Below are 119,137 nucleotides of genomic sequence, written 5' to 3'. Positions count from 1 at the left end.
CCTAGGAACAATTGGTTGCTCACCGCTCACTTAACAGCTTAGTAACAACTTTTAAAATTTAAAGATAGTAGTTGAGCGAGCGGGTAAACTACCAACTGTTGCTAGTAGCTTTTTAACATGATAATTACCTCATAGATGTTCCACCCCAACCCTTTAGGCTGGAACCCAGGCCAAAAAATGTACCGGCATCCCCTTTTTTTGCTTCACCCTAGCCTAATAGGCTGGCACCTAGCCCAAGCCAGACCACAGGCCTGCCCAGAATCGATAGAGTAAAGGGACGGCCCATCTGACGTGACGTTGACCACCTTTTGTTTTTTGTTTTTTTTTTTTTTTGCACTAGAGAGGGAGTTGTTGTGGAGGCTAAGGAGCGGAGCTAGTCGAAGCGGGAGAGGGTGTCGGGAGGGAAGGAGCCACGGAGGGAGAAGGACGGGAGGACGAAGCGGATGATGAAGAGGTGTGGAGATGCAGAAATTAAACATATTTGAAGGACAGGAGGTGTGTAGATGCAGTAGTCGAAGCGCTCGTTGAGGGTGTAAAGAAGCTTGTTGTTGAGGTCAACTTGGGATTTGAAGGACAGGAAGGCGACAACGTCGGAGGATGGGAGAAGGAGGTTTGGAGGCGGCGGTGGGAATGGAAGGGAAGTTCAGGGGTGGACAGCGGTGGCGACGAGGAAGAGGTGTGGAGATGCATTTTGACTATTACTGTTCACTGAGTTGATTAAATGGGGTAGATGCTAGCGCATTCTTTTAAGGGGTGGACTTACTCTCATATTGTCATGTGCCATCGAATTAGGGAAGTGATTTTCACACATTTTTAATTTCTTGCACATCTCATATTTAATTTTGATCATTAATTTTGTTTAATTTATTAAATTTGATGATCATAAATAAAAATTGACGTGTGAAACTTTTTGTTCCACTCAATCACTCGTATTTTACGTAAGTCATTTTCTTTCTTATAGGAGTTGCACATGCATCCACTTTTGATGATTCTAGTACAAAGAATTCGATTTGAAAAAATACAATAGCATATATGAATGACCTCATGCTCTCATAATTAGGTGAGAAATGTCGGTCGGCTCTCATATGCCTTTTCAAATTTGAGAAAATTGGATTGAAACTCGACAATTTTCTCTTTTTATATAAAAAGGAAAAATATTTTGTCCCAACTTTCAACTTTTTGTTTAAATAGATGCATAAAATTAATAACCACAAGACATAAACTAAATCAGAACATCACCACACCTAGACATTTAAGTAGACTAAATTTGAAGACAAAGTTTTAAAAACTAAAGGACATGGAAGTTGAAGATTAATTTATTACTTAAAAGTTGATAAACGTGTTTATTCCTATTGGTAACACTTCATTTAGTTTGTAAATTTAATCTTCCTAGTATTACTCAACCATATTTTCACCCAATTCTATCGAGATCACGACCTTCATCTACCTTTTTAATAAAGGATGGACCTACTTGTATTTGTAAACCCTACTTTAGAAAAGTAATTGATAAAAAATTGGACTACCCAGCAGTCCTCCTAGACCCCTTTTTTCTAAGAAAGAAAACGATGTTAAGCAACATGTTTCTTTTGTCCGGCCAGATTTTACGACCTATTTTTTATTGCGCACGAAAATATAAGATAAATGGCAAATACGTGTACTCACTCGCACATATCACATGTTGCATATCTATACTACCTATTATATATACCTCTATCACAGGTTCTTTTTTGTATATGAGTTTTAAAAATATTTCTTATAAGATTTATTGTAGATAAACGCATTTAAAGATTCAAAATTCCAAAATCCAAATTTAAGGAATTTAAATATATTTATATTTTTAAAAGGCAGAATGGACATACAAAAAATCAAATGTAATTCGACCTAATCCGAAAGCAGCTCAATTTTTTGGACCTGGATCAAAATACCCCTTAAAAATATTAAGAAACAAAAAAAACATATTGAAATCTATCTAAGCAATGCAACATAAACGCACTTGCGAACCTAACTAAAAGGTACAAAAACAAAAACATAATCAAGACAATAACTTGTGATATGGTTAAAAAAAATGTAGCTTATCTGTAATATAGGTTGATTATTCAAAAAATGTCATATAGGTAGTAAGTGATACATGTTGATTTAAAAAAAAACACAAATATATGATAAACGTAGCTTACATGTGATTATCTACCTATATGATAGGTTAAGAATAAAACATACAATTTGATGGAAAAATCAAATCAAGCTCCATTCTTGGTTTACAACAAAACACCAACAAAATGAGAAAAGAAATAGAAATAAGGAGACTGAGGCAAATCTGAGTTGGTAACGGGGTTTACACATGCCTTCCCACAATTATGAAGAAGAATTTAGGCACAACCCTTCCATAGTTACAGAAGAGAATGCTACTTGCCGACGTTGCTGTCATATCCGATCCGAAAATATATTTATTTATTTTATAGTTTTAGGAAAATGATTTCAAGGGCGCTTGGTCATTTTAAATTTTTCTTTGGCGCTTGGTCATTTTAAATTTTTCTTTGGCATTTGAAAGTGAGTTTAGAATAGATGGATAGAGCTCGATCCCGCGAGCGTTTAAACCAAAACCGTTCATGAATCAGAGTTGAAACGAACATCTTTCGACCACCGTAGGCGACAAATCGATACTATGAAGTTTTGTGCACCTAGCAAAATTTACCATCTTCCATCCACTTTTGGACTTCGTCGCAGGTACAAAAGTTATTCCTATTGTTGAGCTCTACACGCATATAAAATTGAAGGGAAATAATGAGATTTATGTGGGATTTCTAGTGACTAGCATTCATATACAATTCAAAATTCATATACATACGCAACGGAAGCATGGTATCACATAATATCAAAGCTATAGTCATGCAAATCCCCTTCAAGAAGCATAGGTTTATTTAAGATGCATCAAAACATTTTATTGAAGAACAAAGTGTAGGAGTACATTTATACCTCTTGATCTAGACTTGAGACCAAGGATAGACCACCTCCAAGCCCTTTGTTGTTGGAACTCCTTGAGCCTAGCCTCCCTCCTTGCTTCCTCCACTTTGCTAGAATGAGTGCTCCTTGGTTCTCCTTTAGTCTCCAAGATTGAAGACCTCTAAAGATCCACACCCACTAGTGTAGTGAGATGGATGGAGGAATAACCAAAGGGAGATAAGATGATTAGCTAAGTCTCCCCTTTGGTGGCCGGCCTATTGTGTTTGAGAGAGAGAGATATGTTTTCTCCTTTTGTTAAATCAACACACACAAAACCCTAATAAAACTTTTCACTATAAAGTTCCTTTTATAACATAAAGAAACAAGTCAACAACTTGACTTTCTCTCTCCCTCTCTTTGGCCGGCCCTTTGTGTTTTGTTTTGGGTTTTGGGCTTTTATCATTTCAAGTCATCCTATGCTTGAATAAAAGCCCAATGGGTTTAGGCTCAATGGGCCCAAATAAACCCGAACTTTTCTTTAAGCCCAAAATGATCTTTTATCGCTTTTATGATTTCTTTAGACTTTCTAATTAATCACAACACTTAATTATTCCAATTAATTATTTCCATCATCCATTAGTTGTCTCACTACAAGAGTGTATATGTGTACAATCATTTTAGGTTCTAATTAGCAAGGCAGTGAGGTGATTGGCACCAATCCAATTGATTATATTTAATCCAATCACTTAGTGAATTAAAACTTACTTTTAATTCTCCTTCTTCTTTGACGACTACTTATTTAATCATCTAGAAGAACTCACAAGTTATGAGTGACATCTAACCAAATATCATGGCTACCCAAGCTAATGTAGAATTTGTTCGGAGAACCTATTCAGTTGGAATTACAATGTAATTCGATCCTTCTCTAAAACAATACTCTCAATCACACTATTAGGGTATGGATATATTATGTCAAACCCTTAATGTGATTATTCCATGTTATATGATTCAATTGAGTCGTATAGGAACGCTTTCCTTTATTACGCTTGATACCGAAGATTCTCGAATCATATCTTAGAGTATTCAACCTCTCATAACGAGGATTAGAGATCCCTTGTTGCACATTCACTTGCCTCCATGGCTAAATGGCTTAACCCCAACTATGCCGTGGACACCCGCGGATGGAGGGACTTTGACATAATCAAAGATCAAGGACCTAACCATAAGACAACTATGATGCCTCAGGTCAAAGGACTACTTACATTATTCCAACCATTAGAGTTACTTGCTTGATATGTGAGTGGACCTCCATGCAAGTACTCTCGTTCGATTGTGTTCAGTGAATTCATTCCCTTAATGAGCACCTACATACCTGTCTTAGTGTCACTACACGAATGGGATGAGACTTTCCATCCTTCCAATTGAAGGGGACATAGCATGTACTGGTCTTTGCATTGTCAGTATCCCTCTGACAATCATATGATCAGGAACCTTTTTGGACATAATGGTTATGTGAAGAAGGTCTTTGTAGTCTAACATCATTAGATTACTTCTTCCATCGATCCATTGTCCATGGATTCACTATTTAGGACATATATCGTTTATTGATATAGTCCTAATTAGTATCTTTGCCTTTTGATGTATAAGAGTCATATATACACACATTCATTGTCCTGAAAGGTTTCTTCCAAAGATTGACTTTCAGGGCATATTTCTAACAAAAATTTGGTGTCATTTGGAGGTATTGATAAAATTGAGTTTCCGTTTGCTGACAACCACCACACACGGTGGTGTGTGGGGAAAATATGAATTTTAGATAGCGAGACGTTCTTGATATCCTGAGCCCATATTCAAGGTCCATTTTTTGAAATTCGATACAGTGGTTTGATTATTCGAATTTTGGGATAATTATACCACTGTACAAATTTCATAATTGAGGAATCTGCCTTCGGATTGTTGTGCACTTGGAAATAGAATGTTGTTGAGGATTGATGGAGCTTAGTAAGCTAATCACGATGATGTCACATTCTTGGTTGACTTGCATCTCGATTTATGTGCAAGTAACATTGTGACTCGTTTTGCATATCAATCTTGATAAGTTTTCTAAGTGGAGTGTTGTGTGCGAAATTAGGTTCTATCAAAGCATTGTTAGTTTATCAAGGACATGTGACGTCAAAGTGCCGTGCACATCATTTTGTGTGACGATTTTGTTGCGGTTATTCTGGAAGTGCATTGGACTTTAGGTGAGTTGACTTTAATATTATGTGAAAAGTATTTTGCATATGAAATTTGCTTGTTATATACTTTGTGTGTATAACTTGGATTTACAAATGGCTATTACCCAATCAGTATCGGCTTTGTGAAATGGTATATATATAAGTTTCTAAAACTCTACACCCTGTTAGATTCTGTTTGTATCATACTTAACCAATCTCGAAACTACCGAGCACCGGTCAACGTTATACTGTCAAGGACCCAGAAGAGTTTCCCTCCAACCAGGAGGCCAATCACAGCGCGACACGTGCCGACATCAGAAGCCAATCATAGCGCGACACGTGTCAACATCAGAAGCCAATCACAAGACGACACATGTCAATGTTAGAATGAAACTAGAAACTCTCTTCTATAAATAGAGATCATTCTCTCACAATATTTCCTAATGTCATTTGTACTAAACCATTCACTAGTACTCACTAAAGAAGAGCTTGAACCTATGTACTTATGTAAACCCTTCACAATTAATGAGAACTCCTCTAGTCCGTGGACGTAGCCAATCTGGGTGAACCACGTACATCTTGTATTTGCTTCCCTGTCTCTATCCATTTACATACTTATCCACACTAGTGACCGAAGCAATCTAGCGAAGGTCACAAACTTAACACTTTCTGTTGTACCAAAGTCCTCACTGATTTTGTGCATCAACATTTGGCGCCGTCTATGGGAACGACACTTATTCCCACTCTTTTCAGCTTTGTTAAGCTGGTTTCCACCATTCATACACTCTCTTTTGACCAGGCGTCCCTTTTCAACATGGGGAGCGAAGGAAGCCACAGCTCATAGAATGACACCCCTCTTGCACCTGGTGCGAAGCAACGAAAGAATGAACAAAAAAAGTTTGCTCTTTAGACTAAAGTTGATGAGCTGGAGGCTCAGAACAACAAGATAGCGATGAAGAATTAGATCCTCCTAGAGTAGTATGAGAAGGTCTTCGAGATCCTCCACGAGGCTAGATATATTAAAACACACGAGCTCATCACCCTTGTGGAAGTCAACCATCAACTGGGTGCCTCCCAACACGGAGGGTCGTTTGCCCTCGACATGGGTATTCTTGTTGAGGAGTGAGCTACTCATCGAAATGGCGACCAACATGAGACTTCTCTCAACCCAGCTGCTTCGACCCGAAACAGGAGGAGTGGAGGAAGGTACCTCCTTATAGAAGGAGTGGAAGGATCGAAAACGTCTTTCGCGACAGTCGAGACTTCCTAAAGCAACGTCGAGACAATCCCATATAGGTAAGCTTGAAGATCAATGACCCAAGGGTCTCTAAAAGACTCGGTCCCTTCCCATGTCCTAAGCCGGCTACCAATTTGGGGAAGGTCCAACAAGTCCTAGAGAAACACGAAGGTATAAGGGACTCAGAGATGTTCCGACAGATATACCTTGGAAGTTAGTACGGCGAGTCCAAGGAAAAATCACATGCTCTTGATCAAACCTTCCTACTTCCAAAAGAAGATGGTGATTTATGAAATAAAGCTCCAGTGGTACACGACTCCACTCAGGACCCTCTTGTCCTACAACTCTTTAAGGAAGTAAACAAGTTGAAAGCCAAACGACAAGCTAAGATACTTGATTGGAACCAACCTAGGCTTGGCCCTCTTACAAGGAGGATCCTCGACACCCCCATCCAAACAAAGACAAAGCAGAAGCTTAGCTTGCAACTCTATACTGGAAATGAGGACCCAATTAAACACCTTAACCTCTTTGAGTCCACCATGGCATACCGAATGCACACCGACGAATAGCGATGTCTTCTCTTCCCCTCCACCCTCTCTGGCGAAGCTTTAAACTGGTATTGTCGTCTTCCACCTGAGACGGTAGACTTATTTGAGGAATTGAGGAAACTGTTTGTTTCTCAACACATTTTCCAGACCGATCACTTGAACTATATGGATGACTTGTACACTATTCGCCAGAAGCCAGACGAGTCATTAAGTATGTATGATGGCTGCTTCAACCATGAGTATTCTTGTTGTGCCGAGGCAGACGACAAGACTGCCCTCAAAGCCTTCACGGCAGGCCTACGTGACTGTTTCTTTAAGTACATGATCAATGCCAACACTTGGAAGACTTACTCTAAAGTGATGGCGCAGGCTTATAACCATGCCTCTCCCGAGGTAAGGACATACCAAGAGAAACCCCCAACAACCATCCCCTATCAGCAAGTAAGAAGCAGAAGCCAGACCTACCCAAATGAGAAGACCCCAACCTTCCAAATGGCAGCGATGTCTCCCCTTGCCTTACTTAATACTTTGCCAAGTCAATCTCAGGGCAAAAGGAAAGATTTTCATCCTCATCAGTCTCATTTTAGTAAAAGGAATAAGGGACACTATCACGATAACCAAGGGTATCGCAACGATAATGCTCGTCCCCAGGCAGTCATCACAGTGGGTCAAGCACGTGACAGGACAGACCCTACCCTGAGGTATGAGACATACACACCTTTGAACGCCACATACGTGGCCATTTACCCTAGCATAGCACACCTAATACGGAAGCCAATACCGAGGCAGTCAAGTTACAAGCCCACGAAGAACACGGGCACGTTTTGCTGCTATCACGAACATAACGGGCATGACGGTGAAAAATGTATCACCCTTTGTGATCATATTGAAGCTTTGGCGCGTGAAGGAAAAATTGATCAATTCTTCCTTCACCCTTCAAAGGATAACCGTAACCAACGCCAAGTGAATGTGATATATTCCATAAGCGGCGACACACCCATATCTGAATCTTCCAACAGAGCCATGAAAAACAGCAAATGAGCTTGAAGGCATGGTCACCAAGTGTTTCACGTGGAAGACATCAAGGGAGGCAAATGTCAAAAGCCTAACTAGGATCCAATATGTTTCTACCCTGAGGAAGAAAGAGGTATCATCTACCCTCACAATGACCCACTGATCGTGGAAGCTTACATAGCCAACTTTGAAGTACGACGAATCCTGGTAGACACGGGGGCTTTGATCAATATCATGCTTGTTGAAGCTTTCAGGGCACTTAATGTAGCTGAACACTTGCTCGATCGCTTGATTTCTCCGCCGATAAGCTTTTCCGGTGATATTGTGCAACCTTTAAGGAGTATACACTTACCTTTCACCATTGGTACATGCCTTTACACATCTACCATTACCACTAACTTCCTGGTGGTTGATTGCCCAACGGCATACAATGTCATCTTTGGACGCTGATAGGAGCATATTTATGCGACTTAGTTGGCTTGTTCTTGTGCATTTATGTCGTGTTTCCTTAGTTATTTTAATGTTTAAAGTCATTTTCGTGTGTTTTCAGACTCTAAGTACAAAGTATGCAAGAAGATGCATTTTGGAGGCCTTTGGAGCATGTTTCGGGCTTGGAATGGATAGCAAATGCATGGGCCAAGTGGATGGACGAATTTGAGAACTAAAGAGGCCAAGAATATGAAGAATTATGGTCCCAAAAATGAAGAAAACAGCCCAAAAATCTGTCACCCCAACTTGCATTCCTTGCCATGCAAACCACATAGAATTCCCTTTGGATTCCATGCCATGCTTGATCACTCTTGTCCCCTACATAATTTCTAATTTCATGCTTCAATTCATTTAATTATTACACTCAATTGCTTGATACCTCTTGTTCCCTTCACTCATTAGATTTTAGACAACATTTACATCCATTACATGCACCAATTGATGCTCCATCATTCACATTTGGAATCCTATGCCTTGTGTACCACATGTTGCTGCACCTTTGACCCATTTATTGACACATTTTCACCTCCCTTTCCATCTCTATGCAATGTACACAATCATTCATGCTCCCTAGCTTCAAGACCACTCCATTTTACCCTTCACACTTTGCATCATCACTTCATTTTCACCCTTGGACCATTGCACACCACACACACAAATTACCATGCATTTCATCCTTAACCTAACCTGATTTTCTAAGGTTTTTTGGGCCTATAAATACATGTTTACACCCCTTGGCCAAAGGGAATCCCCCATATTCATCATTTTATCACAGAAATTCGTCCATACACACCCTAGGAAGCAAAACACCCCAAAAACACCATTCTAGTGCCTAGAAAACATAACAGCCACTCCACCTTCTTCCACCCTCTTTGCCTAGTTCTCCACCACCTTCCAACCATCAAACACTCTTCCACACTCACCCTAAACCCCTCCATATCATTCCCCATCCATTCTACACCATAAATCCACCCAAAAATCTGTCCACAAGCTTCATGCCGCAACAAGGAGGAAGGGAGATCCATTGATGCACTTGCTTTCCAAGTTGGAGCATTTTAGGTGTTTTCTTTCCTTTGATTTTAATGTCTAATTTTATGTATCTTTGTATTGCAAGAATGAGGAACTAAACCCCCTTAGTTGGGGGGTGATTCGAAACCATGTACATGCTTGCAATATGATTTGATTACATTCAGTTGTTATTTCATAAGTTGCGGATTCAATTCGTTCATCTACTTGATTGATAACTTATTTGTGTATGTTGATTGAGAGTGCACGCTTAGTTTTCATGCATGAATATGATGCTAGATTATGAGGGAGTTTCACCTAATAGTTACAATCTTATAATCACAAGTAGTGAAGGTCGCTTGAAAACGATCGCGTTGAATGAATTCTTGGCACTAGTTTCATGCTCATCATAGTAACGAATGCCTCGTCAACACTTATAGTTCTCATTGTGCTTCATGATTCTTGATTGTATCTTTATTGTGCTCATCACGTAAGGAACCTTTGAGGAATGCTTTGAATTGTTGTATGCGCTTTTCCATCCAATTCATTAACTTAAGGAGAACTTGAAGGTTAATTTAAGCGTATCTAATTAACTTGGGGTGTTGAGTTTCATAATTTATTGAAAGAACAACTGAAAATCATTTTGTTTGCAAGTGTTTCATGTGTGGAGAAGAACCTCCTAACTAGCCTTTTATCCATCCTTTTCATCCAAAAACGTTTTACAATCTGTTTTGTTTTAAAGTTTCTGTTTTGTTTTCAATTTTCGTCCAAAACAAATCCCCCTTTATTTTGAAGTCTTAGATTAGTTAGAAAGTGTTTTGATTTGTGTTTCTAAGTGTTTTGATTCAAGTTTTCATCCAACTTCGTCCAAGTTCTTGTTAGGTTCTCAAAACTGCCCAGAAAGTGGTTTTTAGGCAGTTTTGAGTCATTAGGTTGCTGTTTTGAGTTTTATGTTTGTTTAAGTATTTTAAAGTATAGTTTTGCATTCTTTGAGTCTAGTTTAGTGTTTTAAATTTTGTTTTTATGTATTTAAGTCAGTTTTCAAGTGTTTAGCAATCCCTCCTAATCCCCGGCCTAGAACGATCCCTACTTACATACTTTACTACATTTGATAAAAAGAGGGTTTAATTTTGTGTGTTAACTTATTTTACGCATCAGACGCACAGACATCAATGATCTCAAGGCCATGGTATCCATACATATGTTGTTGATGAAATTTCCAACCCCTTATGGCAATGGTTACATCATAGGAGATTAACTGATAGGAGTATATTTATGCGACTTAGTTAGCTTGTTCTTGTGCATTTACATTGTATTTCCTTAGTTATTTTAGTGTTCAAAGTTATTTTTGTGTGTTTTCAGACTCTAAGTACAAAGTATGCAAGAAGATGCATTTTGGAGGCCTTTGGAGCATGTTTCGGGCTTGGAATGGATAGCAAATGCATGGGCCAAGTGGATGGACGAATTTGAGAACTAAAGAGGCCAAGAATATGAAGAATTATGGTCCCAAAGATGAAGAAAACAGCCCAAAAATCTGTCACCCCAACTTGCATTCCTTGCCATGCAAACCACATAGAATTCCCTTTGGATTCCATGCCATGCTTGATCACTCTTGTCCCCTACATAATTTCTAATTTCATGCTTCAATTCATTTAATTATTACACTCAATTGCTTGATACCTCTTGTTCCCTTCACTCATTAGATTTTAGACAACATTTACATCCATTACATGCACCAATTGATGCTCCATCATTCACATTTGGAATCCAATGCCATGTGCAACACATGTTGTTGCACCTTTGACCCATTTGTTGACACATTTCACCTCTATTTCCATCTCTATGCAATGTACACAATCATTCATGCTCCCTAGCTACAACACCACTCCATTTTACCCTTCACACTTTGCATCATTACTTCATTTTCACCCTTGGACCATTGCACACCACACACACAAATTGCCATGCATTTCATCCTTAACCTAACCTGATTTTCTAAGGTTTTTGGGGCCTATAAATACATGTTTACACCCCTTGGCCAAAGGACAATCCCCCATATTCATCATTTTATCACAAAAATTCGTCCATACACACCCTAGGAAGCAAAACACCCCAAAAACACCATTCTAGTGCCTAGAAAACATAACAGCCACTCCACCTTCTTCCACCCTCTTAACCTAGTTCTCCACCACCCTCCAACCATTAAACACTCCTCCACACTCACCCTAAACCCTTCCATACCATTCCCCATCCATTCTACATCATAAAACTACCCAAAATCTGTGCATAACCCAATCTGCCGCAAGCAAGGGAAAGGAGGAATCTTGGATGCACTTGCTACCAAGTTGGAGCATTTTAGGTGTTTTCTTTCCTTTGATTTTAATGTCTAATTTTATGTATCTTTGCTTTGTGAGTATGAGGAACTAAACCCCTCTTAGTTAGGGGGTGATTCGAAACTATGTTCATACTTGCAATATGATTTGATTACACCCAGTTGTGATTCATAAGTTGTGAATTCAATTTACTTATCCGTTCATATAAAAACTAATTTGTGTATGTTGGTTAAGAGTGCACGCTTAATTTTCATGCATGAATTTGACGCTAGAATATAAGGGAGTTTCACCTAATCGTTATAAACTTATATTCACAAGTAGTGAAGGTTGCTAGTCACAATCACGTTAAGTAAACTCTTGGCATAAGTTTCATGCAAATCATAGTAACGAGTGCCTCGTCAATGCTTATGTTTTTCATAGAACTTAATGATTCTTGCTTGTATCTCTATTATGCAATTCATGTAGGGAACTTGTAGGGAATGTTTTGGGTTGTCGTATGCAATCATCCAACCTAATAACTTGTGGAAAAAACTGAGGGTTAATTAGTGCAATTCACGGTTAATTTGGGGCGTTGAGTATTCATAGCTTATCGAAAAGCAACTGGAAATCGTTTTGTATGCAAGTGTGACATATGTGGAGAAGAACCTCCTAGCTAATCTTCCATCCATAAGTTTCATTCAAATTCACTTACAATCTGTTTTGTTTTACAAAGTTTGTTTTGTTTTCAAATTCATTAAAACCAAAATCCCCCTTTTACTTTATTGTTTCAAAGTGTTTAATTTCTGTTTTGGTTGTGTGTTAGAGTGTTTTGATTCACCCAAATTTGTCTAAGAATTTGTTTACTTTGTTCTTGTCTTAATTTAATTATTTTCGTCGAAAATCAACCCCATCTTATTTCTTTGAGTCATATTAATTAGAACTTGTCTTAGATTATGTTTTTAAGTGTTTTAGTTCATTAGAAAACCAAAATTTGTCCAAGTTTGTGTGAGAGTCCCAAAATTGCCCAGATTGTGTTTTTAAGGTAGTTTTGAGTGTTTAGGGGCTGTTTTGAGTCTTTTGGTTTGTTTTAGTGTTTTAAGGTATAGTTTTGCATTCTTTGAGTCTAGTTAGTGTTTTAAACTTTGTTTTCACGTTTTCAAGTCAGTTTCCAAGTGATTTAGCAATCCCTCCTAATCCCCGGCCTAGAACGATCCCTACTTACATACTTTACTACAATTGATAAAAAGAGGGTTTAATTTGTGTGCTTAGTTATTTTACGCATCATTAACTTAATGCACGGTCATGTTACAACACTTCGGTCAAGCAACAGCACCTGCCTGTGCCCAAGGAAACCCTTTCTATACATGACAAAGTCATAAAGACCAGCGCAGACGAAGCCAACTTGGATCTTCACAGTGGCAACAGTCAACCTGACGATCCTCGAAATGACTCTTTCACCCAGCAAGCACAACCTGCTGAAGAGTTGGAGAAGGTTTCTATCTCAAAAGATTATCTAGATCGCATGGTGGAAATTGGCACCACCTTGTCACCACCCATTCGGTTGGCATTAATCTCTTTTTTGCAAGAGAACACTGAGGTTTTCGCCTGGTCATACGAGGACATGCCAAACATCTCTCCCGATATCATATGTCATCGCTTGAGTATTGACCCCAAGATCAAGCTTGTGAGACAGAAACGAAAATCTTATGACGCTGAACGATACAAAGCAATGAAGGCAGAAGTTGAAAAAATCAAAGGCATAGGCTTCATTCGCGAAGTCAATTACCTAACATGGGTAGCAAATGTGGTCATTGTTAAGAAAAATCTAACCAAAGAAAGTCTCATGCTCCAAAAGGTCTTGTGGAAAATGTGTGTCGACCTAAATAAAAGATGCCCAAATGATAGCTTTCCTCTTCCCCTCATTGACTTATAGACTCTACGGTAGGGTGTGAACTCCTGAGCTTCATGGATGCTTACTCAGGATACAACTAAATCCTCATGAACTCTCCGGACCAAGAACACACAGCCTTCACTACTAACTGATAGGAGCATATTTATGCGACTTAGTATGTTTGTTTTCGTGCATTTATGTTCTTAGTTCTTAGTTATGTTAGTAGTTTAAGCCATTTTTGTGTGTTTGTAGGTTCTGTGGGCCAAGGATGCAAGAAGATGCATTTTGGAGCATTTTGGAGCATTTTTGGGCTAAGATTGGATGGTGCAAACATGGAGACATGAGGATGGACGTTTTGGGCTTTTGTGTGTGCAAGTGTGTGTGTGTAATTGCAAGGATAAACACATGCAAAGAAGCCCACATGCAAACTCAAGGCAAGAGAGGGAGAAAACACATGCAAAGAAGCCCACATGCAAAGTGAAAGGGACATACACGGCAAAGGGGAAGGAAATGGTGTGTTTTGTGGTTGAAATGATGAAGCAAGTGTGTGCAAATGCAAAGGGGATCTAAACATGGACAGCACATGTCATGTGCAAAGGAGAAACAAAGATGACAACACACACATGCAAAGAAGAAAACAGCAAGAAAGGCATGTGCAAAAGAGAAACATGGACAACCAACAAATTCGTCAAAACTGCCTGTGCAGATTAGCTGACTTTGGAAGCATGTTACGAACAGCTTCGAATGAATGAGAGTATGAGCCTTATATGCTTGGAAAGCTACGGATGTCTATTTTCTGGAGCAAGTTACAGATTGTTAATATCATTTTTCTAGAAGAAGTTATGGGCATTTTAACACTGAAAGGTTTAGAAACGGGCTAAGCAGATTTGGCTAATAAAAGGCACTTGTTTTGTGTTTTGCTTTGTCATCAACACTCAGCAGCAAATGGGGTTATGATTACACTCATTTGTCTTTGGAGCAAGTGGAAATGTACAGCTAGAAGAGAAGGCACAACACATGCAAAGGAAAGGAGAAACATGGGCTGAAAATGTGGGTGTTTGGTGCTTGAAATGATGAAGCATGTGTGTGTAAATGTAAAGAGGAAACATGCCAACACACACCCACACAAGCTCACATGCAAAGGAAATGGAGTGGTCCTCTCCCTAGCCTATAAATACATCCACCCTTCACCATAACAAGGGGGAAGAAAACCAAAGAGAACACAATCCACCCATCCACCCTTCACCATAACCCACCTATATCCATCCACCACCATAATTTACCACTCATCCATCAAACCACACCTTGTGCCGCTACAAAGAGAAGAAGAAGGATCTTGGACGTGCTTGCCATTCAAATTGGATTGTTGGAGCGTTTTTAGGTGTTTTCTTTCTTTTGTTTTCAATGTTTAAATTTGTTTATCTTTGCTTTGTAAGTATGAGTGGCTAAACCCCTATTTAGTTAGGGGGAAGTTTGAAGCCATGAACATGCTTGAGATTTAAATTGATTTCTTCCAATTGTGATTTGATAAGTTGTGATTGCAATTCAATTATCTATTTTATTCATAACTAATTCTTGTATGTTTATTAAGGATGCATACTTAGTTTTCATGCATGAATTAGATGCTAGAATATAAATGAGTTTCACCTAATCGTTACAAGTTTATATTCATTGGTAGTGAAGGTTGCTAGTCACAATCGCGTTAATTGAATTCTTGGCAAACGTATCATGCATTCATAGTTACGAATGCCTCGTTAACACTTATGATTTTCATAGAACGTAATGATCTTTGATTGTATCTCTATTATGCATTCATGTAGAGGACTTTTGGAGAATAATTTGGATTGTCGTATGCATTCATCCAATTCAATAAATCAAGGAAAATCTGAGGATTAATTAGTGCATCACGGTTAATCTGGGGTGTTGAGTTTCATAGTTTATTGAAAAGCAATTGGAAATCAATTCATATACAAGTGTGTCATGTGTGAAGAACGGACCTCTAACTAATCCATCCATCATCTTATTTCTTAAATTTGTTTTACAATCTTCCTAGTTTTATAACTTGTTTGTTTGTTTCAAATTCATCAAAACTAAAATCCCCCTTTTACTTTCTTGTTTCAAAGTGTTTAAAATTTGTTTGTTTGTGTTTTAGAGTGTTTTGAGTCAAGTCAAAACCCAAATTTCGTCCAAAGTTGTGCTAGAGTCAGAAACTGCCTAGTTTGTGTTTTTAGGCAGTTTTGAGTGTCTTTAAGTTATTTTGAGTCTTGTGAACCTGTTTTGAGTTCTTTAAGTCTATTCAAACGTTTTTAACTTTGTTTTTATGTTTTTGAGTTAGTTTAGAGGTTTTAGCAAGCCCTCCTAATCCCCGGTTTAGAACGATCCCTACTTACATACTTTACTACAATTGTCAAAAAGAGGGTTTAATTTGTGTGCTTATATATTTCGCATCAAATTTTTGGCGCCGTTGCCGGGGATTAGCAACTTTGCTAATCCCTTTATTTTTGTTTTTGTTTATGTTTATATTGGTGTTTGTGTATTTTACTTTTGATATTTGATTTATTTTTCTTTCTTTGATTTTAGGTACAAATGGAGCGAGACATGGCACTTGAAACCATTCAAGCTCAATTGGCACAGCTCACTGCTCAATTGACTCATAATGCCGAACAGACCACAATGCCAAGTGTCCCTACATTTGATGTGCCCTATGGGCAAGGTTATCAAAGTCCTCAATTTTCTGCAAATGAAGATGTTTTGGGATATCAAGGCTATAACCAATCAAGGGGCAACATATGTTCCAACGCTTACAATTCAGATTGGAGAGGTAATTCAGATTATATGTGGGATGAACCTCAACAATTTCAACAAGGTGGATATTGGCAGCAAGACGAGTTCTATTCAAGACCTATGCAGCCACCACAGCATCCCCCACAACAATTCCAATCAAATCAAAGTATGCCCATGAATTATAATGAAATTCTTGAAGGACTAATTTCTGTAGCGCAGGGTTTACGAAAAGAAGAACAATTGCCGCCATCGGAAGAGTTCTATCAGTGGCCATATGAACCGTCACAGCCACCACAACAATCAACCCAATTCAATTCAGGTACGTCCTTGGATAATGATACACTTAATAAGTTACTCACCTCTTTGAATCAGGGAGTAGAAAATCGAAACCAGGAGATGCAAGACCGAGTCAAAAGAGTGGACGAATTGGAGATGCAAGTTGGGCAGATTGTGGAATTCATGGCACAGATTCGAGATCAAAGTGAACTTTCCAACTCAAACATTGCAAATTCAAAGGCAGAAAGTGAAATCGATGAAGCCATCACTTTGGAAGGTGACATGAAGGATGAAGCTGTCCCAGAACCATCCAAACACAACCCGAACATGGATGAATTGCTGCTGCAAGCAGAAGAGAAAGAGGACGACCTGGGCAGTTTAGAAGAATTCTTGCTGCAAGCTCCTCAAATCCCTATGTCATCCAACTCAGGTGAGGAAGTTCTAAATTCACTTCATTCTAACATTATTCCACCGAATGTCCTTTGTCCTTGCAGGTTTTTGATTCCAAATATCAAAGAGAGTGAAAAAGACATTGTGGAAGCTCTTCCAAAGGTGCAAAGTGATATCCCAATTCTTGGTGCACCAAAACAAGTTCCCGATGGTATTGAAATGTTCAAAGAACCTTGCACACCAAGAAAAGGGATTCAAGAAAATGAAGTGGTTGAAGCATATCAAGAATACATCCAAGAGGCTGTGCATGAGACAATCAAGCCCAAAGCAGTTGAGTTTGATGACACGGGACAAGCCACAACCATCATAGTAAACCTGGCCAAGTTCAAAGTCCCGGAAATGTTCAAAGATGTGGTGTTTGTCATTGAGTTTGTGTCGGAAAAAGAAAGTAAGCCATCTTCTCCAATTTTAATTTTAATTTATACTAACATGTTTCTGATTTTGATGATTCAGGCACCCACTCTTGAATTTAAACCATTGCCGAATCATTTCAAGTATCACCTCCCATTAAAAGATAAATTCCATGCTTTGGAGCCGAGGGGAGTTTAAAGGAAAGATTCCTCCGGCTAAGGACGTTAAATCAAGCGCTTCTTGGGAGGCAACCCAAGCATTCAACGAAGGAAGACTTTGGAATCGCTAACCCAATCAGATTTGCATTCTTATACCCTTATCTTTACTGCTTTCATTTTGTTTTGTTTAGTTAGTTGTGTTATTTGGTTGATTTCTGTGAGTTTGTGTTATTTAGTTTAAGTGTGGGGGAAGGTTAACCAAAGTCTTTCTACATTAATTTACATATTAAAAAAAAAAAAAAAAAAAAAGTAAAAAAAAAGTACAAATATTTTACAATGATGTAAACTAATAGTATTCATTGGTCGGGTGGTGCTTCAGTAGTAGGCGGGGCTTCAGCAGTTGGCGGGGCCACAGAAGGAGGAGGCGGCAGAGGTTGATCAGTTGGAGCTTCACTACGCGGTGCCGCTCCAGAAGACGAAGGCAGATGTGGTTGGAACAAACCCACAAACCTCCGGTGATCAAGTAAAATCTGACCATCAGTTTCCTGCAGCTGGTCAATTTTCCTCTTCATGTTTGTGGCATAACTGTGTGCAAGCTTGTGCAATTGTTTATTTTCATGCTTGAGTCCTCTAATCTCCTCTTTGAGACTCTGTATTTCAGCCACCAACGATTCAACGTGACGGGTTCGAGCAAATAGGCGTTGGGCCATGTTGGACACAGAACCCGCACACTGCACGCTAAGAGCCAGAGACTCCTTAACCGCCAATTCATCGGACCGTCTAGCAAGCAGTCTGTTATCTCTGGGGGTGACAAGGTTCCGGGCTACCACCGCAGCGGTCATGTCATTTTTCATCACCGAATCCCCAACGGTGAGAGGACCAGTAGGGGATATGAAAGATGGGCGCCATATGTTGTCTGGTGAAGGCGGAGCTGCCTCTTCACCAATGTTCAAGTCAAAACGACGATCGGAAGGGCCAGACATTTTCTGAAGGTGTTGAGAAAGAAGAGATCGGACAGATTAAGATTTTGGAAATTGCAAGAAGGGAGTGTTTACAAGAGGGAACTCAAGTGTGTTGTGGAACAAAATTAACACCTCTATAAAAAGAAGAAATCAAAGAGGCGCTCCTCAGAGAAGCGTCCTCTCGCAAATCGAAGAGTCGGGGCTCCTTTCTCAAAAGCCGGATTCTTTTCTCAAAAGAGGCGTTTCATTTCTTAAAGGCTGGGCTTGCTCAGAAACCACGAGCCGAACCCCGGATTTCAAAAGATCAATTTGTCCTGACGTGTCGTCACTTGTCACACGCAAATTGCTTTGCGAAATTCTCGGGCAGTTTGTCGAATCACCAATTCAGAAATCGAAGAGGGAAATTCAACAGTCAAAGACACGCTAGCTTTCTCAAAAGCTGGGCTTCAACCCACGGGCAAATCTTCTTTTTCAGATTTATCCGCACGTGTCACATGCTACCTCTACAATCGACGATGCTCAGAGCTCGAAGCGCCGATTCCAGATATCAATGAGGAATCTGCTTTGCGGAAATTACAGGCAGCTTTGTCAGAAAGCGCGTAATTTGTACTATTCATCCATCCACCGGCTGCCGACAATGAGTGAGAGAATAGTTCCGGTTGTGAAGAAAAGTCCTATAAGTATTTACCTTCGCCTTCCACAGCAAAGGCACACCCTCTCAGCACTTCTTCATCTCCGAGAATGCATTCCCAAAGAACCCTCTCGAGCCACTCTGTATTCCTCATTCCCTGGGATACCCCTGCAAACAACCCATCCAGAGCAAAAGTATTTCATATCATAATGGTTGAAAGCAAGAGTATCTCATATCATGCATTCTCCATGTCCTTTTCCTTGTCTTTGTTCTAACCTGCAGGACATGGAGAAATTGCTCTCGAGTACTCGTCTTCCACTGCTGATGTACTTCCAAAGAAGCTGCCACATCTACCTGAAGAACAGATAAGGCAAGCGAAAATGATACCAACAGCATGTGGAGACAACGTACAGAAGAAACAAGCAGAGAAGAATGCAGCTTGCACAATCATCCCAGCGGAAGGAGTCCGAGCTGAAGAACTAGAGAAGCTGCCACATCTGCTTGGAGAACAAATAAGGAACTGCAACATCACCAAAGAGCAAAGCTTCGCCGTACAATATCATCAAATCATCACTTGCAAGTAAAAAGCTAAGTGTCACCCTGTTCAAGAGGAAAGCTGTGGAAAGTCAACAAGCACGACCAATGATCACTTATTAGTTCTATTCATTGTCTTTTATCGTGATTTTCAATTTTTCGTTTGCAATTTTTTTTTTTTTTACATTTTCTTGCGTTACTTAACTGAATTATTTCTTTTCTTTGCAGGAATTTTTGGTTATTTCCACCCTTGAAGTTGATTGCAGAATTTTAGCTTGGGGGGTCATCGCTTGGTTTTACTGCAAACTAGGGAAGTTTTCAGTCCAATTGCTTTATTTTGTTTCTTATTATTTATTTATTTTATTTTTATTTGCATTATAGTGTTTTCTGACATTGGGGTATAGATTTCATGGGTCCTTTCCCTCCATCTTTTGGTTTCACTTATATCTTGCTAGCTGTTGATTATGTTTCCAAATGGGTGGAAGCCAAAACCACCCGGACTAACGATTCAAAGGTTGTTGCTAGATTTTGTGAAAACTAATATCTTTGCTAGGTTTGGCATGCCTAGAGTTCTCATTAGTGATGGAGGCAACCCATGGAAATAAAGAAGACCTAGGAATTTCCGACTCCAAAACCAGGTGTTTGCGTTCTTTAACCCTCCTCTCTGTTGCTTTTACTTTGCCATGTTTATCATGTTTCCTCGTTGTTTGTTTGTTTGCTTTTGTGTGAGTTTATGTTTGAAACATTGAGGACAATGTTAGATTTAAGTGTGGGGGGGGGTAAACAAGTTGCTGTTGCATGATTTTCGTGGGATTTTATTCACCTATCACTTACAATGTTGTTTCTTGCTGTTTTAAGTGTTTTTAGTGTGTTTTTAAGCATGTTAGTATGTTTTGACATAAAAATCCGAAAATTTGACAAAAGTTTGAAAAAACAATTGTTTTGAAAAAGCCAAAAAGAGTTGTTTTTGTGTGTTTGTTTGTGTCTTAGGGTACCTTCCAACACAATAATGAGGATTTGGTTTGTTAATTGCATGACTGTTAAAGAAAGTTATAAACATGGATGAAAGTTTGATATGCTCTTGATTTATGCTTGGTTATAGTTATAGTTTACGAATTCACATGTAATCACAAAGAAAAAAAAAATCAGTTTTTGTAACATGCTTGAAGGAAGGAACTCAAACTAACACTACAACCTTGAGAGGCTTGAGCCTAATACGTTCTTTGGAGAGTTATTAATCTGTGCATTTTTGTTTTCTAAAGTCATTGCATGATCTCATCATTCTTTGCTTGGTTGCTACTTAGAAGGCGTTTCATCATTTAGTTCCAAATACTAGAACTTATGCCCGTTCCATTCAAAGCATGACATTGATTTGCATAACACATATTCAAGATGAAGTTGTGTAGTGAACTAGAGCCAAAAAGCTTATCCCGTGCATATTTGTTTAAGTTTAACCCCATTGAGCCTTGTTTAGCCTGTTTTCTTTGTTAAACCACATTTCCCTTACCTAGCCTAGATTAGGACTATCCATACCCTTGTTTTTAAAGCATAATGAAGCATGACTTAAAATGAATTCCTTTTGATTGTCCTTATGCAGAAAACAAGTATGGGGGAATGAGATTTTTGTGTTTTGTGTGCCAAAAGAAAGTAATAAGGCACGGGTTAGAAAAGAAAAAGAAAAAAAAAGAAAAGAAAAAGAGTTTGAAATAAGTGAGGAAAGACTCACAAGTGTTGTTTATAGTTGAAATCGGCCCTAAAAAGTTGAATGAATAACCCCATTGTGTTTAAAGTTAGTTGCTGCATTCAAAGGGAATTCTAAGCATCAATTTCATTACTTTGCTTATTATGCTTTAAAAACGTTTGTTTCCTTAACTTTCATTGTTAGCCAATCACCCCTAACCCCGTTACAACCCTTAACTTCAATCTTGAGTGTTATGCGTTTCAATATGTGGAGTTTGGGATTGGTACGAGCATATGGTGTCCCTGGTTCTCGCATCTAAGTAGTAGCATTCCAGTCATGAGATCATATCTATACATGCTTAATAACTCCAGAAATTGCTTTCTTTGCTATAAACATATGTGAGTGTTCGTTTTCATGTTTACATCACTCTTCTCACATACACCTAGTGTAGGGTGTGTAGTCAGAAAATCGGAGTGAAAATAAGAGTGTATCTTGTAAGGAATTGAGCAGATTCTCTAAGGCATGTTACTACATTCAAAACATAGTTTTAATTGGTTATATGTGAACTAGTATGTGGTGACTATGATTAAGTATGTGCTCAAGGGTAGGGAAGGCCAAAATATGTGGTTATGATGATCTTTTGCATGTCATGTTGCATTGAAAATCCCTAAGGTAAATATTGGAAGGTTTAGGTTTTGTTTTGTTCTTATGTTTTGTTTCTTTGTTTTGCTCGAGGACTAGCAAAAGCTAAGTGTGGGGGAATTTGATAGGAGCATATTTATGCGACTTAGTATGTTTGTTTTCGTGCATTTATGTTCTTAGTTCTTAGTTATGTTAGTAGTTTAAGCCATTTTTGTGTGTTTGTAGGTTCTATGGGCCAAGGATGCAAGAAGATGCATTTTGGAGCATTTTTGGGCTAAGATTGGATGGTGCAAACATGGAGACATGAGGATGGACGTTTTGGGCTTTTGTGTGTGCAAGTGTGTGTGTGTAATTGCAAGGATAAACACATGCAAAGAAGCCCACATGCAAACTCAAGGCAAGAGAGGGAGAAAACACATGCAAAGAAGCCCACATGCAAAGTGAAAGGGACATACACGGCAAAGGGGAAGGAAATGGTGTGTTTTGTGGTTGAAATGATGAAGCAAGTGTGTGCAAATGCAAAGGGGATCTAAACATGGACAGCACATGTCATGTGCAAAGGAGAAACAAAGATGACAACACACACATGCAAAGAAGAAAACAGCAAGAAAGGCATGTGCAAAAGAGAAACATGGACAACCAACAAATTCGTCAAAACTGCCTGTGCAGATTAGCTGACTTTGGAAGCATGTTACGAACAGCTTCGAATGAATGAGAGTATGAGCCTTATATGCTTGGAAAGCTACGGATGTCTATTTTCTGGAGCAAGTTACAGATTGTTAATATCATTTTTCTAGAAGAAGTTATGGGCATTTTAACACTGAAAGGTTTAGAAACGGGCTAAGCAGATTTGGCTAATAAAAGGCACTTGTTTTGTGTTTTGCTTTGTCATCAACACTCAGCAGCAAATGGGGTTATGATTACACTCATTTGTCTTTGGAGCAAGTGGAAATGTACAGCTAGAAGAGAAGGCACAACACATGCAAAGGAAAGGAGAAACATGGGCTGAAAATGTGGGTGTTTGGTGCTTGAAATGATGAAGCATGTGTGTGTAAATGTAAAGAGGAAACATGCCAACACACACCCACACAAGCTCACATGCAAAGGAAATGGAGTGGTCCTCTCCCTAGCCTATAAATACATCCACCCTTCACCATAACAAGGGGGAAGAAAACCAAAGAGAACACAATCCACCCATCCACCCTTCACCATAACCCACCTATATCCATCCACCACCATAATTTACCACTCATCCATCAAACCACACCTTGTGCCGCTACAAAGAGAAGAAGAAGGATCTTGGACGTGCTTGCCATTCAAATTGGATTGTTGGAGCGTTTTTAGGTGTTTTCTTTCTTTTGTTTTCAATGTTTAAATTTGTTTATCTTTGCTTTGTAAGTATGAGTGGCTAAACCCCTATTTAGTTAGGGGGAAGTTTGAAGCCATGAACATGCTTGAGATTTAAATTGATTTCTTCCAATTGTGATTTGATAAGTTGTGATTGCAATTCAATTATCTATTTTATTCATAACTAATTCTTGTATGTTTATTAAGGATGCATACTTAGTTTTCATGCATGAATTAGATGCTAGAATATAAATGAGTTTCACCTAATCGTTACAAGTTTATATTCATTGGTAGTGAAGGTTGCTAGTCACAATCGCGTTAATTGAATTCTTGGCAAACGTATCATGCATTCATAGTTACGAATGCCTCGTTAACACTTATGATTTTCATAGAACGTAATGATCTTTGATTGTATCTCTATTATGCATTCATGTAGAGGACTTTTGGAGAATAATTTGGATTGTCGTATGCATTCATCCAATTCAATAAATCAAGGAAAATCTGAGGATTAATTAGTGCATCACGGTTAATCTGGGGTGTTGAGTTTCATAGTTTATTGAAAAGCAATTGGAAATCAATTCATATACAAGTGTGTCATGTGTGAAGAACGGACCTCTAACTAATCCATCCATCATCTTATTTCTTAAATTTGTTTTACAATCTTCCTAGTTTTATAACTTGTTTGTTTGTTTCAAATTCATCAAAACTAAAATCCCCCTTTTACTTTCTTGTTTCAAAGTGTTTAAAATTTGTTTGTTTGTGTTTTAGAGTGTTTTGAGTCAAGTCAAAACCCAAATTTCGTCCAAAGTTGTGCTAGAGTCAGAAACTGCCTAGTTTGTGTTTTTAGGCAGTTTTGAGTGTCTTTAAGTTATTTTGAGTCTTGTGAACCTGTTTTGAGTTCTTTAAGTCTATTCAAACGTTTTTAACTTTGTTTTTATGTTTTTGAGTTAGTTTAGAGGTTTTAGCAAGCCCTCCTAATCCCCGGTTTAGAACGATCCCTACTTACATACTTTACTACAATTGTCAAAAAGAGGGTTTAATTTGTGTGCTTATATATTTTGCATCACTAACAGAGGACTATATAGCTATAAAGTCATGCCCTTCGGCCTAAAGAATGCAGGAGCAATGTATTAGAAACTAGTCAATTCAATGTTCGCCAAACAGATTGGGAAGAGCATGATGCGAAATATTATAAGCACACAAATTAAACCCTCTTTTTGACAATTGTAGTATAGATGTAAGTAGGGTATCGTTCTAAACCGGGGATTAGGAGGGCTTGCTAAAACCTTTAAACTGACTCAAAAACAAAAAGAAACAAAGTTAAAAATGTAAACCAAAGACTTTTAAAACAAGAAAGTAAAAGGGGGATTTGGGTTTGGTGAAGTTGAAAGTAAAACAAATAAACTAAAACTTAAATAGATTTTTAAGTAGGCAGATTATAAAACGAATTTGAGAAATAAGATGATGGATGGATTAGTTAGAGGTCCGTTCTTCACACATGACACACTTGTACATGAATCGATTTCCAATTGCTTTTCAATAAACTATGATGCTCAACACCCCAGATTGACCGTGATGCACAAATTAACCCTCAGATTTTCCTTTACTTATTGAATTGGATGAATGCATGCGACAATCCAAATTATTCTCTAAAAGTCCCCTATATGAATGCATAATAGAGATACAATCAGAGATCATTACGTTCAATGAAAATCATAAGTGTTGACGAGGCAATTGTAACTATGAATGCATGATACGTTTGTCAAGAATTCAATTAACGCGATTGTGACAAGCAACCTTCACTACTCATGAATATAAACTTGTAACAATTAGGTGAAACTCATTTATATTCTAGCATCTAATTCATGTATGAAAACTAAGTATGCATCCTTAATAAACAAACAAGAATCAGTTATGAAGAAAATAGATAATTGAATTGCAATCACAACTTATCAAATCACAATTGGAAGAAATCAATTCATATCACAAGCATGTTCATGGCTTCAAACTTCCCCCTAACTAAATAGGGGTTTAGTTCCTCATGTTCACAAAACAAAGATAAATAGAATTATACATTGAAAACAAAAGAAAGAAAACACCTAAACGTTCCAACGATCCATGTTGGATAACAAGCACGTACAAGAACTTTCCTCTTCTTCTTTGTTGCAACACAAGGTTGGAGTGATGTTTTGAAGGGTTGGTTATGTGGAGGAATGGATGGGAAGGAGTTTAGATATGTAGGGAGAGGCAAGGCAAGGCTTGGAGAATGGTTAATTTCTGGATCATTTGAATGAGGTTGCTGCCATGGTATTTATAGGAAAAGGATGGACTTGTTTAACACAAAATTCTGGTGGAATTGAGTAGGTGAGCACGGCAAGAGTGGGAATTGTTGGTGGGTTAGGTATTGAGTCATCCATTCACATGTCATGGTGAGTTAAGCATTGCATCATCCACTCACATGTCATGGTGATTTAAGCATTGCATCATCACTCAAATTTCTGGTGAAAGTGGATCAATGCCCACGGCATTGAAGAATTTCTTGGTTTTGAGTGAAGTTTTGGTCAATCCTTCTAGAAATTTATCCCTTCTTGCAACTTGTATTTGTTTCACCAGATTTTTAGCATGTTCATAGCCTCTTTTGTCTTCAAATTCATCCCTCCTCATGCCTCCATGCTTGCACAATCCAATCTTGGCCCAAAAATGCTCTAGAATGTTCCAAATTGTTCCTTTTTGCATACTTTGACAATAAAACCTGAAATTGCACGAAAATGACTTTAAACACTAAACTAACTAAGGAAAAATAACATAAATGCATGAGAACAAGCCAATTAAGTCGCATAAAAATGCTCCTATCAGAGCATGGAAGTTTATGTTGATGATATGCTAGTCAAGAGCAAATATGTTGACCAACACATCACCAACCTATCTGAAACTTTCACCATTCTGAAGAGGTATCGAATGAGGTTGAACCCTAACAAATGTGCCTTCGGCATGGGCTTTGGAAAATTATGAGGCTTCATGATAAACCAACAAGGCATTGGGGCTAATCCCAAAAAGATCAAAGCAATCCTTGACATGAAGGAACTGGTAACTTCAAAAGACATCCAGAGCCTTACTAGCAAGGTGGCAGCCTTAACTAGGTTTATCTCAAAGGCCACAGACAGATATGCTCCTTTCTTTAAAGCACTTAAGAGAAGTAAGAAGTACATTACATGGACTGATAAATGTGCCGAGGCATTCAAGAACCTCAAGGACTACATGAGTAAAGCCCATTTGCTCTCCAAACCTGAGGTTGGTGACACTCTCATTATCTATCTATCGGTATCAGCTTCAGCAGTAAGTTCCGTTCTTATTCGAAAAGATGGTAATGTCGAACGGCATGTCTACTACGCTAGCAAGGCCTTACAAGATGCGGAGACACGATACTCCAACATTGAGAAATTAGCTCTAGCATTGGTCATGTCTGCTTGAAAACTTCGCCTTTCCTTCCAAGCACACTCCATCATCGTGCTTACCAACCATCATCTTCGACAGATACTCCAAAGTCCTGACATTTTGGGGCGAATGATCAAATGGGCGATAGCATTGGGTGAGTTTGACATCTCATACCAACCAAAGCCAGCTGAGAAAGGCCAAGCAGTGGCAGACTTCATCGCCGACTTCACATATCATGTTGACATTGTTTCTAGGCCTAGAGAAGTGGTTTCATTACCCTCGGAAGCTCAGAAAATAGAACCAACAACCCCAGCATGGAGTCTATATGTTGATGGCTCGTCCAACCAACAGGGTTGTGGAGCAGGACTAGTCCTTACGACCCCTGACAAAGTGGCGATGGATTATGCTCTTCGTTTCAAATTCAAGGCGTCGAACAATGAGGCCGAATATGAAGCCCTCCTAGCAGGCTTACGTTTGGCCAAACATAGCAGGCTTACATTTGGCCAAACACCTTGGGGTTAAACGAATTGATATCTTCAGTGACTCCTAATTGGTGGTTAACCAAGTCACCAACAACTTTGACGCTAAGGATAGCTCCATGGCAGCATATCTAGTACAAACACAATTGTTACTTAAGCACTTCCACTACAAGATCACCCAAATTCCTCGAGCAACAAACAGTCATGATGACGCTTTGGCTCGCCTCGCCTCAACAGTGGAAGACAAAATTGGAAGAAAAATTCAAGTCAAATTGTTGGCAGCGAAAGTGTGCAACTTACAACAGGGGGATATTTAGATTACCCCGATTTATAAATTCTTTGCGCATGGCACCCTCCCAAATGATAAAGTCCAAGCTAAGCAGATTCAATGCAAGGCTACCCGTTACTTGATCATTAATGACCAACTCTACAAGCGAGGTTTTGAACTACCATACCTAAGATGCCTTACACCTGAGAAGGTAAAAATTGTCATTCGGAAAATACATGAAGGAGTTTGCGGAGATTATGCTGGATCTCGATCCCTAACACACAAGGCTTTTCGCCAAGGATATTACTGGCCAACACTCCACTAAGATGCCATCAGAATATCTCGCTTATGTGACAAGTGTCAACGCTACGCAACTATTCCTCACTCCCTCCTGAGCCGCTTACTCCTATGATCAGCCCTTGGCCCTTCGCCCAATGGGGACTTGATTTAATTGGCCCAATGTTTGCAAGGAAAGGCAAGGTCCGCTATGCAATTGTTGTAGTTGACTACTTCACAAAGTGGGTAGAAGTAGAACCATTGGCAACCATTACTGAGGCAAAAATAGAAAACTTCGTATGGAAGAACATCCTTTGCAGATTCGGCATTCCCAATGCCATAGTCACTGACAACGGGCGACAGTTCGACAACAATAAGTTCAGGATGTTTTGCTCTAAGTTTAACATCAACTTATGTTTCGCCTCCCCAGCTCATCCCCAATCTAATGGACAAGTCGAAGCCATCAACAAAATAATCGAGCGAACTTTGAAAACCAACTTAGACAAGGCTAAAGGTTGTTGGCCAGACTTTGTACCCCAAGTTCTTTGGTCATACCGCACTTTGTATCGGACATTAATAGGAGAAACCCTATTCTCACTTGCCTTTGGTACAGAGGTAATTGTCCTAGTTGAGCTTGAGCAAGCAACATTCTGAGTCTAGAACTACGTGCAAAGCGAAAATGACAAACAACTTACCCTCAACTTAGATCTAGTCGAGGAACACAGAAACCAAGCTCACTTGAGGAATGTCGCCTACAAGCAGCGTATCTCCAACTACTACGACTCAAGGGTCAAACCTCGTTCTTTCAAAGTGGGAGATTGGGTATTGAAGAAAAGATTGCTCTGCGACAGAGTCCCGAGTGAAGGAACATTTAGTCCAAACTGGGATGGACCGTTTGAAGTTGTTAGCATCAGTCGCCCTGGCTCCTACAAGCTTAGAAGCTCCGATGGTAAAACCCTTGGCCATCCATGGAACATTGATCACTTGAAGTACTATTACAAGTAAACTCACATTGTACAAGTGTTAAGCTTCAGCCGTTCGACATCCTATGTAACGAAGACTATTTGGCATGAATTCAATAAAGAGGTGATTTAGACAACTCGGTCATGATCCTCTTATATTCCTAGCAATGAAACACTCGGGTTCAAAGCTTCAACATGAATGCTTCCAACATGAAACAAAGTCTAAGTATATGTCAACAAGACTATACAAATAAACGAACAGCTTCACAGTATATTTGTTCAATCATACATTCCAACACATTTATACATAAGACAACTGTGCTTCGAAATGGTTCAACATACTTTGTGTCATTCGACACTTGCTACAATGTGTCTCGACACCTTGCCCTTATTCTCACCAACCAGGTGATGAAATGTACAACCCGTACTCTAATATCATTTGGCAACTTGCCACTCATACCACCAACCAGGTGAAGAAGGAACTCATCTTCATGCCACCAACCAGGTGATGAAATGTACAACCCATACTCTAATATCATTTGGCAACTTGCCATTCATGCTACCAACCAGGTGATGAAATGTACAACCCGTACTCTAATATCATTCGGAAACTTGCCACTCATGCCACCAACCAGGTGAAGAAGGTACTCATCTTCATGCCACCAGCCAGGTGATGAAATGTACAACCCGTACTCTCCTCCATGCCACCAACTAGGTGATGAAATATACAACCCGTACTCTAATATCATTTGGCAACTTGCCATTTATGCCACCAACCAGGTGAAGAAGGAACCCATCATTGTGTCACCAACCATGTGATGAAATATGATGAAAGGTGATGAAGGAACTCACCTTTGTACCACCAACCAAGTGATGAAAGCAACTCACCATTCATTCCACCTACCAGAAGACGAGTGGTCCACTTGTACATGTGAACTCCTAGCATTCACAAATAATCAAAAACCCTCAAGCTTGACAACTCAACTAGGGGAGCACTTATGCCCAACAAGAGTTATAGTCACCAACAAAGTCTTATTGCAAGCCAACAACAACTTTAGTGCATGGCATACAAAGATCAAGCTATTAAGCCCTCTTGCATCTGCTTCAGACATTTCTCCTCTATAACAATGCAAACACTACAACTCGTAGAAAGCTTCACACACTCTTGATCAAGACAGTGTGAAGCAAAACCAATTTATGGTGCCAACAAAAGCTTCATCAATGGAAGGCAACCACAATTCTCAAAAGCTTCACACACTCTTGATCAAGACAGTGTGAAGCAAAACCAATTTATGGTGCCAACAAGAGCTTCATCAATAGAGGGCAACCACAATTCTCAAAAGCTTCACACACTCTTGATCAAGACAGTGTGAAGCAAAACCAATTTATGGTGCCAACAAAAGCTTCATTAATGAAGGGCAACTACAACTCGTAGAAAGCTTCACACACTCTTGATCAAGACTGTTCAAAGCAAATTCAATTTATATGGTAAGTCCAAACCTTCGACTACTACAAGGTGTGGCTTGCATCACAATCTCTTGCTCAACAGTGTGGAAGCAAAATTTGTATATGTTGTCTCTCCCACATTTTCAAATTTCTAATTTTCCCCAAAATTTCCCAAAAAAAAAAAGCAATTGGGAAATTCAACAAAGCTTCATCAATGGATGACAACTACAAATTCTCAAAAGCTTCACACTATCTTGATCAAAATAGTGTGAAGCAAAATCAATTCATGGTACCCAACAAAGCTTGACCACAAAAGCTTCACCAACAAAAGCTTCATCAATGGAGGACAACTACAAATTCTCAAAAGCTTCACACTATCTTGATCAAGATAGTGTGAAGCAAAATCAATTCATAGTACCCAACAAAAGCTTCAACTCCAAAGCTTCACCTACAAAGCTTCAACTCCAAAGCTTCACCTACAAAAGCTTTAACACAAAAGCTTCACCTACAAAGCTTCAACTCCAAAGCTTCACATACAAAGCTTCAACACAAAAACTTCACCCATAATAGCTTCACCTATAAAAGCTTCACCCATAAAAGCTTCACCTACAAAAGCTTCACCCATAAAAGCTTCACCCATAAAAGCTTCACCCATAAAAACTTCACCTACAAAAGCTTCACCCATAAAAGCTTCACTCACAAAAGCTTCAACTCCAAAGCTTCACCTACAAGGCTTCAACACAAAAGCTTCACCCACAAAAGCTTCACCCACCACAAAAGCTTCACCCACAAAAGCTTCACCCATAAAAGCTTCACCCACAAAAGCTTCACCCACCACAAAAGCTTCACCCACAAAAGCTTCACCTACAAAGCTTCAACACAAAAGCTTCACCTACAAAAGCTTCACACACTCTTGATCAAGATAATGTGAAGCAAAATCAATTCATGGTACCCAACAAAGCTTCAACCTCAAATCTTCACCCACAAAACTTCAACACCAAAGCTTAAAAAAAAAAAAATATATATATATATATATTTTTTTTTTCTTTCGGAAATTCGAAATTTTGAAAATTTGAAAATTCAGAAATTCGAAGAAAAAAAATTGCCTAGGCCTCCTCTTTTTTGGGCCTAACAACTTTCATAACAAATATATATGAAAGAGGAGTTTTGGGCTACCACTTAGAAATGAAATGCCTCATTCGTTAACTCCCTCGATCGGAGACTTGGAGGACTCCTACCATATGCTATTGCACCTTGATACTCGGAAGTTTCACGACCACTCAGTGACTTGGATTTTTCAAGTCTCCAACTGAGAAGTTTTCCTCACTCGGGAAATTAAGGAGCACTACCTCAACATACATGCTTCACTCACAAAGCTTCAACATACAAGCTTCAACAAAAGAAAAATTCAAAGAACTTACTGAAGAAGGCTTTGGTGTATTTAACACAATACGTTGAAATGAAGCAAAGCTTATTTATTGATATTTTCAATAAGTTACAAATATGTACATATACATGAATCAAAATAAACAAATAAGAAAGAGTTTTCACAAAGGTTGCTCAAGAGAAGTCTTAGCAGTCGGTAGAGCTTCAGAAAGAGTAGGCACCGAAGGGTGATCATTTGGAGCCTCAGTACTGGGCAGAACCCCAGAAGGAGGAGGCACCGAAGGTTGATCATTTGGAGCTTCATTACGCGGTACAGCCCCAAAAGACGAAGGCAATAAATAACTTTGGAACAAACCCACAAACCTCTGATGATCAAGTAAAATCTGACCATCAAATTCCTGCGGCTGGTCAAACTTCCTCTTCATGTTTGTAGCATAGTCATGTGTGAGCCTGTGCAACTGTTTATTCTCATGCTTGAGCTATCTAATCTCATGTTTGAGACTTATCACTTCAGCCGCCAATGATTCAACTTCGCGGGTTCAAGCAAATAAACGTTGGGCCATATTAGACACAGAACCTGCACACTGAAAGCTAGAGAATCTTTAACAACCAACTCATCAGACCATTTGGAAAGTAGTCTGTTTTCTTTGGGAGTGACAAGATTCCTGGCCACCACCGCAGTTGTCATATCATTTTTCATCACAGAGTCCCCAACGATAAGAGGACCATTAGGGGATAAGAATGATGGGCGCCATATGTTGTCTTGAGAAGGCATGTCAGCCTCTTCACCAAAGTTCAAGTCAAAACGACGGTCAGATGGGCCAGACATTTTCAGAAATGATGAAGGAGAAATAAGGTCCAATAAATCTCTGAAATACGAAAATAAAAGGAAAATTCCTACAAGCAATAACTCTCTGAACGTACTTCTTGCACACAATTGGTGCCCTTATAAAAGAAAGAGGCACCACTATCCAGATTTCGAGAAGCAGATTTTCCTGAGTAAAATATGTCGACAATCCCCGCACGCAATATCAGCTCCTCGGGTACCACATATAACTTTGCCAAAGATCTTTGACAAAGTTTAGACACATAAATTTTGAAGGTCCAGCTATCCTACCATTACCCATAAGGGTAAAGGAACAACATCACTGCTTGATAACTGGAAAGTCCTTGTGTGTGTTAACCTCCTTACTCCGTGGCAAGGCAGACTCCTACCAGGATGGATTTCTCAAAAATCAAAGAGGCACCGCTATTCGACTCTCAAGAGCCAGACTCACAACATGATTGCTTTCTTAAAAATCGAAGAGGCATCACTCTCCGAATCTCGAAAGCTAGACTCCCAACAAGATTGCTTTCTAAAAAATTAAAGAGGCACTGCTCTCCGAATCTCGAAAGCCAGACTCCCAACAAGATTGCTTTCTTAAAAATCGAAGAGGCACCGTTCTCCGAATCTCGAGAGCTAGATCCCCGACAGGATTGCTTGTTCGAAAACTGAAAAGGCACCGCTCTCTGAACTTCGAGAGCCAGATTTCCTTGGATAAAGCTTATCTGCAATATTCACACGCAAAATCAGCTTTCCAGATACCACAGACCATTTTTTCAAAGTACTCTGACAAAGTTAAAACACGTGAATCTTACAGCTCCCACTACATTGCTATGACTGAGAAGGGTAAAGGAATAGTGTTACTACTCGTTGTTGGGACAATTCTTATATATGTCGACCTTCATCCTCTATAGTCAGGCAAACCTGCAAATAAAAAAAAATGCTCAACTTTTCTTCACATCCTAGAGGGCACTCTCAACAGAGTCTCTCGAAATACTCAGCTTATTTTCCCTCCGATAATACCTCTGCAAACAAGCCACACCAGAGCAAGAGTATCTCATATCATCAGGGTTAAAAGCAAGAGTATCACATATCATGCTTTTTCCCTGTCTTTTCCTTTGGCCTTGTTCTTACCTGCAAGACAAAGAGAAATAGAGCAATCAGTCAGCACTTGGAATCAAGCTTCTAGTCAGGAACTGACTACCTAGAACTCCTTGCCTGATTACTTACCTGCATTGCTCTCAAGTACTCATCTTCAACATCTTATGCTTCTAGAAAAGATACCACATCTGCCTGAGGCACAGATAGGGCAAGTGAGAAAGATACAAGGAAGCATGTGGAGACAAGAACAACAGAACACGTGCCGATTCATCTATTACTTTGTCAACAGCAAAAGTATCCCATATCATCAAGGTCGAATGCACTCTTGATTTGATGGACTTGTTTTGACCCTCAAATTCTTGAGTCGACCTTATACTTTGGAGGAAACCAGAAAACCCTCCAACCTAGTTTAAGAATAAGCTTGTGGAAAGTTACTTCTTCAAAAGAAAAAGTATCTCATATTATATCTTCTCCTTTTTCTTCTCTTTATCCTTCCTGCTACCTGTAAGATAGGGAGAATGAGAACAATCAGCCGGAACTCGAAATCAAACTTCTGATCTGAGACTGATTGCTTGGAACTTTGATTGCTTACCTTGTCTGTCACCTCTTTTGGCAGATCTCTTAGCTCTGCGACTTGGGGGACTCCTACTACATGGTTTGTATCGCGCTTGACCAAGCTTGAAACTACAAGTAAGCTTCAAGTGAAATTGATACATTACCTTTTGCATCTCCACCGGTTAAAGATACCACCCATGGATGGAGAAAGAGTACTTCCAGAGAAGATGCCACATCTACCTATGAGATAATAAGGCAAGTGAAGATGATACCACACTTTGGTACTTAGAAGTTTCGTGATTACTCAGCGGCTTGGATCTTGCAAGTCCCTAACCGAGGAGCTTCCCTCACTCGGGAACTTAGGGGAGCACTGTTTGTACCATACTTGACCAATCCCTAAACTACCGAGCACCGGTCAATGTTATACCGTCAAGGACCCAGAAGAGTTTCCCTCCAACTAAGAGGCCAATCACAGCGCGACACGTGTCGACATCAGAAGCCAATCATAGCGCAACACGTGTCAACATCAGAAGCGAATCACAACACGACACGTGTCAATGTCAGAATGAAACTAGAAACTCTCTTCTATAAATAGAGATCATTCTCTCACAATATTTCCTAATGTCATTTGTACTAAACCATTCACTAGTACTCACTAAAGGAGAGCTTGAACCTATGTACTTGTGTAAACCCTTCACAATTAATGAGAACTCCTCTACTCCGTAGACGTAGCCAATCTGGGTAAACCAAGTACATCTTGTATTTGCTTCCTTGCCTCTATCCATTTACATACTTATCCACACTAGTGATCGGAGCAATCTAGCGAAGGTCACAAACTTAACATTTTCTGTTGTACCAAAGTCCTCATTGATTTTGTGCATCAACATATTTCATGAGAGGTTTTGGAATTCCACTCTGGTTCTTGAGAGGTTCATGAATTATGTGCATAGTTTCTATTTGGTTTCACAAGAGGTTTATTTAGGACCTTACTTTGCGTATCCTTGTTCTCAATTCCATGAGAGGTTTTGAAAGGGATAACTTTGTGATATTTGTCGCTCTAGCCCTATGATTAAGTGCCCATCAATTATAAAAAGACAGCTGGATGCCTGTTTGGATTCAATCAAGATTTATGAGAGGATATTTTACATAGGGGTGTGCTATCCACACATCCCTTTTTACTTCTCTCACACCCCTTTGTTAATTTTTGTCCTTTGATCTTCTTCAATTCATCCAATTTGACGACCGAAAATTTAAAAGGTGTGAGAGAAGTAAAATGGAGTGTGTGGATATCACACCCCTTTACATATATAAAGGATTGCGAAATGTTTTTAAGCCACATATGTTATATTAGTATCGCTCACACGAGCTTTATAGCTTATCCGAGTTTAACTTTGCCGGTGCACCATTCTCATGGTGCAAGGTTGTTATGCAGAGTAACAGGTAGTGGTTAGAGAAGGGGTTTTCAAAGATTGTAGTGTAGCTGGTGTGTGCAATGCACTCGAGAGTAGGATTGGTTCCTTTTGCAATTTCGTTTCAGCTAAGTATCTAATGTATATTATGTATGAGTCTCATCGACTTGATGTATTATTGTACCGTTACTTTTTGCTGCTATGTATCTCAAATTGAGGTGTGACAGTTGCCGCAATGGAGTTTGATTTGACTTTTACATAAATTGGAACATGAAGAAGAAAGAAGAAGAAGGAAGGAGGAAGAAGAAATAAAATTAGGAGATGAGCCCACACTTGGATAAGTAGAGGAAGATAATTTTTGTAATTATCCTATCAGTAGAGACATAATTATATTTTAAAACCTCCAATAGTCAAAATTAATCACAAATTGAAGGAGAAAATAATCCTAAATTCAAGGGATATACGGGTAAATCAGGTAAATGAATGTGATTTATTGAACCTAATTCAATGCAATGGACTATTCATAATGGGAGAGCGCGTTAAGCTTTATAATAAGCTAGTAATAATGTGGTTTGATTTTCGTTCAAATTTGCCTTAGACAATAATCGAACGTAAAATCTTTCACTTACTAGTATAGAGAAATATATCAGTAAACCGTAATACTAAAGGCTAGTTCGGAGTTGTTGTGCTGTGAAAAAAAAAAGTAATCTTGAGAAGTAAAGGTAGAGTTGCTTATGTTTTCTGTTGTTTTTTACCCATGATTTTGAGAAAACACACTTTTGTTTTTCCATTTACCAAACACACTTTTTTTTTTCCATTTACCAAACACAATTTTAGCCCAAGTTTTTTTAAAAAACGACTTTTAAAATAATTTCAGTAATGTCAAACCGGCCCTAATTTGGTATATCTAAGTTTTTTTAATGGTAAGGAAATAACTAAAGTTGGATAATGAAATTAAATAAATAAGCACAGAAGAAGAATAGAAAAAAATGTAGAAGTGGGGCAGCTACCTGTGTCGGCGTAGAAGGCAGCAGCAGGCCCAGCGACTCCAATCGCACTCTCACACAAGTCCCACTCACTCTCTCAATCCAAAAGGAGAGAGGAGAGAGGAGAGAGAGAGAAAGCAAGAGCGCGTTTTACTTACTTAGAAAGTTAGCTACAGTTTTCTTGACACCATGATTAGCCACTAACCATATTCAGATAATACACACATTTCAACTGAACCAACTACCCCTAAAACGGCACCGCTTTTGGGTAATGAGTGGCCACCAGAGCAGCGGTTGGCGATCCATGGATTGAAATCCGAAATCCGCCATTATTAGGTTTCGAGAAATGGCGTGAGCTTTGGAGTAAATTCCACGACTCAATCAATCGGTGAATCTTTCTGCTTCAGAGCCATTGCTGTAATTAATTTGATATCTCAGTGGATCGAGGGAGCAAGCAGTGGAGTCCAGGATGGATCAGTACGAGCTCATGCAGCAGATCGGCCGCGGAGCCTTCGGCGCAGCCATCCTCGTCCACCACAAGGCGGAGAAGAAGAAGTAATTTACATTCATATGTCAGTGTGTGTGTGAGAGAGAGAGAATTGGGTAATGTGTAGATTCAGATTTGATGCTCATTTGGTTTTGATGCATTTCTCAGATATGTGTTGAAGAAGATCCGCCTTGCACGGCAGACGGAGCGGTGCCGGCGATCCGCCCATCAAGAGGTAGGTTCAATTCAATACTTGAGTTCAAATCAATATTTGAGTTCAAATCCTGATTTCCTTAGCACTACTTGCAATTTTGTTTATATTTGTATGTTTTCTGTGGAAATTTGGTTTCCTTATATATGTTTGGGAATTTGGAATTATAGATGGCTCTTATTGCTCGAATTCAACACCCGTTTATTGTCGAATTTAAGGAAGCCTGGGTCGAGAAGGTTAGACACATTTCTTTTTGAGTCAATCGGTGTTCGTGTGTGGGGATGCACATATTGAGTTTGTAGTTTATCTTTTTTCATATGTGTTTGTCCTAAATTGGAAGTGATGCATTCATAATGTAGGGTTGCTATGTTTGCATCGTCACTGGATACTGTGAAGGTGGAGACATGTGAGTTGTCACAGTTAATACGAACTTGATTTATTGGCCTTAACTTGCATAATCTCATACTCCCTTAATATTCTTTAAACCATTGTTCCCATCTATAAACTTATCAGGGCCGAGATGATGAAGAAGTCCAATGGGGTGTATTTCCCTGAGGAGGTTAGTATACTCATCTCTCCTTCCAAATCCGCAAGCGCTCGCACGCACACATTTATTTTCCTTCCTGATGGTTATGGTGAATGTTAGAATTTAATCTTATGACCGGTTTGTGTTGGTGAATGGGGAATTGCTCAGAAACTCTGCAGGTGGTTCACACAGCTACTATTGGCAGTTGAATACCTGCATTCCAATTATGTTCTACATCGTGACCTAAAAGTATGTTTGCCAATACTAGCGCTTGTCATCTGAATTTGCAGTTTTAGGGTTTTCAAGATTTATATGTTGTTCTCTTTTGGCAGTGTTCCAATATCTTTCTTACCAAGGATCAGGATGTTCGTCTTGGTGGGTCAACATGTATTTGAAAATTGTTTTAGGAAATTTTAGATCTTCATTCTGGATTTTCCGATGATAATGTGTTTGTCCTGATTTTGTTCATCCTTGTATGGTGCGGATACAGGGGATTTCGGTCTTGCTAAAACTTTGAAGGCAGACGACTTGGCTTCTTCGGTATGTGCTACACATGGGAATTCCTTTTATCCTCTGTATGTTATTTGTTTATCTTAAAAAGCTTTCATTTGCAGTTGGAATAATTCAAAGCCCAAGATTTAGTGTCAGAGTTTGAATTAGATATGATTAATGTTGTTGTTGCTTCCAAGTTTTGATTCTTTAATTGCTAGTAATACAGTGGTGCAATATGGTTCTATAGGTTGATAATGACCCTGGATATGCATACAACCATTCGATAGTAATGTTATAACGGAACTTATTAAAACATTAGACCAGTATTCCAAGGTTCTAAAAGGCGCTAGTCGAGAAGCGGGCAGGGTCCTAACATCTAGGTGGCACTTAATTTTAATTAAATTTATTATACCAACATATAAATAAATAAATGTCTACTTATACTTAAAAAACAATACATAATTTTATTGGATACATAAATTGCAAAATAGAATGACATGTAAATTATAAAGTACTAGAACATATAAAAACATAGGGAACAAGCATGTAATGACCGTTCATCCAAGTATCCAACAAGTCTCTTACAATTTATTGAAAAAATAAAGTGCAAAATGGAAGTTATCTATTTTTTGTCTAAGTGAGAGTCACGACCTAGGCGGGAGGCGCCATTTCTTATTTTTTAAACAACAACAACAACAACAACAACAAAGCCTTTTCCCACTAAGTGGGGTCGGCTATATGAATCCTAGAACGCCATTGCGCTCGGTTTTGTGTCATGTCCTCCGTTAGATCCAAGTACTCTAAGCCTTTTCTTAGAGTCTCTTCCAAAGTTTTCCTAGGTCTTCCTCTACCCCTTCGGCCCTGAACCTCTGTCCCGTAGTCACATCTTCGAACCGGAGCGTCAGTCGGCCTTCTTTGCACATGTCCAAATCACCGGAACCGATTTTCTCTCATCTTTCCTTCAATTTCGGCTACTCCTACTTTACCTCGGATATCCTCATTCTCAATCTTATCCTTTCTCGTGTGCCCACACATCCCACGAAGCATCCTCATCTCTGCTACACCCATTTTGTGTACGTGTTGATGTTTCACCGCCCAACATTCTGTGCCATACAACATCGCTGGCCTTATTGCCGTCTTATAAAATTTTCCCTTGAGCTTCAGTGGCCTACGACGGTCACACAACATGCTGGATGCACTCTTACACTTCATCCATCCAGCTCGTATTCTATGGTTGAGATCTCCATCTAATTCTCCGTTCTCTTGTAAGATAGATCCTAGGTAGCGAAAACGGTCGCTTTTTGTGATCTTCGCTAAATTGCTCCGGTCATTAGTGTGGATAAGTATATAAATGGATAGAGATAGGAAAGCAAACACAAGATGTACGTGGTTCACCCAGATTGGCTACGTCCACGGAATAGAAAAGTTCTCATTAATTGTGAAGGGTTTACACAAGTACATAGGTTCAAGCTCTCCTTTAGTGAGTACAAGTGAATGATTTAGTACAAATGACATTAGAGTACAAATGACATTAGGAAATATTGTGGGAGAATGATCTCGTAATCACGAAACTTCTAAGTATCGGAGTGTGGTATCATCTTGACTTGCCTTATCTGTCTCATAGGTAGATGTGGCAGCTTCTCTGGAAGTACTCTTCCTCCATCCAGGGGTGGTATCTTTAACTGATGGAGATGCACAAGGTAATGTATCAATTTCACTTGAAGCTTACTTGTAGTTTCAGGCTTGGTCAAGCGCGATACAAACCATGTAGTAGGAGTCCCCCAAGTCGCCGAGCTAGGGGATTTGCTGAAAGAGGTGACAGACAAGGTAAGCAATCAGAGCTCCGGCTGATTGTTCACCTTCTCCCCATCTTGCAGCAGCATGAAGGATAAAGAGAAGAAAAATGAGAAGAGATGATATGGGATACTTTTGCTTTTGAAGAAGTAACTTTCCACAGGCTTATTCTTGAACTGAGCTGGAGGGTTTTCTAGTTTCCTCCAGAGTATAAGGCCGACTGAAGAATTTGAGGGTCAAAACAAGTCCATCAAATCTAGAGTACGTTCGACCCTGCTGATATGGGATACTTTTGCTTTTGACAGAGTAATGGATGGATCGGCACGTGTGCTGTTACGCTTGTCTCCACATGCTTCCTTGTATCCTTCGCACTTGCCCTATCTGTTCCTCAAGCAGATGCGGTATCTTCCCTGGCAACATAAGATGTTGAAGATGAGTACTCGAGAGCAATGCCAGGTAAGTAATCAGGTAAGGGGTTCCAGGCTGTCAGTTCCTGGCTGGGAGCTTGATTTCAAGTGCTGACTGATTGCTCTCTTTCTCCTTGTCTTGCAGGTAAAAACAAGGCCAAAGGAAAAGACAGGGAAAAAGCATGATATGGGATACTCTTGCTTTTAACCCTGATGATATGAGATATTCTTGCTCTAGTATAGCTTGTTTGCAGAGGTATTATCGGGGGGAAAGAAAGCTGAATATTTTGAAAGGCTTCGTTGGGAGCGCCCTCTCAGATATGAGGAAGGGTTGAGCATTTTTGCAGGTCTGCCTGTCCGTTGGGGATGGAGGTCGACATATATAGGAGTCTCCCTAACAACATGTAGTAATTCTATTCCTTTACCCTGCTTGGTCATAGCACGGTAGTGGGAGCTGCCAGCTTCACATGTTTTAACTCTGTCAGAGCACTTTGAAAAAGTGGTATGTGGTATCTGGCTCTCGAGATTCGGAGAACGATGCTTCTTCGATTTTTGAGAAAGCAATCATGGTGGGGGTCTGGCTCTCGAGATTCGGAAGGCGGTGCCTCTTCGATTTTGGAGTAAGCAATCTTGTTGGGAGTGTTTTCTCGGATGTGAGTAAAGGTTGGGCATGTTTGCTAGTCTACCTTGCCACGACGCACGGAGGTTGACACACAGGGACTTTCCAATTATCCAGCAGTGTTACTGTTCCTTTACCCTTGTGGGTAATAATATGGTAGCTAGACCTTCAAAATTTATGTGTCTAAACTTTGTTAGTGCTGTTTCTTTGCTATTCTTTTACCTTTCTTGGTCAGAGCGATGTAGTGGGAGCTGCAAGCTTCACGTGCTCAACTTTGGCAGAGACTTTGACAAAGTTATCTGTGGTACCCATGAGCTATTGTTGCGTGTGGGAAGTGGGTGATTGAACAGTAAGATTCATGTGCTTTCTACTTCACCAGAAGTCTTCGACAGAATGCCCATAATTTCCGCAAAGCTGAGTGTGCGTGTGACAGGTGCTGACAAGGCTAGAAAAGAAGGTGCCTCTTCGATTTCTGAGATCGGCCCTCGTGGTCTCTAAGCAGCCCAGCTTTTGAGAAAGCGAGCGCCTCTTCGATTGATTCGGAGAACGATGCCTCTTCGATTTTTGAGAAAGCAATCATTCGGGGAGTCTGGCTCTCGAGATTCGGAGGGCGGTGCCTCTTCGATTTTGGAGCAAGCAATCTTGTTGAGAGTGTTTTCTCGAATGTGAGTAAAGGTTGGGCATGTTTGCTAGTCTACCTTGCCACGAAGCACAGAGGTTGACACACAGGGACTTTCCAATTATCCAGCAATGGTACTGTTCCTTTACCCTCTCTTCGATTTTTGAGAAAGTAGTCATGTTGGGAGTCTGGCTCTCGAGATTCGGAAGACGGTGCCTCTTCGATTTTGGAGCAAGCAATCTTATTGGGAGTGTTTTCTCGAATGTGAGTAAAGGTTGGGCATGTTTGCTAGTCTACCTTGCCACGAGGCACAGAGGTTGACACACAGGGACTTTCCAATTATCCAACAGTGGTACTGTTCCTTTACCCTTGTGGGTAATAATATGGTAGCTAGACCTTCAAAATTTATGGGTCTAAACTTTGTTAGTGCTGTTTCTTTGCTATTCTTTTACCCTTCTTGGTCAGAGCGATGTAGTGGGAGCTGCAAGCTTCACGTGCTCAACTTTGGCAGAGAACTTTGGCAAAGTTATCTGTGGTACCCATGAGCTATTGCTGCGTGTGGGAAGTGGGTGATTGGACAGTAAGATTCATGTGTTTTCTACTTCCCCAGAAGTCTTCGACAGAATACCCATAATTTCCGCAAAGCTGAGTGTGCGTGTGACAGGTGCTGACAAGGCTGGAAAAGTAGGTGCCTCTTCGATTTCTGAGATCGGCCCTCGTGGTCTCTGAGGAGCCCAGCTTTTGAGGAAGCGAGCGCCTCTTCGATTTCAGAGATCGGCTTTCGTGGTCTTTGAGCAGCCCAACTTTTGAGAAAGCAAACACCTCTTCGATTTATGAGATCAACCCTCGTGGTCTCTAAGCAGCCCAGCTTTTGAGAAAGCAAACGCCTCTTCGATTTCTGAGCAGGCGCCTCTTCGATGTCTGAAGCTCCGTCGAGTGCAGCTTTTTATAGGGGCTGGCATTAAGTTCCAAAGCACACTTGAATCTCCACCAGTAGAAGCTCCATTCTTGCACTTCTAAGATCTTGATTTGTCCGACCTCTTCTCTCTTCAATACCTTTGAAAATGTCTGGCCCCTCCGACCGTCGTTTTGACTTGAACCTTGTTGAAGAGGCAGCCCCGCCTTCTCCAGACAACATATGGCGCCCATCCTTCGTCTCCCCTACTGGTCCTCTTACCGTTGGGGATTCCGTGATGAAGAATGATATGACCGCTGCGGTGGTGGCCAGGAACCTTCTCACTCCCAAAGATAACAGACTACTTTCCAAACGGTCTGATGAGTTAGCTGTTAAGGATTCACTGGCTCTCAGTGTTCAGTGTGCAGGTTCTGTGTCTAATATGGCCCAACGCCTATTTGCTCGAACCCGCCAAGTTGAATCATTGGCGGCCGAAGTGATGAGTCTCAAACAGGAGATTAGAGGGCTCAAGCATGAGAATAAACAGTTGCACCGGCTCGGACATGACTATGCTACAAACATGAAGAGGAAGCTTGACCAGATGAAGGAAACTGATGGTCAGGTTTTACTTGATCATCAGAGATTTGTGGGTTTGTTCCAAAGGCATTTATTGCCTTCGTCTTCTGGAGCTGTACCGCGTAATGAAGCTCCAAATGATCAACCTCTGATGCCTCCTCCTTCTAGGGTTCTGTCCAGTACTGAGGCTTCGAATGATCCCCCTCCGATGCCTTCTCTTTCTGGGGCTCTACCGACTGCTGAGACTTCTCCTAAGCAACCTTTGTGAAGGCTCCATCTTGTTTGTTTATTTTGACTCATGTATATGTACATATTTGTAGCTTATCGGGGATATCAATAAATAAGTTTTCCTTCATTTCAACGTATTGTGTTAAATACACCAAAGCCTTCTTCGCTAAGTTCTTTGAATTTTCTTTTGTCGAAGCTTGTATGTTGAAGCTTTCTGAGTGGAGCATGTAGGTTGGGGTAGTGTTCCCTTAATTTTTCGAGTGAGGAAAACTTCTCGGTTGGAGACTTGGAAAATCCAAGTCACTGAGTGGGATCGGCTATATGAATCTTAGAACGCCATTGTGCTCGGTCCTGTGTCATGTCCTTCGTTAGATCCAAGTACTCTAAGTCTTTTCTTATAGTCTCTTCCAAAGTTTTCCTAGGTCTTCCTCTACCCCTTCGGCCCTGAACCTCTGTCCCATAGTCGCATCTTCTAATCGGAGCGTCAGTAGGCCTTCTTTGCACATGTCCAAACCACCGTAACCGATTTTCTCTCATCTTTCCTTCAATTTCGGCTACTCCTACTTTACCCCGGATATCCTCATTCCTAATCTTATCCTTTCTCGTGTGCCCACACATCCAACGAAGCATCCTCATCTCCGCTACACCCATTTTGTGTACGTGTTGATGCTTCACCGCCCAACATTCTGTGCCATACAGCATCGCCGGCCTTATTGCCGTCCTATAAAATTTTCCCTTGAGCTTCAGTGGCATACGGCGGTCACACAACACGCCAGATGCACTCTTCCACTTCATCCATCCAGCTTGTATTCTATGGTTGAGATCTCCATCTAATTCTCCGTTCTTTTGCAAGATAGATCCTAGGTAACGAAAACAGTCGCTCTTTGGTATTTCTTGATCTCCGATCCTCACCCCTAACTCGTTTTGGCCTCCATCTGCACTGAACTTGCACTCCATATATTCTGTCTTTGATCGGCTTAGGCGAAGACCTTTAGATTCCAACACTTCTCTCCAAAGGTTAAGCTTTGCATTTACCCCTTCCTGAGTTTCATCTATCAACACTATATCGTCTGCGAAAAGCATACACCAAGGAATATCATCCTGAATATGTCCTGTTAACTCATTCATTACCAACGCAAAAAGGTAAGGACTTAAGGATGAGCCTTGATGTAATCCTACAGTTATGGGAAAGCTTTCGGTTTGTCCTTCATGAGTTCTTACGGCAGTCTTTGCTCCTTCATACATATCCTTTATAGCTTGGATATATGCTACTCGTACTCCTTTCTTCTCTAAGATCCTCCAAAGAATGTCTCTTGGGACCCTATCATACGCTTTTTCCAAATCTATAAAGACCATGTGTAAATCCTTTTTCCCATCTCTATATCTTTCCATCAATCTTCGTAAGAGATAGATTGCCTCCATGGTTGAGCGCCCTGGCATGAACCCGAATTGGTTGTCCGAAACCCGTGTCTCTTGCCTCAATCTATGCTCAATGACTCTCTCCCAGAGCTTCATTGTATGACTCATTAACTTAATACCCCTATAGTTCATGCAATTTTGTACGTCGCCCTTATTCTTGTAGATAGGCACCAAAGTGCTCGTTCGCCACTCATTTGGCATCTTCTTCGTTTTCAAAATCCTATTGAAAAGGTCAGTGAGCCATGTTATACCTGTCTCTCCCAAAACTTTCCACACTTCGATTGGTATATCGTCTGGGCCTATTGCTTTTCTATGCTTCATCTTCTTCAAAGCTACAACCACTTCTTCCTTCCGGATTCGACGATAAAAAGAGTAGTTTCTACACTCTTCTAAGTTACTCAACTCCCCTAAAGAAGCACTCCTTTCATGTCCTTCATTGAAAAGATTATGAAAATAACCTCTCCATCTGTCTTTAACCGCGTTCTCTGTAGCAAGAACCTTTCCATCCTCATCCTTGATGCACCTCACTTGGTTTAGGTCCCTTGTCTTCTTTTCCCTTGCTCTAGCTAGTTTATAGATATCCAACTCTCCTTCTTTGGTATCTAGTCGTTTATACATATCGTCGTAAGCCGCTAACTTAGCTTCTCTGACCGCTTTCTTCGCCTCTTGCTTCGCTTTTCTATACCTTTCACCATTTTCATCGGTCCTCTCCTTGTATAAGGCTTTACAACATTCCTTCTTAGCCTTCACCTTTGTTTGTACCTCCTCATTCCACCACCAAGATTCCTTTTGGTGTGGGGCAAAGCCCTTGGACTCTCCTAATACCTCTTTTGCTACTTTTCGGATACAACTAGCCATGGAATCCCACATTTGGCTAGCTTCCCCCTCTCTATCCCACACACATTGGGTGATTACCTTCTCTTTGAAAATGGCTTGTTTTTCTTCTTTTAGATTCCACCATCTAGTCCTTGGGCACTTCCAAGTCTTGTTCTTTTGTCTCCCTCTTTTGATAAGTACATTCATCACCAACAAGCGATGTTGATTAGCCACGCTCTCTCCTGGTATAACTTTGCAATCCTTACAAGTTATACGATCCCCTTTCCTCATTAGAAGAAAATCTATTTGTGTTTTTGACGACCCACTCTTGTAGGTGATCACATGTTCTTCTCTCTTCTTAAAGAAGGTGTTGGCTAAGAAGAGATCATATGCCATTGCAAAATCCAAGATAGCTTCCCCATCCTCGTTTCTCTCCCCAAAACCATGGCCACCATGAAAACCTCCATAGTTGCCTGTCTCCCTGCCCACGTGTCCATTTAGATCTCCTCCTATAAATAACTTCTCCGTCTGAGCAATTCCTTGCACCAAGTCTCCAAGGTCTTCCCAAAATTTCTCCTTCAAACTCGTATCCAACCCTACTTGAGGTGCGTACGCACTAATCACATTGATAAGTTCTTGTCCTATTACAATCTTGATTGCCATGATTCTATCTCCTACCCTCTTGACATCTACAACATCTTGTGTCAAGGTCTTGTCCACGATGATGCCAACACCGTTTCTCGTTCTATTTGTGCCCGAATACCAAAGTTTAAACCCTGAGTTTTCTAGATCCTTTGCCTTACTACCAACCCACTTAGTTTCTTGTAGGCACATAATATTTATCCTTCTCCTCACCATAACTTCCACTACTTCCATAGATTTTCCCGTTAAGGTTCCTATATTCCACGTTCCTAAACGCATTTTGCTCTCTTGAACTCTACCCTTCTGTCCTAGCTTCTTCACCCTCCCCCGTCTAATAGGATCAAAGTACTTCTTTTGTGTGTCCCGTGTAAAGTTGATAGGAGCATATGCTCCCAAACAACTTTGAGTGGAGTCGTTCGAAAAGAAGTTTCTACGGCCCCCTTGCTCATTTAACACTGCATCCGGGTGCCGATGGAGATACAGCGACCCTTGCTCACTTATCACTGTGCTCGGGCCACACAGCGCGCCACTTACGGGTGACGCCCTAGCTTTAGCGCGATTTTGTTCTGGATTCATTTTCATAAGGATTCGACGTGATCATGGAGTGCCGGCTGTCGACTACCTGACGCCCTTCTTATTTTTTAAACGCCTGGGATTAATTGTGGTGGCGGCCAACCACCTAGCGCCTTGGCAGGGACTTTTAGAACACTGCATTATTCTAAGTTGGTGTGGTTTTATAACAAGCTATTGTTCACTTTTCCTTTACCTTCTAAAAGTCCCCTTTGCTTGCTGCCGTTCAAGAATTTAGCACGAGAACAGATGAAAATTCTATATATATATTGCATAATCTTTTGTCACAATTATTTCCATCACAATCTATTTTATTCTTTTCTTTAGTTGGATCAAATTTCTAGCTTATTGTTTTAAGTTTAAGAAAATGAATGTTTAGAAGATTGTACAGTTTCAATAGAAAATAAACAGATTTTTGGTGCTTATTCTTAAGAGTTCAGTAACTTACCCCTGATGGTGAAAGACATTAGTGATATATGTGGAACTAACTGTTTTCCTGTACTTCTGTGTAGGTTGTGGGGACCCCCAATTACATGTGTCCCGAACTTCTTGCAGACATTCCTTATGGCTTCAAATCTGATATTTGGTCCCTAGGTATGTCGCCTTATAAGTCACACATATTAGATATATATTTCTCTGATTTATATCTCTTTTTTTGCCTGTGGTTGAAAATTGATGATTGTTTTGCCAGGGTGTTGTATATATGAGATGGCTGCTCATCGACCTGCTTTTAAAGCTTTCGTAAGATTTCTTACAAAATCTTATTGATTCTTTTAAGTTCTGTAATTTTTGGTATGAATTAAATGGACGATCAGTTAACTTTTTTCTTTTATACCAAAAGAGTAAAAAGCATAGATATAACTCTCATTTATTTTGCAACAAGTAGATTAGATAAAAGCAAGAACATCCTAGTGTTGCCTTTTCTTTTTTCAAATATGAGTTTATAGGAATTCTCATCATGTCCCTGTAATGGAGTGCATCTGTGTGTACTTAACAATGATTTTCCGTATGTGTCTTTGAAGTGAAACAATTTACCATTTCTCTCGAACCTCAATTACCCCAAGTAAATTAAAACTTATCAATAGAGTAACTTATGTTATTTACAGTCCTAGAGTCTAAATTGTTGGTCCGAATGGCTTTTCTTCTTGTAATGAAGATCTTCACATTATCATATACTCTGTGCAAACCATCTAAGTGCTGTTTATGCTATGCTTTAAAACGGTTTATGCGTTTTGGAAGAGCTACCTGCTTCTGGCGTCTAACTGTTTTTTCTCTTTAAATATTAAATTCCGTTGATTGTGGGGTTCAGTTTTTTTCTTCCATTGTTAATGACTTTCTTCAACTAGTGGACTTTTTTTGGTCACAAGGGATGCAAGAAAGAGGAGGAGCCCCGCGCCGGGGGGGGGGGGGGGGGGGGGGGGGGGAGGAGGAGAGGATTTGAACTTGGGCCTTGGGTGTGAGGGTAAATGTTGTGGAATCTTATCAGATATTTAATGTTTGCATTATACACCATATTTCAGGATATGGCAGGACTGATAAGCAAGATTAATCGTTCCTCTATAGGTCCTCTTCCTTCATGCTATTCTCCATCCTTGTAAGTTACTATCTGTTATTGTTAAGTTTCATTTTCTTCAAAGTTGCACCACAGTATTGGCTATAGCTCTGCATTATGCCCTTTTATCATGAAAGAAAAAGGACTCTGTGTGTATCGACATGCCACTACATGCAGACACAAATATAAACTATCATATTTGAGTATTTTGAAGGGATGTACATAAACATGCCCTGTTAACATAAGTATTAAATGCTTTTCCTGCTGACATAGAGTGGAGAAACACAAGTTTCCACCTTTTTTTTTTTGTTTCCAATAATGGCTTTATACTGTTGAAAACTGGATGCTCTATAGTATTATAATCAATCTGTTTGTAACTATGTATGCAGGAAAACACTAATCAAGGGCATGCTGAGAAAGAACCCTGAGCATCGACCAAGTGTAAGCCTTCTCTCTACAATGCCCTCTGTCAAATCAACAATTTTGAGGACAAGAACTGCATACTAATAATTACTACCGTATTTTATCAGGCATCTGAGATTTTGAGGCACCCTTATTTGCAGCCTTATGTTGATCAGTATCGTCCATCCTTTAGCACTCGAACAGTCTTCTCCCCAGAGAAGCGTGTATCTATAGGTCGCGAATCTCGGAGAAACATGGCAGAAAGCCAAAACAGTAATGGGTCAAGCAGTGATAAAGATAGTTTGCGTTCAATTGAGAAAACTATTCCAGAAATTGACTCACACTGTGATGATAAAGCTACTGAGACAGATTTTGTTTATCTTGAGGATGAAGATGGCTCTGATCAGCTCCTGGCTACCGAAGAACATGGCCAAAATGTGTGCAGTTCAAAAGTGGAAGAACAACAGTTGATGAAACCACCTCATTCTGAATCTAATGTTGAATCAAGGCATCCAAAGACCATCAGGAATATAATGCTGGCTTTGAGAGAAGGAAAAACTAGGGAAAATAGCTCACCGATGAGAAGTAATCGGTCTAAGGTTGGTCTGCCTCAAAGAACTAACATAGAAACAGTGTCTAGAATACCCAAGCTGAGTGATTTTTCTCCTGTCATAAAGCCCAGTCCCGATACAACAACTGTTGCATCTCCAAAGGCAATCCCTGATTCTTCAAAACGGACACAGGGATCCCATCCTTTAAAGCATCAGGTAATCAGTAGTTATTATTTAATATTTATTATCTACTATGTGTCTTGAACTGATCATTGACGTAATCTGGTTTTTTTTTATTTTTTTATTTTTTTTTGGCAGTTACCCATAATTGAATCCTCACTGAAAACTAAACCCAGACATGATGGTACTCCTCCCCTTATTCCTATAAAACAAGTTGAAGATGGACTTCCTAAGCCTAGGCAAAGAACCCCGCCTACGCTGGCTAGACGTCCTTCATTTCCTGTACGGATGAAGCAAGTGGGGGTCGATGTTCCAAATGCAGTGAGCTATGGTACAAGGATAATTCCAAAAGAGATAAACCAGGAGCCTGAAAAGAATCCTCCTCAAGTGCCCAATGGTTGCGTAACAAACTCGCTAGAGCCTCAAAGATATCAAGAAACTAGTTCGAAAGGATTGCAAACGGACAGCAGCAATTCCGTCTCCTCTTCTGTGTCAGTTCAAGGATTTGAGATTTGTGATGATGCAATAACTGCTTTTATTGACATGAGAGAGCAGGTGCGTCCAAATTATGGGAGCGTCACCCACACTGAGAGTACAGAGTCTCAACCGAGCTGTTCAGCTGCTTCTCATTTTCATTCAGTGATGTCTGAAACAGCTGAAAAAGATGGGAATGTTAATAAATCTGAATGCTTAACTGAAACCTCTGAGGCTATTCTAGATCTTCAGAATACAGCTGCTGGTGACGAACAAGCGAGTTTAACTGCCACTTCCGATCTCCTTGACCCGGTTTCTGAAGAAGGATTTATTTGTAACAATCGTACCCCTGTAAGTAGGCCCAGTTGTGTGCCTGATGCAGTGGTTCAAGCAAAACATACATCTACATCTAGTGGTCACGACAAGTTCACTGTAAGGGAACATCTATCCCCAGTAGCGGACACTACCCTTTCTGTTGCCCCTCCCATTTCATCGAGCCAAAATTTATTTCAATCAGATCGAGGAACCAGTTTGCAAAATCAGTTAATGGAAAAGTCGGCTGCAGCTAATCTCCCCCCTGCTTTTGATGACATCATACATGTGATTAGGCATAGTAGTTTTCGTGTTGGAAGTGATCACCCAGTAATGGAAACTGTGGAGATGGGGGTTCAGAATGTGGATGTTGGTAAGCTGATAAATGTGGTAAGGGATGAATTGGAGATGCGAAATGTGACTGCCCCTGTGGCTCTTAAATCATCAAACTGCTCTGAGACGGTGAGCCCGAAATCAGATCACTCTCATCACTGTGATGTCAAAGAACCTGAGACAAGAAGCCTCGTACCTTCAGCGAAAACATCTGAGTCCTCTGAGCCCACAAGGTCCAGTCCTCCTACGACAGAAGAGGAAATACCAGAGAAGGAAATCATGGATGTCAAGTCTTTTAGGCAGAGGGCAGAAGCGCTAGAAGGACTACTAGAATTGTCCGCAGATTTGCTGCAGAGTAACAGGTTGGAGGAACTGTCAGTTGTTTTGAGGCCTTTTGGGAAAGATAAAGTTTCCCCAAGAGAGACGGCTATCTGGTTAGCGAAGAGTCTAAAAGGAATGAGGATTGAGGATGGCGGGCGGAGTTCATGAAGCATTCTCCACTGTAAGCGTTCTCTGTTTCTTGTCATGCCATTTGAGAAAATTCAAATCCAATTTGAATTACAAAGAAAACAACCAGGTCTCGACTCTTCGCTTTTTTTTTCCTTTTTCTGTCCTTGATTTTGTAATTCTTTGCACGTATTCGGTTGTTGTACATAGCGACCATACGAATTATAATATTGTCTACTCGCCAAATGTATGATACGGTGTAGCTTGCAGTCAATGTTATTGTTTAGGGTTACTCAAAGTATTTGCTGAACTTATTGATCAGGTTTGTTCTTCTTTGCGGAAATAAAACAAAATGATGGTATTATATGGCGAGACGAAAACAGTTGGGTACTCGTGACAAATCTTTGATTAAGATTCGATTGTTGTTTTTCAGGCTTCTACTACCCAATACTTTTTCAATCAATGTTCTTTGGGAAGCACTTCTTAATACTTTTTCAAGAAGCATTTGGATTTTTAATTAACAGTTTGATGTCTATCTTCAGTCGCGTCCATGGGCATGGGTGTTAAGCCTTTCGTTTTGTTATTTGTTTTCACTTTTTGTTCTTAATATATAAGAAAAGTGATAGGCAAAGGATGGATGAAGAATGATGATGAGAGATAGAAGAAGAGATAACAAAAATGAATGAAAAGTAGAAAACAACAACAACAACAACAACAAAGCTTTTTCCCACTAAGTTGGGTCGGCTATATAAATCCTAGAACGTCATTGCGCTCGGTTTTGTGTCATATCCTCCATTAAATCCAAGTACTCTAAGTCTTTTCTTAGGGTCTCTTTCAAAGTTTTCCTAGGTCTTCCTTTACCCCTTCGACCCTGAACCTCTATCCCGTAGTCACATCTTCGAACCAGAGCGTCAGTAGGCCTTCTTTGCACATGTCCAAACCCATTTTGTGTACGTGTTGATGCTTCACCGCCCAACATTCTGTGCCATACAGCATCGCCGGCCTTATTGACGTCCTATAAAATTTTCCCTTGAGCTTTAGTGGCATACGACGGTCACACAACACGCCGGATGAACTCTTCCACTTCATCCATCCAGCTTGTATTCTATGGTTGAGATCTCCATCTAATTCTCCGTTCTTTTGCAAGATAGATCCTAGGTAGCGAAAACGGTCGCTCTTTGGTATTTCCTGATCTCTGATCCTCACCCCTAACTCATTTTGGCCTCCATTTGCACTGAACTTGAACTCCATATATTCTGTCTTTGATCGGCTTAGGCGAAGACCTTTAGATTCCAACACTTCTCTCCAAAGGTTAAGCTTTGCATTTACCCCTCCTGAGTTTCATCTATCAACACTATATCGTTTGCGAAAAGCATACACCAAGGAATATCATCTTGAATATGTTTTGTTAACTCATCCATTACCAACGCAAAAAGGTAAGGACTTAAGGATTGTTGATGCACAAAATCAGTGAGGACTTTGGTACAACAGAAAGTATTATGTTTGTGATCTTCGCTAGATTGCTCCGGTCATTAGTGTGGATAAGTATGTAAATGGATAAAGACAGGAAAGCAAACACAAGATGTACGTGGTTCACCCAGATTGGCTACATCCACGAAGTAGAGGAGTTCTCATTAATTGTGAAGGGTTTACACAAGTACATAGGTTCAAGCTCTCCTTTAGTAAGTACAAGTGAATGATTTAGTACAAATGACATTAGGAAATATTATGGGAGAATGATCTCGTAATCATGAAACTTCTAAGTACCAAAGTGTGGTATCGTCTTCACTTGCCTTATCTGTCTCATAGGTAGATGTCGCATCTTCTCTAGAAGTACTCTTCCTCCATCCAGGGGTGGTATCTTTAACTGGTGGAGATGCACAAGGTAATGTATCAATTTCACTTGAAGCTTACTTGTAGTTTCAAGCTTGGTCAAGCGCGATACAAACCCTGTAGTAGGAGTCCCCCAAGTCGCCGAGCTAGGGGCTCTGCTGAAAGAGGTGACAGACAAGGTAAGCAATCAGAGCTCCAAGCAATCAGTCCCAGATCAGAAGTTTGATTTCGAGTTCCGGCTGATTGTTCTCATTCTCCCTATCTTGCAGGCAGCATGAAGGATAAAGAGAAGAAAAAGGAGAATGGATGATATGAGATACTTTTGCTTTTGAAGAAGTAACTTTCCACAGGCTTATTCTTGAACTGGGCTGGAGGGTTTTCTGGTTTCCTCTAGAGTATAAGGCCGACTGAAAAATTTGAGGGTCAAAACAAGTCCATCAAATCTAGAGTACGTTCGACCCTGCTGATATGGGATACTTTTGTTGTTGACAAAGTAGTGGATGTATCGGCACGTGTTCTGTTACGCTTGTCTCCACATGCTTCCTTGTTCTCACTTTCCCTATCTGTTCCTCAGGCAGATGTGGTATCTTCTCTGGAAGCATAAGATGTTGAAGATGAGTACTCGAGAGCAATGCCATGTAAGTAATCAGGTAAGGGGTTCCAGGCAGTCAGTTTCTGACTGGAAGCTTGATTCCAAGTGCTGATTGATTGCTCTCTTTCTCCTTGTTTTGCAGGTAAGAACAAGGCCAAAGGAAAAGATAGGGAAAAAGCATGATATGGGATACTCTTACTTTTAATCCCGATGATATGAGATATTCTTGCTCTGGTGTAGCTTGTTTGTAGAGGTATTATCAGGGAGGAAGAAAGCTGAGTATTTCGAGAGGCTTCGTTGGGAGTGCCCTCTCAGATATGAGGAAGGGTTGAGCATTTTTGCAGGTCTGCCTGTTTGTTGAGGATGGAGGTCGACATATATGGGAGTCTCCCTAACAACAAGTAGTAATGATATTCATTTACCTTGCTTGGTCATAGCACAGTAGTGGGAGCTGCCAGCTTCACGTGTATCAGAGTACTTTGAAAAAGTGGTATGTGGTATATGGAAAGCTGATGTTGCGTGTGAAGATTACAGACAAGCTTTATCCAAGGAGATCTGGCTCTCGAGGTTGAGAAAGCGGTGCCTCTTCGGTTTTCAAACAAGCAATCCTGTCGGGGATCTGGCTCTCGAGATTCGAAGAACAGTGCCTCTTCGATTTTTGAGAAAGCAATCCTACTGGGGGTCTGGCTCTCGAGATTCGGAGAGCGGTGTCTCTTCGATTTTTGAGAAAGTAATCATGTTGGGAGTCTGGCTCTCGAGATTCGGAAGGCGGTGCCTCTTCGATTTTGGATTTTGGAGCAAGCAATCTTGTTGGGAGTGTTTTCTCGAATGTGAGTAAAGGTTGGGCATGTTTGCTAGTCTACCTTGCCACGGAGCACAGAGGTTGACACACAGGGACTTTCCAATTATCCAGCAGTGGTGCTGTTCCTTTACCCTTGTGGGTAATAATATGGTAGCTAGACCTTCAAAATTTATGTGTTTAAACTTAGTTAGTGTTGTTTCTTTGCTATTCTTTTACCATTCTTGGTCATAGCAATGTAGTGGGAGCTGCAAGCTTCACGTGTCTAAACTTTGTCAGAGATCTTTGGCAAAGTTATCTGTGGTACCCATGAGCTGATGGTGCGTGTGGAAAGTGGATGATTGAACAGTAAGATTCACGTGCTTTCTACTTCACCAGAAATCTTCAACAGAATGCCCATAATTTCAGCAAAGCTGAGTGTGCATGTGACAAGTGCTGACAAGGCTGAAAAAGCAGGTGCCTCTTCGATTTCTGAGATCGGCCCTCGTGGTCTCTGAGCAGCCCAGCTTTTAAGAAAGCAAGCGCCTCTTCGATTTCTGAGATCGGCCTTCGTGGTCTTTGAGCAGCCCAGCTTTTGAGAAAGCAAACGCCTCTTCGATTTCTGAGATCGGCCCTCGTGGTCTCTAAGCAACCCAGCTTTTGAGAAAGCAAACGTCTCTTCGATTTCTGGGCAGGCGCCTCTTCGATTTCTGAAGCTCCGTCGAGTGCAGATTTTTATAGAGGCTGGCATAAGTTTCAAAGCACACTTGGATCTCCACCAATAGAAGCTCATTTCTTGCACTTCTAAGATCTTGATTTGTCCGACCTCTTCTCTCTTCAACACCTTTGAAAATGTCTGGCTCCTCCGACCGTCGTTTTGACTTGAACCTTGTTGAAGAGGCAGCCACGCCTTCTCCAGACAACATATGGCGCCCATCCTTCTTATCCCCTACTGGTCCTTTTACCGTTGGGGATTCCGTGATGAAGAATGATATGACCGTTACGGTGGTGGCCAGAAACCTTCTCACTCCCAAAGATAACAGACTACTTTCCAAACGGTCTGATGAGTTGGCGGTTAAGGATTCTCTGGCTCTGAGTGTTCAGTGTGCAGGTTCTGTATATAATATGGTTCAACGCCTATTTGCTCGAACTCGCCAAGTTGAGTCATTGGCGGCTGAAGTGATGAGTCTCAAACAGGAGATTAGAGGGCTCAAGCATGAGAATAAACAGTTGCACCGACTCGCACATGACTATGCTACAAACATGAAGAGGAAGCTTGACCAGATGAAGAAATCTGATGGTCAGGTTTTACTTGATCATCAGCGGTTTATGGGTTTGTTCCAAAGGCATTTATTGCCTTCGTCTTCTGGGGCTGTACCGCGTAATGAAGCTCCAAATGATCAACCTCTGATGCCTCCTCCTTCTAGAGTTCTGTCCAGTATTGAGGCTCCGAATGATCCCCCTCCGGTGCCTTCTCTTTCTGGGGCTCTACCGACTGCTGAGACTTATCCTAAGCAACCTTTGTGAAGGCTCCCTCTTGTTTGTTTATTTTGACTCATGTATATGTACATATTTGTAACTTATCGGAGATATCAATAAATAAGCTTTGCTTCATTCCAACGTATTGTGTTAAATACATCAAAACCTTCTTCACTAAGTTCTTTGATTTTTTTCTTTTGTTGAAGCTTGTATGTTGAAACTTATTGAGTGGAGCATGTAGGTTGAGGTAGTGTTCCCTTAATTTCCCGAGTGAGGAAGACTTCTCGGTTGGAGACTTGAAAAATCCAAGTCACTGAGTGGGGTCGGCTATATGAATCTTAGAACGCCATTGTGCTCGATCCTGTGTCATGTCCTCCGTTAGATCCAAGTACTCTAAGTCTTTTCTTAGAGTCTCTTCCAAAGTTTTCCTAGGTCTTCCTCTACCCCTTCGGCCTTGAACCTCTGTCCCGTAGTCGCATCTTCTAACCCGAGCATCAGTAGGCCTTCTTTGCACATGTCCAAACCACCGTAACCGATTTTCTCTCAGCTTTCCTACAATTTCGGCTACTCCTACTTTACCTCGGATATCCTCATTCCTAATCTTATCCTTTCTCGTGTGCCCACACATCCAACGAAGCATCCTCATCTCCGCTACACTTATTTTGTGTACGTGTTGATGCTTCACCGCCCAACATTCTGTGTCATACAACATCGCCGGCCTTATTGCCGTCCTATAAAATTTTCCCTTGAGCTTTAGTGGCATACGACGATCACACAACACGCCAGATGCGCTCTTCCACTTCATCCATCCAGCTTGTATTCTATGGTTGAGATCTCCATCTAATTCTCCGTTCTTTTGCAAATAGATCCTAAGTAGCGAAAACGATCGCTCTTTGGTATTTCCTGATCTCCGATCCTCACCCCTAACTCATTTTGGCCTCCATTTGCACTGAACTTGCACTCCATATATTCTGTCTTTGATCGGCTTAGGCGAAGACCTTTAGATTCCAACACTTCTCTCCAAAGGTTAAGCTTCGCATTTACCCCTTCCTGAGTTTCATCTATCAACACTATATCGTCTGCGAAAAGCATACACCAAGGAATATCCTCTTGAATATGTCCTGTTAACTCATCCATTACCAACGCAAAAAGGTAAGGACTTAAGGATGAGCCTTGATGTAATCCTACAGTTATGGGGAAGCTTTCGGTTTGTCCTTCATGAGTTCTTACGGCAGTCTTTGCTCCTTCATACATATCCTTTATAGCTTGGATATATGCTACTCGTACTCCTTTCTTCTCTAAAATCCTCCAAAGAATGTCTCTTGGGACCATATCATACGTTTTTTCCAAATCTATAAAGACCATGTGTAAATCCTTTTTCCCATCTCTATATCTTTCCATCAATCTTCATAAGAGATAGATTGCCTCCATGGTTGAGCGCCCTGGCATGAACCCGAATTGGTTGTCCGAAACCCGTGTCTCTTGCCTCAATCTATGCTCAATGACTCTCTCCCAGAGCTTCATTGTATGACTCATTAGCTTAATACCCCTATAGTTCATGCAATTTTGTACGTCGCCCTTATTCTTGTAGATAGGCACCAAAGTGCTCTTTCGCCACTCATTTGGCATCTTCTTTGTTTTCAAAATCCTATTGAAAAGGTCAGTGAGCCATGCTATACCTGTCTCTCCCAAGACTTTCCACACTTCGATCGGTATATCATCTGGGCCCACTGTTTTTCTATGCTTCATCTTCTTCAAAGCTACAACCACTTCTTCCTTCCTGATTCGACGATAAAAGGAGTAGTTTCTACACTCTTCTGAGTTACTCAACTCCCCTAAAGAAGTACTCATTTCATGTCCTTCATTGAAAAGATTATGAAAATAACCTCTCTATCTGTCTTTGACCGCGTTCTCTGTAGCAAGAACCTTTCCATCCTCATCTTTGATGCACCTCACTTGGTTTAGGTCCCTTGTCTTCTTTTCCCTTGCTCTAGCTAGTTTATAGATATCCAACTCTCCTTCTTTGGTATCTAGTCGCTTATACATATCGTCATAAGCCGCTAACTTAGCTTCTCTCACAACTTTCTTTGCCTCTTGCTTTGCTCTTCTATACCTTTCACCATTTTCATCAGTCCTATCCTTGTATAAGGCTTTACAACATTCCTTCTTAGCCTTCACCTTTATTTGTACCTCCTCATTCCACCACCAAGATTCATTTTGGTGTGGAGCAAAGCCCTTGGACTCTCCTAATACCTCTTTTGCTACTTTTCGGATACAACTAGCCATGGAATCCCACATTTGGCTAGCTTCCCCCTCTCTATCCCACACACACTGGGTGATTACTTTCTCTTTGAAAATGGCTTGTTTTTCTCCTTTTAGATTCCACCATCTAGTCCTTGGGCACTTCCAAGTCTTGTTCTTTTTTCTCACTCTTTTGATATGTACATCCATCACCAACAAGCGATGTTGATTAGCCAAGCTCTCTCCCGGTATAACTTTGCAATCCTTACAAGTTATACGATCCCCTTTCCTCATTAGAAGAAAATCTATTTGTGTTTTTGACGACCCACTCTTGTAGGTGATCACATGTTCTTCTCTCTTCTTAAAGAAGGTGTTGGCTAAGAAGAGATCATATGCCATTGCAAAATCCAAGATAGCTTCCCCATCCTCGTTTCTCTCCCCAAAACCATGGCCACCATGAAAACCTCCATAGTTGCTTGTCTCCCTGCCCACGTGTCCATTTAAATCTCCTCCTATAAATAACTTCTCGTGTATTTTTCTTAGACATTTCTCTACATTTCTGGCACCATATGAGGTTTGGCAAAATATGAGGTTGAATTTTTGTTAGGTGGGTATTGTAGATTATAGTGCGGCTCTTGTCTGTGTTCGGTTAGCCCTTAGAGCTTTCGTCTTTTGTTCATGTCTCATGGTGGTGTTGTTGCCATTTATTATGATGAACTAGTAGCTTCGTTGGTGGTTTTCATGACCGCATAGCCTTTTGTAGTTGTCATTATTTGTTTCTTTTATAGTTTCTCTTGGGAGTCGGGGCTGCTCGTTTGTAAAGATTGTTCTCTTATTAGTTTTGTTGACGATTTGTGCGTAGTCTCCCATGAAGCGGATTATGAAGTAACTGAATTTTTGGTTGCCAAAGTTGAAGTTCTTTTGGTTTTGGAGTCCTAGATGTGTTCTCATGCTATTCACAACCAAAGATCCGTTGATATGACATCCATTAGATTGACCAAGTTGATCGTGTTTTTTTTTATATATATTTATTTTTTGAGTCATTTTTGTTTGAGAACCTTCGGATTTAATCTAGGATGCCCTAATTGAAGTTTTTCCTTTTTGAAGTCCTTTTTTTTCGCTAAATTATTGAAAAATCTACGACATTCCACGATTTAGGCGTAGTTATGAAAAAATAATAGAAGATGAAGATGTTATTGACACTTAGATAAAAAGGAACATAATTTAGGGTAATTAGTATGAATGATCAGTTTTTGAGATTTGTTTGCATAAATTATTAGTTTTTAGCAACTACATATTGATCATATTGATGACTCGGACAAAAAAGAATATATTTTAGGATAATTGGTAGGAATGATCAGTTTTTGAGATTTGATTACAGAAATGATTAGTATTTAGTAATTGATCATATTGATGACTCATTGTCGTTATTGTGTGATTGTTATGTCTGTTTTTTATGACTCGTTATTAAAAATTTCAAAACCTAATTGCCCTACTAATAATGAACAAAGCTTGGATGCTGAACAGTTAGCAGGAAATTCTGCTAAATAACTAATCTGGCTTCTCAGCAGTTTGACACATGTTCATTCATTTTCAAAAAATTATGCAATATAAAAAATAAGCATGTCAAAGACTAGAATAACCTTTCTAGAAAGGCTTGCCGATCCCTATAGATTTTCCAGAGAAAAGAGAGGTAACGGGGATTTCGATGGCGGTGCAAGCCATAGCATTGTGGACGACGATGAGAGAGTAATTGCTCTGGAAAACCCCAAACACAGAGTTTGTAATTGTCCTTGGGATTAACAGACCGACAAAGACCACAGCAAAATGAAATGCTGAGCAGGGCGTGAGCCAGAGCAACCATGACCCATTCCCTTTCTCCTTTACTAGTGAAGAAGAAGAAGAAGTATTGAAATTGGAATTAGGATTTAAGAGACCACATTCAAATGGCTAGGGTTTTTGGGTAAAGAAGAAGATATCGTTGGCAGTTTCTAAAACCCTTGGGTATTCGGATTAGGTTCCCTTGGCTTTTCTTTTGTTTGGAGTCGGCATCTGTGAAGAGAAGAGAGGAAACAGAGAATAAAAGAGAAAATGACTAGACAAATTGAACGGGGTTGGCATAGCCAAGCTTTGTAAAATAGTTATTCTACTATTTTACACAATTATTTTTAATAGGGTAATGTTATGGAGACCAAATTTTTTAAATCAAATGATGTGGTTGTCGATAATTGGAATTTTAATTAAATGTCGGTTAATGTGATTATCTCTTATTGATGACACATCATTTGGTTTGCAAATTTCGTTTAAAAACCAAAGGAAAAATTCTTTGTCGTCGGCTTCTGCCTTTGGCTTTGTAGTTAGAGGCAATCTTCTTGAGATTCATTCTTAGTCTCTTCCCTCTCACTTTTTGTTTACTTTATTTGGTGTAATGTGAAACGTTATAGTCACCGATATAGTCGTCGTCCTTTGACCCACGAATACAGTTAACTCAAGGTTTTGAATCCAGTTATCACATTTGATATTAGGTTGAAGCAGGAAGCCATTGAAGATGACGAATTGCGTCGGGTCAGTACGACACTTTTGGTTTAGCCGATGTAGGTGATATGGCTTTCGGATGTCCAGAGGATGTGGAGTGGCGACATGATTTTCCTTTTATTTTGTTTCTGTTTAATAATTTCCAAGAATTATCTTGAAGTTTGGTTGATTTCTCTATAGGAAAGTTTGCTAATTTGATTGCTCTCTATAGGAGAGTGCTTGATTTTAATTTTTTTCGTTTTGATGTGCTACCTCTTTTGGATATATGTGTGAAGTATTGAGCTGTTTAATTTGCTGGATCTACTACTCATTTGGTGTTCTAGGATCGTGGTAGTGATTAGGTGATGCGATAAACTCATAGGCATCGTACTCCCTATCCCAATTTATGGTTTGAGATTTTGTTCTCACATGGTCTTTCTGCAACACTAAGGTTAACAATTTTATTGATCAGTGTAATCGTGTGGTTCCTAATGAGCTTGGACAGGTGCTTGAAGTCTACTCATTGCTTTGCGATTAGTGATGCTTTATTGTATTATTTTTTTAGATCTAATTTGCAAGGGCTTTTTTGGAGCCGAGTTCTTCAAATCATGGAATGATATATTGTACTCTTTTTCAAAAAAAAAAAAGAAGGTCTCTTTAGCATTATCGTTTTTAATATTGTTTTCTTGTTTATTGCATAATTTTTCAGAAAAGAAAAAAAAAGTGGATAGGTGTCAAACAGCTGAGCAGCCACATCGGCTATTTAGCAGAAGTGGACATGTGTCAAGCTTTGTTCTCGAATAATCTCATATTCTTTACTTAACCAAATTACTATACTTTATAAACAGGAATCCGTTCCGTTCTCTTCCCCACAAAATTGATATACAGTACAAGTGATAAACCCCCACAATCCCAAATCCCCCACAAATCTTCAAACCCTAATGACCGACCCTTCTAGGCCCGTCACCGGCTACCCAGCCACGCCCTACGCCCAGCCTAACGGCGGCCACCCCTACTCCAGCTACCCCACCTACACCCAACGTCAAGGTCCCTACTCCAACGCCTATGCCGCACGCGCCACCTTCATCCGCCGCTTCGTCGGCGCCATGATCGCCCTCTTCGTCATCGTCGGCTGCATCATGCTTGTGATTTGGCTCGTCCTCCGCCCCAAGGTCCCCGACTTCCGACTCGACTCTCTCTCACTCACCAACTTCAACGTCTCCTCCTCCTCCCAGTCCCTGAGCGGCACGTGGTCCGTCGGCTTCTCCGTCTACAACCCCAACAAGAAGCTCAGCATCCGATACGAGGAGGTCGTTTCTTCCATTTTCTACCGGAACGGCTTCATATCGGAGACTCGTGTTCAGCCGTTCGCTCAGGGGAGGAAGGATCGCAATTTCGTCAACGCCACTTTGTCGGCGGTGAATTCGTTCGTGGACGCCTCGGTGGTTCGCGCGATAGAGGTGGACAGGGGACGCGGGACCGTGAGCTTTAACGTGAAGGTTTTGGCGAGGGTCCAGTTTCGGAATGGCGGGTGGAGGCTGAGGCGGCGGCTGCTGAGGGTTTTGTGCCGTGGTGTGGCGGTTTCGGTCTCTTCCAATAGCGGGTCGGGTAAGCTGGCTGGTGGATCAAGAGGTTGCCAGGTTGGTGTTTGAAAACGGAGGACTGCGATTGGTGATAATGGTATTTCTATCTCTCACGTTTTTGAGATTAAAGTCTTTGGAATTGTCTAGAAATGTGGAGTTGTATGATTAGTAATACGAGTATATGAGTTTAGGTTGAGCCGCTGTATATGTTTTAACTTGAATTCTTTTGTTGTTTTTGCTTATCACGCGGAACTGAGCTTATCTCCCTTCAATTACTATGTCTTGCCCGACTGTTGAGAGAATGGTTGTTGTCGACTTGTCTCAAACTTTGGAAGTTGTTAGACTGCAGAGCTGGTTTGATTGCGGCACCTGGTTGATTAATGTTGTCGTAGCATTTCACAAAGTTGTTGTGGTGGGGGGCTTTACATATATGTAAGCGGGGTTAAGGGGATACCAACTACCACACCGGGGAAATCTTCCCTGAAGCATCTCCTACTACTTTATTCATCGAATGTTGTTCGTTACGCTTTGCATGCACTACAAAGCCACTGTCGTCATCTTTGTGTGATTTTCTATTCCTCATATCGTGCGTTCAATTGATGACAGAGAGTAGATTTTAACGAGTTCACTTCCAACATTTTCTCGCAACTTCAAGGAAATATCCAGCATTCTCTCGCTTCTTCTGGAGATGGCCCAAATTCAACTTAAGCTGGATTACTGGTTGACGTATAACTTTGGTCAAACAATAATTTGCAATTTCTTTTCAATAGTAGGATGAACGAATAGAACGGTAAATGAATGACTGTGAACGAAATACGCAAGGTTTTAGACGACGCTATGCGCTAGTCGGCTTAGGCGGTGAGGCGGGGTCTAGTCGGAAATTAGACGGATTTAAGTAAATTTATTATATATCGTATAAATATACGTCTATTTATTTTTAAGAAACATAAATAATTATATTGGGATACATAAATTGTAAAATAAAATCACATATAAATTTTGAAGTATAAGAACATGTTGAAAATGTGGGAAACAAGCATATAATGACTTCATCTAAGTTTTCAATAAATCACTTACATTTTATTGAAAAATTAGAATGTAAAATGAAAGTTATTGATTTTATATTTAAGTGAAAGTTGTGACCTAGGCAGGTTTAGGTGGGCTAAGCGGACTCTTAAGCAGGTCTAGACGCACTTTCTTAACTTTCAAATGCCTAAAGACCAATCGGGACTAGGGGTGGTTCGGTATGGGATCCCATACCGAAACCCTTGTTCCGATTCTCATACCGAAATTTTCGAGAATTCCAATTTCAATACCGATCCCAAACCAAATTTTCGGGAATCCCAATTTTCGGGAATCCCGAAATAGTTTCGGGATTTCGGGACATTTCGGGAATCCCGAAATAATTTCGAGCATCAGCAGGTTCAACAGAAGAAAGTAACAGGGCTGATAAGAATTACAAATAGTACACATTATTTAAGGGAAAGTAACAGAAGAAAGTGAACTGAAAGTGAATCTAGAAGAAAATTTTAATATTATATAAAACTCACTCTATCAATACTACAATGCCATCACGATCTGTGCACATGTAAACGTAAGTTTTTGATTCAACAAATACTTCTGCAGCAATTGATATGAGATTTATCATCTTAACCTAAGCACCACATTTATAATAGCTCAAAAAATGGCGCATGATTAAGTTTAAAGGAACCCAGCCAACTGGAAATACAGTGACAACCCAGCATGTTTGCGTTGATATTATCAAAGTAGACATTAAGAACGGCACAAAACAGTTAAAAAGAACAAATAAATATCTAAGAAACTAAGGTTATACGACAACCAAAAGAATCCTACTAGTAATAGGAAGTTACAAAGTTAAAGTTTCGTACTATCAATTTGCTCATCCGTCAACAATCGTAAGGATGTCTTGTTCCCAGAGTCAACATCACGAACCTCCACCTGCAACGAAAACACAGCTTAAGATATCAGCTTGGTGACAAAAAAAAAACATAAATTACAATCACAGCTTATGAGCAACATTCTAATAGCGACAACGTCAGAAACACACCTTAACAACCGCTTTTCCTCTTCCTTCATGTGAATGATCTGCCTTTAACACCTATATATAACAACAATTTATGCATCAATAAAACTCCAGAATACTAATTAACAACACTAATCACCATTAAAGAAGATGATAAACAAACTCACCTGGTAAATACGATCTGGAAAAGGTATTGCAAACCATAACCCCGACCGCAATGCAATATATTTTCAAAATTCACAAACTTGGTTAGTAAAAATTAAAACTTTGAACAAAGATTCAACTAAACCCACTGAAATTCCAAACCCACCATTCCTGACGTCTCACCTTAGGCTTAAGTTAGTGTGGCTTCCGCAGACAATCCCAAGACTAAATAGCCTTTCGCGAGGTGGGTATGGTGTGGTGGTGGGCCGATGGTTGGCCGGAATTCGACAGAGACAGATGAGATGAGGGCTCGGTGAGGGAGGCTCGGTGAGATGAGATGAGGGCTGCGCTTCGAGTTTCAATGGAACGGACAAGGGAAGTGAAATGGGAGCTGACCTAAAAACAAATGAACGGTATAGATTAAATCCAAAACAATGAACGGTTAAAATAATTCTCTTATAATTAAACAATTATATATATATATATAATATTTAATTTTGGTTCGGTATGGGAATACCGAAAATATGGACATGCAAAACCGAATCCCATACCGAAAATTTCGGTTTGGTTCGGGATGAAAGACCGAAAAGTTCGGGAATTTTGGTTTGGGATTTTTTTGGTTTGGGATTGGAATTTTTTTGGTTTGGTTTGGGATTTTTGGGATTTTTTTCCAGCCCTAATCGGGACGGTGGCTATACATGGATTTTTAGAATAGTGCATATAAGATTTAATTGTTGTGAAAATTAAACACTATATTTTCAATAGTATGTAGCATTGAGCACGTAGTATTGAATGTTACGTTTGAAAATTCACAAATAGAAAATAAACACGTCAATCAAACGCTTAAGTAATAATCTAATCATCAACAATTACGTTATATGCTTTACAAAATATGATTCAAATAAATGGTCTCCTAACATTACCTAGCCAGAAATGCAGAAAATTTTCAGAATCTTGCTTTTGATGATAAACCTGCAAGTTATATTCTTTACTTTCTTCTGATCATTTCATTTTCCACTCTTTTCCCATTTGGGAATTTCCGTCTTTGAATCTTTCCCTCGACCGAAGAAGTGGTCATCTTTTGCAAATGCTTTCCCCTACTTTGCAGTTTGTCACGTGTAATTTTATTTCTTTTCTGTAAAGAATAGAATCTATCTAAAACATGAAATTATGAGAATATCACTCAATATAACTTCTTCAAATAGAATCTGATTATCTTCTCCTCATCTAACTCTTCTATTGAATACCTCCTACTTCTATTACGATTCAATAAACACGTTATAAGAGTGTAGCAGTGTAGATTAAATGACGATTGAATTGAAGATTAAATTGAGAACCGCAAAATCCATGATTTGCGCAGATTTAGACTTTGGCATTTGTTTTGTGACAAACTTGTTGTTTCTAGAAGAATGACGTCATGTGTCTAACTCCCAACTTAGCTACGATAATAGAATTTTTGGTCCAAATTTCATCGTTTAATAGGATGGCCTTATTTTAAGTGGAAGAATTTTTTGTTTATTAAGTGATCCCTTGGACTTTATTTAGGATGCCCTATTTGATGGTTGTTATTGTTTAATTGCTTCAATAAAGCTATCGTTCAACTCAAGAAAAATAAACTAAACTTAGAGATTTATCATTCTCTAGCAGATTCCAAGCATCTTATGTGCTAAGGTTATTGTTTGATACCCTTTATCTTTCTTACGCTGCGCCAGTACGTCTTTCAATTGCAAATCCAACAGAGAAGTGTTCCAATAACCACCCAAACCCAACGGGACTTTAGGGAACACCCCCACTGGTTTTTTTATTTTTTTATTTTTTTTAGTATAACGATATAGTTTACACAAAGGAGATAGGAAGTTCGGCTAAGTCACATAATAGGTAACCTAATTTGGTATCGAATTCGCTATCTACAAGATTCGAACGTAAGACATCTCACTGTTTTAACTTACATATAAAAATTGATACAACTATATCTATTTTCTTATATTATGGCCGACCTTAATTTTGCCAAGTTAGCTAGAGCAGTGTCAACGCCCTCTACACCCACATTCGTATCCCCCTTCTTATTGTTTAGATGAATTTAGTGTAATTATATGACGTATTTTTTTTATGAAAAACAATAGCAATTTTACATACATCTTAATAGAAGATGTACAAACTTCAAAGAGGGTACTCTATGTTTATTTATTTATTTTGAACAAATGATATGATCTTAGGTAAGGAGGAGGGGATAGGCTTAGCCTCACAATGAGCTAGTAATAATGTGATTGAATTGAACCTAAGATAAGTGAAGAGGAATATCACTAGACCGTACTATGTGGCAAGAGGGTAATCTGAGGGATTCTACATCTCCAAATTTTCATCTCCTATATATGTGGGATTTAGAACAGTAATTTCCTTAATAGGTACATAGTGTACCACAATGAACTACGGTGTTGACCAAAAAAAAAAAAAGAAATATAATGATAATATGGTCAAAATTGCGTGACGTTATTCTTAATGGTAGTAAGATACTTGTTTATATATAAGAGAATCCAACTCCAAAAAGGGAAGAATTGTGAAAATAAACTCCAATTAAAACGCATCCAACTCTTTTGCAACAAAAAAAGTAAGCAAATATGGATCTTGTAGATCATATCAATAATTTATATGTCCACAATTAAATGTTTTTGTACCAAGGAAGGTATTACTTCTTATATACGGTGTTGATTTTTCTTTTATTTTTTAGGGTATCTTTTTTTTTATTTGTTTCCACGCGTTAACAATATCTAAGGCCAAATAAATTTCGTACGTAATAAAAGTTGACAAAGCAATAAATTTACCTAAGTTGTACAATTAGGTTTACTATTTAGTTTGAGAGCGTTCCTATACATCTGCGTATTCCCACAAAGCTTGATCCATCAAACCATTGCTCAACGACATGGAGATGATCTGAAATCTGGTTAGTGACCTTTATAAATTTGTTATTATCGTAAAGTGTTGTTTAATTAATTTGATGTATAACGATTGGCATGCATAATCGCACGAGAGAGAAACATATATGGCACGGAGAAAAGAAGATCAATTAGCTTTTATTTTCTTAGTAAGGAATCAATACATAGGTTGTTTTTTAAATTATTTAATTATGTTAATTCATAATTTTTTCGACTAAAACTAATACAAGTTACACATACGTACGTACTTATATTTTAAAATATTTACATCCATCCACATATATACGTTAAGTAGATATTCGTTTGGATATGCTTTTAAAATGACTTAAAGCGTTTCTAGTGAAAAGATTTTTGGAAACAATCCTTAGTAAAAATGTTAGTAAATCTTGGAAAAGCACATAACTTATACTTCTTGTAGAAAGCACTTAAAGTGCTTTTGGAATCCAAGAACATTTTCTCTAAAAGTGCTTTCAATCATTTTAAAAACACATCCAAACAAGTTCATAGTATACTTCCACTTTTATTCCACTCTTGCATTCTTCACATTTATCATCCGAATACATGGAATTATAATTTTTATTAATACAGGAATAAGATTAGTTTGGCCATCAGATATTTTTTCTTCCCTTATATAATCATTAGATTCATTACAGTGTAAATATTTAAGCGATTATACCACCATTAGTGCATGGGATTCCATCCAAACTTTTCGCGGTGATCAAATTATTTAATTATTTTCTTTTTTTTGGTAAAAATATTAATTATTTTTTAGTACTGCTCAAAATATATTTTGTCCTCACTCTAACTTTGTATTTCTATATATATTGCAAACTAGCCCCTTTATCAAACTCCCTCTTGGTAAATTATCTCACAGAAGTCCGTACGTGTGCATACGTTTAGTGCAACTTCAACTTCTTCCTTCAGCTAGAAATCATATCCGTCCCTTCACTTCCTTCACTCCCTTCACCACCCAGGAACCAACTTCCCAGCATGAGTGAAACAATCACCGCGAGCGACAGCAGTGGCAGCCGCCGCCAGCTCTACATCTACCTCGCTTGGGGAACTGGCATCTTTGTTGTCCTCTTCGCCGTTGTAGTCTTGCTTGTTTACCTCATTCTCAGGCCCTGCCGGCCAAGCTTCATTCTCCAAGACATGACTGTTTACAACTTCAACTCTTCCACCGCACCACCCTTCGCTCTCACCACCAAGATGCAGGTGAGTTATATATATAACTCTATTTTCAGTAAGTGTGTCAGTTTTACGTGTTCAAATAATATTACTCTTCTTAAATTTATAAAATAATTCTTTCTTCATCTTGTATAAGCTCAAACTTTTGGCTTCGCTCTTGTAGGTGACACTCTCCTCTACAAACCCTAATTCTAGGGTTGGCATAGCGTACCAATCCGGCATGGACATCTACGCCGTGTACCGAGACCAGCAGATCACGTTGGCATCTCTCTTGCCTGGAACGTACCAAGGGCACAAAGAGCCTGTGGTGTGGTCGCCGCTTTTGAATGGCGATAGCGTGCCGATATCTCCATTGTCCGGGGAGGCCTTTGCACAAGATCTGAATGCTGGGACGGTGATGATAAAAATCAAGCTTGACGGGAAGGTGATGTGGAAGGTGGGCACTTGGATTTCGGGCAATTATCACTTGAACGTGCTGTGCACGGGTAATATCAAGTTTGGTGATATGATCATCAAGGGTCAGCCGACGGATCCTTGCATTGTGGAAATTGGTCTATAACTCTCAATTGATTTTTCTCTTAGCAACAGTTTTTTTTCAATTTTGTTCGTGTTTTCTTTAGGGAAGATAGGATTCCCTTCCTCCTTTTTTTTTTTTTGGGTGACTTTGAAAGATATTCTTTATTCTTATATATTAAGGTACTCAAGGAACAAGAATATCCATGACATCATTACATTCACATAGATGGTTTTCTGTCTCCTGAATCTTGTGGTGTTTTTACGTGCATAGCAAGCAACATTTATTTTTACCGTTGCCTTTTGAAATTTTCTGCCTATATCGCCATTATGACAGGATTAACTGCGCTGGCCAATTTGTGCCATAGTTACGTTGTCATCTCTCACAATTCATGTAGAGTTCAGTACTTATTCAAATAGAATCTCCCTTGTGTGAGAGATGTCACTGCAAGTAAAAGCGACAACAATGAGAGTAAGCATGACTGTTTATAGGAGTAGCTATTGCTAAAGAGCGTATAACCACGGTCTGATTAATTTGGTCATGGTTCAAAATAAGGAAAAAGGTCTGATATCGTCCAAGGGGACCAAGGCACTTTCTTCTAAAATCCAGTGTAAAAGAAGTCGAAATTGTTGTATCATCATAACCTGCTTTCCCGAAGCATGTGTTTGGATCGTGTTGCAAATTGGCAGCCACATTCCTAATGGTTTTGAGTATTTTTGACATAGTTACGAGGTAAAATCCTTTCTTTTTTGTCCTCCAAGAAGTCAAAGAACGATGACCTTTGGACCCTTAAAAGGATTTTTGCTAATCTATAATCGAAATTCAAAATAGGCATTATACATTTTACAACAATCAATCAGGAAGGAAAAATAGTTCAAAAGAACTGCAGGCTCTTATCGGTTTTCCAGTAGTAAAGAAACCAGAATTCGAAAACCCTAGATTACTGTAGATGCATGCCTGCTGTCCTTCGTGATCGATTACCAAAAACATATATATACATCGATCACAACTAGATACTACCATTTGCCCGATGAAATTTTGCCCAACGAATGGGAATTGGTCGGGCAATCAGACTTTACCCAACGAAATACAAACGTTCGTCGGACAAAAATGGTTAACGTTTTGGTTTCTTCAGAGGCCTTGGCCCGATGAATGCCGTTTGATGGGCAAAGGGTCCTTCGTTGCGTGAAGTTTTCGCGCCAAGGGAAAAAATTGGCACGTGATATGGCATCCTTTGCTCGACGAACAATTCAGGGTTTGTCGCACATAAGTATTTATGATTTGTGGTTTAGGTTTTAGGGTTTACATTCCGCAGGGCAAAATATACTATTTCGTCATGCAAAGGTTACATATATTTTGGTATATTCAACTCCTTCGATGATTTTCGCAGTTTGCAAAATTAATTTTAATAATTCAATGGTCAAACTTATTTGTATATACTCTGAAACCACATACCCCAAAAATACTAAAACAAATTTTGGAGGATTAGGTAACGGGACGAAACCCTTTGATGATTAGAAACAGAAAATCAGGATTTAAAGGTTATTTAAGCTCTAATTTTGATGATTTTTTACAATTACACTTCTTGATCCTAGAAGGAAACAATGAAGGAACCCAATCATCAGTTTAAATATTTACACTAGTGACTACCATAAAATCTTACGTTCTACTTAATGGAAGTATAGAATAAACTCTAAGTGTTTGTTGAATCTATTGTTTTGACAAGATAGGCAATCTACGAAGCTAATTTCAATGATCCAACCGTCAAACTTGTTTGTATTGTCACGCCCTGAACCCGACATATGTTCAGGATCGACACGTGACGTCACCATGTACCTGTACATCTATCATGCCCCGCCTCCAAGACATGGACAAAACACCACTCAAGGTCCAATTGCATGGTAATTTTTCATATACTTTATGGCTGCATCTAATCTTCTCGTTAGACTGCCTACATACCCTCAAAATGGATTAAGCCCTTAGTAGTTCACCATTCATTAAACTCCGAGATTTCTAATAGTACTATCTAGCATAAAATCATTTAGCTCCAGAATTACTCAAAGGAATTCAACAGGCATGCTCACTCGATTCCAGACTATATAACGAACCCATATATCAACCAAGGTTTTTCATTTACATATATCAAAACATTTTCTAGCACAATTCCACAACGATAACATACAATATTTCAATGAACCAACGATGCATGATATTGACCTTTAACCATATTTATCAACAAAATATAAATCAATCATAAACCATAATTGATAAACTGATAAATAATTTAGCCAGAAATCATGAATGAGTCACCTAGACGTTCATCGGCCTTTCTAATTTAAAACACAAAGGTTCTCAAATATTTCATTAATAAACATGTAGAGAATTAGTGCTAGAGTGACTCAGAGGAACAATAAAGATTTCTGAAAATCTAGCTTCAAACTAACTCAATAGAATCTCAAATAGAATATGATTCTGGACCACTCAATGGAATCTAACTAAAATATGGTCGCCTATCGAAACGTACCAAGTATAACTAATCCTCTTAACCCTAGGTAGGCAGTGATCACCCATCGCGAATATACTAAGCATGATCACCCCTGAAATACATATGGTCCCCCATCGCGGATATACTAAGCCGGACCATATCCTAACTCTAGCTATATATGGTAACCCTCACACACAAATCCATAATTTTCCTTAAAAAATTAATATATAAATATATATATATAAAATTTTTTCGCCACTTGCCTCCATAAGACCATCTCCAACCCTTGGGGATAAAACTTAAAAATTTAAGCCCGAAAATTTTAAGCCATATCTCAGAAACTGCTTTTGACACACCCCGTCCCGAAGGAGGGCATGCTGGCCGTCACGTGAGAGTGACGTAACCATTTACACAGTTTGGAAGCTTTAAAAAAATACAATTACTGAGATGAAACACCCGAGGGTGAGTCCTACTTTTGTGAATTCTGTCATAACACCGCTGGATTCCTCGTGGCCACCAAAGCTCTGCTATTTAGACCCTGGAGGGGCGCAAAACAAAATTGAGTGGGTCAGTAAAACAAAGTTTTTCGAAAACATTTCATTTAAAACATTTCTAACCCCTCTCTGTAAAACCTGTATACTTTCCCAGAAAATAACATAATAGCATATACTTTCAAATATCTCAAATCATCAATCTTTATCAAAACCAGAAAGTATGCCAAGTCATAATATCAAAAACAGAATATGGATGTATCAATATAACAGGTGAAATAAGGAATCAATCGGAGACCCTGCAGTTGGTCCTGTACGGTTAATTCTATAGCTCAATATCCAATCCAACCAGAGTCACCACGGTGACCTGTACGGCGCTACTCTGCACATAAGTCGGAACTACCTGAAGTAGTCTGTACGACAAGAATGGTGTAATAATACGCTTTAGTGCTTCTCTCATCAATCATCTGTGCACATAATCTAAGGTCACCTACCAGTCGGAACCACCTCTAGTGGTCTGTACGACTAGCATGTTGGAACCCTCTATCGGTCTGTACGACATGCACCTACTTGGATCCAAGGTGAGCGTGCGGTGCGGTGAATAATATAAGCACTAACACCAGGGGTGCAGGTTATGAGCTCTCAACACAATTCACATCATCAATGATTCACATGAATAACATAAAACTCACCTGATACTCACCTGTGCGTCCATAGCACCAATTCACATATATATATATATATATGCATCAATTATCAATTCATATATCTCATAATATGCATGCATGGCATTTTAAAACGTACTTTCATTTAAATTCAATTTCTGGGAAAAATATCAATAGTATATAGGTATAAACAGAAATACTGCCCACTCACCTGGAGTTCGCCCAACAACTCCCTAGCACCACACATCAAGGTGTCATGACGATCGGCGCCTAGAACAATAATCAAATCCAACCTCAGAAATCATATCGATAGAATATATAACTTATATAAAGCACGTCACTACGTAGTTCGATCCGGAAGATCTGCAACTCAGATTTCAAATCCATAACTTCCAGAGGTCCACAATATACCTCTAGGACATCATCCTAAAATTTCATTACCATCCAACGGTCGAATCTCCGTCAATTTCCAAAACCAAGTGACGGTTAACATTCTATTTTATGAACTTATAACTCCAATTCCGAAAAATCTGTAAATCGGATTCCCGATCTGTAAGTTCCTATAATCCTCAAATATTACGTATTACAACGTATCAAAGTTTGGTGACGATCCAACGGTTAGATCGTCAATTCACATTTTCACCTAACCACGAATCGAAACGAACTTAGGTTCAATTACTCAATTTACATCCATCAATTATCAAAACTGAACTTAGAACCTTAAACAAATGCTAAGAATGACATTGGCGGGCCATTGGCCACGCACCGCCGCACGGGCCGCCCCAGCTCGCCGGAAAATCCAACTATTTCAAAAAATTCTCAACAAATACAGAATTGAAGATCTCAATGAGTAGAGTAAACTTTATACCTGAGGCCAAGGCCAATTCGGCCTGGAAACACTTCAATTTCACCAAAATCCGTGAAGAACCCTAGAAATGGGTGTTTTCAATTCGACCTCCAAAACCACTCCGATGCTCCAACTACTACTTGGGCTTTGTTCCAGGTCCTAAGGGAAAGCTAATGGTGTTAGTAATTGAAAGAAAACGTTTCAAGATTTGAAGAATTTGTACACTAAGCCACCGCACACACCGTACGGTTTCAACCAATTTCAAGGCAAAATTCCTTGATTTTTGGGGTGTAATAGGAAGAGGGAAGATCATAGAGGGTTTTCCAAGTGATGGTTTGAAGTAACTCACCGGAAAAGTGAAGAAATTTCGACGGAAATGGGTGGAAAACCCACCGGGTCGCGCGGGTCATGGGTTGAAAACCCATTTCTGTTCTTCTTCCTCCGCTTTTCGCCCTCTCTCCTTTCCTCCTTTCCCCTTCTCTGATTGGCCAGAAGCTTCTCTCTCTTCTCCCCATTCGCCCAGCTTCTCTCCTTTCTCTCCCGAAGCTATCTTCTTCTTCCTTCTGGTTGGGCAGTTTTTGCCCAATCCTCAATCTTATTCTTTCTTCACACGCACACACACACACAAAACCTTCCTTCACTTTTTATTTATTTATTTTTGTTTTCCTTTACATCCGAGCCATCCATTTAATTCTTCATTAAATCTGGGCCATCCAAATTTTAATAATAAAATTTATAAAATGCCCAAACTTCAAACTTTAAAATCTTTTTCGTTATAACTCCAAATAACGAACCGTCAGCGCCCACACGTCCGTAGCGACGAGTACTACGAGGATATATCAAGAAAATAAATCTTAGATGGCACGACACAACGATTAACCTCGAATAATGCGCGTGCCTCAAAGGGCATTTTTGTATAATCCTTTATTAAAACTTTAAAACTCTTAAAATCAGGGACGGGCTGTCACAGCTTTTCTCCTCAAACCCTTATAGCTTAAAATTTTAGCCCGAAATTATTAAATAATGATTTTAACAATTTTTTCTTTTCGGTAACTTTTTTGAAAATAAAATATATGTAGATTATCCTTATTTATTTTTATGAACATTTTAATCTAAAAATATTTTGTTGATGCACAAAACCAGAGGTCTTGGAACAATGTAAATCCGACTGTGAATCTGCAAGTAATGTAAATAACACAAGATGTATCGTGGTTCACCCCAAGGTTTGGGCTACGTCTACACTGATTATGTATTTATTTGAGGGAGAGAGAGCTCTAAGAGTGAGAGCTTTGAGAGGGGGTGAGAGGGCCTAGGAATTGGCCTCCGAGGGTGAGAATGAGGCTCTCCCCAATTGTGAGGGTGGGGGTTATTTTATAGAATAAGAGCTCATCACTTATTACATATTTGCCTCTTCCCTTATTACATAATTACATTTGAGTCCTCAAGTATTTATATGGGGTCTAAATACGGAGGTCCTAAGTATGGTATAAACAGTAGTCCCCCAAGTCTTCAGTCAAGAGAGCCTTTTGGCTGGAGACTTGAAATCCAGTCCATGTGTAGGCTGAAGTAACTAGATGGCGTCTGGCATTAATACTCGACATGAGGTGACGCCCAATCTGAAATGATGCTCAACTATAAGTAGCACATACTGCTCGGCTGCTCGGCTCGTGACTTATGTTGCCTTGGTTGGCTCGGCTTGTGGCGTTGAAGGTGAGGGAGTCTCTTTTATAGAATAAGGGCTCGCTCCTCAATACATGAATAATGGGTGCTCTCTAATGAAAGTGAGGAAGTCCCTTTTATAAAATAAGGGCTCGCTCCTCAGTACATGAATAATTGGTTCTCTCTAATGAAAGTGAAGGAGTCCCTTTTATAGAATAAGGGCTCGCTCCTTAATACATAAATAATGGGCTAAGTCCCCCAAGTATTCTTCATGAGGCCCAGTTAAAGCCCAATCAAGTATTTTTCATGAGGCCCAGTTGAGGCCCAATATATGGTATATAATGTAGTCCCCCAAGTCTTCGGTCAATAGAGTCTGTTGGTTGGAGACTTCAAATTGAATCCATGTATGGGCCGAAGTGGTAGTTGTTCGGAGGTGGTATTTGTATACCCTGCACTGAAGCTTTGTAGGTGAAGCTTTGCAAGTGAATCTTTAAAGCTAGAGCTCGGTAAATGAAGCTTTCGAAGCTGGAGCTTTTGTAAATGAAGCTTTTGAAGCTAGAACTCTGTAAATGAAGCTTTTGAAGCTAGAGCTCTGCAAATGAAGCTTGTGAAGCTAGAGCTTTGTAAATGAAGCTTTTGAAGCTGATTGACATGAGTGATGCTCATGAATGTTTATGTTGATTGACATGAGTGATACTCATGAATGTTAACATGAGTGATGCTCATGAATGTTGACATGAATGATGGTCATGAATGTTTATGTATGATTGTCATGAGTGATGCTCATGAATGTTTATGTATGAATGACATGAGTAATGCTCATGTATAATTTGGAGTACTGGGCATACTTTTGATCACCTGGTTGGTGGCATGAAGGAGAGTACGGGTTGTACATTTCATCGCTTGGTTGGTGGCATGAATGGCTAGTTGCCAAATGATTAGAGTACGGGTTGTACATTTCATCACCTGGTTGGTGGGGTGAATGGCTAGTTGTCAAATGATATTAGAGTACGGGTTGTACATTTCATCACCTGGTTGGTGGTAATAGCGGCAGGTTGCTGAATAATTTTGGAGTACTGGGCGTAATTTTGGTCACCTGGTTGGTGATAATAGAGGGCCTGGCTCTTTTAGGCATATGGGTCTTCGCCCTCCACATGACATTACAACCCATTATTTTGGGCTTGCCGTTTTTTTTTGTTGGTATTATTACTATCTGATGGGGTTTATACAGATGTCTCCGAAAGATAAGAAAAATAAATCACATTATACAAAAACAAGAAAAGCAAATCACATCATTCTAGTGCGGTGTTTATTCCTTGCTTTTGCTTTCTCTTTTGTTTTCTCCTTTCTTTTCTGTTTTGCTTTTGCTTTTGTTTATGTTTCCCACTGCTTTTTTGCTTTTTTGCTTTTCTTCTGATTTGCTTTTCTTTTGTCTTTTCTTTTCTACTTTCTTTTCTTTTTGTCGAATAATTCTTTGTCTACTCCCTTTATTTTCACTTTTGCAGGGTCACCCATGTGCTCTAGCAGAGGAGAGCTCATGGCTCATGATGTTATTAGTTATAGTGTCATTTCGCCCAATTGTTGCCGACGCCGGACTGAACTCGTCGCCGAGGGTGGAGCAAACCGTTTGGCAGGTCAACCCAACGAGGTAGTCTTCCTTGTCCTTCTCAATCTTGCTTGACTCGATCAGCAAACCGTCACTTTTCTGAGTCTTTGAGTTGAGCTTCATGGCCGGTGCGTTGTCGTCGTTAAGAATCTGGGTTGAGGCATCTTGAGTCGCTGCCGTCGATGGCGACGGATTCAAAGCTGACGAAGAACTAGGCTGTCATGGCAAGGCGGAGGAGTCAAGTCGGTGGGACTCATAACCTTCAGATCATCGAGTTGTCATGTGGGTTTAAAAGCCTAATGGCGCGAAAGTAGAAAAGCTTGAAGCTGCTGCTTTGAGCTTCGAGGTGCAGCTTCGCGAAAATGAAAAAGTAAAAAATGAAGTGCATACCTTCCTGACCTTGACGTAGTGGGGCCTGTAGTCAGCCCAGATAACATCCTGACCGTCCTTGTTGAACTTTGCGGCCGATCTGCTCCGATGCAGGTCCTCCATTTTCTGGTCGTGCTCCTTGAGCACCTCCTTAGCCAGCTCTGAGCTCGACACCATTACGTTCAGCGTGGACCTCTTCCACATCGATATAATAGGGCCGTATTCCTGGGCCCACTCGACGTAGCAGCGGAAACTCACGGGCTTAATGTTGCAGAGGTTGCCGACGATCGGCTATGCACATGGGCCAGGCGGGAGCTTGAATATGGGCCTTTGGTAAAGCTTGTAGGCGAAGGAAATGAGAATGATGATTCATGAGATGGGAAGTAGGAGTCCGCCAAAGAAAGCCATGTTGGACTGATTGAGCTAATTAAGGTCAGAGTTGGAAGGAGGTTGATATACATGAAAGACCCTTGGGATGAAGTTGGTGAATGGATCTGTATTGGGGAGAGAGATAGAGTTGGTTTCTGCGGGTGTCTAAATTTCTGGGAGAGCTCTGGATTTTTCTTGCAGATTTTGAAGATCCACAGCGGAGGTGAAAAATTGAGAGAGAACCGACACAACTTTTCGTATCGATTCCCACAGACGGCGCCAAATGTTGATGCACAAAACCGGAGGTCTTGGAACAACGTAAATCCGACTGTGAATCTGCAAGTAATGTAAATAACACAAGATGTATCGTGGTTCACCCCAAGGTTTAGGCTACGTCCACATTGATTATGTATTTATTTGAGGGAGAGAGAGCTCTGAAAGTGAGAGCTTTGAGAGGGGGTGAGAGGGCCTAGGAATTAGCCTCCGATGGTGAGAATGAGGCTCTCCCCAATTGTGAGGGTGAGGGGTCCTTTTGTAGAATAAGGGCTCCTCACTTATTACATATGTGCCTCTTCCCTTATTACATAATTACATTTGAGACCCCCAAGTATTTATACGATGTCTAAATACGAGGCCCTAAGTATGGTATAAACATATTTAAATTCCAATAAGTAATTAAAAATCATACAAATGCATAGGTATTTATGAATCTTTAAGTTAAATTTGATTTAAATAATTTTCTTAAATTATTTTAGACTTTAGATTTACCTTGGACCGTCAAATCTTTTTTTATCGTTATATTTGATCTCATTTGATCATAGCCGTTAGATTATAACTAACAAACAAAAAAAGGTTTGAAATATGACAGTTTGGTAGGACCAGAATAATTTAAGCCAGGCTCAAATCCTGGGGGAATTTAGCCAGAGATATATTTTCTCCCCCAGAGCTTATTTTAGCCCAATTGTTGGAGATGGTTTGGGGGGATTTTAAAGCTTATATTTTAAGTTTTATCTCATGGTTTAGAGATGGTCTAAAAAGACCAGCACGAGTAGTGATAGAGAAAGATTTTTTTTTTCGGTCCTGCCTTCAGCTTTTCCCTCACCTGCTATCAATGGTATGCTTCTGAAATATTTTCTTGTAAATTTAAATTCTTTCTAGGAATTTAACTTATGCTTTTTTTTTTCTGGGTCATTTGGGTTAAGTGGCATGAGTAAAATTTTGTACCTTTAATTGCTTTATTCCTGATCTGGGGGCTTTATTTATGATTCATACTTTTGAGCTTTAAGAGGAAGTGAGTGAGTGAGTGAGTGAGGAGAGAGATAGCTATGGTATTGGAGAAGGAAGATTACTACTGCTACTAGTTGATGATTTTGCTTGATTTGGTGATGAGAAAATGATGGGTTTTGACTTTTGACCATAGAAAAAGAGATGAAATGAAGTAGGAAAAATTGGGTGAGAAGCAAAAATAAAAGAGATCCCCCTTGGAACTTTATCAATTAATTCCAAATCAGAAAATGGCTTAATAAGCATGACAAGTAACAAAATAATTCACACTATTTTTGAACTGAACCAAAATAATCCACATTATTTCTGGAGTGAAAAATAAACACTAGTTATAAATCTATAGCAAAATTACACATTATTTGTGAAATTGAATCAAAATGCAACACACTGTTTCTGGAACTACAATAGAATAACTCACACTATTTTTGAAATTGAACTAAAATATCACACACTATTTAACCACACACTATTTCTTAAACTATAGCAAAATAACTCACAATATTTCTAAAACTTAATCAAAATAATCCACACTATTTCTGGAACTATAGCAAAATAACTCACACTATTTCTGGAACTACAACAAAATAACCACACTATTTATGAAACTTAACCAAAATAATCCACACTATTTCTGGAACTACTATAAAATAACCACACTATTTCTGAAACTTAGCTAAAATAATCCACATTATTTTTGGAACTTAACCAAAATAACCCACACTATATCTGGAACTACAGCAAAATAACCACAATATTTATAGAACTATTGTTACATCCCACATCATCCAGGGGAGTGGCTCCTGTAAGCTTTATATGTATATTCCCATCTCTACCTAACATGAGGCATTTTGGGAGCTCATTGGCTTCGAGTTCCATCGAAACTCCGAAGTTAAGCGAGTTTACGCGAGAGCAATCCCATGATGGGTGACCCACTGGGAGGTTCTCGTGTGAGTTCTCATAAACAAAACTGTGAGGGTGTGGTCGGGGACCAAAGCGGACAATATCATGCTACCGTGGAGTTGAGCCTGGAATGTAGTGGGGGCCCGGACCGGGATGTGACAATTTGGTATCAGAGCCAATCTCTGGGCGGAAGTGTGCCAACGAGGACGTCGGGCCCCTAAGGGGGGTGAATTGTTACATCCCACATCGTCCAGGGAAGTGGATCCTGGAAGCCTTATATGTATATTTTCATCTCTACCTAGCACGAGACCTTTTGGGAGCTCACTGGCTTTGGGTTCCATCAAAACTCTAAAGTTAAGCGAGTTCGGGCGAAAGCAATCCCATGATGGGTGAACCACTGGGAAGTTATCGTGTAAGTTCCCAGAAACAAAACCGTGAGGGCGTGGTCAGGGCCCAAAGTGGACAATATCATACTACGGTGGAGTCGAGCCCGGGATGTGACAACTATAGCAAAATAACCACACTTTTTTTTAAAACTTAATCAAAATAAACCACATTATTTCTAGAACTATAGCAAAATAACCACATTATTTCTAGAATTACAGCAAAATAACCACACTATTTCTGAAACTTAAGCAAAATAACCCATATTATTTATGAAACTGAACCAAAATAATTCACACTATTTTTTAAAGTACAGCAAAATAACTCACACTACTTATGACCGGTCGCTAAAATGCGTCGAGGGTCAAATCCCATCTTCCTTGTAAAATCAGGTCCAATTATCTTGAAAGTAGTCCATCCACTCAAGAAATTTTTCTAGGTGACGGGTATATGAACTGAGCTTGAGTTCCCCTCTAGTTAAATGATGTCACATATCTATACAGGAGCTAGCAGGTAGAAATATTGTTAAAATGTTTAGTATGGGTGGTTATTGTAACTTTATTAGCCAGCGTGGTAAATGACATAAGTTAAAGAAATATAGGTGTCATTTGTGCAATTTTTTAGAAAAATCTAATTAATTAAGACTCTACGCATAGAGGATTTAAAATGGCCCTTGGCCTAACAGTAATTTGAAAATAAGAAATCAACAAGGATATGAGATTCGTACCTCTATGTTACCTCTATGTTCTAGTTTTGCTTTGAGAATTTTATGAGTTTCTTCTGCAAATGGCAATTTTGCTTTGCGAAATTCTTAACTTGTTGTGCCAATGTATGGTTTGAAAATGGGAATCCAAGTTCAAATGGAATTTAATTTGAACTTTTAAGTTTTGTGAAATGGGATTTGTGTTTGTGGAATTTTATGATTGCAAGTGATCTAATATCCTAATTGATAGGATGTTGAATTCTCACGCATATGTTATGGATTCGAAAATTCAATTTCTCTATATTATTATTATAGTAACTCACACTCTTTCTTTAATAATCATAATTTAAAAAATAAAAAAAAAAGAAATAAAAAATAAAAAAATTGCACGACTTGCATGCTCTGTACCTTAATGATGAAAACGGTTGTATGACTTGAATGCTCTACCTTAATGGCAGTTAAACTTCGAAGTTAACGTTTGACGAAAGCGGTTGGTGTTCTGCCTTAATGGCAGTAAGATTTATATGGTAAATCTTAATATTTGTGAATTGGCTAAGACCATCTCTAAAGGTTTGGCTAAAAGTTAAATATTTTAACTCGAAAAATTTATCTTTTAGTTCAAAAATAATTTTTCTGCTTCAACCGTTATAGTCTAAAATTTTAACCCGGAATTATTAAAGAATGAACTTAAGCTATTTTTTTGTTAAATTAAATTAAAAATAAATAAATATGTAGACTATCGTAAATTAATTTTATGAACATTTTAATCTAAAAAAATTTAAATTCCGATAAATATTGAAAAATTTAAATTCCGATTTCTGGGTTAAATTTTGGGGTGAATCTGGCCTTGATTTAGCATTTAGCCCAAAATTTCCCCTTAGGTTGGATTGAGTTTGGAGGGAAATTTTGGAGGGTAATTTGGCTTTTAGCTCACCATTGGAGTTGGTTTAAGGGATTGGTTTAGGCTATGATAGGGGTAATTATGGAAAAACAATTTTATTGCGGATTGGGCTTCACTTCGGCCCACGTTTTTAATGTTTGTAGGGCTATTTTATGAATAATTTTGTCTTAAATCTCTAGTCATTTTGGTTAAATAAAAGTTTAAGATGATTTTTTGTTAAGAAAAAGTTGACCCAAACTATTTTTATTAAAGCTCTCTAAAATTTTTAGTATCAAATTTACAAATTTTTGTTCTATAATCAGAATATTTCATAATATAAATCATTCTATAAAATTTATTTATGAAACAAATCAATTAAACTGAAGTCGTTTAGTGAATCAACTGTAATAAATAGATAAACGGTTTATATTATTTTCATCTATCTATTTTTATACAGTTTGATGAATAGACTTTCTACAAGTATGATGACAATTCTTAGCTGTATGACGGATATCCAACGACCAGCAAAAGTTCAGCACAAATGCCTCTCTGCACTGAAGAAAAATTGCATAGAAGATGCCTCTAAGACGTTGAGGTAGCTCTAACTTTATGACTTCATTTTTTAGTGAAGTACGATATTCATTGATAGAAAATTGAAAATGTAAAAACATGATAAGAGGTATACAGGGGGCTTCAATAAAAATCTTGTTGGGAATTTTAACCTGGACAAAAGAAAAAAAAGCATTCTGCACCATAAGAGATTACATATGATTACTATCTTCAATTAAAAGGTATATTATGACGGAAAAGGATCATTGCTAGATCTTTTTTTTGGGGATCATGTGATCGTAATCATTCATCGTTTATTGTGCGGTCAGTTTTCGTTAAGTACTATTTATATTTAATTTAAAATTATAAATTTAAAATCATTTATGATCATACGATATACGATGAACTATCATAAGATTCTTGAATTCCCTGAAAAAAAAAGATCTGACGATGATCATTTTCCTATTATGACTTCATTTATTGTGGTGTTGGTCATACGGCACCTAGATCCTCGCCGGATCCATTCCTTAGGGATCATAGGGATCCTGCAATCCTGTCCGTTTATTGTATATCGTACGGTCAGTTTTCGTTAGATACTATTTACTTTTGAATTTTAAAATTTAAAATTTAAATGATTTCTGACCGTACGATATACGATGAACAGACAGAATTGTGGGATCCCTAGGATTCCTAGGAAATGGATCCGGCGAGGATCCTGGTCCGGTCATACGAAGGGACTGCACAGAAGCATCTTTTAAACAGTGTGTGCATGTAACCGCCAAAATAAAAGTTTCATTGATAATGATAACCCCATTGGGAACATATAAAGGTAAAACGGCATAATCAGAAGCTATAACGATAATTACAACTCCTCGAAAGCCTATTCAGTATTATTGTGCCGATTGGGAAATTGTGCAATCATCATGACAGTAGATGTTTTCAAAATCTTTCTTCGTTGAGTTTAATAAGCAAATTTCCAATTTCTTTTTGGCCAGATGCTTCTTTTTTTCCTGAACAAGAAGTTTATTTCTTAAATTCCAATTCAATTGTCATTTGAATTTTTTATAAAGAAAAGAATAATCTTTATCTTTAAGAATGATTTTTTTTTCACGTACATTGACTGATTAAAGTGACAAAGTTTATTTCTTAAATTCCCATTCAATTGTCATTTGATTTTTTTTTATAAAGAAAAAGAAGAATCTCTATCTTTAAGAATGATTTTTGCTTTTTCTCATGTACATTGAATGATTAAAGTGATAAGTATCTGTAGTTTTGTTTTCTTTTTTATTATTGCCGTTTCAACTACTCATTGACATAGTTCTAAAATTTTCGTTTTGTAAGAAGTATATGTTAAATCGTAAATCTAAACCAAACTGTAAATACGGGGAATTTATGAACAGGGTCAAGTACAAGGCCTTCTTAGGCTATAGCATAGAGAGATTTTTGGTTCTTCAAGCTTAAAAATAAAGGAGTTTTTACAAAACACTCATGGTACTGTTTATTTTTAATGAAAAATCACATTTATACCTTTTCCTGTTACTATTTACTATACCTTTAAAAATGATTTTTCATTTAAAGGGAAGTTTTTTTGGACTTTTCGTTAGTTTTCCTTAAAAATAATAATCTTAGGCTTAGTATTGTTGTATTTAAAAATAAAAAAAACTGTTTTTGTTGCACTGTGAGAATAAAGAGCTATAAAATAAAGTTGTTAAGTGTTTGGTAAACTTTTTTTTTGTAAAAGTGTTTTTAATAAATAAAAAAAAACAGTGTTTGAGTGTTTGGTAAACTTTTATATAAATTATTTTGAATATGTTAAATGACAAAACATGATATAGTATTTAATAATGTGGTAAAATAATTATCAAAGGCAATAATGTAGAGGCACATATTGTAATTTTGTAAAACATGTGGAGGTATACTTGTCATTTGAAAAGTTCATTAAATGAGCATTAATTAATAATTACTATGATTTGAAGAAAAAAAAAACATTTTTTTAGAAGCATGCTAGACCTTGCTTCAGCTTTTCTATGTTTTTCTACTTTCATTGATATTAAGCTTACTGAAAAATCTGGTATATTAAATGTGTTTGGTAAAACAAAACACATTAAATGTACCAGATTTTTCAATAAGCTTCTTTTTTTAAAGCACCACAATCTCAAACCAACCCTGAATCTTTTGGCAGTCTGCAAGGTAGGGTTTGTTTGGGATTATGGAGCTTTAAAAAAAAAGCAGCTTATTAAAAAAGTTGGAACATTAAGTACTGGTTTAGTACTGATATGCTTTTATTAAAAGTGGGTATAAAAAAAGCTGAGCTCAGAAAGTTGTTTTGTAAACACTTAAAAACAACCTATTTTTACAGTTTTTGGTGAAAAAAGTTGAAAACGTGAAACAACAAAAATGAGCTTATTCTCACAGCACAGCAGAAGCAATTTTTTTTTGGGAACTTTAACGAAAAGCACCCGATACTGTTCACTTTAACGAAAAACCACATTTTTATACTAAAAAGTCAATCTTGGTACTATTCACTTTACCCTTTTATTTTGTCCTTATCATTAAAACTCAAAGTTTTCAAGCCCTTTTCATTAGTTTTCCTTTTTTTTTTCAAGCACAACAATACCAAACCGGCCCTTTAAATGTGTTTGGTAAAATAAAAAAAATGTCTTTTTTTTTTCAAACAGCTGTCAATGAAAGTAGAAAAACATAGAAAATCAGATGCAATGTTTACCATGCTTTTAAAAAAATTTTATTTTTTATTTTTTGTCAAAGTATAGTAATGAATACTCATTTAATGAACTTTTCAAATGGCAAATATACCCCCACATGTTTTACAAAATTACAATCTTTGCCCATATATTATCATCTTTGACAATTATTATATCACATTAAATACTATATCGTTTATAGTTATTTAACATATTCAATGCAATTTATATAAAAATTTACCAAACACTCAGACTCTGCTTTTTTAACTAAAAGCACTTTTACCCAAAAAAAGTTTACCAAACGCTTAACAATTTTATTCTATAATTGTTTATTCTTACAACTCAACATAAACATGTTTTTTAAAAAGCATAACAATACCAAACTAACCCATAGTTGATTATCCCTAGATCTTGTGGTTGAGGGATACTCAAGTTGGTTTGAGAGGCTTTACTTCTTCACAAGCTTGCCATATCCGGCGATCTGCTAACATGGCGGCACATAGAATGGTCACATGGACCTTAATTTTAGTTCGAGGAGCCTCAAAATTTAATCTCAAGTCCCAACTGTATGTCTTCATGATATTTTTTTTATAAAATTTTTATCGTTGCACTCAAAAGATATACAACAGTAAAATTTGACAACAAACTCTCTCCAATCAAGCCCTTCAGTTTTTTACGCGGCGCTAATTCAATTGAATGCAAAGCCCTCTATAGTTGTCAAAGTTATTTAATATTTTTTTAATAAATAGGATGCAACATATAGTAAATGTTATTGTGTGTACCAAGTATTTGATTGGTTGTACATAAACTTTCCATTTTCTAGTTTTAGTAAAATACTTGGGAAATGCTAAAAAGACTTTTTCTAAAGTGTGACTCTCCATGTATTCTTCGCCACCTCATATTTTTGACACAACATGAGCTGTCGAAGAGTCCATATAGAGTCACTTTGAAAAAGTCTTCTGTCTTGGCCGTTGTAAGAAAGTCTGCTATCATGCAGTGTCCCTCATTTAATTACAAGTAATGCGAGGGAGACTAAATTTGTAGACCAAAGTTTTGTAAACTAAAGGATATAGAAGTTGATGATTTGATTATTACTTAAACGTTGATAAACATACTCATTTTTTATTAATGACACATCATTTAGTTTGTAAATTTAATTTACAAATTTAGTCCCCTAACATTATTTTTTAATTACTAACCCAATGTCACATGTACATGTCTGCGTGAACCACACTTGTGTCATTAGCTAGTATAAAGCAAGTAAAGTTCCAAAGACAAAAGAGACTGCTGAACAGTAGTATTTCATCTCTTTAGATACCAGTGCATATCTCAGATAGAGAGAGAGACAGAGATGGGGGTGCCCTCGTTTTTCAAATGGCTGGTGAACAAGTATCCCAAAGTGGTGGTCAAAGCTATCGAAGGTCAGAGAGAGGAGTCTCCAAACCCAAACCCTACTAACTTGGAGTTCGATAACTTTTATCTTGACATGAATGGGATCATCCATCCTTGCTTCCACCCAGAAGCAGCTGACGATGATGATGATGGAGTACAACCTTATTCATTCCTCTCTCTCTCTCTCTCTCTCTCTCTCTCTCTCTCTCTCTCTCTCTATATATATATATATATATATATACACATGTATATTCTTCACCAGCAATAAGATAAACATTCTATAATATACTATTTATTTTGATTATTGTCTAGATAACAATTATTGATATTTTCTTTATCTTTATGGTCCAAATTTTTTTTTATCCATATATGTGGTTACATAATATAATTTTTACATTTTTTGTTCAGCTTTTGCCACCAGCAAATTTTGAAGAGGTGTTCATCAATATTTTTGAATATATTGATATACTTTTCAATATTGTTAGGCCACGGAAGCTACTATACTTGGCCATAGGTGAGAAAGTTTGAATTTTGTTTTTGATCTCGTAGTGTTTAATAAACTCATGAGACTTTTATACGCTGTTTGCTTTTCCTAATCAACTGCAGTGCCATTGAGATTTATGTTCTTATATATGTGTTGCACTTAATGATATAAACTAGAAATATTGCATGTAATGGTATAAAGTTTAATTTTTGATGTAGATGGAGTTGCTCCAAGGGCTAAAATGAATCAACAGCGAATGAGGCGCTTTAAGTCAGCGAAGGACGCTGAGTTCGCTGTGGGTACTTTTACTATGAGATGCTTCTGAATCACAGTGTTTATTTTGCTTTACGTAACTTTGTTTGTACAAGTTTATAAATGTCCCAAATGTTGGTATCAAATGTGTAGGAAGTTGAAGAAGAGAAGCTGAGAAGACAGTTTGAATTGGAAAGCAAACAAGTCCTACCAAAGCAGCAGTCCGAAGTATCAGATTCTAATATAATAACCCCCGGAACTGAATTTATGCATAAATTGTCAAAGGCTCTTCGAAACTATATCAGTTTACGTTTGAGCAATGATCTAGGCTGGAGGGACATCGAGGTCTGGTCCATCATAACATTTATATATCAAATTACTAATACATGAACAACCATTATTTACACGAACAATCATTAGTGTGTAATTCATGATATCTGTATGTATTGTTTTCCTCTTTCTTCTTTGTTTTAATTTCATGGTTACTACATTAGATAATTCTGTCTGATGCCAATGCTCCTGGGGAAGGTGAGCACAAAATAATGTCATTCATACGCTCACAGCGCAATCTTCCTTCATATGATCCAAACACGCGCCATTGCTTATATGGACTGGTATGATGAATAGTATGCTTCGCACAACTGTTTCTTGTTTTTGTATTGTTTTAGAATTTGTTGGAAATTCGGAAGAAAAAGAATTATACAGTTGCACTTATATTTTTTGTTTAAATACTTTTTTCCTAACCTACTTCTCATTTTTTTGAATTTTTACATTCTGATGCTTCATTGGCATCATGGCATGCAGGATGCTGATCTTGTCATGTTGGCTTTGGCGACGCATGAGCTTCACTTTTCCATATTGAGAGAGGTTTAATTACAAAGCCTTAAAATTTCTCAAATTCAAAAATTAGTCACCCTGTTGATTTCAGTTTGACTAGGGTTTTCAAAGCATCAATGAAGCAATGTGACAATATCTTGAGCTTCTGACTCTATCTAATGAACTTGAATTTTTTCTTTTCATATTCTGGATATAGGATGTTCTACATAATGAACAGCGTCATACAAACTGTGAATCTATTCGAGAGAAAGGTCCATTTTCAGGAAAGTCAGATAACAAAAAAAGATCCATGCTAAAAAAGCCCTATCAGGTATCCCAAGTGGTGCTGTTATCCTTCCCTGAAACTTGATTGCTGTTTTGGTTCACCTTTTCTTTTCTTCTAATTGCAGTTTCTTCATGTTTGGATTTTGAGGGAATACTTGGAGCTTGATTTGAAAATTGACGACCCACCCGAGAACTTTAAGTTTGATCTTGAGCGTATAATTGATGACTTCATCTTCATGTACTTTTTTGCGGGAAATGATTTTCTGCCCCACATGCCAACTTTGGAAATTCATGAGGTTCTTTGTAAACTTCATTGTTTTATGGCCCTTGTTTTGTAGATGCGAATACAAACATAAGTATGTAAACCGGAACTAATTTTACACGCCAATAATTGTGTCCAGGGTGCAATTGACTTGCTGATGACTGTCTATAAGAAAGAACTAAAAAATCTTGGTGGTTATATGGTTGATATGCTCCGGGTATAACATTGAGTAGCCTCATATCACTTTCATTTTCTTCACAACAAAAAAAAAAATATCAATGTCGACAAGATCATCTTCATGCCACTTCTTATATGCACAAATCCAGGTCAATGACAAGAAATCAGGGTACATCAAGCTATCCAGAGTTGAGAAATTCATCCTTCTTGTTGGTTCTTATGAAGACAAAATTTTCAAGAAAAGATCAGAACTACGTGACCGTAAACTGAGACGTCTTTGTTATTATAATGATTCTGTGAGTGCTTGGCAGACACATTTGTGTGTAGTGTTCATCTAATAAATGTTCTGCTTATGAATTACATGCTGCATTAATTGCATATGCTTTGCCAGCTAGAGGACGAAGTTGATACTAGAAGTACAATTACTGGTTCGAGCAATAATCAGGTATTCCTCAGTGGAGAAGAATTGGAAGTTTGGTCAGATGGAACGTCTGACATTATGCATTCTCAAGTACGTTTGTTCCCTTAAGGTTTCCTATGATGTAATTTTCGGGGTATAGTGTTTTATATGCATACACTATATGCTTAATTATACACATGTGGTAAAGTATTTTGGTTCTATTTTTTTTGGCATGCTTAAAAGTTGATGGTCTCGTTTATACATGTATATATATGCGGTGTTTGTTCAGGTTGTAGGAAATACAAAGGAGTTGAAGAAAAAATTGAAAGATAACATCAGAAGGAAATCTGATCTGTTCAAGAATGGTGATTTGGGGACTGACAAGGTATGACGTTCCAATATTCTTTCTCATAATTTCTTGTGAACCATTTACATCAAACCATACTTCAAAAATTGAGTTTTACATGCTTGATCAACACTCCTACAGGTCCGATTCGCTGTGGGAGGCTATAAGGAAAGATATTACAAATACAAATTTTCTGCAGAAGGTCCAGAGGATATTGAAAGGAAAAGGAAGGAAGTAGTATGTCTAATTGCCATGGTTCTTTTTTCCCCTTTCAACAAACTGCTGCTTCCATTCCAAGGAGTTTTTGTAAAAGCTACAAAAACTTTTGATGTGATTTAGCGTTATTATACCGGGTTTACTTCCATTGAAGTTTATTTTGTCCCTGTGTATTTCAGAGACCTTTCTTCTTTTTTAAAGCTTCCCCTTACTTGAAAGTTCCAATTGCTGATATAATTATAGGTTAAATGCTACACTGAAGGACTGCTCTGGGTTTTATTGTACTATTTTTCGGAGCCCCCATCATGGACATGGTAAGACATTTACGTAATATGAACTTCACATAGCTACTAGATACTGATATGAAAACTAATGATACTAAATTATTTCTCTGGAACATCCTTTCAGGTTTTATCCTTTCCATTACGGGCCATTTGCTTCAGACCTCAAGGGCCTCGGTCAGGTGAAAGCGAAGTTTCATAAAGGTTTCCCTTTTAAGCCTATTGATACTCTCATGGCTGTGTTACCTCCAAGAAGGTAATTCTGTTATTTTCCTTATTGTTCCCTTACTTTGCAAGTTTGGTCTTCCTAAGTTCTTTAGAACATAAGAGTCTTATGATAAGACAAATGTTCTCCTTTTTGTAGCGCTCATGCACTTCCTAAAGATTATCAGAAACTAATGACTGAAGAGAGTTCCGGCATTATTGACTTTTATCCTACTGGTAAGTCCTATTCTGTAATCTCAACAATGTTATATCAAGGGGATTTCCTAGAAGTAACTACAAGCTTCTGTTTCATTCGTAGATTTTGAAATCGACATGGATGGGAAACGCTTCACATGGCAGGTTTGGTTGCCTTCTTAGCTTTTGTTTATTTTATTTTATAATTTACTCACCATTATTCAAATTACTGTTATTTATTCGGTAATCGGTTTTGATCATCATCCAAGGGTATTTGCAAGCTTCCATTTATTGAAGAGGAACGCCTTCTGTCTGAGACTAAAAAGTTAGACAAAGAACTGGTGGTACAGAAATTCTTTTATTCGTCTACACAAGTATCTGAGAGTTATTGCCTTATTCGAAATGTCTTCCAAGCTTATTTTACATTGTGTAGGGGGACGAAAGAGATCGAAATACAGAAAAACCTGGTCAATTATTTGTGCGAAGAACACACAATTTGGTGTCACAAATTATGTCACTATCTAGCAAGGAAAGTTGGTCTATCAAGATTGACACTAGTTTGAGGTAGGACAATTGTTTTGCTGTAGTATTGCTTTGTTATTTTACCCTTTTTTCTTCTGTTTGGACTGAACTATTCCTGGATTGTTTTACCCTTTTTTCATGTTTTACGCCTTTCCAGTTTTGGAGTAGGTGGCACCATACGTCGTCTTGATGCTGCCATGAGTGAAGGAGGAGATTACAAGCTTCAAGAAGACCATGTCGTGTAAGTCAAAAACGCAAATGACTTGTATCTTTCGTTCTGCTCAATACGTTACTGTCATATGTTATCGTCTCTTTAATTTAATCCTGTTGCAGTTGCATGCTATACGAGCTTCCCAATAGTGATCCACATATGCCTCGTTTACTTGATGGTGTAAAGCATCCCAGTAAGGTATTAAATCGAACTGTTTTTCTACCTCTGATCTTATGTTTTTTTTGGAACTTTTATTTATACGTTTCCAGATGCATCTTTTAGTTCAAAACTAAAGTGGCATCATTTTTCTTCATCAATATGCTATGTTATATATTATGCAACTTAATTAGCATGCGACAAGCTTAGATTGTTTCGGTAGTCGTTTGAATGAAATGACAAATTTTCTGTTCATATTCTTTTGCAGACAATCACTGAGGATGACCTTATGGAGACAAAATTATGGCATGAATATCAGGGAAGCGCACCTACCACCACCACCACTTCCAGGTCAATCGGTTTATTGCTTCCGGTCTTCTCCATTTGTTTCTCTTATTTATGTGTACTGCCTGTTCTCTTTAACTTATTCGGTAGAGAACTAAATGCAATGCAGCACCCGGCTCCAGGAGAGGTATGGAGGCTTCCAGAACAATGCTAGATGCACTTCTAGCTCTACGGATTTAATACACAAATTTGCAGGTTCTGGATGGGGTTGTGGTAGAGGGAAAGAAGTTGCTAATCCTAATTCTGGAGAACGGTTTTATGCTCCTCGAGGAATACCTGGCGAAAGAGTAATGTCATCTAGCTCATATTCAGCCATGGGTTCCACAGACTACAAAAGAGTCTCTTTTCAAGGGAGATCAGTCTCTAATGATAAGTGGAGGGCAGTTGGTTATGTTTCTGGAGATCGAACACAAGGCTTTAAGGATTTGAAGATTTCGGAGCCAAGCCAAGCTTGGAGGCCAAAGGCAAGAGGACAACCAGCGAACAACGCTTTTTGGCCATCTAGAAATAGTTTCGGACATAACACAAACCATTCTTGGCAGAGTTCACAAGTAAGTCATAGTCATGGCCGCGGCAGAGGCCAGCAGCAGGGTGGTCGTGGCCAAGGCCAACAGGAATATTGGAAACGTTACGCACCTTTTTCTGCTAACGATTCATCACAAGCCGGTGGGAGATCACAGTTTGTTCCACGTAGTTCTGTCAATCAAAGAAGCGCCTGGTCATAGCTCGTTAAACCATCGGCTTTTGTTGCATTTCCGCCAAAACAGAGAAAAAGCACTTTTGTGTACAGTTTTCATCACTCTGAACTCTGGTTGCATTTCACAATTTGAGGTTGTGGAACATTTGGCAGTTGATTGTAGATTTTCCTTAACATTTTCAGTTGTTTTCTGCTGGTTACTAAACGCCCATTATGACTCCTATGCAGAAGCAACTAATTGCAAACTCTGCGCATACGCAATTGTTAGCAACCGTGAATCCTCATTATCTGGTTCCTTTCCACCAAATACAAAGGCGACTCTTAAAGCGGAACTCTCTATGGACTTTCTGAAACTTATGTTTTTGACATAATATTTTATAATGTTGGCACGAAATTGACGTTAAACTATGAGATGACAAAAAGTGTTGGATATGTATCAACAATTAATGATAAATATATATAAATAAATTCACATATGCTAATAATTAATTAACTACAACTAAGTATATTGACAGAGTATGAAAAATGAAAATAATATCAAACAAGTAAAAATAGTGATCGAGGCTTGCGTATCGCAATATCATTGAAATAGAATTTCGTCCCTACTCAAATGTTTGTAGTTCGATGGACATCTGCTTCATCATGATACAATGACCAAACCAGAATTTTAGCACCGAAAAACTTTGTTTCTGGCGAATATCTTTATGGTTCTCTCAGCAAGAAGGTTTTAGTATTTCAGAAGGAGAATTCATTTTTTATGTGTTCTAAATGACATGCAGATGGATGTATATATAATACCCATATGCTTGTTCGCAATAGGTTTGATGTAAAAATTAATTAATTAAATCTGAAATAATTAATTATATATTAGTTTAGGCCCAATTATGTTATCCTCGATCCATTTCTCCATTCACTTTGTAAAAGTCTTGTAAAGTTGATAATTAATTGTATATTAGTTTAGGCCCAATTATGCTCTCCTCGGTCTATTTCTTCATTCACTTGGTAAGAGTCTTATAAAGTGTGAAAAACTGTCGTTGGAATCAAATTCGTGCACTGCCGTGAGTGGTGGAGGTGCACAAACCCCTTAAACTAGTCGGAATCTTCAAAATCTCAATATGCTTACAGTGTCCGTCCAGTCTTTTTTGGATGCATAACGAAAAATTTCAATCTAACTAGCACCCTACACAAACGAGTTGGATTTCCGTTAAAAAGCAAAATGACTCCAGAAGCTATGTAGGAAAGTATGTTATATCCACCATACTTTTTTCTTTTTAGCTGTTATTAGATTTCAAGAAAAGTCATTCTCTACTATGAACATGTAGAAATACACCACAAATTACACTTGGAAAGAGTGTTAGATTGATCGTTTACATATCAAATTCGTTCACATGACGACTTTCATGAGTAGGTGAATCGGAAAATAGAACCGATGGATACGAATAACAGCACTCAATCTAGATTTGGTGACTCTTGTGAGTCCAGTGACTTACAGTTCCTGTTAGGACTACCAAATCTAGGACTAGTGCAAATGGAGTTACATATCATGCTCTAGAACTTCAAAATGATGGCCATGTCAAAAAAATTTCACCAATGTCTTTCGCCTTTCCTGGTGCAAAACCATGTAGTAGGACCATCAACCCCTGCTTCCTTCGTCCGCAGTGAATTTTTCCAGAAAATCAAACATGGCTGAGAACAAAAATTCCTTGAGGTTAATAAGTGTGCCAAAGCTACAAATAAGAGAACTGAAGAAGACAACCCGAAAATAAGGCGAAAGAAGGTTATTGCTCCATCAACCAACCAAAAACTGCATAACAGTATCTTGCAACGTCAGAGTGGTTAAAAAGCCTTCTATCTTACATAAACAACTCATTGTATCTATTCGGGAATTCATACACATCTTCTACTTTTCAAGTTTTAACACCTTAAGTGTTTAGGACACTAGCTGACCAAAGTTGCACAGTAGTGTGGATTATTCCATCCTTTTTGAAGATTTTATCATACTGTGTATCTTTCAAATCTCAAGCGCACGGAGACTCAAATCTCTGTGTAGGTCTGCATGCAACTCCGCACAAATATCATGTCTCTAAATGTTGAATAATAATGTTCCTAGCAATGCATAATCATTAAATACTCTAAGAATTCTATGGCTCCATTGCTCATACCACCGACACACAATTACAGTTCATGGTGGATAAAAGGCCCTATATTACAAATAGATACAGAGTCACGCCTATGTTACAAACATAAAGAGTTAAGCCTGAGTTACAAACATAAAGAAAACTGTTGATACGACTTTGTCAAGCAACCAAATCAGTGAAATCACATACACAAACAAATCACCAGATAACAAGAACTAAAATTTCAAACTTCCAGAAGAAAACCAGTTAATTTTCTTTGATCAAATTCACAATTGAAAAACAGCAGTTTGCACTTCATTCTGATTAAGTATATATCTGATCAACTTTATTTTATTTATGGGACTCAATTAAAAAAGGATACTCGAGCTCCCAAATCAGTAACAGATTCCTACTCTCATTTAGAAGAAGGACTTAAATGGCATGGGTTCACTGTCACTGAGTCCCGGTTCAATAATACAATGCCAGAACTCCACTGTGGCAGTGAATCCGTTCTATGAACTTACCCTCTCTCCTCATTTGGACGTACAAAATACATTCAAGTAACTGATTCTCTATTAACCAAGTTGTCTCCGAAAGAAGAACCCACAATCCAAATCCACAAATTAATGCTCACTAATAAGGATTGGCAAAATGAATATTATCTCTAAGGAGGTGCTTTTCACACACCCCATTTATCTCACACGCTCCTCTTTGTTATTTGTCAGCGGATTAAATAAATCAAATAGAAACAACGGCCAGTAAATGTGTGTATATCATTCCCGTATCTCTAAAACGAAACTAATCAAATGCACAATTCGACTAACCAATAACTTAATGCGCTTCAAATTCTAATTATTCAACAAATATTATCTCAAATAATACCAAACTAATTAAACCATACAACCAAATCTGATTTGATAACCAATAACGAAATGTAACAAAAAATCACCACAACGAAAAAATTTGAAAAATGAAATACCTTAAATGTGTAGAGCTTCTACACATCTTTGTAGAGCAACTGGTATTTGGGTATTCGCTCTGGTGGAAGGGGGCAATTCACGATCATCTTCCCCTTCATCGCTCCTCTGAAAATCGCCTCGACAACATCGATAAAGTCCTGTTTCTGCTGAAACGCGCCGACCCATTTGGTGTGGTCCGCAGTTCCGGAATCCATCTTCATGTGGTGGGCATTGAAGAAGAAGATGGTAGACGGGATCAGAGCGATGTCGAAATACCTGACGTAGACTTGAATTTCCTCCGAATCGGTATCGACAAGCGCGACCGTGGCGAACTTGGAGACCTCCCGCGCCGTTTTGGCGAGAACGTCGTCGAGGAGAAGGCAAGCGGAATCGGAGGCGCGGCCGAAGCGGAGGACGAGGACTTTGTCGATGGTGGATCGGATGATGGAGTCCACCTCCTGCTTCTTCGTCAATGTCGGCAATACGTAACTCATGACTCTCTCTGTTATTCTTCCTCACCGGAATTCTGAATTCCTCTACAAGGATGTTGTGAGCGGCAGATCAAACCCAGAGAAGAAATTCCACAACAGAAAATTGAAAGTTGAGGAGAATGACCAAAATTTAGGAAACAGAGAACAGGATTTTTTTTACGGAATTTAACGAATAAGCTCCGTTTAAAAATCACATTTTTACGTTAAAAATCAATCCTGGTACTATTCACTTTACTATTTATTTTGTCCTTATCGTTAAAATCAAAGTTTTCAAACTTTTTTCATTAATTTTTTTTTTAATGGCTCGTTATAAAATTGAAAGTTGAGGAGGAAGATTAAAATTTACGGCTTTTCTTCTTTTTTTTCTTTTTTTTTTAAATTTTTTTTAAGAAAACTAATGAAAAGTTAAAAAAAACTCATGTTTTAACGAAAATTCCTTTTTTAAAAATATAATGAATAGTATCAGTTAAAGGTAAAAATATGATTTTTCGTTAAAAGTGAACAGTACTGAGAGTGTTTTGTTAAAACTCTTTTTTTTTTGTTTTGTTTAGGCCATCTTCAACAGATCAAATCAAAAGGTTATAGGGCTAAAAATAGTTCGAAATGACATGAAAACGATATTCAATCGAGGGCTAGGTCAAAGGACTTGTGGGCCCTATCGGACCAAAAAATGAAATCAGACCAGTGAGTTGGCCTCATCCAGCCAGCCAGCCCTCTCCAGGCCCAACAATTCGAATGTAACGGTAACCTCAACTAAGCTAGGTTACCGTTACATTTGATTTTTTTTTTTAATTCTAATTTTTTTCCCATAAATACCTAAGCCATTCCTACATCATTTCTCACATAATTTTCATCATTCCATACTATCTTACCTCATTTTATTTCAATTCTTCACATTCTATTCTTTTACCTCTTCCAATAATCTTTCCTTCAAAATTTTCAATAATTTTCAAATGGCCACATCTGCAATGAAAAGAAGGGATTGGATCCGAAAAGAAGATGAAGCTCTTTGCAGGGCTTATAGATGGGTCTCGGAAGATAGTGTCAAGGGAAGTTCTCAAACAAGTGAAGGTGTTTGGACTCGTATGTCTAAAAAGTACTATGAATTCTACGAAGGCACCACTCCACCGAATCCCCGAAACCATGAGAGTTGTTCTTCAAAATGGAAAAAACATCTTCAACCAAGTTTGAATAAATGACATCAAACAGTGTTAAATACCCAAATCAAACATGAAACCGGAGCCAATTACTACGACGAAATAAGTGTTTTCACAAGTTATTTAAATTTTTTAATTATATTACATTTAATTTCATAAATTAATTTCCTTTAATTTTTGTAATTATATTTTCTAGGTACGCCAAGCAGAGGAATTGTATATGGAGGACATGAAAAAACCATTTAGTCATCACGGTTGTTGAGAAATTTGTAAAGGGTGGGTGTTATTTCAAGATCCACCTCAAGAAAGATTTAGTCCTATGCCAGTGTTCGGAAATGTTTCCTCAAATGCAGTTGGGGATGAACAAAGATCTCCTATCATTCACGAAACAAGGGTAGCAAATCCGTCTTCGGGTGAATCTTCCATACCTAGGGCTACGGGACGAAACAATGCCCGAAAATTGAAGGAAAATGGTAAGGCAAAAGATGATTTAGCCTTTCGAGAGGAAATGGCGTCCTCATTGCGATTAATGGCGGAGCAAAATGCCATTGCCGCGGAAGAAAGGAAGCGTAGGCACGAAGAACGGGTAAAACAAATACAAGAAGAGATGGATGATAGGAAAATGCAAAGGAACACTTCAGAGTACACTCCAATGAGTAAGACATATTTTGATAGGAAAAAGAGGGAAATTATGGCCCGACGAGAGTTGTTTACATCCAACTATACTCCTACAATGGTGGATGAAGATGATGATGATTATAGTCTTTAAATTGAAGTTGTTGTAGTCTTTAATATTTAAGTTGTAGTTTTTAAATTTAAGTTGTAGGTTTTACATTTAAGTTGTTGTACTCTTTATATTAAACAACATTAAACAACATGAAACTTAAACAACATTAAACAACACAATCTCCACCCTAGTACTACTTGGGGGAGTTATTCAAACTTAAACAACATTAAACAAAACATTTAACAACATAAAACTTAAACGCCTACTCTATGGTTCTTTTGGCCCAAAGATGTGCAACAAGATCCTGTTGTAGGTACTTATTTATAGCATGCAAACGTATCATCCTATGGCAGCAGCCACCGAAGGATGAGGAGGAAGAGAGGAAGCAGCAGCCGCTGGGGTATCAGTTGTCCAATGGGTTCGGTTACGGGGAATAACCATTTGGGTTTTTTACGGTTTCAGGTACGAGGAAAACAAACATGTTCGGTTATGGGGATGGCACATCTGAACCCAATCCGCCCCGTTGCCATCCCTACACTGGTAGCGTTTATGTTATAGAGCAAAGCCCAAAACAACACATTTTAGGTTTGAAGGCTAATTCTTGTGAAGGTGAACATATCCAACACAACCAAAAATACGAGGAGAGATTAGGGGAATAGGGCAAAGAAACATGATATGCTAACACCTCCACATGAGTACGAAAATCAAGCACTTTGGTATTCGGTTAATCACGTAAACGACATATATGTAACTTCATCGACCCAATAAGATAACGAGTAACAAATTCAATGAGAAGTGCCCTCATCGTTGCAATAATATGTCAACTTTTTTCGTTCTGCCACCTCATTCTGTTGAGGTGTTTGAGGACAAGTGCTTTTGTGCAAGATGTCTTGCTCTTGGAAGAATTGAGGCAGCTCAACATTAATATACTCACCCTATTATCATAATGAAGCACTTTAATAGGAAGCAAAAATTGAGTATGAACCATCTAAAGAAAATTCTTAGCAATTGTAGTAATATCGCTCTTGTGTTTCATTGTACAAAGCCAAGTCATCATATTATAATCATCCAAAAATAACACAAACCATCTAATCCTTGTAAAGTTGAAATGAGGGAGGGACTCCATAAATCAAAGTGCTCTAATTTAAAAAGAACAGTTCTTCCAGTGGAACTCAATGAATAAAGGTTCAATGACTCTTTACTAGAGCACATACATAACATTTTAGTTTAGAAGTTGAAATACCAGTAAATAATACGGAACCAAATTCTGTAAATGGCCAAATGAGGCATGCCTAAGTCATTGATGCCAACCAAAATCTTCTTAACTCTATCACCATTCCTACTATGTACTTGATTCATTCTGTCAGGAGCCATATTGTAGACATAATACAACCCCTTTTATTAGTACCATGCCTAATTATAGCCCAAGTCCATATTTCTTGAAGTAAGAAAAAAAAAATATTAGTATGATATAATCCAATTGTTCCATAACTTGACTGATTGATAAAAGATGATAGATAATGCTGGAATAAGCAAGGTATTGTGTAAGGACAAAGATGGGGTGAGTGCAATAGAACCAGTCTTTGTTACTAAGATGTCATCTTCATTGACAGTGATGACAATCTCTTTTGGACGAGGAATCATGGATTGAAAGAAAGACTTGTTATACAACATGTTTTCAGTAGCCCCAAAATCAATATCCAATAGGATAAAAATTTCTAGAAGCAATTAAGACTTTTTCCAAATTTGCTGAATCATCCCTATGGGACTATGATTTTCCATGGCTAAAATATGGTAGTTTGGAAATGAATACCTCAAAAGTTCGGTCATTGACTCAACAGCTTCCGCATTGGAGCTACACTGACAAAGCAATAATTTCATCATCATCCTGTTTCGAAGCAGTGGGACTTCGCTAAGATTGGCCATGCTTGTTTCATAAGACATGGAAACTTGATCTACTAAGGAATAAGCTAGGTTTCCTATATTCTTGGAATCATACAATCTAAGGATTGACGTACAACATAAGTAATAATAATCCTAATAGGATGCAATATCTAGTCCTAGATATCCTCTGGGATTCTCTTCGTTTGATATGGATTATATACCATAAAAAGACTATCTCGACTGGTGTAAATAGACTTTTCTAGGGTTCATATCTGGTAACGTAATTCTTGCACATTTATTATCTTACATATTGCTTGAGTCTCAAATATGTCTTTACTAACTTGATTGTTGGAGAGCTTTTGGCCAACACTACCAATCCTAGGCTACTTATAGTTGTTTGTTCTTTACATGTTAAAAGGATTTATGCATCACCTCTACATACAGTAGTGCGCTAATTTGGTTTGAAGAATTCCGATCATCAGAGAGGTACTTGATCAATAAGAGACAATATTATCTTCTCGCACATAGCTGCAGCGGATTGATGCAGTAGGCTTAGGTTTAAGATTTTCAGTGTCGACTACCAAGAACAAGTCGCACAACAATGACTATGATTTTTGTGTTGCTTAAAAACACCAAGCGACACTATGTAAGTTTTGGTTTTGTGTATGATTAAAGTCCAAAACACGAGACAATCAACAAGTTCAGGGGGCTGACAACAAGGAAGCTTCACGACAAGAATAAGTTTCTTGGGTATAAGATATTTTTTTTGGGAAAAAAAAATAGGGCGAAACCTGCTCTGATACCAAGATAAAAGTGTAAAATTATATGAGAGTTTTAGAGTTTGCATTGGTGTGTTGTATTATTCTCTCAAGGAGGAAATATATGTAAAAGCACAAGGATATTTATGTACATGAAATATCTATTTAAGAAGAAAATTCCTATCAATTAGAAATCAACAATAAATAGGAGAGTCACTCACACGAACATAAATTGTATAAAGTTTCAGTTTAGTAAAAGAAAATTGTTATTTCAACAAATTCTCATTTTGCACTTCAAGTTTGGGAAATGTTATTTGCACTAAAAAAATCTCAATTTCCAACCACCAAGTGTATTTTTCTTTCTATTGTTTTTAGTGCAAATAACATTTCCCAAAAAAAAAAAATAATGTAAACCAATTATTATTATTATTTTTGAACAAAGGATATTATCTAGACTAAGACCATCTCCAAATCTTAGGTTAAAACCTAAAATTTTTAATCCAGAAAATTTAGGTTTTAACCCAGAAATAGTTTTTCTCCTCCAACAATTTTGGGTTAATTTTTTAGCCCGATATTATTAAAAAATTAATTTAGAATTAATTTTTTCTCAAAGTAATTTAAAAAAAAGAATTATGTAGACTATCATAATTTAATTTTATGAACATTTTAACCTAAAAATCTTTAGATTATGATAAATATTGAAAAATCATTAAACTGACATTATGAAACTCGTGGAACACTATGAAAGAATATGAAACACATAACATTTTTTAATTACTTTAGCTGTTGGTTTAAATTTAGCCTTGGATTCAATGAATTTATAAATATAAAACTAAATAAAATACACATATATGGTGGGCCAGCCCTACTAACTAAGGGTGAATTCTGGCCTAAATTGCCCTAGAAATGAGTTTTGGGTTAAAACTTATATTTGCCCCAAGGGTTGAGCAAATTGGGATAGGTTTACAACCTAAAATTTGAGTTTTACTCCAAGGGTTGGAGTAGATCTAAGGGAGAGGGGGTGTGCTTAGCCTCATAACGAGCTAGCAATAATGTGGTTCCGTTTTTAGCGATAATCAAATTTAAGATATTTCACTTATAAGTGAAGAGGAACAGCAGTACTAAGTGGCAATATTAAACCAATTATTAAACTCTAAACTAAGAAATGTAATAGATTTAGTTCTGGCAATTTCTTACACGGCCCGTTAACACGACACGTAAACGACACGAAAATAACGGATTTCGGGGTCAACACGATAACTAATCGGGTCGTTATCCGGTCATACGATAAGAACCCGTTAATAACGGGTTCTTAATAGGTTTACACAAAAGTGACATGTGGGTAACCTATTTCAACACGTTAAGGAAACAAGTGATTTTGATGATTTTAATTTTTTAACCTACTAAAAAAACTTACTATAAATACAATAGTGTATATGTATCTATGTATATATGTATATATTGTATATTAAATATGTATTATTATTATATTATTTTTCCATATAAATTAATTAATTTTTTTTTAATTTTTATAGGATGCTATAGACAAAGAGTGATATTAAAAAATTATAAAACACATGAAAATAAAGGTATTGTTGCAATCATATTTAGAAGAGGCATGTGGTTGTATAAATCCTAGTGTTTCTAAGGACATCTTGGAATATTCCCTTTAATAGTTAATATCCTATTAGAGTTGTAATCCTAAAAGAGTAATGATTTAATCTATCCTACTACTATAAATAAAGGCACAATGGGGTGATACAACACACACCTCAAAATTTAATCTCTTTCTTCTCTATCTTGCTGTCGGCATCTCTCATTCTCTAGTCCCAAATACAGTTCAGTCAAATAGGCCTACAACAAGTTATCAGCATGCTCTTGCCAGAAACTAAGGAACTGAAGGATTGTAGGAGGAGGTTTTCTTCTACAAAATTCAAAGGCTTTTATTTGTTTTTTGCCAATCATGTACGCTTAAAATAACGTCCACGAAGCATGAAAACATTCCCCATGATACATGAACCCCTATATTTATATTTTTCTTTTGATATATATATATATATATATATATATATTGTATATGATTCATATTGTGGAACCTAAAATAATCCCAATAATTCTAGAGGCGGCATGTGGACTTTTGCTCCAAAAAAACAAGATTACCCTCAATAAATGGGCTAGTTCCTTAGATACTCCCACACGTAGCTCACACCCCTGAAGGTCCCAACAGTTGAATACGATTACACACAGCTCACCTGCCCTTGGCAAGGAAAAGTCACATCATTATTTCCTATTTAATATCTTGAGAATATTTATAAAAAAACATTGGCCAATAGGATGCCGACATGTGTAGGGTAAAACCCTAACACTATGGCCGGCCCTCTCCCCTATATATACCCCATATTCTACCAAATTTCAGAAGCTTTTGTTACCCCTAAAAAGCCCTAAACACTTTACTCTCACCTTGTGGGTGTGTGAGGCTTAGGTCTTTGATCAAAGGTGTCAATTGTTTTGCAGGTGCATTTTCGTCAAGATTGAAGACGGCGGAAATTATCATCGACAAATTGGTGCTTTCATTAGGAGCTAATTCAAATACTTGAATAAGCCTCATGCATTTGTTTGTTGAATTTTTTGTTACGTTGAATTTCTCACATGTCGTATTAATTAATTTTTCCTAAAAAAGTTTCTTGATTAAAGAGAAAGGATACAATGGTAGGAAATTCAAAAACCACGACGAACGAAACCTCGTACGTACAAGGATTTGGACTGGAGAGTGGAGACGAGGACACAGCCCCATGATGGAGATTCTGAAAGCTCAACGCGACGGCAGGAGGAGCCTCACTGCTGCGAAGCCGTATCACAACCACTGCTGTGACCCAATAGCCACGACAAGGTGATAGGCCATAACCCAAGTTCATACGTCACTGCCCTTGCAGCGCACAGACTTTTAAAATCCTGGGCAGGAGGCCCAGGTCCACTCATTGGCCTATGAGCAGGAAGTCCAAGGCTTGGCAACTGCCACAGTAGGCCCAACCCACTACAACAGCCAACCAAGCTACACCGTAGGTCCAGGCCCACGGGAGCTTAGCAGAGCCAGCCCAGCCAGCAAAAGCAGCCCACAGGCAGGCGCTCCAAGCCCCGCTCGCTGCCAGCCAAGCTCAACCCATTGTATGTCGAGCCCAATCTAGTAATAAGCAAGGCGCTATCCAGCATCAGCCAGCCCCCGACCTGCTCCGATGACCCGGCCCGTGGCTTAATTTAACCTAAGGCCATTTCCGCCGATCCAGATTTCGACTACTGATCCCGTGATCGATTCAGGGTTTTTTTCACCTAACTTTTCTGTAGGAATGCCCACTCTGGGCTCAAGTTTTGTACCTGCAGTCAACTACACTTCCACCACACATGGAGACTCCCATTATCCAGACTCTTCCAATCTAAATGGCGAGCACCACTTGCCCTAGTAGGTCGCCAATTTGACGAGCGTCCTTGCGCAGCAGACCACCTTGGTGAACCAGCACCTCGAGCGCATCAAGATGCAGTGCGCCATAAACAAGGTGTCTCGAAGCAGGACAAGGGCGGAAGAACGTGACTCATTCCAGTAACGTCCTGGTAAAGAGTCCCTCAGCTCGCCACGAACCATGCGTTCGGGTAGTGTGCACTCTCGTTTAGCCCATTAGAAAAACATCTTATCCTACCTAGATGAGCAGAGAAGCGTTCATTCCCGACTCGGCTCACGAGTCAGTGTGCATTCGAGGTTGGGTCCACACTCTGACGAGCACTCATGACATTCCAAGAGAAGCGTCCACACAAGGTTAGGCCCACAAGGAGATCCTCCTATAAGGCACCAGAGTAAGCAGCCGCATGACGAACATAGGAGAGCACGAGATCAATCTAGCTCAAGTTCCACTAGCAGCCTTTGCTTAGCTTAACGGTGAGCAACTCAGACGAGCAAGACATGCCGAAAAGCAACATGGACTAGCAGATCAACAGTAGGTGCAAATCCAAGACGAAATACAAAGGCTCGTAGCAGAGTAGCTGTGCGGATTCCAGTGCGTTGATACCACCGACATTGCCCTTCGTAGAAATGTGGCCAACATGAGCAGGTCACCGTTTACAGATGAGATCAAGCAACAGAGCCACCGTGGAAATTCAGCCTGCCACATTTCACCTTGTTCAAGGGGGATGAAGATTCGAACAGACACCTAATGCATTATCGAAGCGCCATGACCCTCTACGTCAACAACAACACTCTCCTGTGTAAAATCTTTGCCATGATGTTTTAAGGTGAGGTGCAAGACTGGTTCCACACCCTGCCACCATGATGAATCCGAACCTTCATTGAACTTTCCTTGGTTTTCACAATATTCATCCTACTACTCGGTTAAGAAGAAGTCGGACCACCTCTTCAACATGAAGAAGGACCTGAAGGAGTCACTTCGTAGGTACGTCATGAGGTTAAAGGTGGAGAAGGTGAAGATCGTCAGATGCAATGATAACATTGCATACTCAACCTTCCGAAAGGGGTTCTCAGCAGATCACCCACTTTTCGGAGAATTGATCATGGACGAGAACTTGACCTTGGCAGACTCTTATATTTTGACAGAAAAACACTTTCTCTGGGATAAGGCCAAACGCTCCCAGAAGCCGCCTGAGCAACCGCATAAAGACGCAAAACTGACTTAGAAGAAGGCGAGCGACAAATAGCTTAACTATAAAAATAAGCCAGGAAGCAGATGCAGGGACCGATCCCCGATGAAGGGAGGCACGACACCTAAGACGTACACCAAGTTCAAACAGATCATTTGTGACCTCAAAGACAAGTCAAGGTTTAAGCTGCTGCCACCCATGAGAGGGGACCCTTTCAAGATGAACCAGACAAAGTACTGCGTATTCCACAGAGATCTCGAGCACACAACCAATGACTGCACCATATGGAGAAAGTATCTTGAGTAGCTCGTGAAGGAAGGCAAGTCCGACCAATATGTCGGTAGACCAACTGCCCGGCCAAAGTGAGAAGCAGATGCCGACGCCAAATCCCTATCCAAGACAATCTGAATCAACGGAATCTTTGCCGAGTTTGAGCATCTAAGGGCTACCAACAATTTCAAGAAGAGGAAGATCCAGCAGGAAAAATCAGTTTTTCAAGTTCAAGCCATAGATGTTGTACCTAGACCAATCATTGGCTTCACCGAGCAGGATGCAGAGGGAATAAACTTTCCCTACGACGACGCCTTAGTGATTTCTATTCAACTGGCCCACGCCATCGTTGACAGAATTATGGTGGACAATGGCAGCTCGATCAACATCTTACAATTGTCAATCATCTAGAAGATGTGCTTGGAAAGTAGGATCAAACGTACATAGAAGGTTTTGACTGGATTCAACGGACTTACCTTAACTGCCATCGGCACCATCACTCTCGACGTAACCAATCCACCGATTGTCTCATCGTAGACCGTCATGATCATCAGCAACCCATCTCCCCATAATGGAAGATTGGGCCGACCTTGGCTAGTAAAGATTGGAGCTGTGACCTCGATCGCGTATTAAAAGATTCGATTTCGCATCCCGGAAGAAATAGTTGGAGGGATAAAAAACGACCAGGCCATGTCTCGACGATGCACTGTACAAGTTTTTAAGAAGATGAAGAATAAGCCTTTCATCCCAGCAATAGTAGTTGAAGTGCAGAAAGACGATTCTACCTCCACTAAATAACAATTACAGTAAGCAGGTTAAGAAGATGGTGTCAAGGTCGACAATGCCCTGGAAGATGAATCAGGATGGAAACCCAAAGAGGATGCCGATGACATTATTCTTGACCCCCACCAACTGAAAAAGATGGTTAGGATTGGCTCACGTCTGAGCTCGACGGAGAAGGAGAAACTCACGGTTTTTCTTAGGGAAAACTGTGATGTTTTCGCATGGTCACCATCTGACATGCCTGGTATTGATCTAGCAATAGCTTGCCACGAGCTGCATGTCGATCCCATTGCCAAACCTGTGATCCAGAAAAGGCGACATTTCACACCCAAGTAAGTAGCGATTATTGAGACAGAGATTGACAAGTTACTGGAGGCCGGATTCATTGAGGAAGTGGCACACTTAGCATGGCTAGCCAACGTCATGCTAGTGAAGAAAAAAGATAAGGGCAAATGAAAATTATACATAGATTACACTGACTTCAACAAGGTGTGCCCCAAGGGCTACCTGGTTCCTTGAATCGACTTACTTGTTAACTCAACATCTTGGAACCAGCTGTTCAGTTTCTTAGACATATATTCAGGCTACAATTAGATTACCATGCACGAGCTTGACAAGGAGAAAACTGCATTCGTGATCGAGCGAGGCATATACTACTACAAGGCCATGCCTTTTGGCCTCAATAATGTAGGAGTAACCTACCAACAGCTTGTAGACACGATGTTCAAGAAGCAGCGGCCAGACCACATCGACAACTTGGCAGAGAGTTTTGACATCCTCCGAGAGTACAAAATGAAGCTCAACCCAGCCAAGTGCACATTTGGCGCCTCTTTAAGCTTATTCTTAGGGTACTTTGTAACCCAGCGAGGAATCGAGGCTCATCCAAGGCAGATCAGAGCAATCCTGGACATGAAGTCTCACACAACTCTGAATGAGATTCGAAGTTTGACTGGATGAGTAGCTGCATTCAATCGTTTCCTCTTGTAATCCGCCGACAGATGCAAGTCTTTCTTCAAGGCGATCAAAATGGCTCAAAATGACAAACGGGACGACGAGTGTGAGAAAACATTTCAGAACCTGAAGCAGTACCTGACATCACTTCTACTATTATCCAAGCCGGAAGCAGCAGAGAACCTGTACATCTATATGGCGGTATCAAAAGTAACAGCGAGCTCTGCCCTCATACGAGAAGAGTTGGGAGCCCAACTGCCTATATTCTATACATCCAAAGCTCTCATCGATGCGAAAACCAGATACCCAAAGATTGAAAAGCTAATTTTAGCCCTAGTTGTTGCAGTATGGAAGCTCAGACCCTACTTTTAAGGGTATCTGGTCATCATCATGACCTAGTACCCACTATGATCAATTTTGCATAGTCTAGATGCTTTTCAACTAGTGATTAAGTGGACGTTGGAACTTGGCCAATACGACTTAGTATATTAACCCCGCACAACGATAAAAGCCCAAGCATTGGCAAAATTTGTAGTTAAATTCACCCCAAGCCTGAATGACCCAACAGCCCGAAAGCAGCCTAGAGGCAGTTGAGCATGCCCTAGCAGATCGGCCCTACCTATAGGAGATTTTTGGCGTTTGCACATTGATGAATCATTTAACTACCAAGGATTGGGAATAAGCCTAGTTTTTACTACCCTAAAAGGCTCGATGCTTGAGTAAGCGATCACTCTAAGCTTCAAGGCATCAAACAATGAAACAGAGTATGAAGCCCTACTAGCAGGTTTCTGATTGGTGAAAGACTTAGTGGTGAAGAAGCTCGTGATCTATTCTGAATCCCAGATGATCACCAACCAAACCTCAGGGAAGTATGCAGTAAAGCATATAAGGATGGCCTGATACCTTCAGAAGGCATGAGAGCAGCTAGCGATGCTCTAGGCACACACTTACTTAGGTTCCATGAGTAGAAAATGCCCATGCAGACGCACTAGCAGGCCTAGGCTCTACCTTAGACCATCAGCTCAAACACTCCATCCCAGTCAAATACTTAGAGAAGCCGAGCATAAATGAGGAACCAATAGTTGAGGTGGTGCAGATCAACACAACTCCGAGTTGGCAGAATCCTATCATCTATTACTTAGTTAACAGAATGCTCCTCGCAGGCAGATTCGAGTCCAGGAAGCTTAAGATGAAAGGCATGCTCGCTTGCAGATCATTCTCAAGACCACATCTCTGCTGCCTATCGCCTTCCCATGACATGAAGATTTTTAGCTTAATCCACGAAGACGTTTGTGGAAATCACTTTGGAGGCCGCTCATTGGCGCAAAAAGCTCTTAAAGCTAGCTATTACTGCCAACCATGCATTAAGACACTAAGGAGTATGTACAAAGGTGTGACAGCTGCTAGCGCTTCAAGCCCGTGCCCGCATTACCTACTAGTGAACTCCACTTATAGATGGGCCTTTGGCCATTCATGCGGTGGGCAATTGACCTGGTAGGACCAATGTCGCCTGCCACTAAGGGTAGAGGCATGATGATCGTATCAATCGACTACTTCATAAAATGGGTAGAAGCTGAACCCATGACTACAATTACCCAGATGGACATAATAGAGCGTGCGTTTCATATGGAAGAACATCATTTGCTGTTTCGACATCCATCGCTTCATCGTCTCAGACAATGGTTCGCAGTTCGTGGGCAAAGACCTGGCGAAGTTCTTCAAAAAATATGGCATCAAGCAGTACATGTCCACGCCCTGGTATCCGCAGTGCAACAGGCAAAGTTAATAAATTTCTCTATTTTCAGTGAAGATTGAAGGAATTATTCACAAGCCTGGGCTAAATGCATAAACGAATTGACCACCCCTGTGACAAGCAGAAAATGCCCCTGCCCTTGCAGACATGACGTGTACTTTCTAATTAAGAGAAGGTAAACTAATCCGAAATATCCAAATGTGGATGGGTGGTACGACTGCTCAGTTTCCTTGAATGCAGCGACTGCCTGAGCTGGACGACTCTCAGAATTGGCCAAGATAGTCATTCTCCTATAATAGACTTAACCGACTGAAGGATTGGCCAAGATGTTCATAGCTTGGTTTTAAAGTGTTGCAATACTAGTTAAACGATCTGCAAAATCAAGTCACAACTTGTAATGATATGGCATATGAGGCGTGATTTTGCCTACATCTTAGGCTTAAAACGCCTCAAAGAATCAAAGACGATGCTTGAAGTGGTGATGCAGGTTATCTACTTTTGTAAGTAAGATGCTCGACTGACGACCCAACGGCTGGCAACCCAAGGTAATTTATAAGCTGAGACTTAAACCCGCTATGACTACGCGGACCCGTCTGCTTACTTAAAAGCAGTGTTTTTGGCCGATGGTCTACGGTTTAAGTTTTACCGGAGCTAAAGCTGAAGTACGACTATAACAACTATGCGATTTCCTTTACTTTCTATAAGGAACATGTGTCTTACCACCGGCTCTAAAAGTTAAAAACTTCGTAACACGCCTCGGGAGGGCCAAACCTCGAGAAGCCACTAAAGCCGAAGTACGACTATAGCAGCTACGCAGATTTCCTCTATTTTCTAAGAGATGCAAGTGTTCGGCCGCCAGCTCTATAAGTCATAAACTTCACAACATGCCCCGGGAAGGCCCAAGCCCATGAAGCTACTAAAGTGAGATTCAAGACTATAATAGCTACGCATATTTGCCTGCTTCCTGCAAAGGCAACGAGTTCAATTACCGGCTCTATAAGTTAAAAGTCTCGCACCATTTTTCTTTTGCAGGTAAAGCTCATTAAGCATTAAAGCTAAGACTAAAGCCTAAAGCGATGACGTGCAATCAACTGCTTCATCGAAGCAACTCACCTAGCCGTCATTCTTATGATAAAGTTTTGCAAAAGACATGGAGAAATAGAAAGATGAAGCTGTTTGGACCCAAATTTACATTATCGGCCCGTCTAATCGAGGCTGTTGAGTATGCATAGCTCCCAACTGTCAGATCAAGAAATAAAGGTCATTTTGTTATTATTAAAAGATAATGTTGTGGTTTTTAAAGTTATGATTTTTATCATAATTATCTTATAATAATGATTTATTATGAAAGATGAGATATATATCTCCAAGCTGGAAACATGACGGCACGATTGGTGTGTGAAGGTGTGGATGAGATCGGTTTGGTCGATTGACGGATTCAAGTGGTATGCTGCAAAGTGATTATTGTCCATTTAAAATATGGGGATAATTAGCCAAAATCGAACTTGAAATTCATCTAGACAACCATAAGGATGCATGCATGGATGAGTTTAATTATGACGGAGGATAATGATTACATTTTGGCTAGGCTAAGTGATGCGAAATATATAAGCACACAAATTTAACCTTCTTTTGACAACTGTAGTATAAGTATAAGTTGGGATCGTTCTGGACCGATGATTAGGAGGGCTTGCTAATAACCTCTAAATTGACTCAAAAACATAAAACTAAACTTAAAAATACTTAACAAGACTCACAAGACTTAAAGCAAACTTAAAATACTCAAACCAGCTTAGAACAACTAAGTAAACTTAAACTAGACACTAGGAATGACTTTGGACAAAAATTGACTTTTACTTGAATCAAAACATTTAAAAACACAAATTAAAACAGATTCTAACTAATTAGACACACTAAAGTAAAGGGGGATTGAGTTTTGGACGAAGTTGAAACAAACAAACAAGTATGAAAAACTAGACAGATTGTAAAACAAATTTGAGAAATAAGATGATGGATGGGATAGCTAGAGGCTTTTTCTCCACACATGACATGTATGCAAATAACTTGATTTCCAGTTACTACTTCATTAAATTATGAACGACAATGCTCCAAATTAACTGTGACATCACTAGTTAACTCTCAGATTTTCCTTGTTTTATTGGATTGGATGACATCATTCGACAACCCAAAACATTCTTCTAAAGTTCCCTACATGACATCATAATAGAGATGCAATCAAAGATCATTACGTTTAATGAAAATCATAAGCATTGACAAAGCAATTGCAACTATGACATCATGTCACTCATGCTAGGAATTGAACTTAACGCGATCGTTTATAAGCGACCTTCACTACATGTGAATATAAGTTTGTAACGATTATGTGAAACTTCCTTATATTCTAGCAACGGATTTATGCATGCCAATTAAGTGTCGATCCTTAATTAAAAAATACAAATAAGTTATCAATCAAATAGTTAAGCCATTTGCATTCACGATTCAAGAGTTCATAACTGGAATTTATCAAATTATATTGCACACATAATCATGGCTTTGAAATCACCCCTAGCCAAGAGGGGTTTAGCCACTCATATTTACAACAAAACGAAAGAAAATGAATTTAAACATTAGATACAAAAGAAAGAAAACACCTAAACGCTCCAACGATCGAAGTTGGACAGCAAGCACATCCAAGCACTTTCCTTCCCTTCTTTTGCTATGGCACAAGGTGTTGGTAAGTGTTTGAAGGTTTGTTTGTATGGAGGAATGGATGTGAAAATGAATGGATGTGTTTGGATTGATCTCCCCTTGATGAAGGGTGGATGAATGTATTTATAGACTAGGAAGAGGATGTAGTAGGTGGTGGTAATGAGTGGATGTAGTGGTAGGTGAATGTGTTGGGTGGTTGAAAGGAGTGGATGTGTTGGGTGAAATGAGTGGATGTAGTGGTAGGTGAATGTGTTGGGTGGTTGAAAGGAGTGGATGTAGTGGTAGGTGAATGTGTTGGGTGGTTGAAAGGAGTGGATGTGTTGGGTGAAATGAGTGGATGTAGTGGTAGGTGAATGTGTTGGGTGAAATGAGTGTGCTAAAATGGTATTTATAGGGAGATGATGATGCACAAACTTCAAATTTCATCCATTCCTTTTGCTCCAAGCATAAGCTATCCATTCCATGCCCAAAAATGCTCCAAAATGCTCCAAAATGCACTTTTTTGCCACATTAACCCTTTAGACCTACAAACACACGAAAATAGCTTAAAATACATAATTAACTAAGAAATAACAACATAAATGCATGAGAACAAGCTAACTCAGTCGCATAAATATGCTTCTATCACTAAGATGAGATAAGAAGGCTTCTGATGGGATAAAGATAAGTCAAAGTTGGAATAAAATAGTGTTAGCATGCAGAGTCCCTATTTGTCGTTCAGATTTGCATGTGGTTATCAGAATATTCCATTGCGAGGTCTTTGGGTGCAATTGGAATGCTCTGCTTATCGTCCAGGCCGCGCCAAGCAAGTACATCATCCCTATAAATATAGAGGCAGTGGCACATTGAAAGCCCTTTCCAATTCAACACACAAACTGCCTTGCGTAAATTCTCACTCTACGCGAAACCTCTCAACAACCTTGAGATTTTTTATTTTATTTTCCGCCGACACATCATTAGTTTGGATAAACAGCACTGTGAAGACAACCGGTGAACATCTTTAGTTTGGATAAATAGCATTTCGTCTATAGAATCAGCCGACCTCGAAGCACCTTCAGATAAACAGCACTGCATCGAGGCCGACTGGTTATCTATCCAAGTCTCTACCAATAAGGATCATCTCATTAGCTTTCTCGGTGAAGTGAGGTGTTACAAATTACTAAGCTCGGCACATTGAACGCCAAGTTGTTTATGATTGGTTATTCATAAGTAGGGTTTAGAGTTCGGCATTCTGATAGCCAAACCACATTTACAATCAAGACATATATTTCATTTGAGTACTTGTGTCCGTATAGTTTGGAGCCATTTCGGTGTTCTTATACTCGCACGAATATAATCATCGTGACCGAACCTGGTGCCAACGATATGTGAACTTCACAGAACTATCAGCCTTATCTTCAGGCTCTAGAACTCGAAGGCCGATAGTGTTCCTTCCTCGGTGCAATTGCAGATCGAGAAGTCAGCAGCGCGCCAACGCAACATCAACATATTTTACTCCTCGGCCGACGAGTTGGCACGCCCGCACATAACCGAAGGACATAGTTAGCTCATTAATTACTCGGCCTGTGCACCACGTAGGCTTGGTAGTTTTTAGGGTCAACATTTTGGCATGCCCAGTGGGACATAGTGCTAAAACTACGAAGTTCACATAATAGATCAAGATCTCAATCAGGTTCCATTGGACAAGATTTGATGCCAAGTAAAGAATTGCTACAAGAAGAAAGCAAAACTCCTTGAGAAGTTGTCTAGAAGATGGGAGCACTTTTCCGTTCCAGCCACAATAAAAATTCAGCTAAGGAAAATTTTTAAGACGGCCGAAGAAAAACCTAGGCCACCTATTTTTTTTTTGATTGAGACGGAAAGTTTGGTTGGCCTAGAAGAAAAAGTTCAAGTTTCTTAGCCAAAAATCAACTTAGAAAATGATTCGTCAAAGGAGTGCTCCGATGACGAACAGGGCCAAGACATGGTCTTAGACGCTGAGACCATGACAGTTGATATGGTTATTGGCGATAAAACTGATATGGAGAAATCCCATTCAGCTAAGTTATTCGAGTTAAAAGCTGAAATTGGTAAAATTATGATGCCTTGGGGCTTAATAATTATCCAATGCAGTCGGCAGCCGAAGATGTCGAATATTTTGCCAAGTTGAAAACATTTGAAGATCATTTCTTATTTGGTTCAATGCAAAATTTGAATGGAAACTTTGATAAAAAAGATCTCGACACGGAATAAAGCATCGTTGGCCTCCTCCTCATGGTTTGGCCACTTTTATTTCCGTTTGTTAAAATAATAATAATAATAATAATAAGAATAAGAATAAATTAATTTCTTAAACTTTCAGCTGTGCAAGCCGATGTAAAGAAAATGGGGGGCAGACAAGCCTAGATTTGCTAAGAAGACATGAGATATAGCAAGCACGTATTTCATTGTGTTCTGCTGTGAAGACATGATGCTTAGGCCGAGAGTCAAGAAGAATTTGGTTAGATCAGGAGGCAAATGTAGGCCTCATTTTCCAGGCCACGACTCGGCAATCAATTAAGGTCTTGTCGAGATATTATTTAACCAGGCTTGGAAGTCATCCGTTGACGCATATGACCCCTCGGTGACGAACCAATGCAAATGATGCTCAAACCTATGTGCATAGCAGCTGTATAATTGTATAGGGAAAAAGAAGAAATAGACATGCATAACATGACCAACATTTTTGGCAGTTTTGATGTCAAAGCAGGAGTTGTATCATGGCATTCAAATTGGAGTCTCAGCCAAAAGATATATTATGCCGAACCATTCAATGCATGCACACAGCTTGGTGGATAAGAGTATATACTAGCCAACTGTTTGCCTGATTGGGTATATATAGCCAACTGTTTACCGAGCTCGGCTTGCAGCACAGGTTACCATAAGATCATTCGGCCCGCAGGAAATATACATATATATATATATATATATATATAAAGTTAGCTTACATGAAAAAGTGTTTGTGTATTGTGTGCTGCCATGATTGCTGAATTACTGACATTGATTGATGATATGCCGAGTTGTCAAGAATGGTTTGTCTTGGCTGCATCGTTGACTTTGATTGGTGATGGGCTGAGTTGCCAAGAATGGTTTGTCTTGGCTCTCTGCTTTTAGCTTTTTTTGAGCATATATATATATATATATATATATATATATAATTAAAAAAAAGATCATGATGTCTCGGCTTATTTTATAATATCTGAAAGGTAGGCCATTTTTTGGTGGCCATTCAGCACCATGCTGCATCCTTTCTGGGGGTAGACATGAGGCGTGAGGAATCACGATTTGTTACCAGGCTAGTGAGGAGTCATGATTTTCTTTCAAGTCAAGTCATGTCAGAAAATGATTCAAGGCTTATTTTAAGAGCTATCAGGCTATGGCAAAGAAGATGGGGTGTTTTTTAGGCCTAGCCCAGTGGTCACGGTCTTCAGTGCATGACCACAAGGAAGAGTAGAATTATTTTCTTAAATATATGGCCATTTTTCTTCCTTGGCAGGCGACCCACTCTGTAAGATGCTTCAGTACATTCGGTGGATAGTGCATGGAGTGGACCAAAATTACACCATCGAATGCTGAGTTTTCACTTGCCCTTCGATTAGCGTATTTAGCTGGTGTATAGCCATTAGGTTGGTGTATTCGGTGGAGTTATTGATGTGACTTCGACTAGATATGGAGACACTTCAAGTAGTTTGTTTTGTTGGTTCTCGGCGGTTATAGCTTAGTTTTGATGGTGTTGAAATAAAATAATGCTTGTGAGATAGAAGGCATTTGGCTGGCAATTACGCATGGCCATGAAGCATGCCACTCCGACAAATCACTTCAACCAAAACTGGATCATGTTCGACGACGTTGACACTGTTTCACCCATGCTAGCTTGGTGGGGATATTTGGTAAAAGACATGGTTTATCCAAATTTCACCAATAACATCAAATATTGCTTCATCTGAAGGCTTCGATCAAAGGTTTGGGATACTCCACCATAGATTTTGATTCATGAGAGATCAAGTATGTTTTTTTTCCGAATCAGTATGTATTCGGTGGAGTTATTTGGTAGCTGCAAAGGTTCAAATACAAGCATAAATTTCCTTAACCATTCGGCCTACAAGCCGAAGCTCAAGGAAACTAGGGGGCTATGTTTGGACCTAAATTTACATTATCGGCTCGTGTAATCAAGGCCATTGGGTAGGCATAGCTCCCAATTGTCGGATCAAGAAATAAAGGTCATTTTGTTATTATTAAAAGATAATGTTATGGTTTTTAAAGTTATGATTTTTATCATAATTATCTTTTAATAATGATTTATTATGAAAGATGAGATATATATCTCCAAGCTAGAAACATGATGGCACGATTGGCGTGTGAAGGTGTGGATGGGATCGGTTTGGTCGATTGACGAATTCAAGTGGTATGCTACAAACTGATTATTGTCCATTTAAAATATGGGGATAATTAGTCAAAATTGATATTGAAATTCACCTAGACAGCCATTAAGATGCATGCATGGATGAGTTTAATTGTGACGGAGGATAATGATTACTTTTTGGCTAAGCTATGATGATGAGGAAAGAAGCCTAGGTAGGCTAGGCTTGATAAGGTAATCATGGGCTTGAAGCCCCCAGCCCAAATAAAAAAGGCCTGAAGCTTTCTTTGTCTAGTCCTGAGTGTCCCTGACCCATCTCCAGCGGCTTAAAGCTGTTGGGCTTCTCCTGACCTATGCCCAGGCCTGCCCACAATAGCCTGTTACTTGTTGGGCTTTGCTCTAGCATCGACCCACTCACCTCCAGCTTGTGATGCTGGGCTTGCATTGCCCCGGGCCTAAAACCCGAGCCCAACTTCGGCTAAGCTTTGAGAGCGGCAACCTGCAAGTCAGCCTTCGGCTGGGCCTACTCATGTGCCTCATTTTTTCCCAAACCAGCGACTCTTGATGCTGGGCACACTCAGACCACATAGCCCAGAGGCCTGCAGCCGAATTATAAGGCCTATCGCCATGTTGTTCCAGTCTACTTTTGGATAGGCCACGATTTTTCTTTTTTACCCAATGCCAATTTTTTGGCATCCGTAAATATTTTTTTTTGGGTACTTTGGTTTACGCTAATTAACTCTAATTTAATTATCGCTTGGTTTATCACTAACCGAAGTTAATACGACCTGTTTGTCATTATTTTGATTCCATGATTGACCCCGTTTGGTCCCGATCTATTGAATTAATTAAAAGTGACCTGCAGTCCATTAATCTGATAATTAATCCAAAATTATTTCACCGCTCTGGAAGTATCTAGAAGAAACTAGGTATTAAAGCCACCATTAAGGCACCTATCGATGCCAACCCCATCGATGAAGCTCAGAAAGCTACTGCAATGATATTCAATCAGAGACATATCCATGATGCACTGTAGACTGAGTACCTCACTGAGGAGGATCCACGCACCTTCTAGCTGTTGGAAATGTGCCCTAAAACCAATCATATGATGATACTTTATGGACATTTCACATGTTAAACTAATCTAGTTTAATATCAAGGGCAAAGATTATTGTTTGAGCCGTCTCATATAAATGTTATACGCTTAAACGATAAGTCCAAGGAATATGTGATTGGGAGAATGCGATCTAAAGAAGTTAGATTCATGAGACCATTCTTTCGTAGACACATCCTAAATGTTCCTGATCATAGGATTGCCAATTGGGCATTGACAGTCCGTTAAGATCAGTACGTGCTGTGTCTTCTCTCAGGGAGACTGACTAGTCTCGAGTCATTGGTGTGTGTGACATCAAGACAAGCATGTAGGTGCTCAATAGCGAATGAGTCCACTGAACACGATCAACGAGGAGTTCTCATACTCATGTCACATGAGAACTCATGGTTGGGATAATGCAAAGTAGTCATTTGACCTGAGGCATCATAGTTGTCTTGTGGTTAGGTCCTTGATCTTTGATTATGTCAAAGTCACTCCGTCAGAAGGTGTCCACGGCATAGTTGGGGTTAAGCCACTTAGCCATGGAGGCAAGTGAATGCGCAACAAGGGATCTCTAACCTTCAAACCATTTAGGGGAGAATACTCTATGATATGATTAAGAATCTCTGGCCAGAGTATGAATGAGATTTAGGAAGTCATTCCAAATCACATTCAAGGTAATCATATAAGCACACGAATCACATTGGATAGTAGACATGAATAAACTATCCAACCAAACAATGTGGTCAAGAGTATTGTATTAGAGAAAGACCGTATTGCATTTGTAATCCTAAACTGAATAGGTTCTCCACCTCTTCTGATTAGCTTGGATAACCATGATATGCTGCTAGGTGTCACTCATGGTTTGTGGAAGTCCTAAACGTGTATAATCACTAAAGGGAGAATTGAAAGTAAGTTTCAATTCACAATTGATTTGAAATGGTTTTAAACGCCCATTGCCTCGCTAAAAGGAACCTAATGGATCGTACACCGTGTAAGGTGGAGATTGAAGAAACAATGGAGATGAGTAAGAATAATTAAATGGTTTAATTATTTATGGCAAGGATTAATTAATATGTTAATTAATCAAACGAATAAGTTCGTTAAAGACCTCGGGATAGTTTTGGACCTTAAGGCCCAATGGGCTTCGAACGTCAAGCCCATTGACTTAAGTTGTATGACAACTTAATGAATAATGATTCACAAAGGCCCAATTAGCCCAATAATACCCTAAGGCCGGCCATTTAGAGATGGAGTGAGTTTTGGACTTATTTACAAGTTTGCCACTCTAATGAATTAAGGTATAAATATGACTTTATAGCCAAAATTCATTAAGGGTTTTTCTTTTGGGGAAAGGATGAGAATATAAGCTCTCATTTCTCTCTAAAGTGGCCGGCCTCCTTGGAAGGTTTAGCTAGCAATCCTACTACTCCAAGGTCACTTATTTCTTCTCCAATCTAACCTTGGTGAAGAGACTTAGAGGTTCTCAATTTTGGGAACTTGGAGAACCATTTCATCCATCCAAATCCATAGATCTAAGATGTAAGGAATGAAGGCCCTCTCTTTGGGTGATTAGCCTTTGCTTATGCAAAGAGGAATCTACAAAGGTATAATTTCTCAACTAACAAATGTTGTTTTAAGTTGAGTCAAGGTTCACCAATCTACTAGGCTTTGAATTTCATGGTTAATGTTTTGTTTTTAAGTGCATACAAGCATGATTCCGCCGTTTAATTGTTAATTGCAAGCTATAGATGTTGCTTAAATGAACATGTTTTTCACAAAATTTCCTTCAAGTGGTATCAGAGCCTAGGTCTAGTAGTTGGTGAATCCTTTTGGGTTTTGTAGTTCATAGTTTTGATTTAAATGTTGTAATATGTTACAAGCTTTATTCTTGTTTCTTTGAATGTAAATTTTGTTGGAAAATTTGTCATCTCAAATGTTGTAGATGTAGTTCATATGAGCATGAATATTGGAGCTAAAATTTGGTGCCATGTTTTTGGGAAAATTCGGCCAAATCCAAAGGGTGGATTTTTAGGTTCATGTTTGACTTGTTAAAAGTGTTTTCAAGTAACTTTTGGAACCCCTATGTACCCTAGTTTGGTTATATGTTATTTCCCTTAAGTTTGAGTGGTTTTGGGATGTCTTTGGGTGAAAAATGTTCTTGGAGAATTTTTAAGTTTTTCATGAATGTTCTTCATTGTTCTTGACATTTTTGCCAAGAACAAAAAGTTTGGTGTTTTGATTCAAAGTTTTGATTTATTTCATTAAGTTTATGTTTTATGTTTTTCATATGTTTAAATGTATTAGATATTTGTTTAGAAATGTGATGGAATTATTGGT

At 38.9% G+C, this 119,137-nt stretch overlaps 5 protein-coding genes and 2 long non-coding RNA genes across 13 annotated transcripts; 4 read left to right on the top strand and 3 right to left on the bottom strand.

The window, feature by feature from the left end:
- The first annotated feature begins 36,662 nt into the window (after positions 1–36,662).
- Positions 36,663–51,526, top strand: LOC103420663 (serine/threonine-protein kinase Nek5-like). 4 transcript variants are annotated; one of them, XM_029098396.2, is made up of 14 exons: positions 36,663–37,149; positions 37,250–37,316; positions 37,463–37,528; positions 37,652–37,698; positions 37,806–37,851; positions 37,987–38,067; positions 38,151–38,193; positions 38,309–38,358; positions 47,408–47,489; positions 47,587–47,636; positions 48,416–48,489; positions 48,837–48,888; positions 48,978–49,616; positions 49,719–51,526. In XM_029098396.2, exons 1-14 carry the CDS (start codon positions 37,064–37,066, stop codon positions 51,186–51,188), a joined length of 2,853 nt encoding a protein of 950 aa, XP_028954229.1. In that variant the 5' UTR covers positions 36,663–37,063; the 3' UTR covers positions 51,189–51,526. The 4 variants fall into 4 exon arrangements, with proteins under 4 accessions (XP_028954229.1, XP_070664923.1, XP_028954230.1 ...); XM_070808822.1 differs by having other exon boundaries at positions 36,713–37,166; XM_029098397.2 differs by having other exon boundaries at positions 36,803–37,149; positions 49,011–49,616.
- Positions 51,527–61,524: 9,998 nt separating this feature from the next.
- On the top strand, positions 61,525–62,235 carry LOC114823079 (uncharacterized protein At1g08160-like). The gene has a single exon (XM_029098401.1). The coding sequence runs from the start codon at positions 61,525–61,527 to the stop codon at positions 62,233–62,235; it is 711 nt and encodes a 236-aa protein (XP_028954234.1).
- Positions 62,236–63,716: 1,481 nt separating this feature from the next.
- Positions 63,717–64,679, bottom strand: LOC114823080 (uncharacterized). The gene is made up of 5 exons (XR_003771219.2): positions 64,538–64,679; positions 64,378–64,391; positions 64,235–64,285; positions 64,056–64,125; positions 63,717–63,786 (listed from the first exon to the last, which is right to left on the bottom strand). It is a non-coding gene; the product is annotated as an uncharacterized lncRNA (long non-coding RNA).
- Positions 64,680–68,209: 3,530 nt separating this feature from the next.
- LOC114823078 (NDR1/HIN1-like protein 1) lies at positions 68,210–69,123 on the top strand. Its single transcript, XM_029098400.2, has 2 exons — positions 68,210–68,502; positions 68,639–69,123. The coding sequence occupies exons 1-2, from the start codon at positions 68,278–68,280 to the stop codon at positions 69,032–69,034; spliced, it is 621 nt and encodes a 206-aa protein (XP_028954233.1). The 5' UTR covers positions 68,210–68,277; the 3' UTR covers positions 69,035–69,123.
- A 2,610-nt stretch (positions 69,124–71,733) lies between these two features.
- On the bottom strand, positions 71,734–74,076 carry LOC139189659 (uncharacterized). The gene is made up of 4 exons (XR_011573489.1): positions 73,827–74,076; positions 73,499–73,636; positions 72,842–72,900; positions 71,734–72,012 (listed from the first exon to the last, which is right to left on the bottom strand). It is a non-coding gene; the product is annotated as an uncharacterized lncRNA (long non-coding RNA).
- Positions 74,077–86,158: 12,082 nt separating this feature from the next.
- LOC103439242 (5'-3' exoribonuclease 3-like) lies at positions 86,159–92,455 on the top strand. Of its 4 annotated transcripts, none has more exons than XR_011573538.1 (24): positions 86,159–86,428; positions 86,683–86,788; positions 86,977–87,053; positions 87,164–87,355; positions 87,505–87,624; positions 87,815–87,877; positions 88,044–88,157; positions 88,237–88,407; positions 88,513–88,590; positions 88,700–88,846; positions 88,942–89,061; positions 89,240–89,335; positions 89,438–89,551; positions 89,756–89,826; positions 89,921–90,049; positions 90,158–90,234; positions 90,317–90,357; positions 90,462–90,536; positions 90,626–90,756; positions 90,872–90,955; positions 91,048–91,123; positions 91,350–91,432; positions 91,536–92,257; positions 92,352–92,455. XR_011573538.1 is itself a non-coding variant. In XM_070808818.1 (23 exons), exons 1-23 carry the CDS (start codon positions 86,234–86,236, stop codon positions 92,149–92,151), a joined length of 2,976 nt encoding a protein of 991 aa, XP_070664919.1. In that variant the 5' UTR covers positions 86,159–86,233; the 3' UTR covers positions 92,152–92,455. The 4 variants fall into 4 exon arrangements, 2 of the variants coding, with proteins under 2 accessions (XP_070664919.1, XP_070664920.1); XR_011573539.1 differs by having other exon boundaries at positions 86,160–86,428; positions 89,438–89,533; XM_070808818.1 differs by having other exon boundaries at positions 91,536–92,455.
- Positions 92,456–93,459: 1,004 nt separating this feature from the next.
- Positions 93,460–95,844, bottom strand: LOC103439187 (uncharacterized). Its single transcript, XM_008377733.4, has 2 exons — positions 95,220–95,844; positions 93,460–93,809 (listed from the first exon to the last, which is right to left on the bottom strand). The coding sequence occupies exon 1, from the start codon at positions 95,691–95,693 to the stop codon at positions 95,238–95,240; it is 456 nt and encodes a 151-aa protein (XP_008375955.1). The 5' UTR covers positions 95,694–95,844; the 3' UTR covers positions 93,460–93,809; positions 95,220–95,237.
- Between the last annotated feature and the right edge of the window lie 23,293 nt (positions 95,845–119,137).

The sequence above is a fragment of the Malus domestica genome, chromosome 11, assembly GCF_042453785.1.
Source record: "Malus domestica chromosome 11, GDT2T_hap1".
Lineage (NCBI taxonomy): Eukaryota > Viridiplantae > Streptophyta > Magnoliopsida > Rosales > Rosaceae > Malus > Malus domestica.
This window is presented reverse-complemented; position numbering and strand designations above follow the sequence as displayed.

Bases quoted from the DNA above. Each gene is read 5' to 3' on its own strand.
- LOC103439187 (XM_008377733.4), bottom strand. From the start codon at position 95,693: ATGAGTTACGTATTGCCGACATTGACGAAGAAGCAGGAGGTGGACTCC.
- LOC103420663 (XM_029098396.2), top strand. From the start codon at position 37,064: ATGGATCAGTACGAGCTCATGCAGCAGATCGGCCGCGGAGCCTTCGGC. The intron at 38,194-38,308 runs GTGGGTCAACAT...GTGCGGATACAG, and splicing joins GGATCAGGATGTTCGTCTTG to GGGATTTCGGTCTTGCTAAA. The intron at 49,617-49,718 runs GTAATCAGTAGT...TTTTTTTGGCAG, and splicing joins CCCATCCTTTAAAGCATCAG to TTACCCATAATTGAATCCTC.
- LOC114823079 (XM_029098401.1), top strand. From the start codon at position 61,525: ATGACCGACCCTTCTAGGCCCGTCACCGGCTACCCAGCCACGCCCTAC.
- LOC103439242 (XM_070808818.1), top strand. From the start codon at position 86,234: ATGGGGGTGCCCTCGTTTTTCAAATGGCTGGTGAACAAGTATCCCAAA. The intron at 86,789-86,976 runs GTGAGAAAGTTT...TTTTTGATGTAG, and splicing joins GCTACTATACTTGGCCATAG to ATGGAGTTGCTCCAAGGGCT. The intron at 89,062-89,239 runs GTACGTTTGTTC...GTGTTTGTTCAG, and splicing joins CTGACATTATGCATTCTCAA to GTTGTAGGAAATACAAAGGA.
- LOC114823078 (XM_029098400.2), top strand. From the start codon at position 68,278: ATGAGTGAAACAATCACCGCGAGCGACAGCAGTGGCAGCCGCCGCCAG. The intron at 68,503-68,638 runs GTGAGTTATATA...TCGCTCTTGTAG, and splicing joins CTCTCACCACCAAGATGCAG to GTGACACTCTCCTCTACAAA.